Source organism: Bos grunniens, chromosome 20 (assembly GCF_055505025.1).
Source record: "Bos grunniens cultivar Pamir isolate PY7600 chromosome 20, Bosgru_T2T1.0, whole genome shotgun sequence".
Lineage (NCBI taxonomy): Eukaryota > Metazoa > Chordata > Mammalia > Artiodactyla > Bovidae > Bos > Bos grunniens.
The window spans coordinates 44,541,718-44,685,896 of record NC_141184.1 but is presented as its reverse complement, the minus strand read 5'-3'; positions in this window follow the sequence as shown (position 1 = coordinate 44,685,896).

Genomic DNA, 144,179 nt, shown 5'->3' with positions numbered 1-144,179 from the left:
CAGGAGATCCCTGGGTTGGGAAGATCCTCTGGAGGAGGAAATGGCAACCCATTCCAGTACTCTTGCCTGAAAAATCCCATGGACAGAGGAGCCTGGTGGGTTACAGTCCAAAGGGTTATAAAGAGTTGGACACAACTGAGCAACTGAGCACAGCGCCTAAGTGATATCATATGATATTTGTCTTTCTCTGCCTGACTCACTTAGCATGACAATCTATAGGTCCATCCGTCTTACTGCAAAAGGCATTATTTCATTCTTTTTAATGGTTGGGTAATATCCATTGTATATGTGTACTAAATCTTTATCCGTTCATCTGCTGATGGACATTTAGGTTGCTTCATGTGTTTTCTATTGTAAATAGTTACACTATGAACATTGGAGTGCATATATCTTTTCAAATTAGAGCTTTCATCTTTTCTGGATATATGCCCAGGAGTGGGATTGCTAGCTCATATGGTAACTATATTTTTAACTTTTTAAAGGAATCTTCATAGTGTTTTCCCTAGAGGCTGCACCAATTTACACTCCCACCAACAGTGTAGAATGGTTCTCTTTCCTCCACAACCTCTCCAACATTTATTACTTATAGACTTTTTGATGTGCAATGCCTTTTGGATAATGGCATAATATGCTTATTAAACAATATCTACCAAAACTGTAAATCTGTACATTGCTTGGTCTAGCAATTCTAATTCTTCAAAATTATTTTATAGACATATTTACTGCAGTATACAAAGAATTAACCTCATTAATTTATTGGCACTTAATTTATAATAAATAAATGAAGATACAGAAGTTCATCAATAGGAAATAGGTCAAATAAATATGTCTTTTCAATACTATGTAGCTTAAAAGTGATAAAAATGATATATATTGATAATAAATAATAATAATTGCTAACATTACTAACCACATATAATAGGTTAGAAATTTTTAAACTATCTTAGAATAATTATCTGGAGAAGGCAATGGCACCCCACTCCAATACTCTTGCCTGGAAAATCCCATGGACAGAGGAGCCTGGTAGGCTGCAGTCCATGGGGTCATGAAGAGTCGGACATGACTGAGCGGCTTCACTTTCACTTTTCACTTTCATGCACTGGAGAAGGAAATGGCAAGCACAATCCCAGGGGCGGGGGAGCCTGGTGGGCTGCCGTCTATGGGGTCGCACAGAGTCAGACACGACTGACGCGATTTAGCAGCAGCAGCAGAATAATTATCACAGTTGTATAAACTGAGACATAGTGAAGTAGAGGTAACTTACACAAAGTCACAAGGAGAACTTCAGTTTCAATTCAAGCTCTTAATCTGTACTAAACTAACCAAAAATGCTCAAGTTCTATAACATGGTGTATAGAGTTTGATTTATAAACATATATGTGCATATGTATATATTTATTTATACACATACACATAATAATAATACATACATACATATATTCATTTGTATACATTCATATGTATGTGTACATACATTCATAACATTTCAAATCCTGAAAGATGATACTGTGAAAGTGCTGCACTCAATACGCCAGCAAATTTGGAAAACTCAGCAGTGGTCACAGGACTAGAAAAAGGCAGTTTTCATTCCAGTCCCAAAGAAGGGCAATGCCAAAGAATGTTCAAACTACCACAAAATTGCACTCATCCCACACACTAGCAAAGTAATGCTCAAAATTCTCCAAGCTGGGCTTCGACAGTACATGAACCATGAACTTCCAGATGTTCAAGCTGGATTTGGAAAAGGCAGAAGAACCAGAGATCAAATTGCCAACATCCACTGGACCATCAAAAAAGCAAGAGAGTTCCAGAAAATATCTACTTTATTGACTACACCAAAGCCTTTGATGGTGTGGACCACAATAAACTGTGGAAAATTCTTAAAGAACTGGGAATACAAGACCACCTGACTGGCCTCCTGAGAAATCTGTACGCAGGTCAAGAAGCAACAGTTTATGGACTCTGTGGGAGAGGGAGAGGGTGGGAAGATTTGGGAGAATGGCATTGAAACATGTAAAATATCATGTATGAAATGAGATGCCAGTCCAGGTTTGATGCACGATACTGGATGCTTGGGGCTAGAGCACTGGGACGACCCAGAGGGATGGTATGGGGAGGGAGGAGGGAGGAGGGTTCAGGATGGGGAACACATGTATACCTGTGGCGGATTCATTTTGATATTTGGCAAAACTAATACAATTATGTAAAGTTTAAAAATAAAATAAAATTAAAAAAAAAAAAAACTGAACACGGAACAGACTGGTTCCAAATCAGGAAAGGAGTAAGTCAAGGCTGCTTATTTAACTTACATGCAGAGTACATTATGCAAAATGCCAGACTGGATGAAGTACAAGCTGGAATCAAGATTGCCAGGAGAAATATCAATAACCTCAGATATGCAGATGACACCACCCTTATGGCAGAAAGCGAAGAACTAAAGAGCCTCTTGATGAAAGTGAAAGAGGAGAGTGAAGAAGTTGACTTAAAAATCCTCAGGTTTCAGAAAACTTAAATCATGGCATCCAGTCCCATCACTTCATGGCAAGTAGATGGGAAAACAATGGAAACAGTGAGAGACTTTATTTTGGGGGGGTCGAAAATCACTGCAGATGGTGACTGCAGCCATGAAATTGAAAGCTCCTTGTTCCTTGGAAGAAAACTATGACCAACCTAGACAGCATATTAAAAAGCAGAGTCATTACTTTGCCAACAAAAGTCTGCCTAGTCATGGCTATGGTTTTTCCAGTAGTCATGTATGGACGTGAGAGTTGGACCATAAACAAAGCTGAGCACTAAAGAATTGATGCTTTTGAACTGTGGTATTGGAGAAGACTCTTGAGAGTCCCTTGGACGGCAAGGAGATACAACCAGTCCATCCTAAAGGAGATCAGTCCTGAATATTCATTGGAAGGACTGATGCTAAAGCTGAAACTCCAATACTTTGGCCACCTGATGCGAAGAACTGACTCATTTGAAGAGACCCTGAGCGGTAGCTAGCGGCGGAGGCCGGGCGGGAGGAGGAGGCAGGAGGGGAGAGAAAGAGGAGGTCGGCCGGCCGGTGCGCTCGGCTCGCCGCTCCTGGTCTCCCCACCGGCACTTTAAAAGAAAAAAAAAGAAAAGAAAAGAAAAGACCCTGATGCTAGGAAAGATCGAAGGCAGGAGGAGAAGGGGATGGCAGAGGATGAGATGGCTGGATGGCATCATTGGCTTGATGGACATGAGTTTGAGCAAGCTCCAGGAGTTGGTGATGGACAGGGAAGTCTGGTGTGCTGCAGTCCATGGGGTCACAAAGAGTCGGACATGACTGAGATACTGAACTGAACTGACATGCATTCATAAAATAGACACACACCAACACACACTGATATATATATATATATATATATATATAATCCTAATTTTGTTTAAAATACACAAGGCTATATATTTTTATATGTACAGAAAATCTTTTAAGGGGTAAACTGAATAGATACCATTTAATATTTTTCCCAGGAGAGTAGGGTTAGAACTTATACAATTCCCACTTTTTTTCTGCACCTTTGCCATTTCTTTATTAACTTGTACTACAACTGTGCATTGCTTTAATGTTTAAAAAATGCAAAGCTAGACAAAAAGCATATGAAGTTTTTATATCTAATCAAATTACATATCAAATGGAATTTGGAAAACCCTCAGAGGGAGTAACATTTTATTTTTCTTTTAAACAAATAAAATTTTTAGAAATTCTGTATCTTTGTAGGTAAGACAATCATGATGTGGTTTTTCTATTTTTGTTATCTTAGTGTTATGTATTGGCTGGCATTGCTGAAGTGCATTTGCAGTAGTCTGCATCAACTGTTAACTTGCTGGGATGAACTGTATGGACTGTCAGGGGATCATTATATACATGGGCAGGACCACACTACCTCAGTTGGCGCTAGAGGTAAAGAGCCTGCCTGCCAATGCAGGAGACATAGGAGACCCAGGTTCAATCCCTAGGTTTGGAAGATCCCCTTCAGGAGGGCATGGAAACCCACTTCAGTATTCTTGATTGGAGAAGCCCATGGACAGAGGAGCCTGGCGGGCTATGGTCCATAGGGTCTCAAAGAGTCGGACGTGACTGAAGTGACTTAGCACACAAATAGGATCACACTTCCTCATATCACAGCAACAGAAGGGAGTTTATTTTACCTTCCACCCCACTAAATTATTAGAGCTAATTTTGTAATTGATGAACAACACAAAGTTCAGATTATGTTTACTCAATTAGATTTTACCTACAAAACATACTATTGCAAAACAAATGAGATCGTGAAACTTAGAAAACAGTCACTGAGTTTTGATTTATAGTTTTTGGCTTTTTTTTCTTTATGAGCGTTTTAGACAAAAAAAAAAATACAAAAACCCTAATATTTGTTAAGTACGTTTTATCTATATTAAATAATTTGGTTTTTTGCAACAAACCTATATTGTAGAAATTATTCCCTATATATCCCCTAAATTAACACCTCATGGGAATGTTTAAAGATTGTATAAGTTGTAGTCTCCAAAGTTATAGTCTAGTCAGTTCAGTTCAGTTTGGTCACTCAGTCGTCTGACTCTTTGAGACCCCATGGACTGCAGCGTGCCAGGCCTCCCTGTCCGTTGCGAACTCCCAGAGTTGACTCAAACTCATGTCCATCAGTGATGCCAACCTATCATCTCATCCTCTGTCTTCCCCTTCTCCTCCTGCCTTCAATCTTTCCCAGCATCAGGGTCTTTTCAAATGAGTCAGCTCTTCGAATGAGGTGGCCAAAGTATTGGAGTTTCAGGTTCAGCATCAATCCTTCCAAAGAAATCCCAGGGCTGATCTCCTTCAGAATGGACTGGTTGGATCTCCTTGCAGTCCAAGGGACTCTCGGGAGTCTTCTCCAACGCCACAGTTCAAAAGCATCGATTCTTTGATTCTCAGGTTTCTTTATGGTCCAACTCTCACAACCATACATGACTACTGGAATAAACCTAGCTCTGACTAGACTAGTGAAAAGCTTTGACTTTTGACTAGTCTAATAAGAGATATTAATGGTGTTTAAGCAAAGATCTATTCAACTGCCCACTAAAACTTTATTATGTAGGCTTTCCTATTAACTTATTATTGTCTTTATTTTCATCTAATTCAGCGTAATTCATTTTATTTAAAATATGAGTTTGAGCTAAAAATTATACTAAGGCATTTATTCTTCATAAATTAATGAGCTAATTCATATAAAAGTTTCTAATTACTTGTATTCAAAGATCAAATCAACATTTCTGGATACTTTTTTTGAATAGCACGTTTTAGTTTCTAATTTTTAATATTGCCATTAAAATCAGCATTTCTCTTGTCATAATTTTCCATTAAAATTATATAAAACAAATATAAATGTTCAGCACAACTGGGTAATCTTATTTTTTTGCAGTTTTAAAATCTGAAATCCTCTACCCTGAGTAATATTTAGTTCTAATTTAAAATATGACTTTTAAAATGAAAATATATACATAGGCTTTTTTTTTTTTGCATTTTTAACTATAAACATAACATTCCCTTTTGGAAAAATTAAACCTATTTATAAGTGTTTTAGAGTATCATATCACTGTACAGTTTAAATTTGAGAGCCTGAAAATATTTTTTGTTAAGTTTACACTTTAAAGTATTTTTCTATTAAAAGTTATTTTTTAAACTGTATATTCAGTTTTAATATTTGAATAGATCATTTTAATTGATGAATCAATTAGTGTAATTTTTAAAGCATCTAATAAGTTAATCATTTTAATATTTTATTTTTAGATTAAAATATAAACAAATCCTGGGTAATGAGATTTTTATTTGATCAAATGTGCTACTTGGGTTCAGTGTAGCCTTTTAGTGTTAGTGACAACTATATCTGTTTGCACAAACAGCATCTCTGGGGAGTGAAGTTCTTTGTTCTGGTGGAGAGTAGCCCTGCTTACTGGCAAAGCCAGTACCTTCCTGCCCTATTATTGACCTCGACTTTGACCTGGCTAGACCACCCTCACAGGAATGGAGGGTAATAAAGTCCTCTGGCTGACTCAAGCCTGAGTTTAAGCTAAGCAGATATAATCAATCACCTAAAATTAACTGTTGTGGTTTTGTGATGTGGACATTTACTGGGGACAGAGCTGAGATCACCAAACACCATTCATTTAAGTTTTCAGGGCTGTCTCAGAGAAGGATCAAGGGTATTTTAACTAGTATTTCAGGAACTGTTTACCAGATTCAGAGTACAGAGATATGATCTTACAGGCAAAAAAAAGAAAAAAGGATGGACTTACTGACTTATAAACAAGGAGTTAAAAAGAGCTAAAATGCCTTCAGGAAATATTACTTTTCTTAATTTATCTCAAACTTTGATTGGGCTAAACTCATTAACAGCTCACATTTCTCTATTGATATGTCTTTGCTGGTCAAAATAGTTTGCTTCTTAAAATCAATTTTGGAATATTAGAAAAAGGATCGTACTGTGTTTAGATACTTTTCAGGATGTTATTCCAAAAGTCTTGCTTCTTCTCCCCCTACTCAGCTTTCCCAAAGTATTTTAGTGCTTCTAAAGATCAAGATTATCTTAACTGTTTGAAATGACCCTGTCTCCTAAATTCCAATTCCACTTTGACCTTTCCCCTTTTAACTTCACCCCCGGAATCCACACAATATTTAACAGAAAAAGGAAGAAGAAGAGGAAGAGCCTAACCAGGTAAAGCAGAGCTATGTGTAGCATTCTGATCTGTCCAGCAAGAAGCAGAGTTGTTTCTTGTACAGAGGTTTGGAACATCCTGTCAACTGGTTGTCACTGATAAATGTGTCTTCAGCCTTGGAGAATAAAAGTGAAATACCATTAGCCTATTTCTCTCTGACTGAAGTTCCACATGTTTCACTAGCAAATCATTTGGCTGGAGACCACGTGTTAATATATTTTAGTCTAATGTGTATACATCATTATTGGGACTGCATGTTCTTTCCCCTTGTCTAAACTAGATGGTAGGTCCTTAGAGATTGTGTCTTAGATGTTTTGTAGCACTTCCCACAAAACCTATTGTTAAACTGTGTACTGTGTAGTCATTGGGCTTCCCTGGTGGGTCAGATAGTAAAGAATCTGCCTGCAATGTAGGAGACCTGGGTTCGATCCCTGGATTGGGAAGATCCCCTGGAGCACAGCATGGCAACCCACTCCAGTGTTCTTGCCTGGAGATCCCCATGGACAGAAGAGCCTGACAGGCTACATTTGACATGTATGAATGAACTGATGAGATTTATTTATCTTGAACTATTACTCACAATAGTTTTATTCTTAAATAAAATCTCAGTTTTGGGGCTTCCCTGATTGCTCAGTGGTGAAAAATCTGCCTGTCAATGGCAGGGAACATGAGTTCAGTCTCTGGTACAGGAAGATACCAACAGGCACAGGAAAACTGAGCCCATGAGCCAAAACTACTGAGCCTACATGCCACAACTCTGAAGCCCTCATGCCTAGAGTCTGTACCCCACAACAAGAGAAGCCACTGCAATGAGAAGCCCATGCACTGCAGCTAGAGAAAGCCTGCACGCAGCAATAAAGACCCAGCACAGGCATAAATCAATCAATAAATTAAAAAAAAGAATCTGAGGTTTTACTTCCATGATTTGGAGGCACTTGAAAAGCTTCCTGGCATGGCACACTTTTAAATCAAATACTATACCATGATGAAGAGAGTAAATAATCTCTATGCTGATAATAGAAAATCATGATAAATTTCTGTAGAAAACACCCTTGAAAGTCCTGTTAAAAGATAATAAGAATCCTGACTCAGGAAAATCAGAAAATCAAACCAGTAATCGGCTCTTGGTTACAAGTTTATCAGAAGTTGTAAGAGAACCTTACCACATTGTTCCACAAAGAATGCATTGTTTCTCTGAGAGGGTGGAGGGCATGTCACTTCCCCAGCTTGATGGTCTGTATATAGAGCTTTCTTTAAGAGCCTGACTAAAATTTTCTCAGCCAACTGTTCATGGCATCTTTGAAGTAAATATAGTTATGAACAACCTCTCTAAAACCCTGAAACGTGCCTTTGCATGTCACTCGAAAGGACAACCGGGGTATGCCATCCTGTTATGCTCTCACTGGAGGTATAATCTCTTGCCTTAAGTAATCCTCACTCTCCTCATGAATAAATCCATTTCCAAACCCAATGTCCAGGGGGATTTAGATTGTAGGTGAATGAAAAAGAGAGAGAGAGGAAGAGTTTATTCCTCTACAGATTGCTAATTGGTTTGTACTTTCTAAGGTTGTTATAATTAAAATGAGAAGTTTATCAATTTAACTAGAGAAAAAAATTTCAAAGCATTTGATTTATACTTTATATTCATCAGTAAATCCACTTCATATGATATCTTTATCATGTATAGTATTTGTTTTTGTTGTTTAGTCACTAAGTCATGTCTGACTCTGAGGCTAACATTTAGCCTTGTCATTATTTATTTTTAAACAATATCTGAACTTTAGAATATATTTCATGACATAATTTTTTAAACTTTATTTATTTTAAGCTTTGCTGGTCTTCACTGTGGCATGCAGGCTTTCTCTACTTGCAGTGCAACGGCTTTTCGAGCACAGTCTCGAGAGGACACGGGCTCAGTAGTTGTGGCTCATAAACTCTCTAGCTGCACCTTGCAGGCTTAATTGCCCCTTGGCACATGGGAATCCATTCTTTGCATTGGAAAGTGAATTCTTAGCCACTAGACCACCAGGGAAGCCCCCCTCATGCTCTAATTTAATAAAATGGAAGAGCTGATTAAAATCAGAAGATTCTAATTAGTTTCCTGGTTTGGGACATGTCACAAAAAACTTTTGAGCATCATTAATTTCATTTTCAAAATATTTTAAGAGTAAAACCAACTAACACTGAGTCCTTTCAAAGATTCTCATTTCTAAAAGAAAAAAGAAAAATTCTCATTTTTATGGCCCAGATAAAAATCATCAAATAGGAGTATGGTGATAAAACCCAAAGTAGCCTTTAATAATTTTAATTCTGTTTCAGGCTGCTTTTTTATGCCCTAATGTTAATTTCTCATTGATTCATATGAATTAGACTGAAAAATCTGAAAAATATGTGATCCCCTCCTATAAATGCCAGCCTAGATGCTGCTGCTGCTGCTGCTGCTGCTAAGTCGCATTGGTCATGTTCAACTCTGTGCGACCCCATAGACAGCAGCCCACCAGGCTCCTCTGTCCCTGGGATTCTCCAGGCAAGAATACTTGAGTAGGTTGCCATTTGCTTCTCCTTGATAGTGATGAAATAAATACACCTACATATTAAATATGAAGATATTTTTTCTTTCACATAGTGTCTTTATTTAGAGCCCATTTTTTCTTATTTAGTCTTTTTCTCTTTAGTGTTTAAACAGTGTATGTTGCTTTCAAGAGGACATTCAGTTAAACCAGAGTCACTTCTGAGAAACAGCGTATAACATTTCCTTGACCTGTTTAACTGAAAATAAGGAGATCCGATCAGACCTGGTTGTTCTTTGGAAGGAATGATGCTAAAGCTGAAACTCCAGTACTTTGGCCACCTCATGCGAAGAGTTGACTCATTGGAAAAGACTCTGATGCTGGGAGGGATTGGGGGCAGCAGGAGAAGGGGACGACAGAGGATGAGATGGCTAGATGGCATCACTGACTCGATGGACGTGAGTCTGAGTGAACTCTGGAAGTTGGTGATGGACAGGGAGACCTGGCATGCTGCAATTCATGGGGTCGCAAAGAGTCAGACACGACTGAGCGACTGAACTGAACTGAACTGAACTGATACATATATATGTATATATATATGGAATGGAGTGTGCTAGCTCAGTTGTATCTGACTCTGCAGCCTTGTGGACTGTAGCCTGCCAGGCTCCTCTGTCCGTGGGATGTCCCAGGTAAGAATACTGGAGTGGATTGCCATGCCCTCCTCCAGAGGATCTTCCTGACCCAGGGATCAAACCCAGGTCTCTCACCTCTCTCCTGTATTGGCAGGCAGGTTTTTTACCATTAGTGCCACTTGGGAAGCCTATGCATATAAAGACTAATATTTAGACTACGTAAAGAACTCAAATTAAATGATAAAAAGACAGCTCAATAAAAATGAACCGAAGATTAGACCGCGTGTCCAAAAACTAAGGCCCACAGACCAAATATGGTGTGAAAACTGTTTTTGCATGACTCACAAACTAAGAATGTTTTTGAAATTTTGAAAAGATATTCAACATATTATATTTCAGATAGATGAAAAATTCAAACCACAGTGAGATAGTGGGCAACAACTAAATGACTAAAATTCAAACATTAAACAAGACTGCCAACACTAGTGGAACTGAACATCTTGTGCGCTGCTTGTGGTCATTTAAAATGGTACTTTGAAAAATACTTTTGTCAGTTTCTTATTATAAAATTTAAAAACTTAATGGTCCAGCAATTCACTTTTATTTGTTTACCAAAGAAATATAAAAACACGTCAAGAAAAAGATTTATACAGCAATATTTATGGTTATTGAAAGGAGACAAATTCTAAACACTATTTGATTTCACTTATACTAATTTCAAGAATAGGCAAACCTAACAACGGTGATAGAAACCATAACAGGGTGTGTGGAAGGGGCCCTAAAAGATTTCTGTGTCATGTGCATTTTTTACATATAGATTCAGGTGTTGATTATCCAAATGTGTTTACTAGTGAACGCCTGAATAGTATATTAAGATCTGTGCATTTTACTTTTTCAACTTTTACTTCATTAAAAAAAAAAGCTATTGGAATGAGATTATTGAAGTATATAGGAAAATCCAATATATCATAATGTATATGGCCGGATGATGACTTGACTTCAAGGCTAAATTAAGATATTTATTACATAGGTTTTTTAACAGGAAAGCAGCATGATTGGTTTTAGGAAGATGAGTTGAGCTGCAAGTGCTTAAAGGAAGAAGAAGATGTATCAGGGAGTGATGGAGAAGAGCAGAATGGCTGTACAATTCAAGGAATAGGTCTGTAGCACTTGGGATAAAGAATACAGATTGGCTCTTATCAGAATGAAATCTCTCGACAGGAAATACTAACATTTTACCCACAAATCAGGCAAATGATGAAAATATTGCCTTACTATTTGTTAAAAATTTCCTTGACATGTGTTAATCTAACCCGTAGGCTGTTAATCCTAAATTCAAATCTTGATATTTTATGGGTGGACAGACAAGTGTATGGATGGATGATTGAATGGATGAATTTATATAATCATTGCTTCTCTGGTTTATCAGTGCTTGCTGTACAAATTATTGATCCCTCTGAAACCCATTAGTCCTTTTAAAAAATATTTATATATTTATTTATTTATATATTTGGCTGTGTCAGATTTTATCTGTGACACTCAGGATCTTTTGTTGCAATGCCAGGGCTTCTCTCTAGATGTGGCACTCAGGCTCTCAAGTGTTGGCTGGCTCAGGAGTTGCTGCACTCAGACTTGGCTGTCCCAAGTCATGTGGTATCTTAGTTTCCAGACCAGGGATTGAACCCACATCCCCTGCATTGAAAGGTGAATTCTTAACCCCTAGACCACCAGGGAAGTCCCACATAATTCTTGATGTACCACTTTGCTAAAGATGGTGAAAAATTACCACTAAGTAATTCTGCAGAAAAAGAAAAAAAAAGTGCTGAATTTTGGGAAAATTCCACAATCTTATTCAGAAATAATTGTACTCTATCACCACCTTTGGATCAGAGATGAAACCTCTATCCTTTATAAGAATGCTTTTCAAATTACCAAAAAAAATTCATAAGTACCTTAAAGTGTCCTTAAATTAAAATTACTATATTGATCTAACTACCAAAATTATTATAAACTTTTAAATCTGCCACTTTCCTTAGTCTTTGTAAACTTGAAATTCCATTTAACCATCAAATAAATTTATTTTCATTGTTCATTATTTATTTCATTGTTGTGCTGCCTATTATGCCACAACTATGCACTATGATATTATACTTACAGAAGATGGACTTCTTATAGAGGTTTAAGATACACAACATAATATTTGCTTTAAAAAGCATGAAAAGCCAATTAGGTTTGTAACCTGTAAGTGCTTTGTCAAGTTTCAGAAGCACTGAAAGTGCTTTATGATTGATTAATAAAAGTAACTAGATTTAGTGTGTCCATTATTGGCTATCCAATAGCAGCAGGTAGGAACAAGGTGTAATTTGTACAGAAAACAGCTGAAAAGATTTTCCTTAACACTTTGGACACCCAGAAAAGTCACTTTCAGAGGTCCTGACTTGAGAGAGAAATTTTTTTGACTATTTTAAGTGTATGCATTTCAATGTGAGAATATATAAATGAGTAAATGCATAAATTATATTATCCGTTTTATTGCTTTTTACTATATTAATATAATTTTATTTATGCTTTCATAGAGCCAGACTCCTGCAGGATATTCTATAGTTGAGAGATCATTTCATACCACAGCTCCTTTACAGCATAACTTTTGTGTTGCGCTTAGTCATGTCTGACTCTCTGTGGCCCTAAAGGACTGTAGCTGGCCAAGCTCCTCTGTCTATGGAAATTTCCAGGCAAGTATACTAGAGCGACCTAGCAGAAGCAGAAGATATTAAGAAGAGGTGGCAAGAATACAGAGAAGAACTGTACAAAAAAGAACTTCACGACCAAGATAATCACGATGGTGTGATCACTCACCTAGAGCCAGACATCCTGGAATGTGAAGTCAAGTGGGCCTTAGAAAGCATCACTATGAATAAAGTTAGTGGAGGTGATGGAATTCCAGTGGAGCTATTTCAAATCCTGGAAGATGATGCTGTGAAAGTGCTGCACTCAATATGCCAGCAAATGTGGAAAACTCAGCAATGGCCACAGGACTGGAAAAGGTCAGTTTTCATTCCAATCCCAAAGAAAGGCAATGCCAAAGAATGCTCAAACTACCGCACAATTGCACTCATCTCACACGCTAGGAAAGTAATGCTCAAAATTCTCCAAGCCAGGCTTGAGTAATATGTGAACCGTGAACTTCTAGATGTTCAAGCTGGTTTTAGAAAAGGCAGAGAAACCAGAGATCAAATTACCAACATCCACTGGATCATCGAAAAAGCAAGAGAGAAAAAAAAAAAAAAAGAAAAAGCAAGAGAGTTCCAGAAAAACATCTATTTCTGCTTTATTGACTATGTCAAAGCCTTTGACTGTGTGGATCACAATAAACTGTGGAAAATTCTGAAAGAGATGCAAATACCAGACCACCTGACCCGCCTCTTGAGAAACCTATATGCAGGTCAGGAAGCAACAGTTAGAACTGGACATGGAACAACAGACTGGTTCCAAATAGGAAAAGGAGTACCTCAAGGCTGTATATTGTCACCCTGCTTATTTAACTTATATGCAGAGTACATCATGAGAAACGCTGGACTGGAAGAAACACAAGCTGGAATCAAGATTGCCGGGAGAAATATCAATCACCTCAGATATGCAGATGACATCACCCTTAGGGCAGAAAGTGAAGAGGAACTCAAAAGCCTCTTGATGAAAGTGAAAGAGGAGAGTGAAAAAGTTGGCTTAAAGCTCAACATTCAGAAAACGAAGATCATGGCATCCGGTCCCATCACTTTAAGGGAAATAAAAGGGGAAACAGTGGAAACAGTGTCAGACTTTATTTTTTTGGGCTCCAAAATCACTGCAGATAGTGATTACAGCCATGAAATTAAAAGACGCTTACTCCTTGGAAAGAAAGTTATGACCAACCTAAATAGCATATTAAAAAGTAGAGACATTACTTTACCAACAAAAGTCTGTCTAGTCAAGGCTATGCTTTTTCCAGTGGTCATGTATGGATGTGAGAGTTGGACTGTGAAGAAAGCTGAGTGCCAAAGAATTGATGCTTTTGAACTGTAGTGTTGGAGAAGACTCTTGAGAGTCCCTTGGACTACAAGGAGATCCAACCAGTCCATTCTAAAAGAGATCAGTCCTGGGTGTTCTTTGGAAGGACTGATGCTGAAGCTGAAACGCCAATACTTTGGCCACCTCATGCAAAGAATTCACTCATTGGAAAAACCCTGATTCTGGGAGGGGTTGGGGGCATGAGGAGAAGGGAACGACAGAGGAGGAGATGACTGGATGGCATCACCGACTCGGTGGACATGAGTTTGAGTGAACTTCAGGAGTTGGTGATGGACAGGGAGGCCTGGCATGGTGCAGTTGATGGGGTCACAAAGAGTCAGACATGACTGAGCGACTGAACTTAAGTGATACTAGAGCAGGTTGCCATTTCCTACCTCAGGGGATCTTCCTGACCCAGGGATTGACCCACATCTCTTGCGTCTCCTATGCTGGCAGGCAGATTCGTTACCTCTAGTGCCACCTAGGAAGCCCACAGCATATCTTAGGATATAGGTTTATTGGCTACGGAAAATTCTAAAGCAGGTGAACTCGTTTAGTACCAACCTCACTTTTCTTTTTTTTTTTTCCTTCTCTTAGGTACAATTGCCTTTGCCTCTGTGTAATTCATAGATATGTATTGAGTCTTTATGAAACATTCATATTTTGTAAACGTTTATCTCACCCTTCAAAATTTATGTCTCTTCTTCCCCATTCTTTTGGTGTTCTACTGTCTACTAGGTGAGATAGTAGTTCTTAAATTACCTAATAATATAAGCCAAAGATGATAGTGTACAATAGTGTTGCCATTGTTTCTAGCTCATGCATTTGTACTGTTGGCAACAGGAAACAATGCAGAATGTATCCCAAAGTTGAGAAATGACCCAGCTATTGAGTATAAGCAACGAGGCAACAACAAACACTGCAGTTGAAAATCAAAAGCCTAATGATAATGCTGACAAGAAAGGGAGAAAAATATGTTCTCATACTACAGATGGGCTGATTAAAATATTTCTTTCTAGCTGCTGCTGCTGCTGCTAAGTCGCTTCAGTCATGTCTGACTCTGTGCGACCCCATAGACGGCAGCCCAACAGGCTCCTCCATCCATGGGATTCTCCAGGCAAGAATACTGGAGTGGGGTGCCATTGCCTTCTCCGTCTTCTTTCTAGCAGATGGATTGATTAAAATATGCTCTCCTGTTCTAAAGAGATAAATTCACAAGCAACAATGTTTCCACTAGGTGGAAAGAAAGAAAATATTGAACTCAAATTGTTAGAAAAAGAACAAGTAAATTCTAAAGAAAATAGACACATCTAAAAAAAAAGTGGAGCCAGAAGATGAGGAGGAAGAAACCTAAATACTATACAAAACACATATTATAATGTAATATATTTTGTATGTATATGTACATATGATATATTGTATGTGTATGTATGTATATGCACACATATCTGCATGTTTTTGTGTCTCTATTTTAAAATCATAGGACAATAATAATGATTATACTAATAAATAGAATATGGACTTTTTAAAAAGTAATTTACTATGAGTCAGGAAATCCTAGATTTTCAAGGATGATTTGCTGCTGGGAAATATAATTAAATAATATTTGTATTATTTTTGGAACTTTTCTTTAAGCTTGACATTAAAAATTAAAAATGTGCAAAAAAAAAAAGAAAGAAAGAAACCACAGCAGAGACAAAAGAAAAAGTAAAAAAAATATATATATATAATAGGTAGGATCAATATACAAGAACAATTGATAATACAGTCAAATATCCTTAATTTTTTATGATAGAAAGTATAACTTATTTTTAACATTACATTTAATAGTAAACATCTAGTAAAATTTCGGAGAAGGCAATGGCACCCCACTCCAGTACTGTTGCCCAGAAAATCCCATGGATGGAGGAGCCTGGTGGACTGCAGTCCATGGGGTTGCTGGGAGTGGACATGACTGAGCGACTTCACTTTCACTTTCCACTTTCATGCATTGGAGAAGGAAATGGCAACCCACTCCAGTGTTCTTGCCTGGAGAATCCCAGGGATGGGGGAGCCTGGTGGGTTGTAGTCTCGGGTCACACAGAGTCGGACATGACTGAAGCAACTTAGTAGTAGTAGTAGTAGTAAAATTTTATTACTTGTGGCCCCTGGCTGAATGTTATGGCATCTGTGAACTGACTATTGACAAATAAAAGGAGAAAAAGGAATTCTTTTCCTTTACATACACTTCTTGTTACTTAGAAAATTGTCTTTTAAAAATAATCCATGTCACATTATACAAGTAAAGTATTACTGCTACCTTCCAAAGAAATATGAGATAACATAAAACTCCAAACCATATAGCAAATTGGTATTGCACAACCAGTGTACCTTGGCTTTGATATTTAAATACTTTCCTATTATAAGAATGAAAGAAAACATACCTTGTAATGATTATTGACATTGTGTATATCTTTATTAATAGAATGGGATAACTTAAGTTGGAAGATGTAAGAGAAAAAGATAAGGCTAAATTTGTCCATCCTTCACTTGCATTACTTAACATAGTGTATGAAGTCACTTCAGTCATATCTGACTCTTTGTGATACTATGGACTGTAGCCCACCAGGCTCCTCTGTTCATGGGCTTCTCCAGGCAAGAATAATGGAGTGGGTTGCCATGCCCTCCTCCAGGTGTCTCCTGCATTGGCAGGCGAGTACTTTACAACTAAACCTGAGGAAGCCTGGTGGCTCAGACGGTAAAGCGTCTGCCTATAATTCGGGAGACCTAGGTCCAATCCCTGGGTGGGGATGATCTCCTGGAGAAGGAAATGGCAACCCACTCTCCAGGCAAAAATACTGGAGTGAATTGCCATGCCCTCCTCCAGGTGTCTCCTGCACTGGCAGGAGTACTTTACCACTAAACCTAGAGGAAAGCAAATTTCCATTACTGCTTGTAAGACAAGTAAAAATTGGAAATCCGATAGAAAAATAAATTTAGCTCTATCCATGGGAAAATGTGGATTACTTTTATGGAAAAGAAGACTTTATTAATAAAGGCTGAATCAGGATTTATTCTATTAATCTCGTTCTGGAGTTTTGTGCAAGGTTATTTATTCACAAATTGAGTAAAAGAAGTAGCTTTGGACTGAAGAGTTATATCAGGTCCCCTTGAAATAATCTCTCTGGTTTGCTACTTAGAACAGAGTGAGTTCTATCATTTATCTCAGTATAGAACAGATAATTCAAAATGCAGGGGGTTAAAACCTCTGATATATAATCTCATGAATCTACCAGGACAACTAGGTGGTTCTGCTAAGACCCAGCTGGACTCACTGGCATCTCAACTGGTCTTTCTCATACTTCCAGTTGGCTGGCAGCTTAGCTAGGGCTTGGTCAGCCCTGAGGCAGTCTAAGATACCTGGGTCTGGCAGCAGTCCGGCTACTGTCTGGGGTGACCCAAGTAGCTGGACCATGGATCTCTCATTATCCAGCAAGCTAGTCAGAGCTTACTCACTTAGCAGCAGAGTTTGAAGAGCAAAAACAAAGGTCCCAATGGGTGAGTGCTTTTAAAATCTCTGTTTGCTTGAGTAATCCCCTTGGCCCAAACAAGTTTCATGGCTTATCTAGATTCAGAGGGTGAAAAGGTAGATTTTGTTTCTTTACGAGAGATGGGGAGAAATATAGATACTTTTACAATGGGTGACAATATCAAGACAATACCTCTGTCAAATGATGCCCTCTACTTCAGCATTTCTGGCATTCTTTGATATTTTGAAGTTTTATGGAGTCATTGATAGCAATTTCATTACTTATAGTAACTGCCATTTGCTAGTTTGTTCAGCTCTTCATTTTCTTTGGTTGTATATACACTTGCCAGGCTCCTCTATCCATGGAATTCTCCAGGCGGGAATACTGGAGTGGGTTGCCTTTTCCTTCCCCAGGGGATCTTCCCATAGCAGGGATCTAACCCACATCTCCTCCATTGGAGACAGATTCTTTACCATCTGAGCCACCAGGGAAGCCCATATACAAACGAGGTCAATCAAATTAAAAGTTCAATTCAGTATTATTTCATATTAGCATGTTATTTTCTTAACAAAAATAAGTCTGAAACTACTTTAAATTTGAAGCTTTTTTTTTTTTAGAACAAAGAAGTCATTCTTCAATAGGGAAGAATTTACTTAGGTTGGTTTATTTGGCAGATGTTTTTGACTATACAAGTAAGACCCATTTCAATCCCTTATACTTGACATTATAGACACCACTGATGCACTACAAGCTAGGTTGGCAAATCTTCTTTTCTTGAACTTTGAAAGCAGTGTACAGTATTGCTGACATAGTAAAGATGGAACAACAAAAGCATTATCAATTTAGTGGACAACAGAAATGTCACATAAGTAGAAACATCACAAAATTATTTTGAAGACTACATTTGCTCAAACAACCTTAAAACTGAACCTCGAATTTGAAGTCAATTTCCTATTACATGGCAGTGTGGTAGAACTTGCCAATGATTTTATCAGCCTGAGACAAAGAAGTAAACGTACAAATTTAACTCAGAGAAATGCACTGATGATTGACTTGTGATGGGAGAAAGTAGACATCCTTTATTCTGTGGGTTCTATATACCTTCCTTCTCAAAACTGTCCCATCCTTTGGTCTTCCTTCTCTATCACAGGGGTGAAGTGAAGTGAAGTCACTCAGTCGTGTCTGACTCTTTACGACCCGGTGGACGGTAGCCTACCAGGATCCTCAGTCCTTGGGATTTTCCAGGCAAGAATACTGGAGTGGGCTGCCATTTCTTTCTCCAATCACAGGGGTAGGGACTTCTACTCATGCTTGTCCTGGTAGTGTTTCTCTAGGACACGGTGATTAGTCCAGGGTGTTTTTATGGCCTGGGGATATAACAGGAGAAATTGAGAACTCAGAAGTCACAAAAGAGCTAGAGGGTAACCTTATTTAAATGCTAGATCCAGCTACACAAGTTCATCCCTTTAAACTTTTTAGTGGTGAGCTACAATTTTTTTTTTTTAATTTTAAGGTACATTGATTTGTATACAAAATAGCTTTGTACTAAAACCATTTTATTTTTGCATTAGAGTTATCAGCACTTATTGCCCTCTAATAACAAAAATCAAATAAAATGATTATTTTTTTATCAAAGAATTTTGAAAATTTTTGAATTTTAGTCATCAAAAATGTGTTTAACAACTCACCGTTATTTTTAGCAACATTAAAAAAATTAAGATAATAATTAAAAGGCCAAGCTATGAAACACAAGTGAAAATAGAAGTGAATATGTATCAAATACTTTTGGAAGATATAACATAGTCTGTTTAAAAGAATGGTGAACATATTTAGTAATGCAAAAATAAATACATCTATATGAATTAATCTGAACAAAAGGGAGATATATTCAACCAGTATTACAATATTGAATTAATAGCTAAATTATATAAATGATTAAATATATAATTTTTAAAGACCTTAAAATAATTCACTAAGAGCCTTAGATTAGTAAATGAATGACATACATTACACATGAAAAAATGTAACTAGCAAAAATGACCCCCGAAAAACATAAACTTCATTAGTAATTGAGGGAAGACAATAAAAGGAATCATGAGGTTTCAGCCACCCAATCAACATAAAAAGAAAAAGGGAGAATACCAGCTGTTACTTTCTTACATAGCCAATGACATTTTTAATATTTACAACATTTTGCAACATTTGACAATATGTTTCAAATACTAAAAATTTTATGTGCTTTATTTTTGTTATACCACCTCTGGGAATATAGTATGTGAATCTAATGTCAAATTAGGAAGAAGTACATTTAGAAAGTTGTTAACAAACATCTTTATAACACTAAAAAATGAAAAGCAATGTAAAAGTTCAAATGTGTAGGTCTGTTAAATTGTTATACATCCTCTAAATTTATAAGGGATACCTTATAAACTTTAAAAATGATGGTTTTGAAGAGCCTAATGCAATGAAAATTTTCTGGAATTTTCATTGGAAATGGAAAAGTGATATACAAATGATACATTGACTACATTTATAGCTCTGATATCAGTATAATTAAGCTCCTGTTAACATTCTTATTTAATAAGTAGCACCAAGGAATTCATCAGCTCTTTGAATATCCAGAATAATTTGAATCCAAGCCTTATACAGTATAAAAAGGGAGCTGAAATTGCATCAGATAACTTAATGAGGAAAAAATAGAGCATAAAAACTAGAAAAATACAGCGTAATATGCACGCTTTGGGGATGGAAAAATACTTGCCAAGCTTGAATGTGTTGAAACAAAGGCAAATATATTGTTCATTAAAAATAATAGATATTTAAACTCCTAATTATCAACTGAAAGCATGACTAAAATTAATAGCAAACATGACAATAGAAGACAAATTGGATAATACAATAAAATTTCTTGAGTACTAAAAATTGATAAGAAGACACCAAGATTCCAGCAAACACCAAAATAATTCACAAAATGAAATAAAAATAGTTAATGAACATATGAAATATATTAAGCTTGATAGTAAGGGGGAAAATCTTAAACTTAAAATGAAATACTTCCCTCTGTTTATCAAATCAGGAAAGATTTAACCAGTTAAATGTGCTACAGGGAAGGTAGAGTCAGATGAGCTCTCACAAAAGACTGAAAATTCTAACAATTGACATTACTTTTCTGAAAAGCAATTTGGCAAAATATAGAAAAACATTTATACTCTTCTGTCCAGTAACTTCATTTCTAAAAATCTAAAAAGTGAAAGTGAAAATGGCTCATTCTTGTATGACTCTTTGTGATTCCATGGACTGTATAGTCCATGGAATTCTCTAAGCCAGAAAACTGGAGTGGGTAGCTTTTCCCTTCTTCAGGGGATCTTCCCAACCCAAGGATTGAATCCAGGTCTCCTGCATTGCAGGCGTATTTTTTTTTACCAGCTGAGCCACAATGGAATCCCAAGAGTACTGGAGTGGGTAACCTATCCCTTCTCCAGGGGATCTTCCAACCCAGGAATCACCTGCATTGCAGGTGGGTTCTTTACCAACTGAGCTATCAGGAAAGCCCTCTGAAAATCTAAGCCAAGGTTAAAAACTTGGAGTGCTGTTAAAGATTCTGACACAACAATGCTTACTGTAGTAGCATTTAACATGAAAAATATGTGGTGGTCAACACATATTGTGAGTGAATGCTAATAGAAATTATTAATATAGTGTCCATATGATAGGACATTGGAAAGTCTTTAAAAACTTGTAAATTTTAAAAAAATAAACATTAAACCAGAAAAATAAGATAATTATTTAATATTCTTATCTGATAATTTAATTTTTAAAAATCTGTAGAAAATAACATTAAATGTTCAATATTTAAGCATTAAATGTCTAATGGTGATTTTCTCTGAATTTTGGTAAAAATTATTTCCTTTTCAGCAATTTTCCAGATATGCTATATCCATGCAAACAGTAACTGCTTTATGAGGGTGTATTTTTTTTTGCTTGTTAATATTGCATTAAAATTTTTTTAGTATGTTCATAGAGACGCGAGATGTTATTCAAATATGTTTTTGGTGCTATTATTATAGTCTATCATGTCTTCAAGCTACCACCATTTCTGCATTCCTGTTTTCTGAATTCTTAAATTTCAACTAAAAAAAAAGTGTACTTTATGACCAACCTAAACAGCATATTAAAGCAGAGTCATTACTTTATCAACAAAGGTCCGTCTCGTCAAGGCTATGGTTTTTCCAGTGGTCATGTATGGATGTTAGAACTGGACTATAAAGAAAGCTGAGTGCTGAAGAACTGATGCTTTTGAATTGTGGTGTTGGAGAAGACTCTTGAAAGTCCCTTGGACTGCAAGCAGATCCAACCAGTCCATCCTAAAGGAAATCAGTCCTGAATATTCATTGGAAGGACTGATGCTGAAGCTGAAACTCCAATACTTTGGCCACCTGATGTGAAGAACTGACTCATTGGAAAAGACCCTGATGCTGGGAAAGATTGAAGGCAGGAGGAAAAGGCGATGACAGGATGAGGTGGTTGGATGGCCTCACCGACTCAATGGACATGAGTTTGAATCAACTCTGGGAGTTGGTGATGGACAGGGAGGCCTAGCGTGCTGCAGTCCATGGGGTTGCGAAGAGTCGGACACGACTGAGCAACTGAACTGAACTGAACTGAGAGTGCAAATGACAATATTAGCTGAGCTTCAATTTTTTTTTTTTTTTTGTAGTTGGGCGGAAAATTCTTTTTTTTTAATTTTATTTAACTTTACAATATTGTATTGGTTTTGCCATATATCAAAATGAATCTGCCACAGGTATACATGTGTTCCCCATCCTGAACCCTCCTCCCTCCTCCCTCCCCATACCATCCCTCTGGGTCATCCCAGTGCACCAGCCCCAAGCATCCAGTATTGTGCATCAAACCTGGACTGGTGACTCATTTCATATATAATATATGTATTTCAATGCCATTCTCCCAAATCATCCCACCCTCTCCCTCTCCCACAGAGTCCAAAAGAATGAGCTATCTTGAGAAAGAAGAATGGAACTGGAGGAATCAACCTGCCTGACTTCAGGCTCTACTACAAAGCCACAGTCATCAAGACAGTATGGTACTGGCACAAAGACAGAAATATAGATCAATGGAACAAAATAGAAAGCCCAGAGATAAATCCACGCACATATGGACACCTTATCTTTGACAAAGGAGGCAAGAATATACAATGGATTAAAGACAATCTCTTTAACAAATGGTGCTGGGAAAACTGGTCAACCACTTGTAAAAGAATGAAACTAGAGCACTTTCTAACACCATACACAAAAATAAACTCAAAATGGATTAAAGATCTAAACGTAAGACCAGAAACTATACAACTCCTAGAGGAGAACATAGGCAAAACCCTCTCCGACATACATCACAGCAGGATCCTCTATGACCCACCTCCCAGAATATTGGAAATGAAAGCAAAAATAAACAAATGGGACTTAATTAAACTTAAAAGCTTCTGCAAAACAAAGGAAACTATAACCAAGGTGAAAAGATAGCCTTCAGAATGGGAGAAAATAATAGCAAATGAAGCAACTGACAAACAACTAATCTCAAAAATATACAAGCAACTCCTACAGCTCAATTCCAGAAAAATAAATGACCCAATCAAAAAATGGGCCAAAGAACTAAATAGACATTTCTCCAAAGAAGACATACAGATGAGCTTCAATTTTTGCATCATCTTCTTCCACTTTCGTGAAAAAAAAAAATCACTTGGAACAGCAGGAATACTGCCACAGGCGACAAGTGAAAATAGTCAAATCATATTATTGGCTTTTTATTCCATGAATATGGCTTTTAAAATCAAACATTACAAAGGCAACCCAATATAAGAAAGAAAGAAAGTGAAGTAGCTGAGCAGTGTCTGACTCTTTGCGACCCCATGGACTGTAGCCTACCAGGCTCCTCCATCCATGGGATTTTCCAGGTAAGAATACTGGAGTGGGTTGCCATTTCCTTCTCCATAAACTTCCTCTTTTTTTCTCTTGATACTATGCCAAAAGGAAAGAAACAAGGAGATTCAGACAGTGCTCAATCAGAATAAACAGTTTATTCAAAAAGGATGCTATGTTTTGCACCAAATATTACTGTCATTGCAGGTACCTGGGCAAGCAATATATTGATTGTAGATGGTAGAAAATACATTACATTGCTTCCAAATGGGTGGTAACCATGCTCTCTAGTAAAATAAATATCTGTGGCAAATGACACATACCTATTTAATGACACTTTGAGTTCATGTGAAGTTTGGCAGTGTAATAAAAGTCTTATCTCTTGCTTTCACTGTTATTGCACAGATTTAAACTGCTGTCTCAGAGGCAGTTTTACTATCTTTTTCAATCTAGCCCATAAAAGTGAGACTTGATTTGCTTAGCATGAGAACAGATCAATAAAAGCTCAGTTATACAGCAGATTAGATCACTAACTTGGAGATCAAAGATGTTAAATACAACTTGTATAGAAAAACTAGATCAAAAGTTGAGCTCAGACACACGGTACATATTTGCAGAACTCAAAATAGCTTTTCCACTATTCCAACAATTTACCTTAAGTCTTGTCACGGTCATTGTATGTTGAAGTAGCTTACACATGGCTGACAATATTTCAAATATACATAGTATATGCATATTTTAAAGTCCTTTTGTACTAATTTTTTCAATTCTTCCTCTAAAATAAATGCTGAAAGGTGTTCACCAAGGCACTAAGTTCATTTTAAAAACTATTTATTATTAATATTAAAATGTTAGGATAGATTTTTTTATACGGAAAACAAAATGCATTATTGAAATTCAGGTCATTACTTCTAATATTATCTTCAAATTTTTATTTTGTAGCAAGTCTATACAAAATTTTTGTTAAAATAAAGAAACATCTGTAATCCCAGTTGTAAATTTGTTGAATTGATCTATCAAATATTTGTACAATTGCTTAAATAATTTAAAAAATTGAGTACTGGCTCTCACCTTGCCCTTCTCTCTCTCCTGCTTTTGACTCCACTGAGAACATGTATAGGTTCAAGTGTGATATATTCCTTTATAGGCTTTTTATCACATATGGGGAAAAGAAATAAAATCACTAAAACAAGGCAAAATAATCACCACCACCACCACCACCACAACAAAGTCCTCCAGTTATAGCCTCCCTATGTGAAAGTGTAATGTTATTAGACATTTTCACTCTGGCATATTCATAGCCTTTTAGCTTAAACTCCATGATACAAGCTCATTCAAATGAACCCTTATAGTTTCGCTCATGGACCCCATTTCCCCACTCTGCTTTTACACTTTGAGCATTTCCTGATTCCATCTTTTCTTCAGCTTTGCAGCACAACTAGAATTCTGCAATTCATGGCAAAAGAGGCCTGATAGCCCCCGAAATGTCACTTGGTCTTAATTCATATGTTGTCAATTCTCCACTATCTTTTTAAACACCCATTTGGCATCTTGATATGCTGTTCTTTCCAGTGTTTCTCCTGAAGATATGTCCCCAGAATGCGACATTGAGGGTGGAGTACAAAGAAGCAAATAAGAAAACAAATATTACCCATAATCACGTATGCCCAAATTAAGTTCTTAACATAACATTGCATATCTTTTCATACTTTGTTTTTGTATATAATTTCTTCTTAAAAATCACAGTGCACATTTTTCTCATTTAAATAAATAGACAAGATATTTAATACATAATATATATTATGCATATATATGAAAGTTGTTTATAAATGTTAATAAACACACACAGGTATTTTAACATTGTCAAATGTATACTGTTCTTTTAAAAAATTGTCAATAAGGAAAATAACTCGTAAATTACTATGAATATTCACTACTCAAATGAAAGCCTTTTTGTTTTTCACAAAAACTTGCCAACAACCTATGTCCAAAAATATTTAAACCCTAATCATTCTAACCAATTTGTTATTACTAATAAAAAATAATTCTTTTAAACTATGAAAATTTTAATTACTGTAGTTTTAGAAAACAAATGTCAAAATTTAAGAAATAAATTAAAAAGTGAAATTTTAAGTTGTAATAGGCTACTCTATGCTATGAAATTAAAAGACGCTTGCTCCTTGGAAGAAATGCTATGACCAACCTAGATAGCATATTAAAAAGCAGTGACATTACTTTGCCAACAAAGGTCTGTCTAGTCAAAGCTATGGTTTTTCCCGTAGTCATGTATGGATGTTAAAGTTGGACCATAAAGAAAGCTGAGCACTGAAGAATTGATGCTTTTGAACTGTGGTGTTGGAGAAGACTCCTGAGAGTCCCTTGGACTGCAAGGAGATCCAACCAGTCTATCCTAAAGGAAATCAGTTCTGAATATTCATTGGAAGGACTGATGCTAAAACTTGAAACTCCAATTCTTTGGCCACCTGAGGCAAAGAACTGACTCATTTGAAAAGACCCTGATACTGGGAAAGATTGAAGGCCAGAGAAGGGGATGACAGAGGATGGGATGGTTGGTTGACATCACTGACTTGATGGGCATGAGTTTGAGCAAGCTCCAGGAGTTGGAGATGGACAGGGAAGCCTGGTTTGCTGCAGTCCATGGGGTCTCAAAGAGTTGGACACAACTGAGAGACTGAATTGAACTGAACTCTATGGTATATTTGTAGCACTTTAATTCTATATGGCCTTTGGAGGTTGGAAGCATATTGATAATATTCATCCAGTTGAGAACTTAACCAAACATCTGATACCAGTGTATTATGACTTAATTTTGTTCATTTTATGTATTAAGCTAATAATTGTTTATACTAGAATTAACTTAAAAAAATACCTTAAGTATTTTGATGTAAATTATGTAGGTGTTTTTATGTAAATCACATAGCCTGGTGCTATTGCTTTTGCACATAGATTTCATAAATCTGGGAGACTTCTTGAGAAAATAATCATACAGAAATGTGAAGAATTTATCATTGTGATAATTACTTTAAAAAATTCTAGGTTTTTGTTTAGTTCTCAAAGAAATTTGACTTTAAAATCACCATTGCTTATCCATTCATCTGCTGATGGACATCTAGGTTGCTTCCATGTCCTGGCTATTATAAACAGTGCTGCGATGAACATTGGGGTACACGTGTCTCTTTCAATTCTGGTTTCCTCGGTGTGTATGCCCAGCAGTAGGATTGCTGGGTTGTATGGCAGTTCTAGTTCCAGTTTTTTAAGGAATCTCCACACTGTTCTCCATAGTGGCTGTACTAGTTTGCATTCCCACCAACAGTGTAAGAGGGTTCCCTTTTCTCCAAACCCTCTCCAGCATTTATTATTTGTAAACTTTTGGATCGCAGCCATTCTGACTGGCGTGAAATGGTACCTCATTGTGGTTTTGATTTGCATTTCTCTGATAATGAGTGATGTTGAGCATCTTTTCATGTGTTTGTTAGCCATCTGTATGTCTTCTTTGGAGAAATGTCTATTTAGTTCTTTGGCCCATTTTTTGATTGGGTCATTTATTTTTCTGGAATTGAGCTGCAGAAGTTGCTTGTATATTTTTGAGATTAGTTGTTTGTCAGTTGCTTCATTTGCTATTATTTTCTCCCACTCTGAAGGCTGTCTTTTCACCTTGTTTATAGTTTCTTTTGTTGTGCAGAAGCTTTTAATTTTAATTAGATACCATTTGTTTATTTTTACTTTTATTTCCAATATTCTGGGAGGTGGGTCATAGAGGATCCTGCAGATGAATGGATAAGAAAACGGTGGTACATATACACAATGGAGTATTACTCAGCCGTTAAAAAGAATACATTTGAATCACTTCTAATGAGGTGGATGAAACTGGAGCCTATTATACAGAGTGAAGTAAGCCAGAAAGAAAAACACCAATACAGTATACTAACGCATATATATGGAATTTAGAAAGATGGTAACGACAACCCTGTATGAGAGACAGCAAAAGAGACACAGATGTATAGAACAGTCTTTTGGACTCTGTGGGAGAGGGAGGGGGGCGATGGTTTGGGAGAATGGCATTAAAACATGTATAATATCATATAAGAAATGAATCGCCAGTCCAGGTTCGATGCAGGATACAGGAAGCTTGGGGCTGGTGCACTGGGATGACCCAGAGGGATGGTATAGGGAGGGAGGTGGGAGAGGGGTTCAGGATGGGGAACACGTGTACACCCGTGGCGGATGCATGTTGATGTATGGCAAAACTGATACAGTATTGTAAAGTAAAAAAATAAAAATAAAAAAAAAAATTGCTGTTGCTGCTAAGTCGCTTCAGTCTTGTCCAACTCTGTGCAACCCCATAGACAGCAGCCCACCAGGCTCCCCCATCCCTGGGATTCTCCAGGCAAGAACACTGGAGTGGGTTACCATTTCCTTCTCCAATGCATGAAAATGAAAAGTGAAAGTGAAGTTGCTCAGTCGTGGCCGACTCTAGAAACCCCCATGGACTGCAGCCTACCAGGCTTCTCTGTCCATGGGATTTTCCAGGCAAGAGTACTGGAGTGGGGTGCCATTGCCTTCTCTGAAAATCATCATTAGATGATTTTAAATCTTTGTAATTTATATTTTGTGTTTCTAATATTTGCATTAAAATATGAGGTCCACTGAATATTCATTATTTCAATAAAATCAGCCTTCTAACTGAGGAGATATATCCCTCAGAAAAAGAAACACAATACTAGTGGGAAGAAGCATTCAAAATGAGTCTGTTTTTCTCTTATGTAAACCAAGTATTATTGGCTAATCCTGGAACAGATTCTGACAAATGGTGGTCATACCAAATTGTGGTTGTTTCACACATAACTTTCAAAGTAAATGTTACCACAAAGATGATATATGAAATGCTAAGAATTGTTAGTCATATTTTCATTATTTCTTTTAAATCTTAAACTCTTCTCCTAAGGCAAATACTGTTAAGGATATAATCAAAATCTCTTTCCTTTAACCGTATTTATAGTATTTTCCTTTTTTTCTATGACTATGACTTGGTGGCAATGTTGTCCATGAAATAGTCAGTTTGATAATATAATTAATATCTCTACTTGTATGCTTATTAATAATCCTGATTTTTATTATTTAATATTTTGAGGGAGATTTATAACTGAATGCCTAGATACATACATTGATTTTATGATGTAAAATTTTTACATTTTACTTTTATGATTTTATGATGTTTATAAGTTAGAGATGCTAGTCTTTTCTCTTTCACTAATGATTGACATGAACATGATGAATATATTTCCTGGCACAATCTATCTTTCTGGATCTAAAGGCATTTCAGAGGTAGTAGAGGGTGGTCACCTTGATGTGATTGCAGAAGGAAGACATTTTCACAGAAGGATTGATTGTGAAGAATAAAGTAGTCAGGAACAAATGCAATATGCAAAGATTGTGAAAGACTTTGTTTTATAAGAAAAATCAGAGTTGAATTCTGGTTTTGATGTTCTGCATCTTCTTTACTAACAGTGCGTGCCAAGTAGTTTTGAAAATTCTCCTCAGTGTGAAATTAGACTAAGAAAAATAAATGACACAAATTTATATTATATTAGAACTATTTCAGTATTTACTTTAAAAGGCAAGTGAAAGGTAAAGTAAATAAGCAGCTAAACTCATTCAGGAGGAAAGACATCTTTGCTTTAATTATCTGAATATTTCATTACCTAATAAGGATTTATATTTTCTTCCTCTTTTTTCTTAGTTTGGTGTAATTATAGTTACACATGGATTCTAGTTATTATGATATTCAAGAGTGTGAAATACAAGACTATATAAAATTTCTTCCTCTGGAAATTCCACATCTAACTCTGAAAGAAAACATTACTATGCTCTTCTCTCAAACAAATTAGGTAAGGATACTGTGCAATCTGAACTTGAAAGGCTCATTTACCATAATTAAATAAAATTTACTATTAACTTAAAATATTCATGACAACCCATGTTGCAAATATTGTCCATTCTCCATTATACCTCTATACCAATTTGAGATGAACATACTTTTGTTTTTGTGGATAGATAAGTGACATATAATCAAAATGGAAAATTAAGTAATTATATCCTGCATTTCTTTTAATGTTAGAGTGAATAGGAATAGCATCTCCAAGACAGGTCAAATGATGGCCAGAAAGAACAGTCTCTTTGTGTTTTGTTTTTCTACATCAACTAGCTATTTCACAACTATGATGAATCCAATTATTTCAATTTTGTCTTTGTTCAAATTGGTCAAATAAAGTATTCTACCATATTTTATTCCTATAGCTTTGACTGCCATGTGTAAATACAATGTTGAATCAAATTTTCTAGGTACAAATTTTCTGCTCCAATTTTAAAGGTATATCCATGTTTTGTAGGTGAATCCTAACACAAAGGGCATGAGCAAAATATCAAACTAATTAACATTTTATTAATTGTTCATAATTTTTATAAGAAGAGTCTTCCTTAATGAACATGTGATTTGTCTTAAATTATTACAAACTATTTCTGTAATTTAAAAACATCCAAAAAATAATAAAAAGCATTCACACATTAATCCACCATTTAGAATCAGCACTGACTTGTTCAGTCACAAAGTCGTGTCTGACTCTTTGCTACCCTATGAACAGCAGCATGTCAGGCTTCCTTGTCTTTTACCATCTCGTGGAGTTTACTCAAACTCACGTTCATTGAGTTGGTGATACCATCCAACTATCTCATCCTCTGCTGCCCGCTTCTTCTCCTGCCCTCAGTCTTTCCCAGAGTTAGCATCTTTTCCAGCGACTCAGCTCTTTGCATCAGGTGGCCAATATATTGGAGCTTCAGCTTCAACATCAGTCCTTCCTATGAACATTCATGTTCCTAGTCTCTGGTGGGCTGCCATCTACAGGGTCGCACGGAGTCAGACATGACTGAAGCGACTTAGCAGCAGCAGCATGATTATTTCCAGTTTTGACATTGTGTATGCTAGTACATTGGAACTCATTCCCATGTGTGTTTCATTCTTCAACCAGTCTTAAGTTTTTCATTTTAAAAATTATGAGGAATAAGAATCAGGAGCTTAAGTCTAGAGGTTAAGAGAAACATTAGGCAAAGCAAATATCCTTGGAACACTTAATGGAAGATGGAGGAAAGAAAGTCTGGGCTTTCAGTGTCTGTTTTAAGGTTCTCTGTAAGAAGGAAGGGAAGCACCAGTTGTATAAACAAAGGTAAACCCTGGGCTTGAGGGAATGGGGTTTAGTAATGGAAACCACCAACGACTGTGCCTGATTCTCTCACTCCATCTCAAACATTTAAGTCACTCTGCGTTCTGGGGCCCTAGTGGGAAATGGTAATCAAGATAAGCAGGTCGCAAGCAGGTGTCCAGAAATTAAAAAAAAAATTGTTTTTTAAAAAGCAGAAAAACGAGTGAATACTCCCCCTAGCAGTAGTAACAAAAACAAGGCAAACACATTCACAGGGTCTCTTTGGCTTGTGGAGAGGAAGAACCTGAAGAGAAAGGGAAGTAAAAACAGTCACGCACTGATTAGTCCTAAACTCAGTTTTGTAAATATGCTGGTGGCAATTAGTCCTAAACTCAGTTTTGTAAATATGCTGGTGGAATACTTAAAGTGTGATCTTCTTTTATTTTTCTAATGTAAAACTATGGCTTAAAAATGTTTTTTCCTATATTTTTTACAGCTCTGTTTTTTCTTACAATGTCTTAAGTTTTTAACCACAAACATTGTTTTCTTTACTAAGTTTCTCTGGGAAGTGGATGAAGGAAAGGAGAGGTGGCAGGTAGGTGAGTAGCAATAAAAACTATGTTTTACTGTAATCTAAACTTAAGTGTTCTTAGTTTTTTGAAGCTCTGAAGTGTTTATATACAAAATTATTGGGAAAAGAAAAGAAAAATACATAGAATTTCTATATTCTCCTTTATGTTAGCTCCTTAAACATGCAATTTTTACAGTAAATTTTAGACTGTATTTGTAATATAACTGACTTTAGCTTTTAGCATTAGCTCCATGTTACTGTCTGCAAATGTTTTTCAAGTGACAGCATACATTGGTTACACTGGTAATGTCTTTGTATTTCTATAGTCTGTGACATCTATTTTCATCTTTTGTTTTGTTTTGCTTTTTGCATTTCTGTATAGTTGCTTCCTTTAATCTTAGCTGTGGTTTTTTGACCATACTCACTTTTTATGGTCTGTTTATTACTGACTGAATCTTTGAAATCCTCTTGCTAGAATTTTGCTACTGTAAGCTAAATGCTACATTAAGTAACTTTCACAAACTTTAATAAAATTCTCACTTATAGCACAGTCAATGCAGATCACTAGGAGTGGGGGTGGGGGGGTTGGGTGGGAGGGAGTTCATTCTTTGCATTATACAGTTGGGCAGAAACAACTCTTTCCATGTGGTGCCTCTGTCATCTCTAAAAAATGTCATGGATATTCACTGAGCCTTGTGCTTCAGAACCTTAGATGAGGAGAGAGAATAAGAATCTTAATCATATAAACTGAAATGATACCCATCACTACCCAAATCCTGTTAACATGGAGTAGCCATTTGGATTCTCTTAAACTCCAGGGCAACTGAGAAATGTAGTCAGGTCACATACCCAGAGGAAAAGTAGATGCTGGTGAGCATTTCCATAATCTGCCAAAACTATAGTCCTGATCATTTCTTTTGTCTATTCAGTTCAGTTCAGTCGCTCAGTCGTGTCCAACTCTTTGCGACCCCATGAATCGCAGCACGTCAGGCCTCCCTGTCCAACACTAACTCCCAGAGTTTACTCACACTTACATCCATCGAGTCAGTGATGCCATTCAAGCCATCTCATCCTTTGTCCTCCCCTTCTGCTACTGCCCCCAATCCCTCCCAGCATCAGAGTCTTTTCCAATGAGTCAATTCTTAGCATGAGGTGGCCAAAGGACTGGAGTTTCAGCTTCAGCATCATTCCTTCCAAAGAAATCCCAGGGCTGATCTCCTTCAGAATGGACTGGTTGGATCTCCTTGCAGTCCAAGGGACTCTCAAGAGTCCTCTCCAACACCACACTTCAAAAGCATCAATTCTTCAGTGCTCAGCCTTCTTCACAGTCCAACTCTCACATCCATGCATGACCACTGGAAAAACCATAGCCTTGACTAGATGGACCTTTGTTGGTAAAGTAATGTTTCTGCTTTAGAATATGCTATCTAGTTTGGTCATAACTTTCCTTCCAAGGAGTAAGCATCTTTTAATTTCATGGCTGTAGTCACCATCAGCAATGATTTTGGAGCCCAGAAAAATAAAGTCTGACACTGTTTGCACTGTTTCCCCATCTATTTCCCATGAAGTGATGGGACCGGATGCCATGATCTTCGTTTTCTGAATGTTGAGCTTTAAGCCAACTTTTTCACTCTCCACTTTCACTTTCATCAAGAGGCTTTTGAATTCCTCTTCACTTTCTGCCATAAGGGTGGTGTCATCTGCATATCTGAGGTTATTGATAATTCTCCTGGCAATCTTGATTCCAGCTTGTGTTTCTTCCAGTCCAGCGTTTCTCATGATGTACTCTGCATATAGGTTAAATAAACAGGGTGACAATATACAGCCTTGACGTACTCCTTTTCCTATTTGGAACCAGTCTGTTGTTCCATTTCCAATTCTAACTGTTGCTTCCTGACCTGCATACAAATTTCTCAAGAGGCAGGTCAGGTGGTCTGGTATTCCCATCTCTTTCAGAATTGTCCACAGTTTATTGTGATCCACACAGTCAAAGGCTTTGGCATAGTTAATAAAGCAGAAATAGATGTTTTTCTGCAACTCTCTTGCTTTTTCCATGATCCAGCAGATGTTGGCAATTTGATCTCTGGTTCCTCTGCCTTTTCTAAAACCAGCTTAAACATCAGGAAGTTCACGGTTCACATATTGCTGAAGCCTGGCTTGGAGAATTTTGAGCATTACTTTACTAGCATGTGAGATGAGTGCAGTTGTGCGGTAGTTTGAGCATCCTTTGGCATTGCCTTTCTTTGGGATTGGAATGAAAACTGACCTTTTCCAATCCTGTGGCCACTGCTGAGTTTTCCAAATGTGCTGGCATATTGACTGCAGCACTTTCACATCATCATTTTTCAGAATTTGAAATAGCTCCACTGGAATTCCATCACCTCCACTAGCTTTGTTCATAGTGATGCTTTCTAAGGCCCAATTGACTTTTCATTCCAGAATGTCTGGCTTTAGGTGAGTGATCACACCATCGTGATTATCTGGGTCATGAAGATCTTTTTTGTACAGTTCTTCTGTGTATTCCTGCCATCTCTTCTTAATATCTTCTGCTTCTGTTAGGTCCATACCATTTCTGTCCTTTATCGCGACCATCTTTGCATGAAATGTTCCCTTGGTATCTCTAATTTTCTTGAAGAGATCTCTAGTCTTTCCCATTCTGTTGTTTTCCTCTATTTCTTTGCATTGATCGCTGAAGAAGGCTTTCGTATCTCTTCTTGCTATTCTTTGGAACTCTGCATTCAGATGCTTATATCTTTCCTTTTCTCCTTTGCTTTTTGCTTCTCTTCTTTCTCAGCTATTTGTAAGGCCTCCCCAGACAGCAATTTTGCTTTTTTGCATTTCTTTTCCATGGGGATGGTCTTGATCCCTGTCTCCTGTACAATGTCACGAATTTCTGTCCATAGTTCATCAAGCACTGTATCAGATCTAGGCCCTTAAATCTATTACTCACTTCCACTGTATAATCATTAGGGATTTGATTTAAGTCATACCTGAATGGTCTAGTGGTTTTCCCTACTTTCTTCAATTTCAGTCTGAATTTGGCAATAAGGAGTTCATGATCTGAGCCACAGTCAGCTCCTGGTCTTGTTTTTGTTGACTGTATAGAGCTTTTCCATCTTTGGCTGCAAAGAATATAATCAATCTGATTTTGGTGTTGACCATCTGGTGATGTCCATATGTAGAGTCTTCTCTTGTGTTGTTGGAAGTGGGTGTTTGCTATGACCAGTGCATTTTCTTGCAAAATTCTATTAGCCTTTGCCCTGCTTCATTCTGTATTCCAAGGCCAAATTTGCCTGTTACTCCAGGTGTTTCTTGACTTCCTACTTTTGCATTCCAGTCCCCTATAATGAAAAGGACATCTTTTTTGGGGTGTTAGTTCTAAAAGGTCTTGTAGGTCTTCATAGAACTGTTCAATTTCAGCTTCTTCAGCGTTACTGGTTGGGGCATAGACTTGGATTACTGTGATATTGAATGGTTTGCCTTGGAAACGAACAGAGATCATTCTGTCGTTTTTGAGTTTGCATCCAAGTACTGCATTTCGGACTCTTTTGTTGACCATGATGGCTACTCCATTTCTTCTGAGGGATTCCTGCCCACAGTAGTAGATATAATGGTCATCTGAGTTAAATTCACCCATTCCAGTCCATTTGAGTTCACTGATTCCTAGAATGTCGACATTCACTCTTGCCATCTCTCGTTTGACCACTTCCAATTTGCCTTGATTCATGGACCTGACATTCCAGGTTCCTATGCAATATTGCTCTTTACAGCATCGGACCTTGCTTCTATCACCAGTCACATCCACAGCTGGGTACTGTTTTTGCTTTGGATCCATCCCTTCTTTCTTTCTGGAGTTATTTCTCCACCAATCTCCAGTAGCATATTGGGTACCTACTGACCTGGGGAGTTCCTCTTTCAGTATCCTATCATTTTGCCTTTTTGTACTGTTCATGGGGTTCACAAGGCAAAAATACTGAAGTGGTTTGCCAATCCCTTGTCCAGTGGACCACATTCTGTCAGATCTCTCCACCATGAGAGATATACTCAACATATACTTCAGTATCATGAAGTTGCCCAACCTATGCATCTTTAGGAAGCTATAAATAAATAGAATTGTGCCAGTTTATTTAGATTTTAGTATTTTTATTCTATAGGGACCATTGTAACATTTTTTGGCAATTATAATTCTAATTAAGACTCTATCCCATTATAATATGTTCCACATTCTTTGCCACAAGTAATATTATCCAAGAACTTTCTCTTTCAGTAATAATTTAATTACTCAGATTTCAAATATGTATTACATGATTCTAATTCTTTTTTGAGAAGGAGGATGAATAATAGAATTATATTTGATTTTTGTTAAAGAGAATGCCTTTAGAACTTTCAATTATATCTTTAAAAAGTCAAGGTATTACCCTTAAGCTCTTATTTGTTTTTTCAAAAAGAACAAAATCACTTTAAAATTTGAAAAGTAATATTTTTATTCCCTATACTGACAATGAAAATCAAAAAGAAAAAAAAAAAAACAAAAACAGGAGATAATACTCTACATTTCTTAATATGGATTGCTTTTAACCTAATGTAGGTCTTCTACATTTTAGACCTAGAGTATAAGCTTATTGCCTCATTATACAGCAAAGCTAAACTGAACTAGAGAAAAGAATTGAGTTAGTGTAATAAAAGAGTCTATAGGCTTAGATTTTAATCTAGCTTATGAAAAAATGACAGAATGTGTGAGGTCATGTTGAATAGAAATCAGAGTAGGCAGACAGAAACTTGGGCTTAGCAAGAATGTTGTGAACATCTCAGACAGTTTCCAGAAAAAAACATAAGAGATATGTGTAAGATTTTGGACTGCAAGATAAAGATCAAAATAGCAAACTGAATAACAAACCAGTAACTTTATTTAGCTAAAAATTAAATATCGAAAGATCACTTTTGAATAAACTGTAAATTGACTGAAAAATGATAATGTGGTTGGTACATATGGAAGTTAAAATGTGGGTGAAATTAATATTTACAGAGCCAAGTTTTCATAAGTGAATTCACAATTAGCCATGAGATATTAAACTAGTGACTGTGTTAAATCATACCAAATGTGATATTTTATAAATGCAGGAAATTTAGTTATCAAATTAGGAGTGACAGATAGTGACTGAACTAATTAAGCAGGAACTCCATAAGCAATTTACCTCATTAAAGGTTTGCAGTTCTGTATCTGCCACAAAATTTATTCGGTACCTATTTTAAATAATAAAGGATAAAAATCAAGCTTAATTGGCATTTTAATAGAAAGCATATCAATTAAAGTTATCTATGAAAAAAGACTCCTCCTAAAACAATTATTGTTTGAAGTGTAGCAGATCTATTTGTTGTCAACTTAAAAGAGTAAAATGGAACTGAATTTGATAGCAACATGAGGTGTGGGAAATTCAGTAGAGGCCCTCAGTCTTCATCAGCTAATTATACAGAGCATTTGGATTCATTCACTAGTATTGTTATCAATGTTATGACTATTTTATTTCATTAATTTTATAAGCTAATGCTTTTGCCACGTACTGCTGTTATTCTCCAAACCTTTTCTATTGCCTTTTTCATGGAATGAGAGAATGCATTATATCTGTAATTAAATAGTCTAGTTCAAATCATGGTTCTGCTTCTAATTAGTTGTGTAACTCTGAGAAATTCTTATATAATCCTTAGTTATGCTCATACATAAAGTAAGATAATAACAAATTTAGGACAGTGAAAAGAGAGAATGCATTCAGAGGAGCTGGTGCAGCACTAGCCCCATAGTAAATTCTCTGTACAGTTAAGCTATTACTGTTTTCTGTTTTTATTGTTTTTGTGATTGCCACTATTATTATTCCTCCGGCCTCATATCCCACTGGATATCTGAAAGTATAAAATTAGTGTGAGAAATTGATATTCAATTTAGCATTCAACAAAACCAGATTGTGATTGCAAAATAAAGATAATGAAAATATTATATAATCGATATTGGTTGTAAGCTAGAGCTGAAACATTATTTCTGATTATTTCATAAGAGAACACCAAAACTCAGTTCCCACACAAGAACTATTACTTAGACATGTAGAAAAGATGTGTTGTGAAATCTTAACTGCCATCTTTGAGTAAAACATTTTTGCTACATCCAGTTTTTGTCTTACTTTCTTTGTTTTCTATTTCTATTTCCAAAATCTCTGAAAAGGTGAAAATTCACCCTTTTCTGATGAGTCTTATTGAATTTTAATCACATTCTTATTAAAATTCAGTAGTCAGATAGCATATTTGCATCTTTGCTTTACCACCTAAAAATAGAAATAAAGCCTACCTTACACAATAAGTCTAAATAAGATTATTAGTGATAATAGTTCAAAAAATAAGAAAGTGCTTCATGAATCTACAATGTATGAGCTGAGAGTTCAGGAAGTATTAGAAAGAATTGTGTTTAGCCTTAGATAGACACCAGTGGTAGAAAGTTCCACTCCAAGAATGACAGTTCATTCCCCTCCATCACCTCAACAGAGAGCAAAAGTTATTCTCATCTATATCTAGCACCCTTATAATCTGGAATTGGAGACCATATTAGTTTGGTAGGATTGACATAACAAATACCAGAGACTGGGTAGCTTAAACAGTAGAAATTAGTTGTCTCAAAATTCCCATAGCTAGAAATTTGAGGACAAGATGTTGGCAGAGTTGGTTTCTTCTGAGCTCACACCTTCCTTCTGCTGCTGCTGCTGCTAAGTTGCTTCAGTCGTGTCCAACTCTGTGCGACCCCATAGACAGCACCCCACCAGGCTCCACCATCCCTGGGATTCTCCAGGCAAGAACACTGGAGTGGGTTGCCATTTCCTTCTCCAATGCGTGAAAGTGAAAAGTGAAAGTGACACCAATACAGTATACTAACGCATATATATGAAATTTAGAAAGATGGTAACAATAACCCTGTATACGAGACAGCAAAAGAGACACTGAGGTATAGAACAGTCTTTTGGACTCTGTGGGAGAGAGAGAGGGTGGGATGATTTGGGAGAATGGCATTGAAACATGTATAATAGCATATATGAAATGAGTCGCCAGTCCAGGTTTGATGCACGATACTGGATGCTTGAGGCTGGTGCACCGGGATGACCCAGAGGGATGGTATGGGAAGGGAGGAGGGAGGAGGGTTCAGGATGGGGAACACGTGTATACCTGTGGTGGATTCATGTTGATATATGGCAAAACCAATACAATATTGTAAAGTTAAAAAAGAAAAAAAAGAAAAAAGAAAAAAAAAGTGAAAGTGAAGTCGCACAGTCGTGTCTGACTCTTAGCGACCCTATGGACTGCAGCCTACCAGGCTCCTCCATCCATGGGATTTTCCAGGCAAGAGTTCTGGAGTGGAGTGCCATTGCCTTCTCCACATCTTCCTTCTGCTGCTGCTGCTGCTAAGTCGCTTCAGTTGTGTCCGACTCTGTGCGACCCCATAGACGGCAGCCCACCAGGCTCCCCCATTCCTGGGTTTCTCCAGGCAAGAACGCTGGAGTGGGTTGCCATTTCCTTCTCCAATGCATGAAAGTGAAAAGTGAAAGTGAAGTCGCTCAGTCGTGTCCGACTCCTAGCGACCCCACGGACTGCAGCCTACCAGGCTCCTCCATCCATGGGATTTTCCAGGCAAGAGTATTGGAGTGGGGTGCCATTGCCTTCTCCACATCTTCCTTCTATGAAAGCCCTAATCTCTGCTTAGGAGAATACCAACCATTTTGGATTAGGGCCCACCCATTCGCTCTCACTTAATTTTAATTACCTCTTTAAAGGCTTTATCTCCAAATACAGTACATTCTAAAGTAGGGCAAAACCAATACAATATTGTAAAGTTATAAAATAAAATACAAAAAAAATAAAATAAAAAAATAAATAAAAAATAAATAAATAAAGTAGGGGTTAGAGCATCAACATATGTGTTTGGTGTGGTGAGGGGGAATACAGTTCAGCACATAACACAGAGAGAAACAGGGAAATCTTGAGATTCTTTTCTTATGTATTTTTCAGATGTCCTAAAGAAAAATTTCTCTTGCCACAAACCTCTCACCTTTGTCTGCAATATAAAATATAAAAGCACTAAATTTTTTTTTTTAATGTATATGTCACGCCCCTCTTCCGCAGACATTGGGGGTGACTATTAGATAATGTGGTAAGAGAAGTGACATATTACCCTACAGTTAGGAAAAGATTTACTCCTTTCTTCATCCAGAGCAACTTAATTCTGTCAACGAAGCCATACAGATTGGCAAAATATAAAAGTGCGCACCAATCAAATAAGAAAACCAATGCAGTTTTTTCTATCCTGAGTAAGGCTTCAACTATTAATGCTTCAGAAATATATTATATGCCTTTTCATCAATTCACACTTGTCTTTGTCCCTGCATAATTTATACATATAAAAGGATAAGAGTGTAGCTATTTTACTAAAGCTGTGTTGTCCAAGTGTGTACCACAGGTACAAAATGTTTCCTTTTTTCTTCTCCTGTTGTTTCAGCGCTACTTAATGACTAAAAACTGAATACCAAGGACAATCATGAGCACTTAAGGCCCAATTCATAAAAAAATGATGCAAGCCATTTATGCACAAATGTTACCACTTTCATATGGAAACAAGGTACATAAAGAATTCTCCTTTGTGATTCATAAACCCTCTTTAAGGTAATTTTGTTGCTCAGTTTTGTACCTCAGGAGACCAAAACTCTAAAAGGGAGAAGTAGGAAAGAAAAGAAAACCTACAGATATACTTATAGTCCTATTTGCATAAAAAGCCGCAGCAAGCCTTTTATGCAATATTAATTAAACATATATTAGACAGTGGTTTGCAGATTGTATAGTCATTACCCACTTTAGTCAAGAATATAAAATATCCTTGAATATAGCCAAGAATATAAAATAGAAAACATTTAAAAACACACACAGTGCTCACTCGCTCTCTTTCAGACAGACCCAGAATCTGTATCATTCTGAGTTGATTTGCCTACATATATTCCAAGAGAATAAAGCACTGGTATTAATACTCAGACTCCGTGTCCAGTCTTTATTGTCTAAAAGAGAAAGTTAGAGGCAGAAAAAATTTCCCTATAATTTGCTTAGAATATGTCTAAGTATAAAGGTTATTGAGTCTGATGTTTGTTTTCTATGAATGTTAGCACTTTAGATGCAGTTGAGATGATTAGAAACTGAAGTGGTATGACTTACAGAAAGAGTTTTCCATGTCAGACATGAATATATTATTATTGACCATGACTGGATTCAAAATTACTATTCGAGAGCCTAAAAAAAAAACAAGGTCAAAAAATTCCAGTCTCTTCATGTGAAATAAATGAGAACTTTGTATAAGTTCCACTCATTGTGGCCAGTGTCACCATTTACTCATATTTCAACTCAACAGTCTTCACAATTGCAGAATAACAAAATGCTAACCATTCCCTGTGGCAGTTATACAAATAAAAATTATGAGGAAAAATGAAAAACTATAGAGAAACAGTATTTACTAGGCATTGAGTGTCTGTTATGCTTTCTTCCACACTGTGTTAAAACCCCACACGTTCATACTCCCAAATCCATTCTTTGTTGCAGTCCTATTCTGTGCCCAGGGAGGCTAACCATGAAGGCTGACCTCCATTTAAGTTCAGCCAATGGGAAGTAAATAGATGGGAAAACAGTGGAAACAGTGTCAGACTTTATTTTTCTGGGCTCCAAAATCACTACAGATGGTGACTGCAGCCATGAAATTGAAAGACACTTACTCCTTGGAAGGAAAGTTATGACCAACCTGGATAGCATATTGAAAAGCAGAGACATTACTTTGCCAACAAAGGTTCGTCTAGTCAAGGTTATGGTTTTTCCTGTGGTCATGTATGGATGTGAGAGTTGGACTGTGAAGAAGGCTGAGCACCGAAGAATTGATGCTTTTGAAGTGTGGTGTTGGAGAAGACTCTTGAGAGTCTCTTGGACTGCAAGGAGATCCAACCAGTCCATTCTGAAGGAGATCAGCCCTGGGATTTCTTTGGAAGGAATGATGCTAAAGCTGAAACTCCAGTAGTTTGGCCACCTCATGCGAAGAGTTGACTCATTGGAAAAGACTCTGATGCTGGGAGGGATTGGGGGCAGGAGGAGGAGGGGACGACAGAGGATGAGATGGCTGGATGGCATCACTGACTCGATGGACATGAGTCTGAGTGAACTCCGGGAGTTGGGGATGGACAGGGAGGCCTGGCATGCTGCGATTCCTGGGGTCGCAAAGAGTCGGACACAACTGAGCGACTGATCTGATCTGAATGGGAAGTACTGGCAAATAATGGGGAGCTGGAGGAGAAAGGGGTTCGGGTCTTTCTTCCTCACCGCTTGCCTGTGCCAGTGCCGTGACTCTGCCTGTAGTCCATCAGTGAGCACATCTCCTGTTCGATGGTACTCCTCTAGGGCTCACCTTTCACTGGGCTCTGAGGTCACCATTTTCTGTCCTTGTTCCCTCAGTCCTGAGAGTGAGGGTGGCTTCTTTCCATTGCCAATCTGGCACTTCTTGACTCCCTAATTCTTTTCACATTCATAACTCATCCTTTCTTAAAGATTTCTGTGGAAGTAATTCTGGAAAATTTCTGTGTTTTGTGAGATATTTAACTGACAGATATCCAAGATGTTATGTTTCTAATTGATTTCTATTTTATATGACTAGAGTGTGGTTAATGTATAATTGTTCTATTGTTTTCATTTTGTATGGCTTACACTCAATTTCAGGTTGAACCCATCAGAGACTCTCATTCCACAGCACATTAGGTACAATTAAACAAAACTAGGTTAGAGTCCATCAATCTCTGAGTAAGCAATGAACAGAATTTGATAATGATAATGTTTAATATATGTACTTGATGACTGGATTGAATACCAACTTATTCAATTAGCAAAACCTTACTGGTTGACTACATTTGTAAAGCATTTTATAAGAACAGAAAATGAGTAGGATACATAGATATCTAATATCAATGCTACTATTAATAATAGCAACCACTATTGTAAGAACAATAACTAACGCTTAATCAATGCTTTCTTTGTGCCAAGCACTGTGCCTTTAGCTTATTTAAATTTAGCACTTGCAAATGAAGTAAGTAGTGTAGTATTATTTTTGTCTTTTTACAGTGAAGTAGTTGGAGCTTGAAAAGTGGAAGTGTTAGTTGCGCAGCCTTGTCCAACAGTTTGTGATCCTTTGGACTATAGCCTGCCAGGCTCTCTTTTCATGGAATTCTCCAGAATTCTTGAGTGGGGTAGCCATTCCCTTTTCTGAAAGTTAGAGCTTAAAGAAGTTATAAAAGTTGCCTGAGGTCACTCAGCAGATAAATGGCAGAATTGGAACTTGTTCCCACAACTGTTTTGATTCTAAAACCAAGCTCTTAACCACCATACCATCATGGTGCTACTTGTAAAACAAAACAGAAAACCAAACAAAACAGAAAGATACAGTCATCTTTGGAAAATTCTTTGAACTTTATGCATATAATTTTCCATTACAGCTTTTTTTCTGAATCATTTTAAAGAATCATATCCATTAAGGCTATTAAGCTATCGTTATATATATGTTAAATATTAGTCTCAGTTTTTTTAGGGAATTACACTATGAATCCTTTCTATTTGGTAATTTTCACTGCTTTGGTGCTAGAAAAAATCTTACTCATTTAAAAATGTCTTGAATATTAATCCAGATGTTGGATTTTTCAGCCAATGATTTTATTTTTGTGGAGTTGACTTACCTGTATGGTAAAAACAGATATTTAACCATTTTTTTAAACCATCAAAGTTTCCCAACTTTTAATTAAATAGCCACTCAGCCTCTTTTATAAAAGGCTTTTGACCATTTTTCTCTAAAAGCAATGTGTTAGCCACCTGGAGACACAGTTTCTTCTGAAACCTATCAAGTGGTAAATGTTTATTTCTCAAACATCTCAGGTAACATGGGCATTCTTGATCCTTAATGCTGTTTTCAAATCATTCTCTCCCTCCCTCCATAAAAACATCCAACCTGAATCTTATGCCATCAGTGTACTTCACCCAAAGCCCTCTGTTTTGCAAATCCCTACAGAATTCTGATCACATCCCTTTATCATCTGAAGATTTAACACTTGTTTCACTATCATTCTCTTCAATTCTACTTCTGTCTTAATTCTTGCTAATTCTACCACCCATACAGATGATTCTTCTAATTCTTCTACTAATACTTCTAATGGTCTTTGTTGTTGTGTCCAACTCTTTGCGACCCCATGGACTGCAGCATGCTAGGCTTCCCTGTTCTCCATCATCTCCCAGATGTTGCTCAAACTCACGTCCATTGAGTCGGTGATGCCATCCTACCATCTCATCCTCTGTCGTCCCCTTTTCCTCCTGCCTTCAATCTTTCCCAGCATCAGGGTCTTTTCCAATGAGTCAGCTCTTCACATCAGGTGGCCAAAGTATTGGAGTTTCAGCTTCAGTACTAGTCCGTCAAATGAATATTCAGGACCAATTTCCTTTAGGATGGACTGGTGAGATCTCCTTGCAATCCAAGGGAATCTCAAGAGTCTTCTCCAACACCACAGTTCAAAAGCAGCAATTCTTTGGTGCTCAGCCTTCTTTATGGTCCAACTCACATCCATACATGACTACTAGAAAAATGATAGCTTTGACTACATGGACCTTTGTCAGCAAAATAATGTCACTGCTTTTTAATATGTCATCTAGGTTGGTCATAGCTTTTCTTCCAAGGAGCAAGTGTCTATTAATATCATGGTTGTAGTCACCATCTGCAGTGATTTGGAGCCCACTAAAATAAAGTCTGTCACTGGTCCATAATTTTTGTTCTCAGTCCTACTTCACCCACTTATTCCCATAATACATTTCCAGAATTAATTGGCAGTAACTGTAAATCCCATATAATCTCAATTTTAAATCTTCTACCCTGCCATTATCAGCATCTACCTTTACATCTCCTATCTTCAATTTTTCTGCCTTCTTCTTTCTCATGCTCTTTCCTTGTTTCTCAATTCACTTGGGAAATTGAATCAATTAAGTTATTTTTCACATGCTTCTAGTATTATCTACCTACTCACTTGCTTTTATCTTCTTTTCTATTATCAAGGATGAATTATCCATGAGCCTAAGGAAAGTGAAACCTGCCATTAAATCTCATCTCTTCTTTCTTCTTAAGGACTTGCTCTAGAAATTGTCTCTCCTCTTTCTTGCATAATCCAGTTTTTTTTTCCTTTTTACGGAAAAAAATTCCTACAAACCCACAAAGTTGCTGTTATAGACCTTATTCTAAAAACAAACCCCAAAAGACACTGTCTTGTGACTTTCTCTAGTTACTGCTTATATTTGCCTTCTCTTTACAGAAAATCTTCTTTAAAAGCCTATATTCATTAGAGTATCTTCTGTTTCTCCACTCCTACTCTTCTTTAAGGCTACTCCAATCTTGTTTGGTCTCCACCATGATATTTTGGCAGCTTTCAACTAGAACATTAGTGATGAATGCATTGCTAAATCCAATGCATATAATTTTTTTGTCCTTGCTTTTCTTGATCATCAGGAGCATTTAATTCAGCTGATAACTCAGGGCACTCTACACTCCTGGATGTTCTTTTGTGCTTGATTGTGCCACTTTCCCATTTCTTTCTCATTTTCCACTCCTGTGAACATTAAGGTCTCTTGTCTGTTGATGCATTTTTTCCCTTCTCTAAATTGTGATTTAAATTCCATCTCTACACTGATGCCTCACAAATTAACTTTCTAGTTTGGATATTTCTTTTGTACTCCAAATCTGTATACTTACACATCTAACTGCCTTGACATCTCCATGTATATACCTAGTAATTCTAATGTAAAGAACCCAGAATTTACCTTCTAATCAACCGCCAAAATACTCCTTCCAGAGTCCTGCCTAAGTTGTTATTGTGGGTCAGACTCTGATGTAAGTATTTTGAAACTATGAATCAGCTTAAGCCTCATAACAATTCTTTGAGATAAGTATGGATATGCCCCAATTTCACATATGAAGTAATTGAGGGGGTAAGAGATAAATAACCTGTCCAAGGCCATAACAATGATTGAGCAAGAATTACAAATCCTGACAGTCTGCCTCCTGAGACTGTGAGCTTAACCACAGCCCCATGCCACCACTCATGCTTTCTGGCCTTGAAACTAGGAATCCTCTTTTACTCATCCTATCCCTTTAGGTGACGGTGAGGTGAGGTGTTAGTCACTCAATCGTGTCCGATTCTTTACGAGCCCATGGATTATAGCCCACCAGGCTCCTCTCTCCATGGAATTCTCCAGGCAAAAATACTGGAGTAGGTCCCGTTCCCTTCTCCAGGGTATCTTCCTGACACAGGGATTGAATCCAGGTCTCCTGCATTGCAGGCAGATTCTTTACCTTCTGAGTGACCAGGGAAGTCCCTAACCCTTTAGGTGAAATCACTCAGCAAATCCTGCTAGCTCCACTTTGAAATTTGTATGTTTACTCAGAATCTGATCACTTTCTCACACTTTCCCTGTTACTGGGGGCAAGTTGAGGTAATTACAATGGTCTAAGGTAGCCCTGCATAATCTCCATATACCTAACCCGCTTGCTCTGGCTTCCTCTGACCTCAACACCGACCTTCTCCCTTTGCTCATTCTATTGCAGATGTTGTTGTTGTTGTACTTGGTTGGTAAGTCATGTCCAACTCTCTGCGGCTCCTTGGACTGTAGCCCACCAGGCTCCTCTGCCCATGGAAATTTCAAGGCAAGAATATGGAGAAGGTTGCCATTTCCTACCCCAGGGGATCTTCCTGACCCAGGGATTGAGCCCGCGTCTTTTACATCTCCTGCACTGGCTGGTGGATCCTTTACTACTAGCACGACCTGGGAAGCCCCATTCCAGATACACTGGTCTTATTTTCTCTAAACACTCCAGACATGGTTATATATTAGGAAGTATGGCTTTTTGCTTTTGTTTTTTTGATCATTTTCAGATAAACTCATGGCTCATTTCTCGGAATACTTTTAGTTTTGTCTCAAATTTCACCTTCCTTTTAAAGGCTTTCTCTGGCCATTTTTCTTCAAAATCTGCCCTCCTCCAATTCTTATCTTTTTTTTTTCCCCTGCTTTATTTTTCTCCATATCATAACAAATGATATCCTTTACTTAGGAATCTTGTTTATAAAGCTGTCTCCCTGAACTAGAGTATAAGCTACACGAGCGCATTCCAAGGTTGGCTTACTACTATATTCTCAACTCTTATAAGGCTACCTAGCACACAGTAGGAGGTAAATCAATATTTCCTGAAAGTATAACACATGCACTTTTTCATTGGTATGTATTGTTTATTTTAGCATGTTTTAAATTATTTTATGTAGTAGGGTAATAGGATGTTTTTCAAGAAAAGATTTTTCAAGAAAATCTAACAGGAATCTTTGGTCTGTATCACACTGCTTTCATTATAATCTCATACTGTGTTTCAATATATTATAAATTCTTCTCATGATAGTCATCATAGCTAAGATTTTTTGGGGACTCCAGATGCTACTACTATTACAACCATAAACACACCTTAACATCTTCTTTTTTCAAAAATTTTGGCTCACCACATCTCTTAAATTCTGCTATGTAAAAATGATCCTTCTTTATTTCTCAAAAGTTGTCTATTAATTTTCTTACAACCTACTTCTATCACAAACCACTTAAATTTGTTTTTTATTCCTAGGATTCCACCAAAGCTTTCTTTTCAATAACTATATCAATGATTTCCAGGTGACCATATGAAATGTACTGTTTTATTTCATAATTTTATTGTACTTGATAATTCAGCAATATCCTTCCTAATCAATCCCTCTCTTCTTTCTGAAATATTTTCAACTCTTAGCTTCTGTGAGGCCAACAATGTGTTTTTGGTTTTCCTCCTTCTTTATTGGTTCTCCATTCTGGGACTCTCTTTCTGGCTTATTTTACTGTCTTTCAAATAGAGCAACTCAGGATTAGATAATTGGTATACTTTTCTTCATTATAAGTAAAATTCAAATTTGTCTGAAATTTTGTCTGTTGCTATCAATTCTGGAATCTATATTTCAGGTCGGATCACCAAAATAAATATATCTAATTTCTTACTCAATTCTTCCCCTAACCCTTCACAAATATTCCAAACACAGCGTATCTAAAATTGAATTGATTTTTTTTTTCTCCCTCAAATTTTCCATTTCAGTGTTTCTTGTTTCATCAGGGAGATATACTCCCAAATACTTAAGCCAGAATAATGGGAGGCATTCCCATCAATTCCCTATTTCTTACTAAGCAACCACCAATTTCTATATGTTCTACCATCTAAGTACTTTCTAAATACTTCCTTTTCTCATTTTTCATGGCTGATCTCTGGTCCAAATTCCTATCATTTTTCTCTTTAACAATTGAAGGAACATCCTAATTGATCACTCTGCCTCTCAATGAATTCTTTATGCAGCAGGCAGTGATCCTTTTAAAAATTAAAAATCTATCTATGTTGTTCCTACTTTAAATTCTCAATGAAATCCACTGCTCATGGAAAAACTACAAACTTTTCATTACAACCATTACCTGCTTCTCCACCATTATTTCAGATCATTTACCCCCTCAGAACTGAAGAGTAAGAAATTCTGTTCCTTTTTTCAGTTTTAGCTATTAAGTTGCTTCTGAATGTAGGAAATTTGTGTTTGCTTTCCATTTCCTCAAGAATCCTTGTACAACCACTGCAAGATGTCTCTTGATTTATAGATTTATAAATAACATTTTGATTCTGTATATTTTACATATGGGCTCCACATATTTCTTTTTAGAATTTTTTCTGGCATATTACGGAGAAGGCAATGGCACCCCACTCCAGTACTCTTGCCTGGAAAATCCCATGGACGGAGAAGCCTGGTAGGCTGCAGGCCATGGGGTCGCTAAGAGTCTTCATTTTCGACTGAGCGACTTCACTTTCACTTTTCACTTTCATGCATTGGAGAAGGAAATGGCAACCCACTCCAGTGTTCTTGCCTGGAGAATCCCAGGGTTGGCGGAGCCTGGTGGGCTGCCATCTATGGGGTTGCACAGAGTCGAACACGACTGAAGTGAATTAGCAGCAGCAGCTGGTATACTATTGTTCTGTTGCTTTCAAAGTATAGTTTTCTTTTTCTCATGATTTTAAAAACTGATTATTACTGGCACATAGAAAATCCTCTTAAACTTTATGCATCTAATATTCAACATTCTTGCAAATTTTAAGGCCTTACTGATTTTTAAAAATTTCATAGGATATAATATCATTCATGGCAAGCAGAAGTGGGAGAGTGGAAAGAGTGACGAAGTTTATTTTCTCAAACTCCAGAATCATTGCAGACAACAATTGCAGCCATGAAATGAAAAGACACTTGCTCCTTGGAAGGCTATGACATACCCAGACAGCACATTAAAAAGCAGAGATGACATTTTTCTGACAAAAGTCCTTCCACTCAAAGCTGTGATTTTTCCAGTAATCATGTACAGATGTGAGAGTTGGACCATAAAGGAGGCTGCACACTGAATAATTGATGGTTTTGAATTATGGTGCTGGGGAAAACTCTTGAGAATCCGTTGGACTGCAAGAAAATCAAACCAGTTAATACTAAAAGAAATCAATTCTGACTATTCATTAGAAGGACTGATGCTGAAGCTGAAGATGCAAAACGTTGGCCACCTGATATGCAGAGTCGACTCACTGGGAAAAACACTGATGCTGGAAAAGATTGATGGCAAAAGGAGAAGGGAGCAGCAGAGGATGAGATGGTTAGATAGCATTATGCATCCAATGAATATGAATTTGAGCTATCTAAGAAGAGGAGGCAAGAATACACAGGAGAACTGTACAGAAAAGATCTTCACAACCAAGATAATCACGATGGTGTGATCACTCACCTAGAGCCAGACATCCTGGGATGTGAAGTCAAGTGGGCCTTAGAAAGCATCAGTATGAACAAAGCTAGTGGAGGTGGTGGAATTCCAGTTGTGCTATTTCAAATCCTGAAAGATGATGCTGTGAAAGTGCTGCACTCAATATGCCAGCAAATGTGGAAAACTCAGCAGTGGCCACAGGACTGGAAAAGGTCAGTTTTCATTCCAATCCCAAAGAAAGACAATGTCAAAGAATGCTCAAACTACCACACAATTGCACTCATCTCACACGCTAGTAAAGTAATGCTCAAAATTCTCCAAGCCAGGCTTCAGCAATATATGAACCGTGAACTTCCAGATGTTCAAGCTGATTTTAAAAAAGGCAGAGGAACCAGAAATCAAATTGCCAACATCTGCTGGATCATGGAAAAAGGAAGAGAGTTCCAGAAAAACATCTACCTCTGCTTTATTGACTATGCCAAAGTCTTTGTCTATGTGGATCATAATAAACTGTGGAAAATTCTGAAAGAGATGGAAATACAAGACCACCTGACCTGCCTATTGAGAAACCTGTATGCAGGTCAGGAAGCAACAGTTAGAACTGGACATGGAACAACAGACTGGTTCCATATAGGAAAAGGAGTACGTCAAGGCTGTATTATATTGTCACCCTGTTTATTTAACTTCTATGCAGATTACATCATGAGAAATGCTGGGGTGGAAGAAGCACAAGCTGGAATCAAGATTTCTGGGAGAAATATCAATAACCCCAGATATGCAGATGACACCTCCCTTATGGCAGAAAGCGAAGAGGAACTAAAAAGCCTCTTGATGAAAGTGAAAGAGGAAAGTGAAAAAGTTGGCTTAAAGCTCAACATTCAGAAAATGAAGATCATGGCATCTGGTCCCATCACTTCATGGCAAATAGATGGGGAAACAGTGGAAACAGTGTCAGACTCTATTTTTTGGGGCTCCAAAACCACTGCAGATGGTGATTGCAGCCATGACATTAAAAGACACTTACTCTTTGGAAGGAAAGTTATGACCAACCTAGAGAGCATATTAAAAAGCAGAGACATTACTTTGCCAACAAAGGTCTGTCTAGTCAAGGCAATGGTTTTTCCAGTAGTCGTGTATGAATGTGAGAGTTGGACTGTGAAGAAAGCTGTGCCCCCAAGAATTGATGCTTTTGACCTGTGGCCTTGGAGAAGACTCTTGAGAATCCCTTGGACTGCAAGGAGATCCAACCAGTCCATCCTAAAGGACATCAGTCCTGGGTGTTATTGGAAAGACTGATGCTAAAGCTGAAACTCCAGTACTTTGGCCACCTCAGCTTTTCCATTGACTCACTGGAAAAGACTCTGATGCTGGGAGGGATGGGGGCAGGAGGAGAAGGGGACGACAGAGGATGAGATGGCTGACTCAATGGACGTGAGTCTGAGTGAACTCCGGGAGTCGGTGATGGATAGGGAGGCCTGGCGTGCTGCAATTCTTGGGGTTGCAAAAAGTTGGACATGACTAAGTGACTGAACTGCACTGAATCTGAGAGATACGGTTCATTGGGTTCTCAAGAGAAGAATACTGAAATTGTTTGCCATTGCCCTCTCTAGTGGACCACGTTTTGTCAGAACTTTCCATCATGACCCTTCCTTTTTGGGTGGCCCTACATGACATGAAAGATGAACTCCCCAGGTTGGTATGTGCTCAATATGTTACTGGAGAAGAGTGGAGAAATAACTCCAGAAAGAATGAAGAGATGGAGCCAAAGCAAAAACAACACCCAGTTGTGGATGTGACTGGTGTTGGAAGTAAGCCCGATGCTGCAAGAATAATATTGCATAGGAACCTGGAATGTTAGGTCCAAGAATCAAGGTAAATTGGAAGAGGTCTAACAGGAGATTGGGTTTTCCTAGTAGCTCAGATGGTAAAACATATGCCTGCAATGCAGGAGACCTGGGTTCAATCCCTGGGTCAGGAAGATCTCCTGGAGAAGGAAATGGCAACCCACTCCCATATCCTCGCCTGGAAAATCCCATGGACAGAGGAACCTGGTGGACTACAGTCACTGGGATCGCAAAGAGTTGAACATGACTGAGTGACTAACACACAAACAGGAGATGGCAAGAGAGAACGTTGACATTTTAAGAATCAGACTAGAATGGATGAATTTAACTCAGATGAACATTATAGACCATTATATGGTAGATGACCATTATATCTACTATTGAGGGCAAGAATCCCTTAGAAGAAATGGAATAGCCCTCATAGTCAACAAAAGAGTCCAAAATGCAGTATTTGGATGCAATCTGAAAAATGACAGAATGATCTCTGTTCGTTTCCAAGGCAAACCATTCAATATCACAGTAATACATGTCTATGCTCCAACCAGTAATGCTGAAGAAGCTGAAGTTGAATGGTTCTATGAAGACCTACAAGACCTTCTAGAATTAACACCATAAGAAAGATGTCTTTTTAATTATAGGGGACTGGAATGCAAAAGTACAAAATCAAGAGATACCTGGAGTAACAGGCAAATTTGGCCTTGGAGTACAAAATGAAGCAGGGCAAAGGCTAACAGTTTTGCCAAGAGAATGCACTGGTCATAGCAAACACCATCTTCCAGAAACACAGGAGAAGACTCTACACATGGACATCACCAGATTGTCAATACTAAAATCAGATTGAGTATATTTGCAGCCAAAGATGAAGAAGCTCTATACAGTCAGAAAAAATAAGACCAGAAGCTGACTGTAGCTCAGATCATGAACTCCTTATTGCCAAATTCAGACTTAAATTGAAGAAAGTAGGGTTAACCACTAGACCATTCAGGTATGACCTAAATCAAACCCCTTATGATTATACGGTAGAAGTGACAAATAGATTCAAGGGATTAGATCTGATAGACAGAGTGCCTGAAGAAGTATGGAAAGAGGTTCATGACATTGTACTGAAGGCAGTGACCAAGACCATCCCCAAGAAAAAGAAATGCGAAAAGGCAAAATGGTTGTCTGAAGAGGCCTTACAAATAGCTGAGAAAAGAAGAGAAGCAAAATACAAAGGAGAAAAGGAAAGGTCTACCCATTTGAATGCGGAGTTCCAAAGAATAGCAAGGAGAGATAAGAAAGCCTTCCTCAGTGATCAATGCAAAAAAATAGAGGAAAACAATCCCCGGGGGGATGGTATGGGGAGGTTGGGAGGGAGGAGGGTTCAGGATGGGGAGCATGTGATTTTTTTTTAAAAAATAGAAAAAAAAAAAAAAAAAACAATAGAATGGAGAAGACTAGAGATCTCTTCAAGAAAATTAGAGATACCAGGGGAACATTTCATGAAAAGATGGGCACAATAAAAGACAGAAATGGTTTGGACCTAACAGAAGCAGAAGATAGTAAGAAGAGGTGGGAAGATACAAAGAAGAACTATACAAAAAACATCTTCATGATCAAGATAACCATGATGGTGTGATCACTCACCTAGAGCCAAACATCCTGGAATGTGAAGTCAAGTGGGCCATAGGAAGCATCACTATGAACAAAGCTAGTAGAAGTGATGGAATTCCAGTTGAGCTATTTCAAATCCTAAAAGATGATGATATGAAATGCTGCACTCAATATTCCAGCAAATTGGAAAACTCAGCAGTGGCCACAGCACTGGAAAAGATCAGTTTTCATTCCAATCCCAAAGACAGTCAATGGCAAAGAATGTTCAACTACTGAAATTGCACTCATCCCACATGATCTCAAAGTAATGCTCAAAATTCTCCAAGCCAGGCCTCAACAGTACACAAACCATGAACTTCCAGAAGTTCAACCTGGATTTAGAAAAGACAAAGGAACCAGAGATGAAATTGCCAACATCCATTGGATCATTGAAAAAGTGAGAGAGCTCCAGAGAAACTTCTGCTTTATTGATTATGCCAAAGCCTCTGACTATGTGGATCACAATAAACTGTAAAATTCTTCAAGAGATGGAAACACCAGACCACCTGACCTGCCTCTTGAGAAATCTGCATGAAGGTCAACAAGTAACAGTTAGAACTGGATATGGAACAACAGCTTGGTTACAAATCAGGCAAGGAATACATCAAGGCTATATATTGTCATCCTGCTTATTTAACTTACATGCAGAGTACATCATGTAAAATGCCAAGCTGGATGAAGCACAAGCTGGATGAAGCACAAGCACAGGATTGCTAAGAGAAATATCAATAACCTCAGAAACACAGATGACACCACTCTTACGGCAGAAAGCAAAGAAGAACTAAAGAGCCTGTTCATGAAAGTGAAAGAGGAGAGTGAAAAAGTTGGCTTAAAACTCAACATTCAGAAAACAAAGATCACAGCATCCAGTCCCGTCACTTCATGGCAAATAGATTGGACAATGGACACAGTGAGAGACTATTTTCTTGGGCTCCAAAATCACTGCAGATGGTGAGTGCAGCCATGGAATTAAAAGTCTCTTGCTCCTTGGAAGAAAAGCTATGACCAACCTAGACAGAATATTAAAAAGCAGAGACATTACTTTGCTGACAAAGGTCTGTCTAGTCAAAGCTATGGTTTTTCCAGTAGTCATATATGGATGTGAGAACTGGACTATAAAGAAAGCTGATGGCCAAAGAATTGATGCTTTTGAACTGATGTGTTGGAGAAGACTCTTGAGAATCCCTTGGACTGCAAGGAGACCCAACCAGTCCATCCTAAAGGAAATCAGTCCTGAATATTCATTGGGATGACTGGTGCTGAAGCTGAAACTCTAATACTTTGTCCACCTGATGTGAAGAACAGACTCATTGGAAAAGACCCTGATGCTGGGAAAGACTGAAGGTAGGAGGAGAAGGGGACAACAGAGGATAAGATGGTTGGATGGCATCACTGACTTGATGGACATGAGTTTGAGCAAGCTCCAAGAGTTGGTGATGGACAGGGAACCCTGGCCTGCTGCAGTGCATGGGGTCTCAAAGTTCAGACATGACTGAATGACTCAACTGAACTGAACTGAACTGAGTCTGGGACATACTGGAGGACCTAGGAGGCTGGTGTGCTACAGTCCATGGGTTTGCTCAGAGTCATGTATTGCTTAAACAGCAACAAATCGTGTTATATTTGGGGGCTCAATTTTAGAAATTCATTTGTGAGACATTTTGAATGCTTTGGCCTTTGCTTGCCTTTCAGTGCAATATTCAGATCAAAATCACTTTTACAAAGTAAAATTACCAAAAGAGCATGCAAGCAATTAACATCAAATTAAAAAATTCTTAATCACAATTTAAAACATTAGAATGTAGAATAGGAGCATACACAGATCAAACAATTAAGTTTCAGTAATCTGAATTTTACAAGTAACATTATTATATTACTTTACATTTTATCCACTGTTATATACAGGTATACTCACAGACTCTAGAAATTTGAAAGAGGTAAATGGCCGGCTGAGTAAATCTCAATTTTCCCCGAATTCCTTTTTTTTCTAGTCTCCACTTTTTTTGTATCTTTTGTTTCAGATTCTAGTATTGACTTTACACTCAGAACAATATCAAGTAATAATAATGATAGATAGTATCATTGAATTGCTCTTTATTTTAATTTTACCAGCTAAAGTTAGTCACAATAAAAATAATCTTGACAGTTTAGAAAGAAACTTTTAACATGCATATGATATATAGGAATTTTCTTTTTTTTGTTTTGTTTTTATTTTTAAACTTTACAAAATTGTATTAGTTTTGCCAAATATCAAAATGAATCCGCCACAGGTATACATGTGTTCCCCATCCTGAACCCTCCTCCCTCCTCCCTCCCCATACCATCCCTCTGGGTCGTCCCAGTGCACTAGCCCCAAGCATCCAGTATCATGCATTGAACCTGGACTGGCACCTCGTTTCATACATGATATTTTACATGTTTCAATGCCATTCTCCCAAATCTTCCCACCCTCTCCCTCTCCCACAGAGTCCATAAGACTGTTCTATACATCACTGTCTTTTTTGCTGTCTCGTACACAGGGTTATTGTTACCATCTTTCTAAATTCCATATATATGCATTAGTATACTGTATTGGTGTTTTTCTTTCTGGCTTACTTCACTCTGTATAATAGGCTCCAGTTTCATCCACCTCATTAGAACTGCTTCAAATGTATTCTTTTTAATGGCTGAGTAATACTCCATTGTGTATATGTACCACAGCTTTCTTATCCATTCATCTGCTGATGGACATCTTTTATTTTGTGTTTTAGAATCAAAAAATGTAATAAATGTATCAAATGCTTTTCTAGCAGCTTGAAGTGATATAGCTTTTCTACACTTTAATTACTTGAAATACTATATGCTACTGACTTGTTTCTCAGTATCACACTAATTTTGAATTTCAGAGAGAATATTGCTTATCCTTGGTTTGTTGAGTACATGCTTTAGGTTTTGTGTCCCTTTTCACAAATGAAAAGGATCTTTAGATTTCCTTTTTGATATTTTTGCAGCTTCTGAAACATGGCTTTTAGTAACTTTATAACATGGATCATTATTTATTTCCATATTTATTTCTTTTTTGAGATATATAGCCATTTAGTGGAGAAGGCAATGGCAATCCACTCCAGTACTCTTGCCTGGAAAATCCCATGGATGGAGGAGCCTGGTAGGCTCCAGTCCATGGGGTTGCTAAGAGTCAGACATGACTGAGTGACTTCACTTTCACTTTTCCTTTCATGCATTGGAGAAGGAAATGGCAACCCACTCCAGTGTTCTTGCCTGGAGAATCCCAGGGACGGGGGAGCCTGGTGGGCTACCGTCTACAGGGTGGCACAGAGTCAGACACAACTGAAGCAACTTAGCAGCAGCAGCAGCAGCCATTTAGTAAATTAAGGCTGACAATTTATTGTGTTGTTGACATAGTCTAATATATAGGCACTGATGAATAGGTTGTGACTCAACAGAAATAAGTATTTCTTTGAAAATTTTTATGAATACTCATAAAAACATGTCTAGATGCAGAGACTGTTTAAAAGTTTAGCATATATTTTTTAATATCTCTCATAGTTTCAGAGACTACTTTATAAAGCTATCTACAATTATTAATTCAATTTTACAGATTTCAAGATTTTATAGATATTTTCATTTATTTTCCAGGTAATTAAAATTTGTTCTATTTAATATGTTTAATAAATTAAACACTTTCAAGTTTATTCTTATATTCTTTTCATGTTTCCTAATAATTTATTTCTTAAATTTTTATTGAAATATAGTTGATTTACAATGTTGTGTTAGTTCTAGCATAAAGGAAAATGATTCCGTTTTGTGTGTGTGTGTGTGTGCGCGCGCGTGTGTGTGTGTGTGTATGAGTAAGACATGGCAACTCACTCCAGTATTCTTGCCTGGGAAATCCCATGGAGAGAGTAACCTTGTGAGCTACAGTTCATGGGGTCGCTAAAGAGTCAAACAAGTCTTGGCAACTAAACAATATATATATATTTTCTTCCATTATAGGTTACTAAAGGCTGAGCACCGAAGAATTGATGGTTTTGAACTGTGGTGTTGGAGAAGACTCTTGAGAGTCCCTTGGACTGCAAGGAGATCCAACCAGTCCATTCTGAAGGAGGTCAGCCCTGGGATTTCTTTGGAAGGAATGATGCTGACGCTGAAACTCCAATACTTTGGCCACCTCATGCGAAGAGTTGACTCATTGGAAAAGACTCTGATGCTGGGAGGGATTGGGGGCAGGAGGAGAAGGGGACGACAGAGGATGAGATGGCTGGATGGCATCACTGACTCAATGGATGTGAGTCTGAGTGAACTCCGGGAGTTGGTGATGGACAGGGAGGCCTGGCGTGCTGCGATTCATGGGGTCTCAAAGAGTCGGACACGACTGAGCAACTGAACTGATCTGAACTGAACTGAAAAGATGTTGAGACTAGTTCCCTGTGCTATACAGTACCTCCTTGTTAATTATCTATTTTAGTATATAGTAGTGTGTATATTTTAATACCAAACTCCTATTTTATCCCAATCCTTCCCCTTTTGTAACTATAAGATTATTTTCTATATCTGAGTCTATATCTATTTTGTAAATAACTAATTTGTATCATTTTCTTAGATTAGGTATAAGCAATATCATATAGTATTTGCCTTTCTTTGAGTTACTTCACTTGTTATGATAATCCCTAGGTCCATCCATACTGCTGCAAATGGTGTTATTTCATTCTTTTTAATGGGAGAGTAATATTCCACTGTGTATATATATCACGTCTTTATCCAATCATCTATTAACAAACTCTTATTTGCTTCCATATCTTGGCTATTGTAAACAGTGCTGCTGTGAACATTGGGGTGCATTTATCTTTTCAAATTACATTTATCTCTGGATTTATGCCCAGGAGTAGCATTGCTGGATCAAATGCTAACTCTATTATTAGTTTTTTAAGGAGCCTCTATACTGTTTTCCTTGATTCTCCAGTGGTGCTAGTGGTAAAAAAAACCCACCTGCCATTGCAGGAGACACAGAGACACAGGTTCAATCCGTGGGTCAGGAAGATCCCCTGGAAGAGGGCATGATGACTCACTCCAGTATTCTTGCCTGGAGACTCCCATGAACAGAGGAGCCTGGTGGGCTACAGTCCATAGGGTCACAAAGAGTCAAACACAACTGAAGTGACTTAGCACACACACAAACTGTTCTTCACAGTAGCTGCATCTATGTAGATTCTCCCCAACAGTACAGAAGGATTCCCTTCTCTCCACACCCTCTCCAGCATTTATAATTTGTAGACTTCTAATATTCTAAATACATATATTCTTTATAAATTAATTGATCTAATTAACTCAAAATTCTATATAATTTTAAATTTGCTGAAGTTTACTGTATTTAACCTTTAAAGCAATTTTCAAGCAAGCTCTTGGAAAGCACATATCATGTCCATTGCTTTCAGCCTTGTAATCACTATTTAGTTTTCATCTTTACAAAATTTTTTATTTTATTTAACTTTGATTTGTTATTAGAGAGAGGCAGACAGACAGAGACTATAATGAAGATACGAAGATTGATTGATTCTCTGAGTCATTTTTACAAGATTGACATCTGATAACTAAAACATGACTAAATCAAATAATTATTTTAAAAGTATTAATAGAAACATTTATAAGATTTAAACTCATTCTATTAACCACATCATAATATGGCTATATTGTTATTTTGCCACTAAGCAAAGATTAACAAAAGTCCTATGGACATAATATAGAACATTCTGGTTAGAAAGATACAAATTTCTCAATATATAAGTTTCAAGTAAGCCTAATTATATTGTAAGTCTAATTAATATACTGTGTTTGCATACTAAATTGCTTAAGTTGTGTCCGACTCTGTGACCCCATGGGTTGTGGCCCACCAGTCTCCTCTGTCTGTGGGATTCTCCAGGCAAGAATACTATAGTGAGTTGCATTTCCTCCTCCAATTAATATACTATCTAATATAATTTCCAGGTCTGAAATTTTCTACCTACACATTAAAAACTATGAAAAATTAAATATCATTTACTTAACTTTGTGGTACTAGGCATATCTGTATTTTCTACAACTGTTACTGAAGACTTGAAAGTTGGGTTTGGTATCAATCACCAATGTTGTGATGGATATCCTGCATATTAGTTTTCCTAATTATGAGGACTGTGACACTGGAAGATGGTAATGAATACAGCAAGCATCTAATTGCTTCTCCACCAACTGCAGGAATGTTTTATTTAAAGCAATTAAGAAATTGTGCTTTGACAGGTTTCAAATTTCATCCATCTGGTTACATATGATTTTCTGGGTGGATATATGAATATTAATAGCAACTCTATAAACAGGTGCTACAATTCTTCCCTTTGTGAAACAATTTTGTCACATGTGCATAGCCCTGGTCAGTAATGACCTAATTTTGTCGCTGTTTACTACCTTAGTAACTCAAATGGCAATGACATCATTTATCCTATGGGTGGCATCTGCTCCCCATGTCATTGATATGCACAATGATGTGTATGTATGTGTCAATATAAGAATATATATATATATATACATTCTTAGCTACCATTTTTGTAACAAACAGCAACTGGAGTTCAGGGTGGGGAAATCAGAATCTGAGAAATGGTAATTATCTTTCTATTTGTGACACAGATATAAAAACACATTCATTTCTATAATCAAGTTACACATTGGCTTAATTATCTTTGTTTAATAAATTATTGTAAACAATCTTAGTGAAATATTGAATGCACTTCTTTACAGATGAGATTTCAGAAATTTCTCCTATTATTCAAATATATAAATTTGACATTCCTGATCCACATTCTTTTTTCCTATTTTTATGTTTCAGTTCAGCACAAAATATATTTAAATATTCATCTCAACCTTAATATCATTGTGAACTTGGTCTACTTTACTAAATATATCGCTCGGAACTGTGTTCTAATTATTTGCATGTGGTTTCCTAGATCACTAGGTATTATTTTGATGGGCATAAGAGAACATCTAAGAAAATAATTTTATAACCATACTATAATACATGGACAAAATTGTTCAACTATAAATGATACAGGACAGTTAATTAGATGGGGCTGAAATGTGAATAAAAGTCATACTTCATTCACACTGCCAAAAGACTAGAGAAGTATTTGAAAGATTCTATTACCATATTAGGACTTGATATTTTCAATGTTTAATCTATTAATTTTCTACAAGCAGTGCCCTGACATCATTTGATTTTAAGGAACTGACAGACACCACTAAACTGTGAGAAGGTAAATGTAAACATAATGAATAATAAACTCAGGCGTCTTCAGAAGGAAGTGTCTTTAAAGGAGATGTTTACTTAACACAGATGTCTTATTCTTCCATTATGTAGTATGATGCCAAGATATTGGGAATATTTAGGATTATGATTGCAAAGTTCATAAAATTCATGTCCCTGCCTTTAAGAAGCTTTCAGTCTACTCATTTGAAAACCCTAATGAGTTTATAGTAGGAAAACATAAATCTCTAGTGAGTAATTTCTTACAAAAATTATAGACATAATAGGTTTTAGTTTTGTAGCATATATATAGACAAATACAATAGAAAAAATTGAATGTCAAGATATCTTTATAACTCATAAGACTTTATGATGTAGCATAGGCTTCAGTACTTTAAAAAGAAATAAATAAAATACATCAGATGAAGGTAAAATCAGTTTTCAATGGAAAGTGAATGACACTTTTCCAAGTATTAAATGCCAAGTCGAAAAAATAAATATTTGAAACATTTTTTAAATTACATATACCAATAATTTGAAAAACCTACGATTTCCACTATTGGTTTCTAAAAATTGGAATAAGCATGACAATATCCATTGGAATCTATATATTCTGAGGGACGAGAAAGGAGGAAGTACAGATGTAGGATGATTGACAACTTTGGATCAATGTGATGATTGTATCAATTTCAGATTCTCTGCTAACAATAGGTGTCTGATTGGACACCACTGACTTTATTGGGAAGTGGATGGAGTATAATATACCTTGCAGTGCATTAGTTGTTTGCGTTGATTGGATGAAAGACAAATTTCACATGGAACAGAGTCTGAATCCCATCACTGTGGCAATTACATTGAACACTAGCGGAAAAATGCCCTGTTGCTTCTGCCGTCTGCTGTAAATTAGCAGAAATTTTTCAAGTCATTGGCTTCCAGAATTCCACGTGATTTCTTTTCAATAAAGTGAAACATGTTTAGATATGTATACTTATTAGTAAGTTAAGTAAATGACTCTATAAAGCACTGGCTCTTAATAGACCTCTCCACCTTTCTTTCCCACTGTAAGTATTCAACAGTGTTTATCAGCTGATGGGCCCACTGGCACTGGAACAGATGTAATTGCAATAAAATTCATTTTATAAATATTTTTCTCTTAAGTAATGACATAAATTAAAAATATATCAGTAAAAACAGTAGTATTTCTATATGGGAATAAAATGAAAAATTTCAAGTCCTGTAGTGTCACAGCCCATATCTTCTTCATGACCAATTTATAACATCTTTGCTCTAGTGTTCCAAGTAAGTTCTCTTTATAAGAGTAAATAAGTAAACCATTTATTAGATTAATTTACCATAGCATGCAGACCTTGTAAACAAAGCAAGGCATGAATTTTTAAAGTTTTTATTTTATGTTTTGTCCCATCAATGTTTACTTCCTAGATGCCTGAGGACTATTGGGATTCTGAAAAAAAAAACAAAAACCAGAAAACAAATCTGATTGAAGCAGCTTTCAAAGCAACTTTTTTTTTTTTTTTAACCATTTATCAAACCTCTTTGCTCTGTTAGGCTTCACAAAATGACAAGGCTATTTTAGAGCCATAAACCTCAATGCCCTGTGCAGTTATGGCATGCAACCAAAGACGACCGGAGAGAAAATGAAGCCGTAATTGACTACAGCTGCTCAAGCCTAACATTTCCCAACAGCATCCCAAGATTCTTAGATTGGTTTTTCTTTCTTCCTACCAAACAGACCAATGGGAGCCTCTAATGATTTACCTAATGGGTAAACTGAGGGACCATAAGGTGGTCCATGTGGGGGGTCTCTATGTGGCCCAAGGCATGAGTGGTCCTATCCAAGAAAGCCAATGACTGGTATGTGTTTGACTGCTATTTCACTTGTTACATTCAGTGTTCAGGATGAAAATAAAATGATAGCAATTTTCTATGTTCAAGGATCATTTTTAGCTGGGTACAGGGCTTTGCCTTCAAATCTAAGGGAAGTGTTCTGTTTTTTGGAAGTTACTATTAAAATATAGACTGGAACCATTACATTTTATTGGCTTAGCCTTTCCCTGCACTGCCTATAAAAACAGACAGTGCTTTAAAACTTCTCACTAATGTCCACTTTCTTGAGGGTGGAGCTGACCTCGAGCAGTTTACTACTTGTCTGTTAGTTAAGGCTAATTAACTTTGACTTTGTTGTTAGGGCACCCTAATCTGGGGTTTCATCTTAAATAAATTGAAGAAATACTGGGTTCAACCCAACACCAGACAGTGACTTGTCTTGGACTTTATGTACTGAGACTTCTTTACTTCATAGATTTTAATTACAAGGACATTTGGTAAATGTGCAATCAGTTCATTCTTTGATATTTAAATGCACCTTACTACCAAACATTTTTTATAAAGAGACTATGATTGTGTAATTTCTTTTAAAACAAGAAATGTGTTCCAATTGAAGCCATCATGAAACATAGGAAATAACATTGCATTGTTTTATAAATAAATTACTAGCATTGTCCTAGGCATAATAATTTGTTCACATTGATTTTAAATTGTAACATTAATAGCTCATTTCATTTTTCAACTATATAAAGGGAATCTGAGTTTCATCTTATTTTTGCTTAACATAATAATTAATATAAATATGTAGAAAGTATCCTGGTATAGCTTTGTTAAAATAACTTCCATGAATTTATATTAGCAATTTTTTAAATTTATTTTTTATTGAAGGATAATTGCTTTACAATATAGTAGCTAATTGTTATAGAGAAATCATTTGCATTTCAGATAAACAATTCAGAGATTATATAACTCTGACATACAAAATCTTCAGAGCTTCAGAGTAAAACACTGTAGTATAAATCCAGCCTTCTTTAAATCTGAATAGTGGCAATGAAAGTGGTATTTATGTAATGTGTTACTTTAACATATCAAGTAGGTCAAATAACTCACTAATACTTAAACTTAAGTAATGGTCAAGTTAATCTTTAACAGTAAAATTTGATACAAAGCCATGATTTTTTAAATCTTTATTTTTCATTATTTTTATTTAGATCCATTTGTATGAAAATATTTACCATAAGAAAAAATTATTTATAATCTCCCTTAGTATCACTGAAAAATAAAAGCATTCCAGAAATAGATCTTTCATAAAAGAAACGGTTTCTTCAAACACAATACATAAACACATCATGATACTTGAACCCTATTGACCCATGGCCAAATCAAAGTGTGCTTTTGTCAAAATGAGGTCAGTGTTCTGAAAATAAAATAAGTTACATTTTTGAACAGAATATTTTGAATCCAAGCAACACAGATGATGGCAGATGTTGTGAGACAGAATTATCTGCATTTGGCTGTATCCTCTGAAGGGTCTATTATTGCTGGTAATTAATGCCGTTACTGTTTAGAATGATTGAAATAAGCACTTGTAACAGTCAGGGTTCTCCAGAGAAACAGAAACAATAAAAAATATATACACATCATTTAACAATATATATTATATATATATATGTGATTTAGTTTATAAACATATATTTTGTATGATTTATTTTAAGGAGTTAGCTTACACAACTGTGGGTGTTGGCAAGTTCAAAATATGGAGTTGAGGCTGCAGTCCTAAGACTAATTTCTTCTTATCCAGAGAGCCTCAATTTTTCCTCCTAAAGCCCTCAATTGATTGACTAAGGTGCACTAACTTTATAGAAGGTAATCTCCTTTACTTAAAGTCAACTCTAAGTATGAGCCGATGGCACATTTCGAAAGTGTCCATATATTCAGGGCCTCCCAGGGGGCTCAGTGGTCAAGAATTCACTTGACAATGCAGGAGAGTCAGATTCTATCCCTGGTTCAGGAAGATCCCCTGGAGAAGGAAATGGCAACCCATTCCAGTGTTTTTGCCTGGGAAATTCCATAGGATTTCCCGTAGGATTATAATCCCATAGGATTAGACAGAGGGGCCTAATGGGGTACCGTCTACGGGGTCTCAAAAAAAGTCGGACGTAATTTAGCGATTAAGCAACAACCTTTTAATTAAGATCTAGGATTGTAGAAGTTGACCTCATTTACAAAATACCTTCACAGCAACACGTTGAGTAGTGTTTGTTTAATAAATGGATACTATGGCCTAGTCAAGTTTATTATTATTTTTTTTTTTTAGAGAATACTTTATTAGTTTCTGTAATCAAACCCATGTAGATAAGACCTTACATATTTAATACAGTGTGTTACCCCTGTACAAATGGAAAAAATTATGTTTAACGTTTCTAGACCAATATGGCTGTTAATTTCTGTACAATGCCAACCCGACACGGTACAACTGGGATACTTTTTCCAAAGTTGACAGCACAGCTAAAGTTTCCAAAAATTCAAATTATATATATATATGTATATATATATAGATTTATTTATTTATATAAAAAGACCAATAGCGGTATGTTATGCATCAGTAGCAGCAACAGCTTTTCCAAGTTCTGCAGTCATCTGAACAAAATTATAGAGACATCCAGCACACTCCATTAAAAAAAAAAAAGTAAAAAAACAAAACCTCAGAAAACAGCTAAGTTCTGTTACTGTTGTGGTACCTGGCACCATTTTTTAATTACATTTCTCAATCATCATCTGGAAAGAAAACATTCTAGAATAACGTCATTAAAAACAGATCTGATAAAGCACGGTCACTACTACATATCATAAAGCAGGTACAAGATATTTTACATTCACAGAGGTATGATACAGTACTGTCCTACATCTATAATACTAGAGGATATAATTAAAAAGGCATTATTTGAGACTTGATTCTACTTTCCAGCAGAGGGCCCAAAGGATGGTTATACAAGTTTATACTTGTTTATACATATACAAGTTTATACATAAAATTAGCCATAAAAACACTTTTTGCTTTGCTAAGTCACCTGCTGTAGAGCTTCTAAGTGCATGTACTTCTTTTCACTTATTTTTCTTCTTCACTTCCCTTTACATCTAAGAATTAGCACACTAAAGTATACGTGTTAAGAATCTTTGCAAAATTTCTCCTCCCCTACTCTTTTTTGTTCTTTGAGTGCAGGTATATCTTAAAATAAAACTTTTACAGTAGCACTTAAACAAAAACAGAACATCAGCATGCAGACCAAAAGATTGCTTTCAACTTGAGTTCCACATAATTCTATTGATCATAAAGGAACAACAAGGTCTCAGTTGATATTACACCCACATGCTTTAATTACTATCTGAACAGGAAAAGTGTAGTAGAATGTTGAGACCACTTCCTAGATAATTGGTACACTCATGGGTATAAGAGCAAAGAATATTTACTAAACAATTGCTCAGACCTATTTTCTTGTGTCTTCAGACCCAGAATCTTAACTTAACTTATAGTCTGTGGGCTCTAGACTCTGTGTGCCTTGACTCTAATCACAGATCTACCGCATTCTAGCCAAGTGAGATTAGGGCAAGGGTCTTCACCTCTCTGTGCCTTGGGTTCTTAAAAAATTTATTTTAAAATGTTAGGAATAATATTGGAGTATCAGGAGGATTAAATAAGACATTAGAAAATTATTTTTGCTGTCTCTGGCACATATACTTACACAATAAGTGCCAACTTATTGATTTATTTACAGTGAAAATAATTCCTTCCTATTATCACTGCAGGTTTACCTTGACATTGGATTAATTTCAGTGTGACACAGTGGAATGAATACAGATTTGTAAACCAAACATCTTTACTCTCAGTACTGACTTTGCCATTTACTAGCCATCTGGTCTTGGACAGTTTACTTAACCTGTCTGGGCTTCAGGTTCACCTTGTGTAAATTGACAAAAATAAATCATTTAATGTGGTTGGAGGATTAAATAAAATAATGTAAACCCGCCAGTGTTTGCTGACACACAGTTGCTGTGTAAAAACAGGGCATATGATCATCATTATTTCTGTTAAGAATTAAATGACTGAATACACAAAAAAGACAATTTGAATCTCCTGTTATATGTGTATTATATTTGCATTTATTACATTTACGTATGTTCACATTGTATGTATATTACATTAAGAATGGTAGCTTACTTGAATCTTTGTCCCAGTATTCAAATGTAACTCAACTGTCTTGGAAAAGATTCCGTCACTTGTTCTTAAACAGTTGAGGCACTTGTAGTAAGTTCACTCAGCTTCTAAGACGGATGGATAAGGAATGTTGTAGGTAGAGATATGAAAGCCCTTGGCACATCATTTTGCTCCTACTATAAATGCCTTACCTGTTCATGATTTGCAGGAATGCTTGCAGGAAAACGTCTTCCTGAAACATGAGCTTTTACAACCAGGTGATTATTTTTAGACAAATTCCTGGAAGTTGGAAGACTTATTCCTGAAGCCCAATTTTTTTTTTTTCTCATTTCATTGGAGAGTATGGAACATAACTGCTAAAGAAAACATTTTTTGGAAAAAATGATCAAGTATTCTGTGCATTATTTAAAGCTGTTTGGTGGTAGTTTTCTGCAAGAAATATTTTATAAAAATGATGGAAGAATCCTATTTGAGTTTCTTTCTCTTTCTCTCTTCTCTTTTCCTCTTTCTATTTCACTCTCTTTATAGGAATAGGAGTTTAGACTCTTTATCAGCTTGGATGAAGGCATAAAATTATAACCAGGAGGTTATATTGTCATCGATTAAAAGTTAAAACCCAAATAGCTTTTCTTCACTGAGTTTATGTGTCTTCCAGAATTAGGCAGTGCTCTTCAACAAAGAACTTGATTAACTTTTTAAAATACCTGACAAGTTTCTATTCTTATTGTACATTGTTCCCTGAGAATTTAAAATATTGTGCTGGAGTGCAGGGTCATACTCTCACAAAACCATTTTTTGTCCTATAAATGACTTTTTAAATGATTGAAATATAAGAAAATAAAAGCCTTTAATATTTGAGTTATATGTTTCTGTTTTTCATGGATAAGAAACATATAGTACAGGCATCTCTTGAAGATTATTGTGGGTTCCATTCCAGACCACAGCAGTAAAGTGAAATATCAAAATAAAGTGAATCATAGTAATTTTTGAGCCCCAATACATATAAAATATATGTTTGCATGATACTGTGATCACATGTTACTCTTCCTTTCACTTGAATATGTAGAGACCATTGTAAGTATATTGACTGGCCTACTTTCAACACTGTCATTTCTTAGGGAATAGGGAGGTCTGAGCAGAAAGAGAGAGAGATGGGGGATCAGTCAGTGGAGCAGTCAGAAAACACACAACATCCATTAAGTTTTCTGCTTCACAAGGGTGTGATTTATCGCACTCCGAAACGATTACAATAGTAACATCAAAATCATTAATCACCAATCACCAAAACAAATACAGTAACCATAGAAAACTTTGAAATGCTGGAAGAATTACTAAAATTTGACACAGACACAAAGTGAGAAAATGCTATTCGTAAAATAGCACTGACAGACTTGATAGATGTCATTCAGTTCAGTTCAGTCACTCATTCGTGTCCAACTCTTTGCAACCCCATGGACTGCAGCATACCAGGCTTCCCTGTCCATCACCAACTCCTGCAGTTTGCTCAAACTCATGTACATCGAGTCAGTGATGTTATCCAATCATCTCATCCTCTGGCATCCCCTTCTCCTCCTGCCTTCAATCTTTCCCAGCATCAGGGTCTTTTCCAGTGAGTCAGTTCTTCACATCAGGTGGTCAAAGTGTTGGAGCTTCTGCTTCAGCATCTGTCATTCCAATGAATATTCAGGACTGATTTCCTTTATGATTGACTGGTTGGATCTCCTTGCAGTCCAAGGGACTCTCAAGAGTTTTCTCCAACACCACAGTTCAAAAGCATCAATTCTTTTGTGCTCAGCTTTCTTTATGGTCCAACTCTCACAACCATACATGACTACTGGAAAAACCATAGCTTAGACTAGATGGGCATTTGTTGGCAAAGTAATGTCTCTGCTTTTTAATATGCTGTCTAGGTTGGTCATAACTTTTCTTCCAGGGAGCAAGTGTCTTTTGATTTCATGGCTGCAGTTACCATCTACAGTGACTTTTGAGTCCAAGAAAATAAATTCTGTCACTATTTCCATTGCTTCCCCATCTATTTCCCATGAAGTGATGGGACCAGATGCCATGATCTTCGTTTTCTGAATGTTGAGTTTTAAGCCAACTTTTTCACTCTCCTCTTTCACTTTCATCAAGAGGCTTTTTAGTTTTTCTTTGCTTTCTACATAAGGATTTGTCATCTGCATATCTAAGGTTATTGATATTTCTCCCAGCAATCTTGATTCCAGCTGTGCTTCATCCAGCCCAGCATTTCACACGATGTACTCCGCATATAAGTTAAAGAGCAGGGTGACAATATACAGCCTTGATGTACTCCTTTCCCAATTTGAAACCAGTCTGTTGTTCCATGTCCGGTTCTGACAGTTGCTTCTTGACCTGCATACAAATTTCTCAGGAGGCAGGTAAGGTGGTCTGGTATTCCCATCTCTTGAAGAATTTTCCAGTTTGTTGTGATCCACACAGTCAAAGGCTTTGGCATAGACAATAAAGCAGAAGTAAATATTTTTCTGAGATCTTTGCTTTTCTATGATCCAGTGGATTTTGGCAATTTGATCTCTGGTTCCTCTGCCTTTTCTAAATCCAGCTTGTACATCTGGAAGTTTTCAGTTCATGTACTGTTGAAGTCTAAATGTAGAATTTTTTTTAAATTTTATTTTATTTTTAAACTTTACATAATTGTATTAGTTTTGCCAAATATCAAAATGAATCCACCACAGGTATACATGTGTTCCCCATCAGTGTTATTTTGCTAGCATGTGGGATGAGTGCAATTGTTTGGTAGTTTGAACATTCTTTTGCATTACCTTTCTTTGAGATTGGAATGAAAACTGACCTTTTCCAGTCCTGTGGCCACTGCTGAGTTTTCCAAATTTTCTGGCATATTGAGCACAGCACTTTAATAGCATCACCTTTTAGGATTTGAAATAGCTCAGCTGGAATTCCATCACTGCAAATCTTCAAATTATAAAAACAGCAATATCTGTAAAGTGCAATAAGGCAGTAAAATGAGATATGTCTGTGTCATACATTAAGCAGCCAAAAATATCCTAGCAATTGAGTTTGCATGTCTGTTTGAATAATATAAAGATATAATAAATTATGTTTATAAATGTACCTCAAAATTAGTTAGCACTCTACTAATGATGAACGGTGAGTGAAATGATACACTTTGTATAATTTTAATTATTTCTATAAATGATAAAAAATGACAAACTTGCAATTTAAAATGCTCAGTTATGTTTGGGTCACCTAAGCCACAAAGGAACAATGATTAATAAAGACTGATTTTACTATGCAGTTATATATTAATGATATATACCAAGATACTGCATATATAATGGAACATTTTTATAAGCAAATTCTCAGGAAATCAGCCTTCTAGAAAGTTGTTTTTTTCACATAAAAGCTGCATCATCTTTGCATTTTCTTCTTGGAAGATGGAGTTTTGTCTAAAAAGCCAAAAACCTTTATTTTATAATTGTAAGTAATAATGATTATGCAGAGTACATTATGAGAAATACTGGGCCGGAAGAAGTACAAGCTGGAATCAAGATTGCCAGGAGAAATATCAATAACCTCAGATATGCAGATGACACCACCATTATGACAGAAAGTGAAGAGGAACTAAAAAGCCTCTTGATGAAAGTGAAAGAGGAGAGTGAAAAGTTGGCTTAAAGCTCAACATTCAGAAAACGAAGATCATGGCATCTGGTCCCATCACTTCATGGGAAATAGATAGGGAAAGAGTGGAAACAGTGTCAGACTTTATTTTTCTGGGGGCTCCAAAATCGCTGAAGATGGTGATTGCAGCCATGAAATTAAAAGACGCTTACTCCTTGGAAGAAAAGTTATGACCAACCTAGATAGCATATTGAAAAGCAGAGATATTACTTTGCCAATGAAGGTCCGTCTAGTCAAGACTTAGTTTTTCCAGTGGTCATGTATGGATGTGAGGGTTGACTGTGAAGAAAGCTGAGCACTGAAGAATTGATGCTTTTGAACTGTGGTGTTGGAGAAGACTCTTGAGAGTCCCTTGGACTGCAAGGAGATCCAACCAATCCATTCTGAAGGAGATCAGCCCTGGGATCTCTTTGGAAGGAATAATGCTAAAGCTGAAACTGTAGTACTTTGGCCACCTCATGAGAAGAGTTGACTCATTGGAAAAGACCCTGATGCTGGGAGGGATTGGGGGCAGGAGGAGAAGGGGACGACAGAGGATGAGATGGCTGGATGGCATCACCGACTTGATGGACATGAGTCTGGGTGAACTCCAGGAGTTGGTGATGGACAGGGAGGCCTGGCGTGCTGCGATTCATGGGGTCTCAAAGAGTCAGACACGACTGAGCAACTGAACTGAACTAAACTGAACTGAAGTAATAATGATTAGTCCTTAATTATATATTCTCCTGTTCTTAAGTTATTTTTAATACAGGTCTTGTCTTGAAATTGTTTTATATTTATTAGGAACAGAGACTTTTCAAGTCACCACATAATACTCATTTCCCACAACTAAAACAAAGTTTGCTTGGTCTTACCATAATTTGACAATATTTTACGTGAGAGTTTTAATTATACTTGTGAAAAGAGAAGCAAATATTTATAAGATAATCTAGCATTTGCATGAAACTTGAGTAGATTAAAATGGTACAATTATATCCTCAGAATATGAAAAGTTAGCCAATGTTTTGTTGTAAACACTTTTGTTTACTGGATGCATTTTAAAAACTTGTATAAAAATTTTATTGATAATTACATTTCCTTATTTATATTTTTCATATATTTCAAAGTGCAACAAATCCAAATTAGACTTTTGTTTATTTGTTAATAACAATTAACATTGTTGTTGTTGCTTAGTCGTTCAGTCATATCTGATTCTTCTGCAACCTGCATTAGATTTTTCTGGATTAGATTACCAGAGTGAGTTGCCATTTACTCCTCCAGGGGATCTTCCTGATCTAGGGATAGAACCTGTGTTTCTGCTTTTCCTGCACTAACAGGTGGATTATTTATTGCTGAGCCACTGGGGAAGCCCAGAATAGAACATAATGGAGTAAAAAGAATGCTGTATAACTTAACCTTAATTGTAAATAGAATTATCTTCCTAAATTGAGAACAATTTTTTTAAAAGATAGAAATTTATCTGAAATTTTTCTTCTGCATAAGAAAAATTATATAATTATAACTAATAATAATAATATATAATTATTGTTATAATTAAGAACTTATAATTCTTAATTATAAAATTAGCATTTCTCAAAACTATTAAATATAGAAGTACATTAATTGTTTATGTAAAATCTTTTATGCAGAACAGAATATAATGCATACAATGTAATTCTATTTTTGTAAAAATCTACACATCAGTGGGAACAACATAATCCTTTTTTGATTGCAAAAATGCCCCATGTTTTTGTATATATGTTTCCTTTTGTTTTTTTCATGTCTGTGAAGCAAAATGTTGAAAGAAACATACAAAAGTAATTATATGAGGCCTGAAAGTGGTGGGAAAGTTATGCATGAAGTAGGCTAAAGTATTCTAGGGTTACAAATAGTCTCCAAATCTCAGGGTTTTAAAACAATGAAGGCTTATTATTCACTCCTATTATTCTCCCATTCAAATTTGAACTCCCAGGAGAATTCTGCTCATCACCCCAAGCTGGATGCTGGAGCTGCCACCATCTCAGATGCTACCAGTAGCTGAGCCAGAGGGAAAGAGAAATTATACTCTTACCAATGAGTAAGTGCTCTGGCCAGGAAGTACACCTTCCCTCTCAACTGGCAGACCAGATCTCTCATCATTCTCAACCATAAAATAGCTAACAAATGTGATTCCACTACATTCCTGGAAGGCACAGAGCCAGAAATAATGGCGACTAAGTCCGTCTAGTCAAGGCTGTGGTTTTTCCAGTGGTCATGTATGGATGTGAGAGTTGGACTATAAAGAAAGCTGAGTGCTAAAGAATTGATGCTTTTGAACTGTGGTTTTGGAGAAGACTCTTGAGAGTCCCTTGGACTGCAAGGAGATCCAACCAGTCCATCCTAAAGGAGATCAGTCCTGGGTGTTCATTGATAGGACTGATGTTGAAGCTGAAACTCCAGTACTTTGGTCACCTGATACAAAGAGTTGATTCATTCGAAAAGACCTTGACGCTGGGAAAGATTGAAGTCAGGAGGAGAAGGAGACGACAGAGGATGAGATAGTTGGATGGCATCACCAACTCAATGGACATGGGTTTGGGTGGACTCTGAGTGTTGATGATGGACAGGGAGGCCTGGCATGCTGTGGTTCATGGGGTCACAAAGAGTTGGACACGACTGAGTGACTGAAATGAACTGAACTGAAGGCTGTAACCACCAGAAAGTGTTAAAGTGTTAGTTACTCAGTCATATCTGACTCTTTGCGACTCCATAGACTTTAGCCCACCAGCTCCTCTGTCCGTGGGATTCTCCAGGCAAGAATACTGGAGTGAGTTGCCATTCCCTTCTCCAGGGGATCTTTCAGACCCAGGGATTGAACTCTAGTCTCCCACATTGCATGCAGATTCTTTACCATCTGAGCCACCAGATGAGGGGAACAATTGCTAATGTGTTCTTTATTCTTAATATTGCTTTTATTTTTCATTAAAATATAGAAGCCTCTCTGAAACAATTTATAAACCAGAGGCAATTCTACAATCATGATTCCTTCTTTGTTACTGTTGCTTTAATTATAAAGAGAGGTAGACATGTATAAGAAAGCCAAGCTTCATTAAGCACCTTCTCTAGTTACAGGCTTTGTTAGGAAGATGCTATGATGCAAAATATATGCCACAGATCCCCTCCTCATGTGGCTTTGATTTCAACAGGGAAACCAAGTGATGTAAGAACATAACATTATAAACGCCACGAACATAAAGCAGACTGGAGAGGGATATTGAAGAAAGTGTCAGTTTTCATTAACACCTCAGATCTTGGTCCTTTTTTGTCCAAAGATTATTTTCAGCAAAAACTAGAAGTGATGTGCCTTTTTCTGACAGAAAGAGATGGTGTAAGTATTCAGTGCAAATGAATCAGAGTACTCAGAAAATCTGTTAAGGACAATAAATTTAGAAAGATTGGAGGCAGCCAAAGTTTCAAAATTAAGCTTAAGAATGTGGTCTTCATAGGGGTAGTGATTATAAAGGAAAGAAAATAATAGGCAAATGGAAAGAAAACTAAGATATATTGTTGATACAAGACTACATTTTCTAAATATGAAATGCGTAATAAGAACAGAGCACTGCATCAATGGCTCTCCCTAAATTACAATTCCAGGCACTGCATTCATAGTCTCAATGATTCAGCATTGATTCAGCAATGATTCAGCAGGCCAAGATATCACAGGAGGAAAATGTACCTTCTGCTTACATTTCAAGTCAACACAGTGCTTTGTATTGAAGTGAGTGGAATTCAATTCATGCTAGAGAGGTTACATTTCCATATCACTACTCATTTTCTGCCATGATTTACAAATTCACTGTCCTCTCATTATTGCAGAATGAAATAGTGAGTTTTTAATCTATTGAAGCATAAGTTAGGGAAACTTATGTCCTCTGCATTCTTTATTGGATCTTTAAAAGAGGCTTTTAAAAGATTACAGTTATGAAGAATATACTTGAAATGCTATTTGAAATATCATAAGACTATTTTGAGGAACGTAAATAGTGATTAATTTCCCTCATATAAGATAAATTTTTGTCAGAGCTTGTTTGTTTTGTAAACAATTAACTGACAAAAAAACTCAAGCTGTAAATAATAAGACTATTATATTCAAATTAATAGCCAATGATTTGCATTTTTTTGTTTTATCAGGAAGTTTGAAAAATATCTTTAAAACCGGTTTATATGTGTTCTTGACTCTTTTGGAATCCTCATATTCAAACAAAACTTTTCATTCCCATTTTATAAAGGTTTTGGTTTATTTGTTTATGTGTGTTTACCAGATTTTGAAGGAATTATTTAACATGAAAAGAGCTTGTCTAGTTTATAAATCCTTTTTGATTGTCATTGATGCAGAAGATGTAATTTAAATTAAGACACTTTCAATATTTTAGTCCCACACTATGAAGGATTTGCATATACTCCAGTTTCTACCATAAATAAATGTTATCAAATATATTTTATAAAATATATGCTCCTCCAAATTCACTTGATTTACAGTATATAAATATAACTTGAAATAGATACTTCTATTTGGTTAGTTTAAACTTTCTTCAGCTGCAAAATGTCATGATGGCAAGTATTATCATTAAAGGCAAGAACCTAGAATTCTTTGAAACCAGTAAGTTAGTCACACTGGAATCCCTGAGTTAAGACCCCCTTTATATAGCTCTGGACTCTCCCTAATAAATCTGATCATGTAAAAAGCTTCTTGGGTGTACTTCTAATTTGAAACATTTAGGAAAGAAGAAATTCTTTATGGTGTGACTGTGGGAGAGTTTGGATTTTTACTTCATGTCTGATATTTGAAGAAGTTAGTGAAAAGTTAAGACACTACAAATTAAAACAATACAGTAAAGTATTAAACTGTTGTCTCCTTTTATGAAATTAACTCTCAACTATTACCAACTTTTGTGCTTAGAATCTCACTCTAACTTTGTTCTGATTTGATTTTTTTTATAACATGTTAAAATCACATTGTAAGACATTCATTGGCCTTTAGCCAAAAATAATAAAATTCTGACCTGACCTGCCTCTCTTTTGAAAAGTAGAAAAGATCCCAAGAGATTGCAATTTTAGATCTCACACATAATTTCCCATTCCTCTCCTATAAATCAGGCTTCTGTAAAATAGTGAGTTATACCATTCACATTTCTACAGATACTAAAATTCCCCATTCATTTTCCAGCTTGCATTTTTCAAGAAAAGGGATGTTAGCAGAGATTGTTAAGAGTTGTGGTAGTCGGAAAGAACTGGCAGCATTCCAACTTAGAACTTGTTGACATTCTGCCAATTCCTTTATTAATGCATGTTGCTAAGCAGAGCTGATATTCAGCCAGTACATTCTATCATAACCATACAGATGGTTAAGATTTTGAACTATTTCAATTCCAGTGGTTAAATAGCCATGACTTCATGCCTCCTAGTATCTCCTTCCCCACCCATTTACCAATTGGTTTCCTCCCCAGTTCCCCTCAAGTCCAACTTACTACTCCGTGTCTACAAAACAGTGTTTAACAGGGTAAGAAGCTTTAAGACCTTGATCTTGCTAGCGTATGGATGGATAGCCCCTAGTTTGATTGGTCAGTGCTCACTTACTAGCAGTTGTTGAATACTTTGAACATAACTCTTATTCCTAAGCCTAAGTATGCTTCTAGGCATGTGTAACAGAAATAGAAATGGGGGAAAGATGGCCATAATGATTCAATGCTGAAGCAGCTGAGATGTCTCACAATCAGAGTTGAAATACTGCCTGGAGCCTGTTTGTTAGCGTTAACTATTCTCCTTACAATTACCAAGTTCCCAGCTCTGTTACTCAGAGAACACTTCTTGACGGCTACTGTTTCTCAGATGCTATGGGTATAAGAGTTATATGAATCATTTGTTCAAAGAGCTGAGTCAAGAAAAATAAAACTGACATTAAAATCCTGTGGTGGTATATTAAATGCCCAGAAGGGTGGGATGAAGGCAAGAGTGGGAATCAGTTGGGAAAAAAATCACAGGTGACCTGATTAATTTATTTTATTTATTCATTCAACATATAATCATGGAACATGTGGTTATATAGGACTGGATATCTAGAAGTAAAAAGAGAGAGATTTCCCTCCCCTCATATTACTTACAATCCAGCAAGAAGTATTCTAAAGTCAACCATGTAATTATTAATATGCAATGTATAATAATGCTTTGAGAATTCACTTAAATTTTTAATGTTGTTGTTTAGTCATTAAATCATGTCTGACTTTTTGTGACTCCAGGCTCCCCTGTTCTTCACTGTCTCCTGGAGTTTACTTAAATTCTTGTCCACTGAGTTGGTGATGCTATCTAACTAGCTCATCTGCCACCCCCTTCTCCTTTTGCCTTCAATCTTTCCCAGCTTTAGGGTCTTTTCCAATGAGTTGGCTCTTTGCATCAGGTGGCCAAAGTATGCGTGCTTCAGCTTCAGCATCAGTCGTTCCAATGAATATTCAGGACTGATTTCCTTTAGGATGGACTGATTTGACCTCCTTGCAGTCCAAGGGACTCTCAAGAGTCTTTCCATATGCTTGCTTGTTTTCTCTATAAAAACAAGGACCTGATCACTATAATTCAGTATTACTTGGAAGAAGTTTTTTATAGACAATTATTTCCTATTTTATTGTTTTTCTAATTCCATACAAATAATACACTTGGCTATTTTTTTAATCAAAAAATTTTTGGCCATACCTCGAGGTATGTGGGATCTTAGTTCCCCGACCAGGGATCAAACCCTCTCTTGCACTGGAAGTATGGAGAGCCTCTGGACAGCCAGAGAAGTTCTTACTTGATCATTTTGAAATGAAATGTAAAATTTACCAAGCACAGGCAATAGTGAATTATGCCATTCCTCTTTATCTTGTGGTTTTCTTACTGTTTCCTTAAGAGCATCTTCATCATTTGCTGTATATGGAGAGGTAAGAGTTGACTGATTTTCTCAAGGAGGCAGAAATTCTTATTACCTGGTTCTTTGGCCCATCATTTTTTTAAAAATGTATTTATTTTTTAATTGAAGGACAATTGCTTTACAGAATTTTGTTGTTTTCTGTCAAACCTCATCATGAATTATTTTTGTAGCCCACTTATATATCAATCACTCTTAATTTCAAACAACTATGGGTATATTCTCAAATCTCATCTTGCTATAATAGCACTATTACATTGTGGTCTCCATTTTTTAAAAGAGAAGGAAAAAGTAATGATATTTGTTGGTTTTCTGGGGAGCAGCAAGGGAGATGTAATTTTTTACTGAATTATTGCAATGTGCTAGATTATGTACCAAGTGCAGGAAAGTCCTTCTTAAAGACTTTGTAAGATAATATAACCCTTATTTTTTTCTATTTATTGAGGTTAAGAGAGACTAAGAATTTTCCTAAGAGTTCAAGTCTGCTAAGTGACACAGCTGGGGTTCAAAACATGTCCTGTCTATCTCTCAAGACCTTTCTACCATTTTTGATGACACACTGATATATGAAATTTGATATTTTCTATATTCAATAATATTTGTAGGTGCAATAATAGTATTTATCTGAAAACGTTCTTTGTTTTTATTGGGTTTGTTTTGTATTATATTTCCCTAAAATAGCCTCCATTGCAGTGATAGAGAATACAGTCAATATTGAAATCGTAGAGTTGAAAGAACCTTACAAAATTGATGATGGGTGGCAGAGTAGTCATTGAAGTTTATCCAGTGATAATGAACTGAGGAGGGAGTCAATTCCATGTTTGAATAACATCTTTGTTTTGAGTTTTTCTGTAACTCTTTTAATACTACTTCCTTCATTGGGAATAGTTATCACTTACAAAAAATCTTGTATATGGCTTATAGCAAGTGGTATTTTTAATCATCATAACAATCATACAATGTAAGCGTAACTATTTTTATGTTTGATATTGGGAAACTGAGGGTCCAGAGACCCACATGACAGAGGGAATCTGTATCTGTGCTAGAACTGAAGTCGGGTCTGTCTGACTAGAATCCTATGTTCTCTCCATTATGCCATACTAGTACTTCATAATCAGAACAAATACAGATTCTTAAGTAAAGTAGTCCTTCTAATATTTGAAAGCAGCAATCCTACTTTCCCTTAATCTTTTCGTTTTCATGCCAGTACACTTAGTTTGCCCAATACTTATAGACCTGGTCTCCAGATGATTCAAGCTACTGCGAATGTTGATACCAAAACTCAGTACAGTCCTCACTGTTGTCTTGCTAATACATACTAGAGAGATGTTGCATCTTAGTTCTTGACTGAGCAGACTAAAAACACACTTTTGTCTTAGCTAATTTTGGAAGCCCCTTGGCTCATTATATCTTCGTGATAAACTAAATGTCCTACCTCTTGTTTTCCATTAATTGCTTTTAAGCAAAGTCTCCCTAGTGTTCTCCCTAGGAGAAAAGGGTGTCAGAGGATGAGACGGCTGAATAGCATCACTGATGCAATGGACATAAATTTGGGTAAACTTCAGGAGTTGGTGATGGACAGGGAGGCCTGGTATGCTGCAGTGCATGAGGTCACAAAGAGTTGGACATGCCTGGGTGACTGAACAACAAAGTCTCTCTAGTCCTATATTTTTTTAGTTTGACAGTGAATGTAAGAATTTAAACTTAATTAACTTCCTTTAAATTCCATCCTAATAAGCCTAGCTCATGGTTTCTTATTCCATGATTGAGCTATTTCTCAGATTTATGACATCTGAAAAACCAATAGAAATGTACTATTTTTCTTCATCTGTATCTCAGAACAAGATTTTAAATTTGAGAGGTTATATGTTAAATCCTATCCTCTAGGGCAATAGAAGAGCCTGAGGAGAAAAAAAAATATCCTTGGCCATTTGATGAGAATGGTGTAAAATTGGGGAGATTGTGCATCATTCTCTTAACAAAGATTTATTGAGAACTTACTATGTACCAAGCAGTGTTTTAAGCAATGATGTGGCAGCAGTAAACTAAACGACAGAAATCACTCTCCTCCATGAGCTTATATTCTATGGGAATATACAGACAATATACAAACTCGAGAGGAAAATATATGACATGATAATAATAATATTATGAAAAGAGTTGAGTGGGGAAGATGGAGAGGAAGTGTCACGTGTGTATGCAGAGGGAGGGTGGAGAGTTTGTTCGCTAAGTTCTTTGCACAAATCTCTATCAAAGAGATCATGCTGCACTGCAATTAAATGTCCTTTGTCTGACTCTTCCTTCAGACAAATCACTTTCCAAGGAAATGTTCTATGTCTTTTCATCTAGATGTTTCCAACATCAAGCACAATGCCTAACATGAGGGAAGTTTCACTAGAAGATTAATTGGTAAAAATGCCTTAAAAATCTGAATGATATCAAAAATAATAGCAAACTATTGAGTGTTTACTATGTGTTATGCATTGTGCTATTGTCTCATTTGTTTCACATGCCTCTACGAAAACGTTTTTAATTTTCTAAAGTGATTATTATCGTTCCCATCTTACCAATGATAAAACTGAGCTACAGAGATGCTAAATAATTTGAATAAAATGATATAGCCAACAATCAATGAAAAAGATTTCAAACTGAGGCTATCTCCAAACTCCATGACTTTCAAGTTTCTTCATCGGGCAGAAGTAGATACGTTGTCAACCTCCATAGCACTAGAATTTTTATAAGGTGCTATCAGAAATTATGATTTCTATATTTTTAAAAAGGAATTTAAGTAGAAGCTGAAACAAGGCAAGTCAAAGTCTATCAAGCCGACAAATTCAATTCATTCACTCAAAATAGCATATTCCAAATAATTGTTTCTAAATGCTAGTTTCAATTATAGGATTTGAGAACAAAGAAAGAGAAACAGGAGGGAAAGAATGACAGAGCATTTCCATTTCATACTTGGACTTGAAGTACCTGCTTTTCCTTTTCTAAGGAGTTTAATGGTGAGGGATGAGGAACATCAGGCAGAGGCCACATTAACAATTGATAAAATGTATAAATCCAAACAGGGATCAAGGAATCATCAGGGTCTTATTCATTGGTCAAGCGGCAATGGGGCTGATTTTAGTGATAATTCTACTACCCTAACCAAGATGCATGCACATTCCTAAGGGAAATAAAATGAAACGAGGGCAGTAATAAGCAAAAGCAGCAGGGGACAGATTACACTATAGAAATGAAGCGTGCCTTGTCCCATGGTTATCTTTGCTCACAGCTCAATTCTTTTGCCCTTGAATGAAGCAAAATGGTGGATTATGAGGACCAGATCACAACTATGACACTGAGAAAATGGTTGAATGGTTATCTCTCTCTTTTAGATTTAAAGCTGGAAACTTTGGGAAGTCAATTTGAGGATGTGGATGGTTGTAAAAATATTCCATAATTACATACACTTTGTATACAGTTTGCTTTTAAGATTAATATTGCTTTTCATGAAGGACATTTAAACTCTTTTATAGCAGCATTCTCAACCTGTCCCCTATGTTTCAAATTAAATGCTTAGTGAGTCTAAAATAAAGACATTCAAAATTGTGATGGAAACATCACAATTTATGTGACTGATAAAACTACAAATCAGAATTTCCATATAAATATTATAATTATCTGAACACTAAAAAAAAGCATCAGAATGCTAAAAATATGTAAACATTTCCTCCTTTTAGGGGAAAAATGTAAAATCTATGAACCTTTAAGAATCATCTTTAGTTACATCTTATATATTCTTCTCCAGGAGAATAGAATGTGATTCAAAACAGGCCTGTAATCAAATTTGGGGTTATTTTGCATATTTACAATAACACTGATATTGTTTAAAACATGGAGAAAAGTCATTTGGAGAATATTAGATGAAGATTCACTGCAATTATGTATTGTATTAGTTTGCCTGGGCTACTATAACAATACCACAGATTTGGTGACATAAACACAGAAATTTATTTTTTCACATTTCTTCAGGCTAGAAATAGGAAAGCAAGGTATCTTCCAAGGTTTCTCTCCTTGGCTTGTGGATGACAATTTCCCCACTGGTCTTTACACAGTCTTACCTCTGTGTGTGTCAGTGTCCTAATCTCCTCTTTTTATAAGGATGCCATATTGGATTAGGACCTACCTTAATGACCTCATTTAACCTTGACTACCCCTTTAAAGGCCTGATCTCTAAATGTAATCACTTCTGTGGTACTGAGAGTAGGACCTCACCATACGAATTTGAGGGGACACAATTAAGCCCATTATATTTACTAGTAAAGTGCTCCTAAAAAACACTTGTAAGGGATTGGGGGGGAAAGACAGAAAGGGGGAATGCAACATATCCCCCTGCCGTGTGTATCAGGCAAAGTCTCAGCCCCAGTCCAGTTGTACTCTGGAGTATCATTTGCACCTCTGTGTTTGTCCTGCCTCAAGAGAGGGAGCTATGTTTTTGTACCCTGCACCACTGGCCATAGAAGAAGCGGTGGTAGATAGCTCTCATATTCTTCTGACTCTGTGTGTGCAGTCAAAACATATCTAAGAACCCCATGCAGAGACCTTCAGGTATAAGCTCATAGAAGTAAACACACATGGAATTGATAAATAGGACCCTGGGGACTCTGGGCAGGGCACCAACTTTGTCTACTTTAACAGATCATGTATAAGGAAAGATGATTTACTCACAAATATGTTTCAGCATTTATATATTCAACCTAAGATCAATTTAAAATGCATATATCAAGAACATATTAATGTTTTTTCTACTTTTTAGAAAGATGACTTTTTTTTCAATGTTACATACCATACAATATAGAATCATAATACAAATTTAAAAATAAAAATGTACCTAATATCCCACCACTGAAAATACAACCATTAAAATTTTTTTATATAAATACATGGAGTGATGCATATGAATATGTAAAATTGAGATCATAATACATGCTCTAGAAAGATGTCCATTATCCTCAAAGTAATCTATAAATTTAGGATAATTTCAATCAAAAATCCCTATTAGTTTATTCCTTCAGTTCAGTTCAGTCACTCAGTCATGTCTTACTCTTTGTGACTCCATGGACTGCAGAACAAGAGGCTTCCCTGTCCATTAACAACTCCAGGAGCTTGCTCAAATTCATATCTATCAAGTTGATGATGCCATCCAACCATCTCATCCTCTGTCATGTCCTTTTCCTTTAGCTTTCAATCTTTCCCAGCATCAGGATCTTTTCCAGTGAATCAGTTCTTAGCATCATGTGGCCCAAGTATTGGAGCTTCAACGTCAGCATCATTCCTTCCAATGAATATTCAGGACTGATTTTCTTTAGGATTGACTGGTTTGATCTTGCAGTCCAAGGGACTTCCAAGAGTCTTCTCCAACACCACAGTTCAAAAGCATCAATTCTTTAGCACTTAGCTTTCTTTATGGTCCAACTTTCACATCCATACATGACTACTGGAAAAACCATAGCTTTGACTAGACGGACCGTTGTTAGCAAAGTAATGTCTCTGCTTTTTAAGATGCTGTCTAGGTTGGTCATAGCTTTTCTTCCAAGGAGCAAGCATCTTTTAATTTCATGGCTGAAGTCACCATCTGCAGTGATTTTGGAGCCCAAAAAAGTAAAGTCTATCACTGTTACCATTGTTTCCCCATCCAGTTTATTCCTGGAACTAGCCAAATATATTCTAAAAGTTTATGGAAGAATATATGCATGACAATAACTCAGATAATCTGGAATAAATGAGTAAAGAAATATACTTGTCATATTACAAACTGAAGTATTTTACAAAGTTATAATATTTAACACAGTGTTGTGTTTACAAATAAATTAAAACATAGCCTAGTGGAGTAGAATAAAGAACCAATATTCAAGAACACAGAAGTTCAGTATATAAGGATGAAAGGATTTAAAAAAATCAGTGTAGAAAGTGGATTATTTAATCTAAGATGAATTAAAAAATCTATACATGATGAATAAAATTTTATGGTTATCAGAATAAACACACGTTTGCAAGGAGCTTCTTAACCAAATATTAAATTTATATCGCAAGGATTAACAAACACATCTATATCAAAATTTTAAGCTTTTGGGGAAAAAAGATGCTTAAACACAGGAAAATATATATATAAATGTAACAGGTAAAGGGTTAGCATCCAGTGGAAAATAATAACAGGAAAATTAAAACAACAAACATAAACAAAAGATATAGCTTTACCACCATCAGATTGGTTAAAAAAACACATAAAAACATGTTCATCAATGTCAAGTGTTGGTGAAGATGTGGTGATAGGAAAATTCTCATAAGCTATGGAGAGTGACTGGGTGGTAACTTGCATTTACTCACACCCTTCAAATTAACAATTTTATTTAAAGATGAATTTACTAAAAAATTCTCAAAACTGTTTTGAATGCAGAGTCATGCTCAAATAGATTCATTGCAGCCTTATTTGCAGTGACAAAATTTTGGCGTAACTCAATTGCTCGTGGTAAGGGATATGAATTATTTCACTTACCAAACAATTTTTCATTAAATTAAATAGTAGTATTTGCCAAAGTCTGTTATAGGCATTTATATATAATTAAACAGGACAAAAAAATGTATGACCTTGGCAAGTAAACTATGGTACATTCATATAGTATTATAGTATTATTATACATAAAGTAGGGCTTCCCTTGTAGCTCAGCTGGTAAGAATCCACCTGCAGTGCTGGAGACCCTGGTTCAATTCCTGGGTCAGGAAGATCCTTGGGAGAAGGGATAGGCTACCCACTTCAGTATTCTTGGGCTTCCCTGGTGGCTCAGACAGTAAAGAATCCACCTGCAATGCAGGAGACCTGGATTGGATCCCTGGGTTGGGTAGATCCCCTGGAGGAGGGCATGGCAACCCACTATAATATTTTTGCCTGGAGAATCCCCATGGACAGAGGAGCCTGGTGGGCTACCATCCATGTGGTTGCTAAGAGTTGGACATGACTGAGCAACTAAGCACAGTAAAGCACATGCATAAAATAGATTAATACATAACAGGGTTAGAACTTTGAAAATATTGCATGAAAAAGAAAGTTGCAGAATGTTATATATTTTATGAAACATTAAAGGAACATTTAAAAAATGTAACTTGACATTTATATAGATTATGTATTTATTAATATTTAATAAAGATATAAATTATGTTCTTGCAAGAGACACGTTTTATAATAATGATAACTGCCTGAGAGAAGGAAAGGAATGAGATTGATGAGAAGTACATGGGGCAAATCAATTTTACCTTTAAGACAAATAAAAACAATATGTTGAAGCAGTTACAAAATAAGATAACATCTGCATAATATATTTGTTGATGTATTAGTATATTATATACATCTATCAGTTATCACAGGTGAAATGACAGTCATATCAAATTGGCAGAGTCTTAACATCTGAACTAATGGAGTAACTTTATTCTACAAAGAGTTCGTAGGTCCAAGATCTTTCTATATGATTTCTCTGCCATTCTTGGCTTGCATCTTGTGCCAAGATAAGTGCTTCAGCTTCTGCCATTAAATTGGGTTTCCAACCAGCAGAAAGAAGATAGGAATAAAGAGGATATGCTTCTTCTCATTAAGACCACAACCCAGAAACTGCACATACTACTTATCTTTCACATCTTGTTTGCTAGAACATAGCCACATGACCACTCACTGTAAATGTCATCTTTACTTGGATTATGTGTCCAAGCTAATAATTTTATTATAACCTAAGAGGTGGAGAACAGTTACTGGAGACAACTCTCAATTTCTACCGGAAGTGTTTATGTGAGTAACTGCTTTTTTTTTTCCCAATAATCCATGTGATTTCTCTACATATAAAATTACATTACCTGGAAATAAGTACAGGTGGCATCTTCCCTTCCAGTCTTTATACATATGTTTCTAGTTTTATTGCATGGGTGATGACTCAAGTGTACTGTTGAATAGGAGCATTTGTGGTGGACAATTTTGTCAATTCTCTTTCATGGGAACACATAAAATTTTACTATTGTTTTTAGTGTTGTTTTTAAAGATAGCTCTGGCTCTGTGGAGAAAAGATCTCAGAAAGATCGGGTAGGATTATAAGCAGGAGATCAGTAAAGAAGTTATTGAAGAGCTCCAAGCAAGTAGAGAGTGGTTTTCAGTGAGAATGAAGAGAATTGCTTGTATTCTAAATAGATTTTGACTAGAGTGAAGAGAAGTGCTTGGTGAAGATAAATTTTAAAGATAGAACCAACAGTATTTGCTGATAGGTTACACTAGAATATACATGTGGAAAGTATGAGAAGAAAATAAAAATAAAGAATGTTTGCTGGTTGTGGCTTGAACAATTGAGTAAATTGTGATAGTATTATTTGAGATGGGAAGCACATGACAAGAATCAAAAGGTAGGGAGGGAGGCATGAATTAAGAATTATGTTTTGGTCTAGTTAGGTTTGAGATGACTATTAGAAATGAAAATAGAGAAGTCAAATCAGCATTTGGAAATTGGAGGCTGGAATTTAGGGTAAGGTCTTGGTTATATACGTACATTTTGAGTTTTCAGTGTATCAGTTCAGTTCAGTCGCTCCGTCGTGTCCGACTCTTTGCAACCCCATGAATCGCAGCACTTCGGGCCTCCCTGTCCATCACCAACTCCCAGAGTTCACTCAAACTCACGTCCATCGAGTTGGTGATGCCATCCAGCCATCTCATCCTCTGTCGTCCCCTTTTCCTCCTGCCCCCAATCCCTCCCAGCATCAGAGTCTTTTCCAATGAGTCAACTCTTCGCATGAAGTGGCTAAAGTACTGGAGTTTCAGCTTTAGCATCATTCCCTTCAAAGAACACTCAGGACTGATCTCCTTCAGAATGGACTGGTTGGATCTCCTCACAGTCCAAGGGACTCTCAAAAGTCTTCTCCAACACCACAGTTCAAAAGCATCAATTCTTCGGTGCTCAGCTCTTTTCACAGTCCAACTCTCGCATCCACAAATGACCACTGGAAAAACCATAGCCTTGACTAAATGGATCATTGTTGGCAAAGTAACGTCTCTACTTTGGAATATGCTATCTAGGTTGGTCATAACTTTTCTTCCAAGGAGTAAACGTCTTTTAATTTCATGGCCATTGACAGTATTTATATTTACAAACTTGGATATCAGAGTTATTTCAGTGAGTCCTATGGAGAAAGCAAGAGTCAGAGGATTGAAACACCAAGGAACCCAGAATACAAAGATCCAGATGAAAGAGAAAAATCCAGTGTGTTGAAACATAGGGCTCCAAGGAGGAGAGTAAAAACCAGGAGAGGAGGGGTTCTGAAAACTTGATCAACCAAGGCCAATGTTGCTTACAGGTAAAATAAAATAAAAATGGAGAGTAGAACTTTGGGTTTGGCTGAATGGGGATTATTCACTTGTTTAGAAACTGTATCTTTTTAATAAAATAAAGGAAGTGGTAGCTTGATTAGATTCAAGAGAAGAGAAAATAGAAGGAAGTTGGGAAGTGGAGACAGAATAAGGTACCTCTTCCAATAATAACTGTAACAGAGGGAAACAGAATCAAAAGTTATAGGATAAAGACAGATATTGGACCAAGGGAATTTTCTTCCTTCTGTATAATAGATGGAAAACTCACAATATGTTTCTATAATGAGAGTGAGACACCGCAGAAAATTTATAGATTAGGAGAGGTAACAGAGAAGAATCAAAGCATTGATCTTAAGAGATAAGAAGGACTGGAATTGGATACTTAGGGAAAGGTTGGATTTATAGAGAAACAGTACATTTCTTTTTCTTACAGAAAGGAAGACAGAATATATGGGCGTCAATATGGAACACTGGATTCAGAGGTCAGAAAATGAGAACATTCTCTTCTGCTTACCTTGGTTTTCTCAGGGAAATGAGAGCTAACAGTAAAGGAAGGAGAGAATGTAGAGGTGGAAGGAGAAAGGTGAAGGTATGAAATACTCATCTAAAAAGGAGAGGTAGGGTGGATTGAAAATGGAAATATGGAAGGACTACTGGGCAGCTCTGAGAGATCACTTAGATTCGTGATTATACATATAAAAGGAGACAATGCATGACAAGTGTTTTTCATCAGGTAGTTTCTGCTAGTGTCAATAGGTACAGAGCAAACTGAGAAAGTAACAATGGGCAATGAATTTTTCTGACAATCAGAGGTGGAGAGGGTTTCAGGAGTAGAGGAAATATGCAGGAAAGTGATTCGTGTGAGAGCATTCTGTGTGCTTCTTGATCACAGCTCTCTCTTACCTCTTTGAAGGTGATCACTATCCTTTCATTTATATCAGTTGCTTGCTTTTAAAAATTAGTTTTATCACCTGCCTATAGTATAATTTAGTCTTTCTTGCTTTTGAAATTTTATAAATAAATATACATTATACCATTTTACATTGTTGCCTTAACCTAACATTGTTTTTCTCTTGTAAGTATTATTCACATTTTGTATAGCTGTAGTTCATTCATCACAGTTGCTATACATATTCCATTAAATGAAAATACCACAATTTGTTCTTACACTGATGGCTATTTCAAAAAATATTTTAGTCTGAAAGAAGTTTACTGAAAACAATCAGTTCATTTTCAACAATAATAAAACCAAGTCTACCTACAAAATTGCAAGCCTTCCAATAAAAGCAAAAAGAATATTACTAACCCCATAAAAGTGTAAATACAAGTAAGATGTATATCAAAGTGTAGAATGAATATTTATGTATGCATTATTCTTTCTTTCTCACTTATAGTAAGAAAAGTATCTTTTCCAATATATTTTGAAATATCTTGGAAAGAATTTCTGAGTACAGTAACAGTACAGCTGTTAAGTCTCACATCAAAGACCTCTTATTATAAGAAATTAGATTAATATTTTCAATAATGTATGATTGGAAACAAATGACCAAAAGTACCAGCTTGTGTAATGAGATTGTGATGAAGGTAACTGAAGGCAGAACAACCCTCTGCATGACCCATGGCACTTTGTTTGATATTCAAATAAAGGATCGATTCTATTTCTTCCCCAAATAACTGCATTTAGCTATTATGTGACAGTAAAACTGATGCAACATGCTCATTGCTGGGAATCACTTGCCTGCTCAGATATAACCTTTCTTCCTAAAGCTTCTTTGAGTGAAGAGAGATAATTTGCAAGTGAAAGACATGTTAGAAACCTGGAAAGCAAAATAGCATTCACTTTCAAGGAAATAAAGCATCCCTTTACCAAAACCCTTTTTCTTCTCTAAATCCTAGAAAAAAATACATCTGATGATAGTAGCTGTTCTAAAAATTCGGTATTATTTTTAGGTTGCTGTTTTTATTAGCTTATTTCCTATTAGTATAGTGGCTAAATTTTGAAGGGAGGAAGAGAAGCAAAAGTCAAATATATCAAGTTCATGGGGAATTAGAAGAACCTTAATGCCTGAAATTCAGTCTGTCTATTTAAGCCTGTATAAAAACCATTTTTGGCTCTCATACAATTAAAAAAGAAAACAGGCAACAGGGCCAGATTTGGCTAACGAGCTATATAATTTGCCAGTCCTTGACATAAGCTCCTTAAATATATTGACAGTTGATCATAGACATCCTTTTTATAATGAAATTTAGAGGTATTCCATTAATTATTTCATTAATTCAGAAATAATTCATAATTATTTCATTAATTCAGTTGCTCAACCATGTCCAACTCTACCCAACCCCATGGACTATAGCTTGACAGGCTTCTCTGTCTATGGAATTATCCAGGCAAGAATACTGGAGTGGGTTGCCATTTACTCCTCCAGGGGATCTTCTCAACTCAGGGACTGAACCTAGGTCTTCTGCATCTCCTACAGTGGCAGGTGGATTCTTTACCACCTGCCTATATATTCTACTCACCAATAGAATAACTATAATGTCCGTAAGAATAATTATATAGCATATAGTGAGATGCTAAGTACCTTAATAAATGTTTCATGTGCTTTATAAAATTGAAGCTTCAAAGTTGGTAATTTGCTTTCTCCTTCCATTAACATAGCTATGGAAATAAAAATTTATTTAATATAGCAAGAACCCAGTAACATTTCAGAACAGGCAAAAGGAACTCCATGCTGGTGACTTTGGCCTCATTTTATACTACTGCTCTGTACTCCCAGATCTAGTCAGTTTAAACTATTCCTTGCCTCTGGGACACCTCAGGTCTCCTCACTCTGTCTAGACATACATCTAATTCTGGAGCCACTTCTTTGCACATTCTCCAGACAGACTTCTTCTTGCCTATCCTTCAATATTCATTATGTCTCACTTCTTCCATCTTCTCCCTTACTAACCTAGCAAATATTGGTCTCTTTCTCTCTTTACCTCTTCAACAATTAACCAGTAGCTTACGACACAGTTTAGCTCTTCAATTGTTTTATGTGTGCTAATTCTTTTCTACCAACTGGATAAAAATTCACTTGATAAGGATAGTCTTTATTGCTCGTCATCCTTTACAGTCCTAAAAATAGCACTGGCTATTTCAAACATATTCATCAAACATTCACTATGTTACAATTTCCAGGCCCCACCTTTCCCTCTATGAACTTCTAAAATATAATATTTAATAAAACATGATTTCCATTCACAGTAGTTGAGAACCTACTGTAAGAGACTTACATAAAAATAAGTGCCAAGTAGGACATGATGTTAGGCTTCCCAGGTGACTCAGTGGTAAAGAATCTGCCTGCCAAGAAGGAGACACAAGTTCAGTCCCTGGGTTGGGAAGATCCCCTGGAGAAATAAATGGAAACCCAATATTCTTGCCTAGGAAACCTCATGGACAGAGGAGCCTGGTGGGTTACAGCCCATGGTGTTTCAAAGAGTCAGACACAACATAGCAAATCAACAACAACAGGACACTGTATTACAGAGTCCCTTCAGATGTGTGCATCATGGCATTTGGTCTCCTGGTAACCCTGTAAGGAAGGTCTTTTTCAAAGGAGCAAGTTAAAGTCCAGAGCCCACACAAGCAGTAAATGGTACTGGGAGAGCTAAAGTCTAAGTCCTTAGTCTCCAGGTCACAGACATTCAACTAAAGTTATTCTGACTTATTCATGATTCAACCTGAACTCTATGCTGATCAGAACAGCCTGTTTTGTGGCCTATGAAATAGGCACTGTATATCTGCTTTGGCCATTGGAGAAAGGAATGCATTTGAAAGTCAAAATGGAGTGGCTATATTCAGACACCCAAGGGAAACTGGGTGGCCATGGTGGACATGATTTTAGACACATTCTTCTCTTGCTGAGAACTTGAATTTTCTCAAATATGTCAGACTCAGGGATATCACTAACCATTCTCAAAACAGTGCCCATTGGCAGCTGCAACCTTATGATCTCAAGGTCTCCTCTTATAACTATTAAATATTTTCTTGCTTTGGGGACAATAACAGATAAGACAGCTCAAGTCATAGCATCTCAATAGAGGGTGCTAGATTCTTTAACTAGAAAACTATTGGATAATAAGATTGCTTTAGATCAGACTTTAGCAGAAAAAGGAGTCATATGTGCAGTGGCTTGTAGCTCCTATTATGTATATGTTAATAGTACATTAGAAGTTAAAAACCTACTTAAATAAAATTAGATAACTGACTACCTGGCTACAAGCCTCTCAGTAGTGCCAGATTTGAGCTGTATTCAGGCTTATTCTCCTGAATTCCTCAAGAAATAGGATATATTTTCCAAGGTTTATTAAAGTTTAGGTTGTCACTATTCCCCCACTTCTAAATGGGTCTGTTGGACAAAAAATGGTGGATCAATGGACTAGGATCTTAGTCATGCAAGACTCATACAAGACTCAGATCCAAGACTTGGAACTCAGAAATATTTCCAACTTGGTGTCTATTCCCCAAATTGAGGCAGGCCTACACTCTCTTTCAGGAGAAAGTAGCCACAGTAGACATCACCTCAAAGATTCAGGGAAGGTTAAAACAGGAGTGGAGATTGAAACTGAGTCCCCCTAAAACCAAGTTCCATGCCAAGCTTATTACTAGCCTGTTTATCCAAAACTATTCTGTTGTTGTTTTTTTTTTTTCCTTCTCCAGTGGATCTTCCTGACCCAGGGATCGAACCCAGGTCTCCTGCATTGCAGGCAGACCCTTTACCGTCTGAGCCACCCTTTCCTCCCCCTAAAACCAAGTTCCCATGCCAAGTTTATTACTAGCCTGTTTATCCAAAACTGTTCTGTTTTTTTTTTTTTTTTGGTCCCACCCTTGTTCCCTTCAGGATTGAGAAACGTCAAAGGAAAGGGGGGATTGAAACCCAGCAGGACCCTACAAGGCCGTCCTGGGCACAAAAATTCCTCCATGTCCCCCATTACTTGTTTGTGGGAAAGATTTGCATTTACTAAATCTCTGAGTTTGAAGGAGCAGTCACAATCAGTTACTAATTAGGGAAGTGTGGGAATGTAGAAACAAAGGAAACATGGTTAAGCAAGAAAATAATAAAAATTGTTTAGCAATAAAACAGAGCCCTGCTGCTGCTGAGTCACTTCAGTCATGTCCGACTCTGTGCGACCCCATAGACAGTAGCCCACCAGGCTCCCCAGTCCCTGGGATTCTCCAGGCAAGAACATTGGAGTGGGTTGCCATTTCCTTTTCCAGTGCATTAAAGTGAAAAGTGAAAGTGAAGTCTCTCAGTCGTGTCCGACCCTCAGCGACCCCATGGACTGCAGCCTACGAGGCTCCTCCGTCCATGGGATTTTCCAGGCAAGGGTACTGGAGTGGGGTGCCATTGCCTTCTCCAAAGGGATATACAGAGCAATCTGAAACATATCTTTGAACTTTTCTGTAGGAACTAAGAACCCCCATCCAGGTGGAGAATGGTGACTTCACCTTGACCCAGAATGTTTGGTACCAGAAGCTTGATGATTAGGATTCCTGAAACATGACCCCGTTACCTCACCACCAACCAATCAGAAGGAAGTCAGGAATCCTGCAACTCTCACCATAAATGTTGCCTTTAAAAACCCTTCTCTAATGCAAATCAAAACCACTATGAGGTACCATTTCACACCAGTCAGAATGGCTGCGATCCAAAAGTCTACAAATAATAAATGCTGGAGAGGGTGTGGAGAAAAGGGAACCCTCTTACACTGTTGGTGGGAATGCAAATTAGTACAGCCACTATGGAGAACAGTGTGGAGATTCCTTAAAAAACTGGAAATAGAACTGCCTTATGATCCAGCAATCCCACTGCTGGGCATACACACTGAGGAAACCAGAAGGGAAAGAGACACGTGTACCCCAATGTTCATCGCAGCACTGTTTATAATAGCCAGGACACGGAAGCAACCTAGATGTCCATCAGCAGATGAATGGATAAGAAAGCTGTGGTACATATACACAATGGAGTATTACTCAGCCATTAAAAAGAATATATTTGAATCAGTTCTAATGAGGTGGATGAAACTGGAGACTATTATACAGAGTGAAGTAAGCCAGAAGGAAAAACATAAATACAGTATACTAACGCATGTATATGGAATTTAGAAAGATGGTAACGATAACCCTGTGTACGAGACAGCAAAAGAGACACTGATGTATAGAACAGTCTTATGGACTCTGTGGGAGAGGGTGGGAAGATTTGGGAGAATGTCATTGAAACATGTGAAATGTCATGTATGAAACGAGATGCCAGTCCAGGTTCAGTGCACGATGCTGGATGCTTGGGGCTGGTGCGCTGGGAAGGCCCAGGGGGATGGTATGGGGAGGTTGGGAGGGAGGAGGGTTCAGGATGGGGAGCATGTGATTTTTTTTTTAAATAAAATTTTTGGAGAAAAAAAAAAAAAAAAAGACAACTTCAACCATTATATTGTTTAAAATCTTCTTTCCCCAGGCTGTCTCAGTAAATTCTGTTTTGTTTAGTGCTTGAAATAAGTCTTTCTGATATGCTTTGTTGAATAACAGAAACTCCATAATCCACAATTTTTCAATATTTACCTAGGCTTCTGTAAGGGCTTCCCTGGTAGCTCAGTAGTGAAGAATCCACCTGCAATGCAGGAGACACAGGTTCGATCCCTGGGTCCAGAAGATCCCCTGGAGAAGAAAATGGCAATCCACTCCCATATTCTTGCCTAGAAAATCCCATGAACTCCCAGAGGAGCCTGGCAGGCTACAGTCCATGGGGTCCCAAAAGAGTCAGGCACGACTTCACAACTGAACAACAACAGTAATAAGGCTTCTGTAAAACTCAGATTTAAAACCTGTATGTAATTAAAAGCTTTCCTTCATTTAAAAAAAAAAATAAAAAAATAAAAAAAAATAAAAACCCTTCTCTGAAAGTCACTGGTGAGTTTGGGTCCTTTGACACAAGCTACCCATTCTCCTTGCTGGACTTTGCAATAAAAGCTATACTTTTCTATACCACAAACTGGTGTCAATAAATTGGCTTTGCTATACTGTGAGCAAGTGGTCAGAAGTTGGGTTCAGTATCAAGAGTTGTAGCAGTTTATTCAACTTATCTCTTTCTTTGTGCTTTAGTACATGGTGACTTGACTCCCAACTGTCATTGACTAGTGGATGTGGGGTATAGGTCCAGTTATAAAGTTGAATAATTTTGAGACATACTTTCTACTTGGCTTTCAGACTTTCTCCAGCTGATCGAGATAGCAGCTGACTTGATAACCCAACCTATATTGTCTGCTTTTCTTTCTCAATTCCACAATTCTTTAACACTCAGATAAACCACTTTCAGGATCTCTCTTAAAATATCTAAGAATCTTTTTTCCATTGTTTGGATGTAGCACCATTTATTAGCTATTTCTCAATACAACTCCCTCTCTGTAAAATCTTTTTTTTTTAATTTAAATTTATTTATTTTAATTGGAGGCTAATTACTTTACAATATTGTATTGGTTTTGCCATACATCAACATGAATCTGCCACGGGCGTACACGTGCTCCCTGTCCTGAACCCGCCTCCCACCTCCCTCCCCATACCATCCCTCTGGGTCATCCCAGTGCACTAGCCCCAAGCATCCTGTATCCTGCATAGAACCTGGACTGGCAATTCATTTCTTATATGATATTATACATGTTTCAATGCCATTCTCCCAAATCATCCCACCCTCTCCCTCTCCCACAGAGTCCAAAAGACTGTTCTATACATCTGTAAAAGGAAGTTATTTTCAATACTTATATGAAAAGAGTCTATAAACAAGACCAGCATTTAATTTGATTTGGAAAAAATAATTCCTATATTTGACATACATGGTGTCATATTTTCTATACATCTCTTTTTAACTTGTTATCTGGATATATATAATAAATAATAAGTATTTTTCTCTCTGAAAGCTTATCTATTTACTATCTTACCATAGTAAAAATTTTGACCAAATTTCCATCTCTATATTGAACAATTCTTGTTTATTACACATATATATATATGTATGTATATACATATGGAAGTGGGAGTGTTAGTCACCAGGCTCTTCTGCCCATGGGGTTTTCCAGACAAGAATACTGGAGTGGGTTGCCATCCCCTTCTCCAGGGGATTTTATGTGTGTATATATATATATATATATATGTATATGTATATATCAAACTCTTTTTTATGATTCTTTCATGAGATGTCAGGTCATGGATGTCTGAGCTTCTGGTCCACTTTGAAATCTTGAAAGAAATTCAGTCTATTTAACTTTATAGATCTGCCAAAACAAAACATAGATGTGAATGTTTGGAATTTTTAATCACTTTAACCAGTTGAATTGATGCTAATATACTTGAATTCTTGGAAAGATTTCACAATATATTAATGACTATATAAGATTTATCACGCATTTCCAAAAATGTTCCTTTACAAATCAGAAATACGAACATATTAAATAGACTCTCACATACACACAAAGACAGACACACAGAGTGACAAAGGGCCATATAATCCTGGAAATACAAATAACACATGATCACTGATTAAGTCTAATTTTAGGTGTTTTGTCTGATCTTTGAATTCGAACTGCAGTACAACAATGTAGCCTCTAATATATTTAGGATTCAATTTTGTAATTCCTTGTCTTGATAATTAGCAGTAAGATTTTGAATTCCTATTTAAAAATCAGGCTTTGTAAATGCCTAAGCCTCAATTGTATATGCAAATTCCACACATTTTCATACTGTGTGGAATAACTGCATATGCAAACAGGTAATTTGACAGTTAATGATTCATTTGCACGTGCAAACCCTCAATTTTAACATACAGATGCCAATTGGTACATGTAAATAATATTCCATGTGGACCCTATTTGCCCAGTCTTTTTTCTCTTTGTAAAGAAACTAATGCTTTAAATATTTTTTTTCCATTATGGACAATCTGCTCATATTCTAGGAATATTATCTTCAAGAAAACAAAACTATATATCTTCAAGAAAACAAAATTGGGGTATTTTAGTCCCAAACTTATAAGATATGATATATATATATATTCATGTGATGGCTGTGTATGTTCGATTAAAAATCTAAAACCATGACACAGCTGATTCTGTATTTATCATTTTAACACTTTTCAACCTGATATAACATAAAAGCTTTTTTCTTCAAAAGACCCATATTTAAAGGGTGTTGATTTATGTAAATCAATAATTTATCAACTTGCTGTCGTTCCTTGCTGCCAGCCAGATGCTTCTCGCTTTGCTCGGCCAGACAATGTCAGCTGCAACACATAATGGCCTCTGCTTTATGTAGAAATAAGAGCATAAATATTTTAAAAATCCTGCTACAGGAAGTAAGGCGGCTTGGGGTGGGGGGGCAGTGAGAGATTTTACTGGTTTATTGTGAGAGTAGAACAAGTCTACATATTTTATGGGTTGGTTTTATCAGAAGTGGAGGCAGGGACGTCTCTTAGCCTGATTTTTATCTCCTAACAAGGCTGACAGACCAAAGTCTTTTCATAGCAATTTGTTGAAGACATCTGGTGAAGCTTTCTAGGGGATGAACACACTGCAGAGTGTTCCTCTGGTATCAGTTGGCATGGCAACCAGTAAAAGACTATTCAACATCAGTAGGTTTCAAAAAGGTTGAGGCCTAGTTGAAAATCCATTTGGGCTCCTACCTGCAAAATTCTTTTGAAAATGCACTAAATCTTTTCTCAGGGCTCTAGAGACTGAACCAATATGTACAACTGTGGCACCTTCAATCTTAAATAATTTTCAAAACATGGGATTAATGATTCCAGTCACCAAAGGTATTACAGAAGATCTGGAATTACTGGCACTGTGCTGGAGAGGATATTAGTAGGAATATGATGTTGTTTCCCTTTGTGTTTTATGCAGGAAACAGAAATATTATTTTCATATTTCCATAAAATCTAAGTTAATAGGGCCAAATAAATGAAAGAAAACCTTACAGGTTATTTTTTAAATTAATATGTTTATCCCAAAGAATTAAATATGATATTTTAATGCTGAAACTAAATCATCTATTTTTAAATGTGCCCTCAGGACATATTTTAATATAGAGATTTTTTTTTCCCAAAAAAAGTTACTATGTTATCTGGGAAAATCCTAGTTCAAGAGATATTTTTTATAACATTATTATAAACCAGTTTAAGCAATTTGATTTACTGTCAATTAAGTGATAACTGTTTGAAAATAAAATAAATACTAACTTAACAAGTTTTTTATTAGTACACATGATTTTTATAAACTTTAAGCTAAAATAAAATTAGCTAAAAAAAAAGTTTGTGTGTTCTTTTATCCAAAACACTTATCTTGCACTGTATATTTATAGCCAGGATTCTAAAATGAAATGAAAAAAATAATACAAATTTCTGAAAACATGACCTAAATATGTATCAGTGAAAAAAATAAATCTTAATGTACTGCATCATTGCCCACAACAAGAGTTAGAATTCAAGTATTTCATTTAATTATCCATTCAGCAGAGGTTAGTCACCAAACTTAATTTTCAAATAAAAGGATGTTAATTAAAATTTAATTAATAATGTTGCTTTTGAATGATTGGATCTCCAATGGCCCATAAACCTTGTGCACTGGAGCCCAATAATAACTACCTCAAACACTGCCAGTTATTTAGAACAGATCTATATCAACACCATAGAGTATGAGTGGTGTTCTCCACCCCATTCTACCCCCAGAGACAGTGTGAGAATTAACAAGACAAGCTAGGAAGTTCTATAAGTTGTTTGATATCATGCCATGAGGAATATTCAAAGAGGAATTTATTTGCATAATATGCAAATAATTGTGGTTACACTTCATTACATTTTAACTTCAGTAGCAGACTTAAATTGAAGAAAGTAGGGAAAACCACTAGGCCATTCAGGTATGACTTAAATCAAATCCCTTATGATTATACAGTGGAAGTGAGAAATAGATTTAAGGGACTAGATCTGATAGATAGAGTGCCCGATGAACTATGGAATGAGGTTTGTGACATTGTACAGGAGACAGGGATCAAGAACATCCCCATGGAAAAGAAATGCAAAAAAGCAAAATGGCTGTCTGGGGAGGCCTTACAAATAGCTGTGAAAAGAAGAGAAGCAAAAAGCAAAGGAGAAAAGGAAAGATATAAACATCTGAATGCAGAGTTCCAAAGAATAGCAAGAAGAGATAAGAAAGCCTTCTTCAGTGATCAATGCAAAGAAATAGAGGAAAACAACAGAATGGGAAAGACTAGGGATCTCTTCAAGAAAATCAGAGATACCAAAGGAATATTTCATGCAAAGATGGGTTCGATAAAGGACAGAAATGATATGGACCTAACAGAAGCAGAAGATATTAAGAAGAGATGGCAAGAATACACAGAAGAACTATACAAAAAAGATCTTTACAACCCAGATAATCACGATGGTGTGATCACTGACCTAGAGCCAGACATCCTGGAATGTGAAGTCAAGTGGGCCTTAGAAAGCATCACTACGAACAAAGCTAGTGGAGGTGATGGAATTCCAGTTGAGCTCTTCCAAATCCTGAAAGATGATGCTGTGAAAGTGCTGCACTCAATATGCCAGCAAATTTGGAAAACTCAGCAGTGGCCACAGGACTGGAAAAGGTCAGTTTTCATTCCAATCCCAAAGAAAGGCAATGCCAAAGAATGCTCAAACTACCGCACAATTGCACTCATCTCACACACTAGTAAAGTAATGCTCAAAATTCTCCAAGCCAGGCTTCAGCAATACGTGAACCGTGAACTTCCTGATATTCAAGCTGGTTTTAGAAAAGGCAGAGGAACCAGAGATCAAATTGCCAACATCCGCTGGATCATGGAAAAAGCAAAAGAGTTCCAGAAAGGCATCTATTTCTGCTTTATTGACTATGCCAAAGCCTTTGACTGTGTGGATGACAATAAACTGTGGAAAATTCTGAAAGAGATGGGAATACCAGACCACCTGATCTGCCTCTTGAGAAATTTGTATGCAAGTCAGGAAGCAGCAGTTAGAACTGGACATGGAACAACAGACTGGTTCCAAATAGGAAAAGGAGTTCATCAAGGCTGTATATTGTCCCCTGTTTATTTAACTTACATGCAGAGTAATCATGAGAAACGCTGGACTGGAAGAAACACAAGCTGGAATCAAGATTGCTGGGAGAAATATCAATAACCTCAGACAAGCAGATGACACCACCCTTATGGCAGAAAGTGAAGAGGAACTCAAAAGCCTCTTGATGAAAGTGAAAGTGGAGAGTGAAAAAGTTGGCTTAAAGCTCAACATTCAGAAAACAAAGATCATGGCATCCGGTCCCATCACTTCATGGGAAATAGATGGGGAAACAGTGAAAACAGTGTCAGACTTTATTTTTCTGGGCTCCAAAATCACTGCAGATGGTGACTGCAGCCATGAAATTAAAAGACGCTTACTCTTTGGAAGGAAAGTTATGACCAACCTAGATAGCATATTAAAAAGCAGAGACATTACTTTGCCAACAAAGTTTCGTCTAGTCAAGGCTATGGTTTGTCCTTTGGTCATGTATGGATGTGAGAGTTGGACTGTGAAGAAGGCTGAGCATCGAAGAATTGATGCTTTTGAACTATGGTGTTGGAGAAGACTCTTGAGAGTCCCTTTGACTGCAAGGAGATCCAACCAGTCCATTCTGAAGGAGATCAGCCCTGGGATTTCTTTGGAAGGAATGATGCTAAAGCTGAAACTCCAGTACTTTGGCCACCTCATGCGAAGAGTTGACTCATTGGAAAAGACTCTGATGCTGGGAGGGATTGGGGGCAAGAGGAGAAGGGGAAGACAGAGATGAGATGGCTGGATGGCATCACTGACTCGATGGACGTGAGTCTGAGTGAACTCCGGGAGTTGGTGATGGACAGGGAGGCCTGGCGTGCTGCGATTCATGGGGTCACAAAGAGTCGGACATGACTGAGTGACTGATCTGATCTGATCTGATGTGAGCAGAGGAAAGCAGTAATTCCATCTGCTACAGGGAACAGAAAACCAAAAGTTCTAACCCTGATCTTCTGAATGACAGGGAACTCCTTTACTTTTCCATTGTCTTAAATGCCCTCTCAGGAGAATGGGAAATAGTAGGCCACCCTTGTTTCTTTCACCAAATTGTGATAAAGAAGGTAATTTTGTATGAGAAGATTTTGAAAGTTATAAAGTTCCAAAGTAAAAATTGTCACTGTCACTAACAAAGTCAGACATGTATAAAATTGAAATATTTGGATTAAAATATTTAACATAATCAAATAATACCATTAGACTTCTAAGGCATTTACAAATTCAATACTTTCACATCTTCAGCAGTGAGCATTGAACACTTTTTCTCCAGGGTCCAAAAACAAAAGGTGTTTCTTCAGCTTTCTCTCTTTTCCCCTCCTTTCTCTCTCTCTCTCATCTCTTACTCCTTGCCCAGGTAACTGCAAAGAGCTTTGTCATGACTACAAGACAGCTAGAAGCTAGAAACTTTTTGTTTACTCTCCGAAATCCATTTATATGACACTCCTTCCCTTAAAGTTGGCTGGTATACACTGTTAAAACACTGTTAAATACAAGTGAGGCAATGAGGCTGAAAGAGGTTAAGTAACCCAAAACTGTAACAATCATGAAGGGATTTATGCTTGCTTCCATCCGTCTCCAGTTGTATACATAAGGGCAAACCAGAAGCGCCAGAAAAGAGGCTTTTTCCTTCATATATATATTCAAATAAGCAATGAATATTATCTATGGATCAATGAATAATTTATGAGTAAAAGTCCAAGGAAAAATCTGTTCTGACTTTTGGCTCTTAGACCCCTAAATTGACAATACAAAGCAAGTCTTAACAACTCCCAGAATTCTAGACCACTCTTCAGGCATTTAAGAGATAATAGCTCATTACTGTTAGAAAGGCTACAAGTTCAATTTAATCTTATATGCCTGTGTGGAGGTTGATCTGAGCCTATACCTTCTGCTATGAATACTTAAATCAACAAAAACTGGCAATAAATGGCACACAGAGCCCCAGTTCTTCTGCTCAGCCCCCCTTATCATTTGCAATCCCTTGATAAATGTGCTCCCCCTTCCCTTCAGCAGATGCATTCTACTCCAACCCTGTGACATAGGACCTTCAGATCCATAGAATGAGGGACAAAAGATAGGAAGAAACAGACAATCAGTATGACACATGATCTTAATTTAAATGGACTAAAATAAAATTTTAATTAGAACATATGTTGACTACATGGCCCCAGGAAACTGACAGTTGTGCTTCATGTCTTGCTAAACTCATTTCTGATATGACTGTAAAAAATGAGTTTATCCCCAAGGTGGAACAGTTTCAAAAGCCAAAGGGCTTCAATTAAACTTCCTTTGACTCATTTTTCAAGATGCCAGGAATGTCTTTTTGCAAACCACAGTGAAGCTCAACAGTGAAAATTTAGGTGAAAGAAAAATTGATAACCCATCCTGGTATCTATTCTGTTACATGTTAAGCTTTCAGATGTGTTGTTTCATCATAGCTTCAACCACCATATGCACAGAACTACCTAAGTGTTCTAAACCTGGAACTTAAGGTTTATCCAACACCCAAATCTATCCACTCTTCTCCTCATGATTTTTAGTCTAGACAATAGCAACATGACATATGTAGTTTTTAGCAACCTACAACCATAAAATACATATAACCATTTAGCTAAAAAATGGAAGGAGGACAGAAGTCAGTATATATTGAAAGCATAACTTTTATATTACTATATTGTAAAAAGAAAGGATATTATAAAAATCTTAGAGTGAATCAGGTCCCAGTACATAGAAAACTCAATGATAAGGGTCATATAAGAATGCAGTGATTATTGGAGTTCCCTGGTGGCCTACTGGGCTTCCCTGATCGTTCAATTGGTAAAGAATCCACCTGCAATGCAAGAGACCCTGGTTTGATTCCTAGATTGGGAAGATCCACTAGGGAAGGGATAGGCTACCCACTCCAGTGTTCTTGGGTTTCCTTTGTGGCTCAGCTGGTAAAGAATCTGCCTGCAATGTGGGAGATCTGGGTTTGATCCCTTGGTTGGTGGCCTAATGGTTAGGATTCCAGGTTTTCACTTCCATGGTCCAGGTTCAATCCCGGGTCAGGGAAGCTGTGTTGTGTGGCCAAAAACCAAAAAAGTAGGGAAAAAGGAGAATATGGTGGTTTCCTAAGTAGCCATATCAATAGGAATTCAGCATCCAGTTTAAGAGAAGATTGGGGGAACCTGAGGCTAGACACATAAGCACAGGGGTGCCTGCAAGACATGGAAATTTGGAGAAAGCACATGTGATGCCTGTGATGGGCATGATGAGGAAATCACATATCCAAGTTTTCAGAGGTCTTGGACATCTTCCTGGAGAAGCTTTCATTGGACACAAATTTTCAAGAACGGGCAAGCTTTACCTAAGAAATAGGAAGGGCAATCCAAGGAGAGGGGCCAGTGTTTCACAAACACAAAAGATGGCATGATGATAAGACCATTCTTGCTGGAGAAAAATTACTATACTATGAATTAGATGAGATTTTACTATCACTCCTGAGATGTGCAAAGGCATGCACTATAGTACATATTTAATTAATATTTTGTGGTAATTTTTCATATTTCACTTAAAACGTGCCCCCCTGCACTGCCCCCCACCAACCACCACCACCAGTGGAACAAAAACAATGATCTCAAATGGTTGCAGGACAGAAGCAAAAGAGGAGAAACAGTGTGGGATGGTGGAGAGAGAAACCACTCCCATTAACCTATAACCTTACTCTGCTGAGAACTTGCTGAGGGCCTGGGAAAGTCAAGTCATGATCCTAAGGCTTACTTTCACTGTTTATAAAAGCAGCTTAAAGTTTCTGTCCATCTCTCAGAATTTCTATACCATTATGGTTTGGGGTGTGGGATTAAGTTCTTTTGGAGCCATATCTATATTTCTCTTCAATTAATGATATATCAACTAAATAGTTAACCATCAGTTCAACTAAGATTCACCTATTCTCCAACTTCAGAATAACTTATTCTAATGAAGTCCTTAGCTTTAACTCATGTTGATCTTTGCTTTACAGTTGCACTTTTCTCTAAATGTTCAAGAGACCCCGAGCACCATAAAATAAACTTTTTCCTACCTGTTGTTTTTTAGATAAAAATTTTTGCTTATTTGATTTATTTGTTCTGACATACACATGGATTAATTTACCCAGCCAATCAAATCACACACACACTCCAAATAAATTAGAAGCTTGAGTATTCTTACCACAAAAGTGAGGGAAGATCAGAGTGGCCAGATTTGAAGTTAAATCCTGAGTGGACCATAGAATCTAACAAAGAAGAATGTGTCGCTTTTCAGTTCAGTTCAGTTCAGTCGCTCAGTCTTGTCCGACTCTTTGCGACCCCATGAATTGCAGCACGCCAGGCCTCCCTGTCCATCACCAACTCCCGAAGTTCACTCAGACTCACGTCCATCGAGTCAGTGATGCCATCCAGCCATCTCATCCTCTGTCGTCCCCTTCTCCTCCTGCCCCCAATCCTTCCCAGCATCAGAGTCTTTTCCAATGAGTCAACTCTTCGCATGAGGTGGCCAAAGTACTGGAGTTTCAGCTTTAGCATCATTCTTCCAAAGGAAGGGCTGATCATTTTTACACTTCTATAAACTATAAACCACTGTTATTCAGCTTAGAGATTCATTAGAACTGGACACTCAGAATTTACCACTATGCTGAATGCCTTAAACTCCAATGAACAATACCAAAGTTGGTTTTCAAAGTATAGTTCTCTCATCTTACTTGTTGATAATTTTAGAATTTGAGTTAGATTCTTCATACAGCCATACTCTTTAAACACAGAGACCACATTTAAAAACATACATATATAGTAGATTTTTACCTGACTTTGACCAACAGATATTTATTAGGTGCAGGGTACATTACTATGGAATCAAGTGCTAGGAATATAGCAAAAAATAAAACCATGAAGCTTTTCTTCTTGGAGGCATTACAGGGCTGTGTGGAGGAGGGGCACCCACTGACTGCAGAGCAATGTCCCCAGTGCTAAGGGAGCATGAAATAGGAAGTGATCTGTTCTGTCTGAGAGGTCACAGAAAGGTTACCCAGAGGAAGTGATACTTGAGCTGCAATTTAAAGGATGGATGGGCCGTGGTTGGACAGAAAGGGGGCAGGGGAAAGGGTGTTCCAGGGAGAGAGAGAGGCAACTGACCAAGGAGCTGAAGCTTTGTGGGGAAGGAACATGAAGTAATCTGAAGATGTATTCTATTAATAGAATGCAAATTTAAAAAGATCATCTGTGACCTTATTGTTCAGGACATTGGATGTCACACGTAGACTCTGAGATTTGTTTCCTTAGAAAATGAAGAGATTAGGTGAGAATAGCCAGTCAACAATTCCCCTAGTGCCTTAAAGAAGAGAAGAATTAAGGGTTTCTCACTGCCCTGCAAATTTGAAATCTCCATGTGGAGGATAGGGACATTGGAGAAAGCAGTGCCATGGCACTGAAATAGAGCTCCAAGGAAGGGACTGGCTTGCATTCATGTAGTGAATGAACCCTAAGAGATAAATCTGAAATGATGAATGAGAATTAGCCACTTAAAATCTATGTGGCCCTGAAGTACATTTAGTTTCTCTGGGTCTCAATATTTTCTTCTATAAAAGGAGGGTATATGACTATATCAATGGTTCTCAACCTCAGCTGCCTATTAGAATCAGCTGGATAAATTTTTTAAATATGCATGACTGGGACCCTGGTAAACCAATATTAAGTTAATGTTTTTTGGTGGTTGGAGGTGGGTGCAGGATAGGGGAGTTGACTGAATTGATAGTTGTTTAATGCTCCCCAGGTGATTTTAACTTGCAGCCAGGATTGAACGTTACAGAATAAGATGGCCTCTGAGGTCACTTTCATTTGTATAGTATATATCCAAGACTAGCTCAGGTAGAAATTGCAAAAAGCAGATAACCTGCTCATGGATGTCTTCCACACTGTAACTCCCATTCCTGCACTTCAAACCCAGGGTCTTCATGCTACCCAGAAGTCCCACTAACATGCTGACTCATATCTTGGAAGTGTCTAATACTGAAATTTTTCTCCATTTGAAAAAATATATATATGCCTGGCTGACATGTAACTATATCAGAGATTGATCTCTTCTGAGAAGCTATCTTTTTTATTAGCTTTTAACAAAGGTCTTTCTCAGTATAATCCCCTTCACCCTTCTGAATTTCAAGTAAACAACTCTCTTAACTGACCCCTGATTGTGCTTTCCTATCTTTGAGCTTTTCTGTATGTAAAATTTTGCATGCCCTCCATCTCCTTCCTATGTGCTACCTCCTATTCCAATTGCATTCAATTTTTCAAATCCAGTTCATCTAGCACTATTATGAAATCTGCCCAGACTTTGCTTTCCTGAGTTCGTGTGACTATTCTCAAGTAATATTTGCATATCTCATCTATTTTATAATCTATTTTATACTTAATTACTCCCTTCTCTGTAAGATCTTTCAGTCTTGTCTAAACTATTATTCAAATACTTATTAGTGTTTACATTCTTTGGGTAGAACTAAATAGAAAAAAATTAATAAATTAAATGGAAAATTATATAGAAAATTAAATTTAATTAAATAAATTGATGTAGAGAATGAAAGATTTTTATCTGCCAACAGTTACAGAAATGCAATTTACTATCATTCATTTATTTATGTGATATGTATTTTTCAAGGACCTACCATTTGCTGGTCTTATTTCAGGTGCTAGAGATCCTGAAAAAGAATTCCAGTAGACGTGGATGTGTACCATATGGTAATAAACTCAATGAAAATCAATAAAGCTTGGTAAGTCCATAGATAAGAATGGATGGATCAGTGGATGGGTAGAGGGCCTCTTGGCTGTGTGGATATCCTGGATGATTTATGTTAGGTCTTTACATAAGCTTAGACTATGTAAAAAAATGTGAGCCCATTTTCCTATTCTTGGAAGTAGTAAGAATATATATTCTTTTTCAGAGAAAAAATGAAATTGACTTATGATTATAGTAGAGTACCAAAAAGCATGGTAACTCTATTATACTGGCTTTCAAATAGGTTATTCCTGCTCCTTATCCTATCTGTAACCTTCCTCAATTTGTGTCTAGGAGTTCTTTCACATTTGATTAATTTTTTGTTATATGCATTAGATTTATTTTTGTAAAATAAGTAGCTTTAATGGCTTAAAATTATATATATATATATACACACACACATATATTTTACTTGACTTTACTATGATTTTAAAATTTCCCTTGATGTCAATCTCCCAGAATATTTCACATGAAACATTCAATTGGCTAAACATCAATTTGAATAAAACATCAAAGAAATAAATTGAAAACATCTCTTTGCAGGTATAATATGATGAAAAGTCAAAAGAGGATAATTAAATTATTTGTTCTCCTATTTTGATAACCTCCAAGGGAAATGGCAGGCAATATAATGGCCAAGTTGAAAATGTATGCTAAAAAGTCCTGTCAAGCTCCTTCCACATACATGAGCATAGTAAGGTTTAAATTTGATGGAAAGCCACAGGCCAGTTCTCATAAAATCAAACCCAGTTCGCTATTTCTGCTGCTGACAGGAAATGTCATTGCTAGGAAATAAGGCAGCAAGCTGCCGTCTCCAAAGCATCAGCACCTCAGAGACAGATGAGGAGAAGGGGCCCATATGTAAACAGAAATGACCTGTGCCCCAGAAGAATATGTGTGATTTCCTAGAGCCTGTTTGTGTCTCTTTTGGTTGGAAGGGCCTTAGGAGAAAGTATTCTGCTCTTTAAGGCAAGGTGGCTTACTACCCGTAAGGGAATAATAATAAAGGGAAGAAAAAGAATGATGATTTTTCAAACTGAGGAACAGGTCACAAGTATCCATGGGACATTTTTGTACAGTGTGTGATATTGAAACTCACTTTAAAAAGTGTGTATGTGTGTATGATTTGCACACAAATATTCCTGTAGTATTTATAAAGCACCATGAGTTTTCTAGCCACTAACAATTGGGTGTATATTGAGAAGAAATATTGTAATTTCCTGTCTGAGAGTGTGTGTTTGTGTGTGTGTGTGTATATACAGGGTAAATATATATACTATGTGAGTTGACATAATTTACAGTTTGTGTAAACAGCTAGAAATTCAATAAAATATTAAAATATGCAGGCTGGAAATTTATAAGTGTCTGTACAAATTCAATCTATATGAGAGCACATATCTGTGATCAATTTGTATTTCATATGTCTTACCTAGGGATTTGTACTTGGGCAAAAGGGTTACAGAGTCCATTAGCTGATCTGAATTTATGGCACTAAATCTCTTGACGTTCAGCAATGACAGGAATTACTCTCCTCTAATGAGTAATAAATGTGGGTAAGTCATATGTCCCATTGGATTACTTGGCTAAAATCACATTTAAAAGATGGCTAATTGTCTAAAATTTATCCAAATCCAATACAAATTTTATTGCCACTAATTGCCTTTGCAATTTTTGGAGCATTAAGCATATTTAAATGTATTTGTCATAGCACTCCTGTGCACATGTAATGCATGAATAGAATAGCTATGACTATCTAATTTAAGCTTTTCAGCTATTTTGGTAATTTAACATTAAATCATTATGATTTGAAATATAACTTTCTGTTTTTAGAGCTGTGAAAATTGTATTTTTAAATTAAATGTTTTTATCATGGGTAGTCTATTCTTATTGTTTTGCAGTTTTGACATGACTTAATTGTAGTATCAGTGTTACCAACAATTGTGTAAGAACATATTGTAGCACCTGTTAGTCCCACTGCAGATTTATTTGCATTGCCATTCTAAATCAGCTGAACTATTTTATCCAGTGCCAGCACACTAACTAAATAGCTATTTGCAAAACTTTTACATTAATCTCTTATTTGAAATTGCATATATAAAATTGGTGTTTGATGTTCAGTAAACAAATTTTGAAATCATAGAAAAATACATGAGAAATAACATAGCTAAATATGTAAGAAATACACATTTAGAAGACTTTTACAGGAATTTTACCCACCTCCCAGAATACTGGAAATAAAAGCAAAAATAAACTTTTTTTATTTTAAAGTTTTTCCTTTATCAACCAAATTCATAAATTAATAAAATAACAACTATTCAAAGGATTTTGGATGAGGTGTTTTTATATTGAAATATCTTTCCTTACGAAAATGACCAAGGTAAAAAAAGATTAGACTGAGAGATGACATAAAAAAAGAGATTAAAATATGTAAGATAAATATATATTTTATCAACTAAAAGTTCTGTGAGATAGCAATTTGAGGTCAAAGGGCAGTTTGATCATATCAGATCAGATCAGATCAGTCGCTCAGTCCTGTCCGACTCTTTGCGACCCCAGGAATCACAGCACGCCAGGCCTCCCTGTCCATCACCAACTCCCGGAGTTCACTCAGACTCACGTCCATAGAGTCAGTGATGCCATCCAGCCATCTCATCCTCTGTCGTCCCCTTCTCCTCCTGCCCCCAATCCCTCCCAGCATCAGACTCTTTTCCAATGAGTCAACTCTTCGCATGAGGTGGCCAAAGTACTGGAGTTTCAGCTTTAGCATCATTCCTTCCAAAGAAATCCCAGGGCTGATCTCCTTCAGAATGGACTGGTTGGATCTCCTTGCAGTCCAAGGGACTCTCAAGAGTCTTCTCCAACACCACAGTTCAAAAGCATCAATTCTTCAACGCTCAGCCTTCTTCACAGTCCAACTCTCACATCCATACATGACCACAGGAAAAACCATAACCTTGACTAGACGGACCTTTGTTGGCAAAGTAATATCTCTGCTTTTGAATATGCTATCTAGGTTGGTCATAACTTTCCTTCCAAGGAGGAAGCATCTTTTAATTTCATGGCTGCAGTCACCATCTGCAGTGATTTTGGAGCCCAAAAAAATAAAGTCTGACACTGTTTCCACTGTTTCCCCATCTATTTCCCATGAAGTGATGGGACCAGATGCCATGATCTTCGTTTTCTGAATGTTGAGCTTTAAGCCAACTTTTTCACTCTCCACTTTCACTTTCATCAAGAGGCTTTTGAGTTCCTCTTCACTTTCTGCCATCAGGGTGGTGTCATCTGCATATCTGAGATTATTGATATTTCTCCTGGCAATCTTGATTCCAGCTTGTGTTTCTTCCAGTCCAGCGTTTCTCATGATGTACTCTGCATAGAAGTTAAATAAACAGGGTGACAATATACAGCCTTGACGAACTCCTTTTCCTATTTGGAACCAGTCTGTTGTTCCATGTCCAGTTCTAACTGTTGCTTCCTGACCTGCATACAAATTTCTCAAGAGGCAGGTCAGGTGGTCTGGTATTCCCATCTCTTTCAGAATTTTCCACAGTTTATTGTGACCCACACATATATGTTCCTATTACAAGCATATATAAATAATTGATAGATTACAAAAATATGTAAATACACAATGGAGTTTTGAAAAGAGACATCTCTGTGGATCAGAAACAGAGAAAGAACCCATGGTAAAAAGACAACTTATTGGAAGTCAAACCTTGAAACCAGTCATTTCAGTATGGTTCCAAATTCCAGATGAATATGGAGGGGACAGGATGATCAAAAATGTAGATGCCCATATGAAGCCTTAGTCTGTTTGTTCATGAATAGGACCTAGAATGCCACCAACCAGGCTAAGGAAGAGACAGAATCACCCAGTGAGAATAAAAATCTATGCCAGGCTGTTCCCATATTCTCAGATTGACAGCGTGATCTGCTACATGTTAAACCTGGGCTCTAAATAACTTAAACTTCATACAGAGAGGAACACACTAGAGAAAAACCCCTGGGAAGATGACAAGAGTAAAATGAATTAAAGCCATGTGAGGAAATCAGTAACAGGAAAGAGAGAAGACGGACTCAACCATCTTGACAGATTTCTATCTAAGGAAACAATTTGGAAAAGACTTGAACACAGACACTTTAAAATTTCTATAGCTGTAATAGAGGGAATAGTTCTCCGTGAAATAAGAGAAACACAATCCATCTAAAAGTAAGAAATTATTTTAAGGGTATGTTTCTGTGAAAAATAATTTATTAGAAGTCTTAGTAATGAAACATATAGTCAAAATATGTTTTTAAAGACTAGATGAGCTTTAAAGTCACCCAGAAGCAACTAAAGAAACAGTAAATTAGAAAATAGAACCTGGATACCTAGGATACCTGCAATACTAGGATACCTGCAATAATGTACTATAAATAGAGAATCTGAAAGAAAAATTCATATACTAACATTAATTAAGAAGTTACACTTCTAGTTTATCATTTTAGAAAAAAGAATAGAAATAAATTTAAATAGAAAATATTTGAAAGATTTATAGTTAAGAATTATCCATACTGAAATGCCATTCACACTGAAACAGTCCAGAAATAGGGTAAATATGTTCAATTAAGATCTGAACTCATGATAACAAAATTGTAGGACATCAAAGATTAAAGAAAGTCTAAAAGTCACAAGAAAGAAAAATTGAGTTGCTTAAAATGAGTGTCAACAAAACCGACAGCAGATTTCTCATCAGGAACTAGAATATTTGAATATAGTAGAACGATAACTTTAAAACCATTATAGAGAACTAAAACACATAAACTTAAGATTTTTACCCAGCTAAATAATGATTTCAGAAGGATGGACATTAGTTATATTTTCTGACTTCCTCAGTTTTAAGAAGAAGCAAGAAGAAAAATGAAAATAGGACAAATATGAAGCAACAGGCAATGATGAGAAAAAATTAGTAGAGTTTGATAGTAAATCAAAATGAAGGGAGACCAAAATAAATTAAGAAAATAAAATATACAAATTTGGATATATTTGAAACTTTATTATGTTTTAGAGTTTTCTACTCCTTTTGAAAATTCTCAAAACATCTATAATTGGATTTTAAATAATACTAGAAGCAAAGGCAATGGCAACCCATTCCAGCATTCTTGCCTGGAAAATCCAGTGGATGGAGGAGCCTGGTAGGCTGCAGTCCATGGGGTAGCTAAGAGTCAGGCACAACAGAGCGACTTCACTTTCACTTTTCACTTTCATGCATTGGAGAAGGAAATGGCAACCCACTCCAGTGTTCTTGCCTGGAGAATCCCAGGAATGAGGGAGCCTGGTGGGCTGCCGTCTATGGGGTCACACAGAGTCGGACACGACTGAAGTGACTTAGCAGCAGCAGCAGCAGAACCATTAATTACAGAAATAAAACTAAAGAAAATAAAATCAAGCAATAATATCAGAAAAAGTACAGAAAATTAAAAACTGAAGTAAAAAAGTAGAAATTATAAATAATAAGAAAAAACTTGATGATAAATAATGACAACTATAAAAGAAAGATAGGAGATAGTCTAAACATTTATAAATTGATGTTGCTAAACAAAAGACCAGAAAAAAATAAAGTAGAAGTCATGAGAAAAGAATTTACTACCCAAGTCTTCAATTTATGCAAAGAGAATTAAAATACATGGATATCAGTTACATTTTTGAAATTCAAGAATAAAGAAGTAAAAAGTTGTTCTTAAAAAAAAAAAACATGAAGCTTGCTTGAGACTTATCTTTCATAACATTAACTGCCAGAAGACAATGGATTAAATAAAGGAGAAAATTTTATGACTCTAATTTCAATATTCTGTGAAGTTGTCAATTGAATAATGTAATCAAAAGATACTTTGATTTATATAAAGATTCAGAAGTTACTGCACCTAAATAGTTTTTCTGAATAAAGTCTCAAAGATTAAGTGTAACCAATTGAGAAAGAAATGAAAATAAGTTGAAAATGGGAAAGTTGTCTTAGAAAAGAACTGGTAAAAATCACTGAAAGCAACCATATAAAACTGAACTTTCTATATATAACTTCAGAACAAATTTAGGTCCTAAAATAGAAAAAGATAAATAATATACAAATTTTAAAAATAACATATTCCTCTGGGTCTGGAATTGCTGAGTAAAATAAACAATACAAGGAAATGGGTGAGGAGAAAAGAGAACTCACATAAACAGAATCCAAAACTTCATACTTCATTCAACACCTAATAATTAGAACGTGGTCTAGTAGTTAGGATTCAGTGCTCTCAAGACTGCAGTCCCGGGTTCCTTACCAGATCAGGGAAGCCTTTCTTGGACTTCCCTGGTGGCTCAGACAAGAAAGAATCTGCCTGTAATGTAGGAGTCCTGGGTTCAATCCCTGGGTTGGAAAGATCCCCTGGAGAAGGGAATAGCTACCTACTCTAGTATTCTGGCCTGTAGCAGTCCATGGACTATATAGTCCATGGGGTCACAAAGAGTCAGACACAACTGAGTGATTTTCATAGTAAAATTCTGATGAAAAGGTAATTGTGAAAAGAATGATAATCAGGAACTATTTTAACCAAATCAATATAAAGCATACTGAAATAAATATTTGATCCAAATTTATGATTTCTGAAAAAAATAGAAATTATGCAAAATAAAAGTATAAGTATGTGGCATGCATATGTGACATACTAGTGGTGAAGAAAAACATTAAAGGGTTAACACTTCTATTAGACGTTCCAAATTTAGACCTCATTTAAAACCCAGCTTTCCAAGTGGCCCTAGTTGTAAAGAATCTGCTTGCCAATGATCTGTGGGTCAGGAAGATGCCCTGGAGGAGGGCATGGAAACCCATTCCAGTATTCTTGCCTGGAAAAATCCACGGACAGAGAAGCCTTGCAGGCTACAGTCCACAGGGTCAGAAAGAGTTGGACATTACTGAAGCAAATAAGCATGCATACACAAAACCCAGAAATCCATCTGTAAGCTCTGTAAGAGGTAAATCTAAAACAAAATGTCCAAAGGTTAAAAGAAAGAGAATAGCAATGACATATCATAAATGCTATAAACATGCCAGAGTTATTGGGGTCCTATTTTCATATACCCAAATCTCATTTTGCCTCTGCTATTTCTGGTGGGCTGGCAAAGCCAGGGGTGGGGGATGAACTGCTATGAAGAATAATATAAACATCCAAAGGTAAAAATAGGCAATATGGGCAGATTGCCTATCCAGAAACCCCAAATATTAGTTACAAAAAAGGAAAAAGAGGAGTGAGTTTAGTACACTGGGACTGGCCAGATGGCAAAGACAGTAAAGAAACTGCCTGCAATGTAGAAGACTAGGGTTCGATCCCTGGGTGGGGAAGATCCCCTGGTGAAAGAAATGGCAACCCCCTCCAGTATTCTTGCCTGGGAAATCCCATGGATGGAGGAACCTGGCGGACTACAGTCCATGGGGTGGCAAAAAGTCGTACACCATTGATAGACGAAGAGTTTCACTTTTTTTAAAGTAAACTAGATCCCTGATGCTGGGAAAGATTGAGGGCAGGAGGAGAAGGGGACGACAGAGGATGAGATGGTTGGATGGCATCACAGACTCAATGAACACGAGTTTGGGTAAACTCTGGGAGTTGGTGATGGACAGGGAGGCCTGGCGAGCTGCAGTCATTTCATGGGTCGCCAAGAGTCAGACACGACTGAGTGACTGAACTGGACTGAACTGAACTGAACTGAGATCTTTCAGAAATCAAGGAAAGTTCTTAAATACTGGTAATAATACAATGCAACGAGAAAAATAATAGCGTTGGAGAAGGAAATGGCAACCCACTCCAGTGTTCTTGCCTGGAGAATCCCAGGGACGGGGGAGCCTTGTGGGCTGCCGTCTATGGGGTTGCACTGAGTCGGACACGACTGAAGCGACTTAGCAGCAGCAGCAGCAGCATCACAGGTCATCCTTCAATTTTCAAGTATAGGTAGAGATGCCCCAAGTTTGTTTGGGAATTGTTGACAGTGGTACTCACAGGGCTAATATGTCTAGAAAAATTGAATAGGAATATGCTGTTACCTGACCTGGCTGCTGCCACTGATGACTAGGTATTTGTATGACCCAGCACAGCCAATATGGACAAAGTTGCATGGACCTATAGAAAAATTTTCCTAGGTTTCTTGTCTACATTACAGCTTTCAAATTATAATTTTCATATATTTTGGTAACTAGGAATTTTAATTTGTATATCCTAAAACTTTGACATATGTAAGGAAATTAAGATTATACAATGAGGTAACAGAGTTTGAAGGCCAGCTAAAGTTGATCAATTTAAAAACGCCTATTAAATTCATATGCATACACTAATGGTGACAGTAGGTGAAACCTAAAGAAGGAAAGAAATCTAAAGAGTCTAAAAAGAATCAATGAAAAACTTTAGTCAGTAATTCAAGATACTGTATTTTCTGTTAATTTAAAATTTCTAGTATTATTATTTTGCTTTTCTAGTATTTCTTATTTTTTATTACTTATTAGTAGAATGGCAATTTACATACTATATGTGAATTGTTTTTTATTTTCTTTCCTTTTCAAATAATATATGACATTAGAACATAACATATTAAAAGGATCATTGGTGTTTCTAGTCTTCGGAGTCAGTTTTCTAGAGTCTTCAGCAAAAGGTTAAAAAAGAAAGAAGACAACAAACATAGAGAATTCTAAATCTGGGGACAACTCACTGTAGTTTAACACATGATTTGGCATGACAATAAGTAACTGGGAATATCAAGGTTAGGGGAATAAATGGAGGAAAGCAGTAGCTTAAAAAAGGAAGCTTTTTTTTGGCAATCAATTGAAACAGGTTGAGTCACTTAAAGGACTTGTGAGTGGTTATTGTAGAAGTGAAAGGTCAGGTACAATGTGATAAAAGCTTTTTGAAATACACACATGAATTCCCATATTGCAAACAAAAATGCCATGTATTGACCAACATAAATAATGTGAGTAGCTTAAAGAAATTTCAGTCAACAACCTGGTTATCAATTCCAAATGCTGGTCAAACTTGAAAAGCATGTGTTTGAAGTATAAAATGAAGAAAAGGACTAATCAGAAGATGGAAAATGTGGAAGGTGGGCTTTTTTGAAAAGGGAGAAATAGAACTTAGATATATATAAAAGGTGATACAATGTTGAGTGAGTAACACGAATACAAAGGAAAAATTTTCTTCTTTGGAGAAATGGAGAAATTCATTCATCCAGTTAGTAAAACTGACTTACACAATTCAAAACAGAAGTAGGTTCAAGAAGTTAAATCTAAAAAAAATAAAAACATAAATATTTTAAAAGTATATAGACCTATTATATTTTCTAAGAGAATGAAAGATATTTTATCTTTATACTGTAAAGTATATAAGAAAACTATGAAAAAAGTAATCAATTAAAAAGAAAATATATTAAACACTAAAAGACATAAAACACAACGGAAAAATAATTTTCATTGTACATATGAAAATTACCTTTCCTACATACAAAGCAGATACAATCACTAAACACACAGATACATTGACATACAAGTGCAAGCACACACGTAGAAAAATTATTTATTTTCCAAAGAATATATTCAGAGACAATAAACATGGAAACTATAGTTACCATTACTTGAAAGTAAAGAAATAAAAAGCAAAAATCAATCAAATGAGATATTATCTTTAGTGTATCAATATTGCAATTTAAAATAATCAGCTTTTAATGTTTATCAAAACATAAGGCAAAAAACATTATTCATACTTGTAGGGTTGCTTCTATTGAAGCAGTTTCCTGGAAGAAAATTTTGAAAATCTACATAAAATATAATTTTTAATAGGACTGTATCATAAGAAAATCATTAGACCCATAAAAAATATAATCTGCAATATTATTTGCAACAATCATACAAAAACAGAGATAATATAAATACTATCAGCTAAGAATTGATTGATTTAACTATAATTTATAACTAAATGGAGTATTCTATATCCATAAAAATCATATTTGGAAAAAATATTTACATGAATGAATGTTTATGATATAGCCTCTGGTTTAAAATAAATTATACTAAAATATTTTGTAGAGTAAATTCTTTAACTATATTGAGTACATATATTATATATTACAGAGTAAATATATTAAATGTATTTTATGTGTGTGTTTATAAAAAAATATTAGCATGTCAGTAATAGTAATTGCTGGGTGGTAAATTTCAAGAATTTGCTAAAGTTTGTAAAATAAATAAGCAATTACCAAGAATCCAATATGTTATATTGTTTTTTAAAAGTTAAAATAGCTTTGAAATGCATCCAAATAAAATAGGGAGACAGAGAGACAGACGGATGACCATGTATATGACATAGGAATTACAGTGAGATGCTAGTGGTAGAATCTAAGTGAATAGTCATACAGACCATCGTTACAAGTCTTTCGACTTGGTGGTGTGTTCAAAAATCTTCATAATAAAATCTCACAAAAATTTAAATTAAAAGATATAGAAATTAACTGTGATATGACCAAACAATGTATTAAAATATATTTGTTTTTATTGCATTTATTGAAATATTGATCTATTTAACCTACCCAAATGACATCACCCATTCAATGGACATGAGCTTGGACAAACTCCGGGAGATGGTGAGGGACTGGGAGGCCTAGCATGCTGCAGTCCATGGAGTCTCAAAGATTCGGACACAACTTAGAGACTAAACAGCAACAACAAAGTATTGTTATTTTATTAGTTGTAATACTCTGCTGGGACTCCCCTGGTGGTCCAGTGGTTAACAATGCACCTTCCCATGCAGGAGGTGAGGATTCCACCCCTGGTCAGGGAACTGGGATTTGGCAACTAAACCCACACTCTGGAGCCTGAGCACCACAACAGAAGATCCCATATGCTACAACTAAGACACAAGGCAGCCAAATAAATTATAATAATAATACTCTGTTGGTTGGGAATCAGAGAGGAAACAAAGAGATTTTCACAGCAGCAAATTCAGAGAGATTATATAACTATGATGTTAAACAGCTAATAGTTAAACTGTAAGTTCACTTCCCTTTTGAACAACTGAAACTATATTACAAATATTATTATATATTATAAAATTATATTTTACTAAGCACAGTTCTTTATAGAACACTAGGCATACTTTTTGCTTCATTTTCCTAGTTTTTCAAATCTGTTAATGCATATATGATCATTAATAGCTCTAAACTTTTACCCACTCAGACAAGCAGGAGAGTCCCCTGCAATGATATTTTCCTCCCTGATTATGTGGAGCAGTCCTTAACATGGGACCATTAGTTAATCTGGGTTATTGCATGGTACTAAAGCTAACCACACCAGGACTCAGGCCCTGCACCTGGGAACATCAAAGTGCACTGAGGCTCGGTTGCCACCACTGTCTCTTATGGTGCCACTGAGATGGTACTTCACTCTTCATGTGTATGTCACTCTTGCCAATAAGGCTATTGTAAAGTGAAAACAAAACTTCCCTTTGTTGTATTAAATTCAGCTGGCATGCTCAATAAAGATGCCTGTTTCCAACTTAATTTCAGGAGAATGCTACCTCCACTGAATTGTTGGCATCATTCCTTATGTAGCTTCTCTTGTTCAGGTTGGAAGTCTATTCCCCTTTATACTGGGCACTGGTGTGGCAGGAACTTCACCAACTTCACAATCCGGGAGCCCAGAGAGCTGGACTATGTTGCCACTGTCCCTGTCTTGACTTTAGCCTCAGTTTAGCTGTAAATATTGATACATAACTACTGCAGTGCACATTTCTGCCAACTCACCCTCACCAGCCTTGAATTTGCATAGACAATGCTCCTTCCATTTAATATTATTTTTTAATTTATTTATTTTAATTGGAAGCTAATTACCTTACAATATTGTAGTGGGTTTTGCCATACATTGACATGCATCAGACATGGGTGTACATGTCTTCCCCGTCCTGAACCCCCCTCCCTCCTACCTCCCCATCCCATCCCTCAGGGTCATTCGAGTGCACCAGCCCTGAGCACCCTGTCTCATGTATCAAACCTGGACTGGCGATCTGTTCCACATATGATAATATCCCACACACACCTTCCACAGAGTCCAAAAGTCTGTTTTTACATCTGTGTCTCTTTTGCCGTCTCACATCATTACCATCTTTCTAAATTCCATATATATGTGTTAACGTACTGTACTGGTGTTTTTCTTACTGACTTACTTCACTCTGTATAATAGGCTCCGGTTTCATCCACTTCATTAGAACTGATTCAAATGCATCTTTTTAATAGCTGAGTAATATTCCATTGTGTATATGTACCACTGCTTTCTTATCCATTCATCTGCCAATGGATTTCTAGGTTGCTTCCACATCCTGGCTATTGTACTGTGATGAACATTGGGGTACATGTGTCTATTTCAATTCTGGTTTCCTCAGTGTATATGCCCATCAGTGGGACTGCTGGGTCATATGGCAGTTCTATTTCCAGTTTTTTAAGGAATCTCCACACTGTTCTCCATAGTGGCTGTACTAGTTTGCATTCCCACCAACAGTGTAAGAGGGTTCTCTTTTCTCCACACCCTCACCAGCATTTATTGTTCGCAGACATTTTGATAGCAGCCATTCTGACTGGCATGAGATGGTACCTCACTGTGGTTTTGACTTGCATTTCTCTGATAATGAGTGATGTTGAGCGTCTTTTCATGTGTTTGTTAGCCATCTGTATGTCTTCTTTGGAGAAATGTCTATTTAGTTCTTTGGCCCATTTTTTGATTGGGTCATTTATTTTTTTGGAATGAGCTACAGGGGCTGCTTATATATTTTTGAGATTAATTCTTTGTCAGTTGCTTTGTTTGTTATTATTTTCTCCCATTCTGAAGGCTGTCTTTTCACCTTGCTTATAGTTTCCTTTGTTGTGCAGAAGCTTTTAAGTTTAATTAGGTCCCATTTGTTTATTTTTGCTTTTATTTCCATTACTCTGGGAGGTGAATCATAGAGGATCCTATTGTGATTTATGTCAGAGAGTATTTTGCCTATGTTTTCCTCTAGGAGTTTTGTATTTTCTGGTCTTAAATTTAGATCTTTAATCCATTTTGAGTTTATTTTTGTGTATGGTGTTAGGAAGTACACTAGTTTCATTCTTTTACAAGTGGTTGATCAGTTTTCCCAGTACCACTTGCTAAAGAGATTGTCTTTTCTCCATTGTATATTCTTGCCTCTTTTGTCAAAGATAAGGTGTCCATAGGTGTGTGGATTTATCTCTGGGCTTTCTATTTTGTTCCATTGATCTATATTTCTGTCTTTGTGCCAGTACCATACTGTCTCGATGACTGTAGCTTTGTAGTTTAGCCTAAAGTCAGGCAGGTTGATTCCTCCAGTTCCATTCTTCTTTCTCAAAATTTCTTTGGCTATTCGAGGTTTTCTGTATTTCCATACAAATTGTGAAATTATTTGTTCTAGTTCTCTGAAAAATACCATTTGTAGCTTGATAGGGATTGCATTGAATCTATAGATTGCTTTGGGTAGTACATCCATTTTCACTATATTGATTCTTCTGATCCATGAACATGGTATATTTCTCCATCTATTTATGTCATCTTTGATTTCTTTCATCAGTGTTTTATAGTTTTCTGTATATAGGTCTTTTGTTTCTTTAGGTAGATTTATTCCTAAGTATTTTATTCTTTTCATTGCAACGGTGAATGGAATTGTTTCCTTAATTTCACTTTCTGTTCTCTCATTGTTAGTGTATAGGAATGCAAGGGATTTCTGTGTGTTAATTTTAGATCCTGCAACTTTACAATATTCATTGATGAGCTCTAGTAATTTTCTGGTGGAGTCTTTAGGGTTTTCTATGTAGAGGATCCTGTCACCTGCAAACAGTGAGAGTTTTACTTCTTCTTTTCCAATCTGGATTTCTTTTATTTATTTTTCTTCTCTGATTGCTGTGGCTAAAACTTCCAAAACTATGTTGAATAGTAGTGGTGAGAGTGGGCATCCTTGTCTTGTTCCTGACTTTAGGGGAAATGCTTTCAATTTTTCACCACTGAAGACAATGTTTGATGTGGGTTTATCATATATGGCTTTTACTATGTTGAGGTATGTTCCTTCTATGCCTGCCTTCTGGTGGGTTTTTATCATAAATGGATATTGAATTTTGTCAAAGGCTTTCTCTGCATCTATTGAGATGATCATATGGTTTTTATCTTTTAGTTTGTTAATGTGATGTATCACATTGATTGATTTGCAAATATTGAATAATCCTTGCATCCTTGGGATAAAGCCCACTTGGTCATGATGCATGATCTTTTTAATAGGTTGTTGGATTTTGTTTGCTAGAATTTTGTTAAGGATTTTTGCATCTATGTTCATCAGTGATATTGGCCTGTAGTTTTCTTTTTTTGTGGCATCTTTGTCTGGTTTTGGTGTTAGCGTTTTGGTGGCCTCATAGAATGAGTTTTCCATTTCATATTTAAACAGAAACATTTTACAGTCTTTAGGGAGAAAGTCCCTCTGTTTCATATTTACACAGTTCTTTTCCTCACTAGCAAATTCCCACACTTGCTGAATCCCAAACCACCAGCCTCTTGTTGGCCCTTCCATATCTGATGATTGTCCGTACTTGAATCTGCTGAAACTCTTGAGAATGGATGGGGTTGGGTATCCATACGAAGGGCATGTGCTAAGTGCTAAGTTGCTTCAGTCATGTATGACTTTGCAACCCTGTGGACTGTAGTACACCAGGCTCCTCTGTCCATGAGATTCTCTAAGCAAGAATGATGGAGTGGGTTGCCCTTTCCTACTCCAGGGGAACTTCCCAACTCTGGAATCGAACCCACATCACTTATGTCCCCTCCATTGGCAGGTGGTTTCTTTACCACTAGTGCCACCTAGGAAGTCCATAGGAAGGGCATGCAAGAGCAAAAACACCTAAGTCATCCACTCCGAAAGACAAAAATATAAGGGTGCTCTGTGTACATGTACCCTGTTGGGTTGAGTATATTATTGACAGATATGTTCTGTTAAATTGGAAAGACATACTCCCTGTGGGTTATAAACTAAGGAAGGGAATAAAAGGCAACTAAGGAACAGGTGGGCAGCCTCTCACATTAACAGAATCTGCATATTTGATAAGATTCACCTCAGGAAAGCCCCTGGAAAGTGATACCTTGTGAAATCTAGATTGCAAGTTGGTCAGCTGAACATCCTTTATGAGCTATCTTGATCTTTTCAATATGTCTGGAGTAATTTTTGAATCATTTTACATGTGACAGTTTTCTCCCTGGAATGTAGATTGATAGGAAATCTTTTATATGTTTGTTGCATGAGCTGAAGAGCTGAAGCCCCCCCACAGACACTGCTGGCATCTCAGTCCCCAGTAAATGGGATAATCCAGCTTCCCACACTAGATTTATTCAAGTGCCAATTCTAGTCTAGATGAGACTCCTCTCCTGGTCAGGTAACTCATGTGTCAACAGATATAAACCAGAGCTAAGAATTTTGTGCAAAGACCTCTCTGCTATCTTCATCTTATTGTATTAAGCCCATATACCAATTAAGCATTTAGGAAATTTGATATTGATGACCCAAATTTAGGTGATTTATGTATTAATGACTTACAAATTTAGAAATCCATTTTTCTCCTCCTCTGGTAACCAACACTTCTCTCCTTAATACAGCTACTACAACTGTTATCTCTTTCTTCCACTTTACCTTATATAGGCTCTGCTTTTTTTTTTTTTTTTTTTTTTTGACTAGTAGGGCAGCTATCTGGAAGATTAGCTCTTCAAATATTACTTCCCACTGTCTTCAGTTCAGTCAGTTCAGTTGCTCAGTCATGTCCAACTCTTTGCAACCCCATGGACTGCAGCACACCAGGCTTCCCTGTCCATCATAACTCCTGGTGCTTGCTCAAACTCATGTCCATTGAGCCGGTGATGCCATCTAACCATCTCATCCTCTGTCATCCCCTTCTCCTCCTGCCTTCAATCTTTCCCAGCATCAGGGTCTTTTCTAATGAGTCAGTTCTTCGCATCAGGTGGCCAAAGTATTGGAGCTTCAGCTTCAGCATCAGTCCTTCCAATGAATAATCAGGACTGATTTCCTTTAGGATTGACTGGTTGGATATCCTTGCAGTCCAACGGACTCTCAAGAGTCTTCAACACCACAGTTCAAAAGCATCAGTTCTTCGGCACTCAGCTTTCTTTGTAGTCCAACTCTCACATCCATACGCGACTACTGGAAAAACCATAGCTTTGACTAGATGGGCCTTTGTAGGTAAAGTAATGTCTCTGCTTTTAAATATGCTATCCAGGTTGGTCATAGCTTTTCTTCCAAGGAGTAAGTGTCTTTTAATTTCATGGTTATAGTCACCATCTGCAGTGATTTTGGAGTCCTCCAAAATAAAGTCTTTCACTGTTTCCATTGTTTCCCCATCTATTTGCCATGATGTGATGGATCTGGATGCCATGATCTTGGTTTTCTGAATGTTGAGTTTTAAGCCAATCTTTGGTTCCCACCGTCTTGGAGTACACTAACTTGAACCTCTCTTCTGGCAAATAGAATAACTTCACCTCAAAGGTCCTAAAAGTAGAAACAATAGGGTTTACTGCCCTGTTGAAGTCTAGATGTGTTTCCCTGATGTAAGGTAGGTAAATAACATAGGTCAGAGAACTTCTATTTCCAATCTGTTATAATGAAAAAGAGCAGGACCCTATGGTCCTTGCCCCCCTACCATTTCCTCTGCCTGCCTTTTGTGTGGTGGAAAACTTTAGTCAAAGAGTACGTTTAATCAGAGAAATGAGAAATGCAGAAACAAAGGAAAAGAGTCAAAGGAGACCAACTAATAATTATGTAGTCATTCAGGATAGTCAAAGACTAGTTCTTTCTCAAGGGCCATAGATAATATTCTGAGCCATATCCTATGAGCTGTCTTATAGATACTAAAACTCCAGGGTGAATAAGTTAACTACATGATGACCAGACTGTACCCATGTCATGTGCTGCCAAAATTCCAAGAACTGGCTTTAAAGAAATGGAAACAAATTGATCCCAGAACTGAAGATTAACTGTACCTAAAACAATTAAGATGATGCTGGTCAGACCACCCACGACCAATCTGAAGATGACTATCAAAGCTGACTGTGCTGTTTCTTCATGTAACTCCCTTCTTCTGTCTATAAAAGCTCTTACCTCACTGGTTGCCAGTGAGGGGAGAGTCAGCCTTTGGCCAGACATCTGCCCTCCTCCTCTCCCCACATACTGGCATCTGAAATAAAGCAAACTTTCCTTTCCACCAACCTCAACTGTTTATTGACTTTTGAATGACAAGCAGCCAGGTACCATACTCTTTCAGTAACAAAAAGAGTTTAGAGGACCAGGCCCGCTTCATTTTTGGACCCAACACAATGCTGTTGGTATGTTCCTGAAATATAGCCCCAAGTTGGGTGTAGGCCCCAAAGACTTAAGGGTTTGCTTTCTACCACACCTGAGAGAAGAAGATCTCTAATTAACCTGGTAGGAACAACCAGGAGGCTCAGTATCTGATACTTTTGAATTATTTGCATTTTATACTAAGCATTTTTATATTTTAACATTGTTGTTCCCATAATCCAAAAGTTTTACTAAAATCATTAACATTTTTGGTAAATGAAAATATCATTTTCAGTTGATTTTAAGCTGTTAAATTATATTTTTAAATGGTAGTTTAATCAAAATTTAACTTATACTTAAAATAAGTTGAAATTACTGAGTTAATTTGTCTGTTCATTATTTTTAATATAGCTAGAGGACATTATACCAAAACAAGTTTTCTCAATCAGATAAATATTTCCATAAACACTGAAACACAGTTTTAAAGTTTATAGCCAAATGCACTTAGCCATGCTACTGTGTAATTTATGACATTTGTGAAACTACAAAGTAACACATTTTTTTACTCTTTCCATTAAGAGAAGTCCTATCTGATACTGAAAATATTGACTTAAATGTTGTTTACCAATCATGCACTATGACTTAACAAAAAAAAAAAAAATCAAATAAAATCTGAATTTGAAAATGGATTAAACACATCAGAGTGAAAAACATTTCCAACCACAAAGAAATAACCAATTTTGATGATTTTCACTATTCTCAATCAAATTGATACTCCACTGTCTGATTTTGCTTCACGTTAAAAGCCCATTTGACTCAATTTAACTTTTCCTTGCCCATGTGACATGTCTTCTAATTTGTTCAACGGCTCTTGCTAATTCACAGTGACAGTTTTGAATGACGCCATCACTTTTTTATTATTTCTGAGTTCATTGCATTACTGTTGAAAAATTTGATGAAACTATCATTATAAGAATAATAATCCCAGGAAAGACATTAACAAATATCACTTTTAAGTTTTTTCTACTGAACAACTGTAAGAATGTTCCTCTATTATCTCTATATACTTATAGTGCAATCAAAGTCAAATAGTGCTGCCAGACCAGGGCCACAGTTCATTATATGTCTTCTGTTTACTAACAATTTGCTTCTCATTATACCCATTGTCAAGGAAGAAGGAAAGATGGAAAGAAGACAGAGAAGGAGGGAAGAAAGGAGGTAGGGAGGAAAATAAGAAAAATAAAACATCTTTATTTTGAATTTAAATTTGTATATAATATGACCCTGTGAGTGAAAGTCGCTCAGTCATGTCCGACTCTTTGTGACCCCATGGACTGTAGCCTGTCAGGCTCCTCCGTCCATGGAATTCTCCAGACCAGAATACTGGAGTGGGTAGCCGTTCCCTTCTCCAGAGGATCTTCCCAACCCAGGAATTGAACCCAGGTTTCTCATATTGAAGGCAGATTCTTTACTGTCTGAGCCACCAGGGGAGCCCAAGAATACTGGAGCAGGTAGCCTATTCCTTCTCCAGGGGATTTTCCCAATGCAGGATTCAAACAAGGGTCTCCTGTATTGCAGCCAGATTCTTTACCATCTGAGCCAATATTCCTGTACAAATTCCTTGAGATTGGATTAGTATATACAGGTAATTTTCTGATTATATTTTTTAAAATATTGTTCCCAGATTCATGTACACATTTGGGTAACGTAACTGCCCATATTTATTATGTTTATTTTAAACAGGAGGAATACCATTAAGGTTCATGGTGTAAATATACAGTCATTTTGTAAACTATTTATCTGGAAACCTCAAGAGTATTTTGCTGTTGTTTCATCTGTCAGTTAAATTTGTTTTAGTGGTGTAATTGTTATGTGATATTAATTTATAAAGTAGCCATAAAAATATGTGTAATTTACTTCTAAGAATGATCAAGTAAATAAAAGCATAAAGGTGTATCCTATGTTGACCAGTGCACGTAATTCTGCAAGTGCTCATCAGTTTTTTTGCTCATTCTTCTAAGTGAAAATGTACACTTTAATTTAACATATGCTGTTTTATTCATTTTTAAAAATGAATCATATTTAGCATTTTTAAAGTTTGTAGACAAATATGATCACACATATTTTTTTTTAATTTTTTATTTCTTTGCCTGCACTGGGTCTTAGTTGCTGCAGGCAGGCTTTCTCTTGCACTTCTACCATTAGTAGTACAGGGGCTACTCCCGAGTTGCGGTGCACGGGCCTCTCATAACAGTGGCCCCTCTTGTTGCAGAGTACCTGGGCTTCACGGCACATGGGCTCATTAGTTGTGGTTTCCAGGCTCTAGAGCACAGGCTCAGTAGTTGTGGCACATGGGCCCAGTTACCCCGAGGCATGTGGGATCTTCCCTGACCAAGGACTGAACCCCTGTCCTTTGCATTGCAAAGCAGATTCTTAACCACTATTAAAGAAAGTCTCGAGGGGAGGAGCTAAGATGGCGGAGGAGTAGGACGGGGAGAACACTTTCTCCCCTACAAATTCATGAAAAGAACGTTTAAACGCCGAGTAAATTCCACAAAACAACTTCTGAATGCCGGCAGAGGACATCAGGCACCCAGAAAAGCAACCCAAGTCTTCGAAAGGAGAGAGAAGAAATACAGCTCCACCCACCAGAACACTGACACAAGCTTCCCTAACCAAGAAACCTTGACAAGCCACCTGTACAAACCCACACAGAGCAAGGAAACGCCACAATAAAGAGAACTCCACAAACTGCCAGAATACAGAAAGGACACCCCAAACCCAGCAATTTAAACAAGAAGAAGAGACAGAGGAATACCCAGCAGATAAAGGAACAGGATAAATGCCCACCAAACCAAACAAAAGAGGAAGAGATAGGGAATCTACCTGATAAAGAATTCTGAATAATGACAGTGAAATTGATCCAAAACCTTGAAATCAAAATGGAATCACAGATAAATAGCTTGGAGACAAAGATTGAGAAGATGCAAGAAATGTTTAACAAAGACCTAGAAGAAATAAAAGAGAGTCAATATAAAATGAATAATGGAATAAATGAAATTAAAAACACTCTGGAGGCAACAAATAGTAGAATAACAGAGGCAGAAGATAGGATTAGTGAATTAGAAGATAGAATGGTAGAAATAAATGAATCAGAGAGGATAAAAGAAAAACGAATTAAAAGAAATGAGGACAATCTCAAGAGACCTCCAGGACAATATTAAACGCTACAACATTCGAATCATAGGGGTCCCAGAAGAAGACAAAAAGAAAGACCATGAGAAAATACTTGAAGAGATAATAGTTGAAAACTTCCCTAAAATGGGGAAGGAAATAATCACCCAAGTCCAAGAAACCCAGAGAGTCCCAAACAGGATAAATCCAAGGCGAAACACCCCAAGACACATATTAATCAAATTAACAAAGATCAAACACAAAGAACAAATATGAAAAGCAGCAAGGGAAAAACAACAAATAACACACAAGGGAATTCCCATAAGGATAACAGCTGATCTTTCAATAGAAACTCTTCAAGCCAGGAGGGAATGGCAAGACATACTTAAAGTGATGAAAGAAAATAACCTACAGCCCAGATTATTGTACCCAGCAAGGATCTCATTCAAATATGAAGGAGAAATCGAAAGCTTCTCAGGCAAGCAAAAGCTGAGAGAATTCAGCACCACCAAACCAGCTCTCCAACAAATACTAAAGGATATTCTCTAGACAGGAAACACAAAAACAGTGTATAAATTTGAGCCCAAAACAATAAAGTAAATGGCAACGGGATCATACTTATCAGTAATTACCCTAAACGTAAATGGGTTGAATGCCCCAACCAAAAGACAAAGACTGGCTGAATGGATACAAAAACAAGACCCCTACATATGTTGTCTACAGGAGACCCACCTCAAAACAGGGGACACATACAGACTGAAAGTGAAGGGCTGGAAAAAGATTTTCCATGCAAATAGGGACCAAATGAAAGCAGGAGTAGCAATACTTATATCAGATAAAATAGACTTTAAAACAAAGGCTGTGAAAAGAGACAAAGACAGTCACTACATAATGATCAAAGGATCAATCCAAGAAGAAGATATAACAATTATAAATATATATGCACCCAACATGGGAGTGCTGCAATATGTAAGACAAATGCTAACAAGTATGAAAGGAGAAATTAACAATAACACAATAATAGTGGGAGACTTTAATACCCCACTCACACCTATGGATAGATCAACTAAACAGAAAATTAACAAGGAAACACAAACGTTAAACGATACAATAGACCAGTTAGACCTAATTGATATCTATAGGACATTTCATCCCAAAACAATGAATTTCACCTTTTTCTCAAGCGCACATGGAACCTTCTCCAGGATAGATCACATCCTGGGCCATAAATCTAGCCTTGGTAAATTCAAAAAAATAGAAATCATTCCAAGCATCTCTTCTGACCACAATGCAGTAAGATTAGATCTCAATTACAGGAGAAAAATTATTAAAAATTCCAACATATGGAGGATGAACAACACGCTGCTGAATAACCAACAAATCACAGAAGAAATTAAAAAAGAAATCAAAATTTGCATAGAAATGAGTGAAAATGAGAACACAACAACCCAAAACCTGTGGGACACCTTAAAAGCAGTCCTAAGGGGAAAGTTCATAGCAATACAGGCATACCTCAAGAAACAAGAAAAAAGTCAAGTACATAACCTAACCCTACACCTAAAGCAACTAGAAAAGGAAGAAATGAAGAACCCTAGGGTTAGTAGAAGGAAAGAAATCTTAAAAATTAGGGCAGAAATAAATGCAAAAGAAACAAAAGAGACCATAGCAAAAATCAACAAAGCCAAAAGCTGGTTCTTTGAAAGGATAAATAAAATTGACAAACCATTAGCCAGACTCATCAAGAAACAAAGGGAGAAAAATCAAATCAATAAAATTAGAAATGAAAATGGAGAGATCACAGCAGACAACACAGAAATACAAAGGATCATAAGAGACTACTATCAACAATTATATGCCAATAAAATGGACAACGTGGAAGAAATGGACAAATTCTTAGAAAAGTACAACTTTCCAAAACTGGACCAGGAAGAAATAGAAAATCTTAACAGACCCATTACAAGCACGGAAATTGAAACTGTAATCAAGAATCTTCCAGCAAACAACAGCCCAGGTCCAGACGGCTTCACAGCTGAATTCTGCCAAAAATTTAGAGAAGAGCTAACACCTATCCTGCTCAAACTCTTCCAGAAAATTGCAGAGGAAGGTAAACTTCCAAACTCATTCTATGAGGCCACCATCACCCTAATACCAACACCTGACAAAGATGCCACAAAAAAAGAAAACTGCAGGCCAATATCACTGATGAACATAGATGCAAAAATCCTTAACAAAATTCTAGCAATCAGAATCCAACAACACATTAAAAAGATCATACACCATGACCAAGTGGGCTTTATCCCAGGGATGCAAGGATTCTTCAATATCCGCAAATCAATCAATGTTATACACCACATTAAAAAATTGAAAAATAAAAACCATATGATTATCTCAATAGATGCAGAGAAAGCCTTTGACAAAATTCAACATCCATTTATGATAAGAACTCTCCAGAAAGCAGGAATAGAAGGAACATACCTCAACATAATAAAAGCTATATATGACAAACCCACAGCAAACATTATCCTCAATGGTGAAAAATTGAAAGCATTTCCTCTAAAGTCAGGAACAAGACAAGGGTGCCCACTTTCACCATTACTATTCAACATAGTTTTGGAAGTTTTGGCCACAGCAATCAGAGCAGAAAAAGAAATAAAAGGAATCCAAATTGGAAAAGAAGAAGTAAAACTCTCACTGTTTGCAGAAGACATGATTCTCTACATAGAAAACCCTAAAGACTCCACCAGAAAATTATTAGACCTAATCAATGATTATAGTAAAGTTGCAGGATATAAAATCAACACAGAAATCCCTTGCATTCCTATACACTAATAATGAGAAAACTGAAAGAGAAATTAAGGAAACAATTCCATTCACCATTGCAACGGAAAGAATAAAATACTTAGGAATATATCTACCTAAAGAAACTAAAGACCTATATATAGAAAACTATAAAACACTGGTGAAAGAAATCAAAGAGGACACTAATGGAAAAATATACCATGTTCATGGATTGGAAGAATCAATATAGTGAAAATGAGTATACTACCCAAAGCAATTTATAGATTCAATACAATCCCTATCAAGCTACCAACGGTATTCTTCACAGAGCTAGAACAAATAATTTCACAATTTGTATGGAAATACAAAAAACCTCGAATAGGCAAAGCTATCTTGAGACAGAAGAATGGAACTGGAGGAATCAACCTGCCTGACTTCAGGCTCTACTACAAAGCCACAGTCATCAAGACAGTATGGTACTGGCACAAAGACAGAAATATTGATCAATGGAACAAAATAGAAAGCCCAGAGATAAATCCATGCACATATGGACACCTTATCTTTGACAAAGGAGGCAAGAATATACAATGGATTAAAGACAATCTCTTTAACAAGTGGTGCTGAGGAAACTGGTCAACCACTTGTAAAAGAATGAAACTAGAACACTTTCTAACACCATACACAAAAATAAACTCAAAATGGATTAAAGATCTCAACGTAAGACCAGAAACTATAAAACTCCTACAGGAGAACATAGGCAAAACACTCCCCGACATACATCACAGAAGGATCCTCTATGACCCACCTCCCAGAATACTGGAAATAAAAGCAAAAATAAACAAATGGGACCTAATTAAACTTAAAAGCTTCTGCACAACAAAGGAAACTATTAGCAAGGTGAAAAGACAGCCTTCAGAATGGGAGAAAATAATAGCAAATGAAGCAACGGACAAACAACTAATCTCAAAAATATACAAGCAACTCCTACAGCTCAACTCCAGAAAAATAAATGACCCAATCAAAAAATAGGCCAAAGAACCAAATAGACATTTCTCCAAAGAAGACATACAGATGGCTAACAAACACATGAAAAGATGCTCAACATCACTCATTATCAGAGAAATGCAAATCAAAACCACTATGAGATACCATTTCACGCCAGTCAGAATGGCTGCGATCCATAAGTCTACAAACAATAAATGCTGGAGAGGGTTTGGAGAAAAGGGAACCCTCTTACACTGTTGGTGGGAATGCAAACTAGTACAGCCACTATGGAGAACAGTGTGGAGATTCCTTAGAAAACTGGAAATAGAACTGCCTTATGATCCAGCAATCCCACTGCTGGGCATACACACTGAGGAAACCAGAAGGGAAAGAGACACGTGTACCCCAATGTTCATCGCAGCACTGTGTATAATAGCCAGGACATGGAAGCAACCTAGATGTCCATCAGCAGATGAATGGATAAGAAAGCAGTGGTACATATACACAATGGAGTATTAGTCAGCCATTAAAAAGAATACATTTGAATCAGTTCTAATGAGATGGGTGAAACTGGAACCTATTATACAGAGTGAAGTAAGCCAGAAAGAAAAACACCAATACAGTATACTAATGCATATATATGGAATTTAGAAAGATGGTAACAATAACCCTGTGTACGAGACAGCAAAAGAGACACTGATGTATAGATCAGTCTTATGGACTCTGTGGGAGAGGGAGAGAGTGGGGAGATTTGGGAGAATAGCAGTGAAACATGTATATCATGTATGAAACGAGTTGCCAGTCCAGGTTCAATGCACGATACTGGATGCTTGGGGCTGGTGCACTGGGACGACCCAGAGGGATGGTATGGGGAGGGAGGAGGGAGGACGGTCAGAATGGGGAACACAGGTATACCTGTGGTGGATTCATTTAGATATTTTGCAAAACTAATACAATATTGTAAAGTTTAAAAATAAAATAAAATTTAAAAAATAAATTTATATTAAAAAAAAATAATGCTATAGGCAAAAAAAAAAAGAAAGTCTCGATCTCATACATTTTAACCAAGTTGGGTTTAAAGAATTTTGTAGATTCCTAAAACAGCTTATGACCAACCTAGATAGCATATTCAAAAGCAGAGACATTACTTTGCCAACAAAGGTCCGTCTAATCAAGGCTATGGTTTGTCCTGTGGTCATGTATGGATGTGAAGGTTGGAATGTGAAGAAGGCTGGGCGCTGAAGAATTGATGCTTTTGAACTGTGGTGTTGGAGAAGACTCTTGAGATCCCTTGGACTGCAAGGAGATCCAACCAGTCCATTCTGAAGGAGATCAGCCCTGGGATTTCTTTGGAAGGAATGATGCTAAAGCTGAAACTCCAGTACTTTGGCCACCTCATGAGAAGAGTTGACTCACTGGAAAAGATTCTGATGCTGGGAGGGATTGGGGGCAGGAGGAGAAGGGGACGACAGAGGATGAGATGGCTGGATGGCATCATCGACTTGATGGATGTGAATCTGAGTGAACTCCTGAAGTTGGTGATGGACAGGGAGGCCTGGCGTGCTGAGATTCCTGGGGTTGCAAAGAGTCGGACACGACTGAGCGACTGATCTGATCTGATCTGAAAACAACTTATTGTTTATTTTTATTGTTAAATTAATTTTTATTGGAGTATAGTGGCTCTACAATGTTGCGTTAGTTTCCTCTAAACAGCAAATTGAATCAGCCATTCATATACATATAATATCCTCACTTTTGGACTTTCTTCTATTATTGAAACATCATGACAAATAGTGAGGCAACCTAAAAACCATCATCTTTTTAAATGCACCAACCAACCAATGCTCAGAGATAATGCATTTATAGTAACATGAATACATTTAAGACATAGGTACCCTCTTTACTAACACAACCTAAAATTTGCAATTTTATATTCAATTTTTTTCCTAAAAGATATAAAATTAAACAAAGTTAGGTAAAAATTCAAGGCTTAAAGCTTGTATAAGACAATTTAAGTGTATAACCTAGGACCTGAAAAAGCCTATAGAAAATTTGCCTTGGAGTCTCAATTCTTATAGTTGTCCTCTTCTTACCAAATCATGTGATTTTCAGGTTAGGAAGACAGAATAAGCATATCCAGAAACATCCAAACATACAGAAATAATAAAATAGGTTTAAGAATAAACTCCAAGCATAGCCTGGAGAATCCTGGAGACAGGGGAGCGTGGCGGGCTGCCATCTATCGGGTCACACAGAGTCGGACACGACTGAAGCGACTTAGTAGCAGCAGCCAAACATATTATACAATAATGATACCAGTTAAGCAGTTTGCTATATGAATCTATGGTTCAGAGGAAGAAATGAGAGCTAGAGATATAAATTTGAATATAAATATAAATAAATCAACAAATAAATGCTACTTTATCTATGGAACAAGATTAGGTTTACAGAGAAAATAAAAATAGAGAGGATAACAGGAACGAAAATGGAGGCCTCAATCAAGCTCATGTCTTGAATATTTAATGCTTGACAGAGGAAGAGGAGGAGGAGGTAACAACAACAAAAACTAAAAAGGAATAACCCCTGGAATTGGAGAAAAGAAAAAAGAATGAGGCATCAAAAAACAAACATGGAAAGTGTTTCAGCAAAGAAGGTGCTTTGCTATGTCAGGCATTCCTAAGCGTCTGGGGAAGATTATAGGGACAGAGAGCTGACCATTGGGTATATCAAGAAGGAAGTCATTGGTGAAACTGACAAGATCAGTTTCAACTGGAGCAAAGCATGCAGAAAAGCAGCATAACTACTTGGCCAATGGTGAATACACAGAAGACATGCATAATCAGGAATTCAAATGAGACCAGTTGACATAAGTATGTAATATTTTTTATATATGAATATATAATTAATTTCCTATACAGATTTTACCTGCTTGAGTGAAATTTCATGCAACACTTTGCTGGGACTGCCATAAAACAAAATACCACAGAGCAGGTGATGAAACAACAGGAATTTATTTCTCATGATTCTGAAGGAAGAAAAGTTTAAGATCAGGCTGTCCACAGGTTTGCTTTCTCCTGAGGCCTCTCTCCTTGGCTTGCAGAGATATGCCTTCTTACTGTGTCCTCGCATGACCTTTTCTCTATGCATGAATGTTTCTGGTGCCTTTATTCTGATATTGGTATTACTGGAATACAACCCCACTTTTATGACCTTGTTTAACTTTAATTGCCTCCTTAAAGGCCCAATCTCCAAATACAGTCACATTGGTATGGCTTCAACATATGACTGTTAAAGGGGCACAATTTTAGTCCATAACAGCACATAATTGTTTAACTTGGTTGGTGTTGGATATACCCTAGTAGTAGAGAAAAGAAAATAGATGAAAAGTAAAACTTTTAATGATACTGACTACAAAATCTAAGTTTAGGCATAGGCAAGAAAAGTTTTGGGGAGCATAAAAGAAGTAAGTTTGATGGATTGAAATTCGTAATGAAAATGAATTGTTATAAAGGTAGCATTGTTATGATAATAATAGGTAACATTTACTGAAAACTTTCCTGTGTGTTAAGTGGGTGGCAATAATTTATCAGGAAGAGTTATTATTCCCATTTGCAGATGAGGACACTGAGGTACAATGTGATTGACTAACTTGCAAGGGCCACATATTTAGAAAGTGATGAGTCAGAATTTGAAGAATGTCGGTCTGCTTCCAGAGGCTACTCTCTCCACCACGGTGCTCTAACTGAAGTGAAGGATGAGAAGGAAGTGATATCCACAGAGAAAAATGCCAAGCTTTGAGCATGGCAAACCCTGGGGCTGATCGTAAAAATTATAGGCTGAATTTGGAATGTAAAAGAAGTGCTCACTTTGACAGCACATATACTAAAATTGGAATGAGAAAAAACAAAATTGAGGAGAACAAGTTGCTGAAGGGCTAGGGTAATGGATTGGGATGGATCATGTACATGAATAAGCAACCCGCAAAATGATGATAGAATGTTAGTGCTGTAAGTCATAAGCAAGACCATTCAGAAAAAGTGTGTGGTGGACATGGCAGATAATTTACCAAGAAGTTCATGGGACCATTAAACTAGAAAATGTCCTATCTCCATAGTCATCAACAGGTCCTGATTAAAAACTGTATTTTAAAGTTGATGATTTTTGTAACTCATAAGAAAGACTTTCCTAAACATTGCTTGTAGGAGGATGGTTTGGAATGCATACCTATTAACCCAGTGATTCCACTTCTAGGAACCCATCCTGAATAAAACATCAGTGATTTAGAAAGAGACTTATGTATATGGATAATCACAACAATGTCATTTATAATATAAAAAAATTCTGAAAATAACCTAAACATCCCCAAACAGAAGAATGATTAAATAGAATACTACCTCATTTCAAAATCATAATTTTCATATCACTGAAAAAGACACTTTAAAGAGTAGTGTCAAATTATATATATATGTATATATACATGTATACTTTTAGTACTGAATTTTAAAGGAAAATGAAATATGCCAAAATGATTATTAAGTCAGAGATGGTAACTGATTTTCTTATATTTTTTATACTTCTCTGTGTTTTCAGAATTTTGTACAATGAGCATACATTACTGAACTAGTTAGAATATTTGTATGTTTTTAAATAATATTTAAAAATATTTATTATAATACTAAAAGCATCATGAAAAACCACCAATTGATTTATTAACCCCTATTAAACCAAATGTGAGAATAATTAGACTTTAAGTCATAGAGATGAGGAGTAGGAGTAGAAAAAAGATTGGTAGAAGAGAAAGCATAAAAAATGATAAATGCATAAGCAAGTATCTAATAGAGGCAACACCCTCTTAATCACAGCACATTTTTAAAGAGTATGTTTGTAGACAGCAGAAATTATAAACGACATCACATTTAGGTCTGTGGGATATAAAAGATCAAACAAACCATTCAGAAGTCCCAATCGAGTAGTTCTATGTGTTGTCTGACAAATTGTGGTGTGTGCAGAGCTTTTACATCAATTATTCCAGAGATGACTAAGCCTTGTTACATTTTTCCCAGACTTTTTTTTTGCCTAAGAAAAATGTGTGTGTGTGTGTGAACCAATCTTTCCAGCTCCTCTGGTCTTCCCAACTTCATAGACCTGCATAAGGAGGAAATTGACTGTGATTCACCTTCTAGCATCCAGAATCAACAACACACCTTTCCCTTTTCTTTCCCATCTATTTTGTGTGTGGTGGTCTTGGAAGAGAGAGAAAACCTAGTTCTTCTGGTGTGCATATTCTTCTCAATCATCTTTTTTTTTTCATCCTCACAACAACAGAGATGTTATGTGAACTTTGAGTAGATGTTTTTGTCCCTTGGGGTTGGAGGGCTGAGGTAAAGAAAAGTGGATGGGAAAAATGCATGAAAATTGTATGAAATCCCCTCTCACAATGAGGCAGAACCTCAATAAAATTGTATAAATAATAATTGTTAGAGAAGAATAAACACATGTAATTGGTTTCTTTTGTAAAGTCTTATTAAACGGAAGACAACTTTTATTTATACACTAAACAGATTATCCACAGGAGATCTGGCTTTAATATTTGACAGTTTTTTTTGAAACTTTCCTTTTCTTTTTATTCTAGCTCACCTATATAAGGACTCAAGGTAGTGTAAAGACTCTAGATAAAAAAATATCTATATCACAAGGCTATTCCTGTCTGACCTGGCAGGCTGAGATTCTCACTGAAACCCAGACATAAACTGACTCCTTTGCCATCCCTATTGAAACTGTCCATGTTCTATCACAGAGAATGATCTATTTCCAGCTCAAATTTAAGTCTTATTCATCATGACAGGCAACAGTCATGTTTGACATTTTACTTATTCTCTCACCACCAAAAAACCAGGAGATACATAATGTATACTCAATAAATGTTTCTTGAGATCATTTGCATAGTATTCCATTGAATTGAGTTGACACTTCATGGTTGGTCTTTTTTGAGTCTATGTTATTTTGCTGGAAGTGAATTGTCTCTTCATCAGGTATAATTGTCATAATATTAAAAAATCTACTAGATAAAATGCCCCCCAAATGTATACATATTTGTATTATCCATGTCACTACTCCCATCCTTTAATATATAATCAAATTTATCTTTAATTTTTTTCAGGGATAGAGGAATTTCTATGAACTTAATTTTTAAAGGGAAATGAAAATGTACTTTCAAAAACTTTCATGTGTTAACACATACTAATTACTCTCTCTCTTTGAAGACTACATAAATAAGATTCCCCAGTAATAATTATATAGACTTCCTCTATTGGCCTCGTACAAACAAATAGGACAACAAGCAGTTTTTTAAATGAACAGGAAGTTTCTTGATAAAAGACTGATTTGGAATGTTCAAATGAGAAGTTTTCATTGGGTTCACATCTTGTCTGGAATGACAGAGCTCCATGAAGGGCTCTAGTAAGCTAAGACCTACTATGAAGAGGTCATCTTGCCCCTATTCTACAGGGCACAATTAACCTCAAACCAAAGCAGGCAGGTCCCCGACTTTGCTCTTCCTGTGCCTGAAAGAGAAATGTGTTTCAAGGTTGAGCCAGCATGGTTTCCCATTCATTTTATCTCAGGAAACATGTCAAAATTTCAGTGCAAAACACAGCTTAGTATTAGTACCAATTAAAATTGGAGATATAATTTCCTATCAAAATGGCATGCTAGAGGAGAGGACATAAGATGGCAGAGGAGTAGGACAGGGAGAACACTTTCTCCCCCACAAATTCATCAAAAGAACATTTAAACACCGAGTAAATTCCATAAAACAACTCCTGAAAGCTGGCAGAGGACATCAGGCACCCAGAAAAGCAACCCATGTCTTCGAAAGGAGGTAGGAAAAAATATATAAGACAAAAAAAGAGACAAAAGAGGGAGGGACGGAGCTCCGACCTGGGAAGGGAGTCTTAAAAAGAGAGAAGTTTCCAAACACCAGGAAACCTCCTCACTGCCAAATCTGTGCCGAGCCTTGGAAGGCACAGAGGGCAACATAACAGGGAGGAAAAATAAACAATTCAAACCCGCAGATTACGAGCCCTACGGTAGGTCCCTCAGTGGAGAAGCAGCGCAGACGCCTGCACACGCCACTAGCAAGCGGGGGCTGGGCAGGGAGGTGCAGCGCCTGCTGCATCGCTTAGAGTAAGGATCTGGCCTGAATACCCCGAGAGCTATCTGAGTGAAATAATTTGGGCTAGCAAACCAGACTGTGGGATATCTACCACGCAAAAAGCCAGCCCTAACCTAAGACACCGCCAGGCCCGCTCTCGGAACAAAGGACTGAACAGAGATAGCCAGCTGCAGACCGTCCCCCTCTGGTGACAGGCAGCCAGAGCCGGAAGGGGGCAATCGCAGCCCCAGAGAGACATTATCTACAAAACTGTAAGCAGGCTTCTTTGCCAACTAAAACTTTTTGGGGGTCTGGACGGTCAACATCTGCCTGAGAAGGTGCACCGGTTGTACACCCAGATAACCAAGCGGCGGGGAGGTGATAAGTTGCAGCAATCGTGCTCGCCAAACACCTCATCACCTGAGCTGCTCAGACCTAGGAAGGGCACAAAATGCAGGCCCAACCGAGTCTGCGCCTCTGAGGACTACCCGAGTGCCTGAACCTGAGCGGCTTAACCTGGGAGGTGCAAGTAGCCCAGGGCCGGCCACGGATGGTTCCTGGCGGAGCAACCTAGAGCCTGAGCAGTGTGGGCAGGGAGGCTACACGAGCTGTGAGCGAGGGCAGGCCCAGTGTGGTTGAGGCACTGAGAGCACATGCCAGTGTTATTTGTTTGCAGGGTCCCTCCTTCCCCACAGCATGACTGAACAAGTGACCCTAAAAAAAAAAAAGTGTCCACCATCGTCCCCTTTGTGTCAGGGCAGAAACCAGACAGGGAAGAGACCAGCAAACAGAAGAAGCTGTAACAGAGAGAACTGCCTTGAAAGCTACAGGCAATAGATTAAAACCCTGTGGTTAGAACTGAATACATAGGAAGGGGCCTATAGATCTTGAGAAATATCAGTCGGACCAAGGAACTAGCCGAAAATGAACTGACCCCACAATACCCACAATAAAACCAAAGAAAGTCCTAGATATACTTTTACTATTTTTACAATAATTCTTTCTTTTTTTTTAATTTTTAAAAAAAATTAAGTCCTCTAAATTTAGTCCTCTAAATAAGTCTAAAATTATTCCTTTAATTTTCACTTTTATAACCTACTATTACTTTGCAAAAAAAAAAACCCTATTTTTTTTTAAAAAGCAAACTTCATATATATATTTTTTATAACTTTTGTGACCTTTTTTTTTTAACATTGTATTTTTGAAATTCCAGACTCTATTCTAGATTTTTAACTTTTGCTTTTTGGTATTTGTTACCAATTTTGTACCTATATTTTCTTTATAATTTTTGTGACTGTGTTTTTGTCTTTTTTTTTTTTTCTCTCTTTCTTTTTCTTCTTCTTCTTTTTAACAGTGTATTTTTGAAATTCCAGACTCTACTCTAGATTTTTAATTTTTGCTTTTATGTATTTGTTACCAATTTTGTACCTTTAAGAACCCAAACTTCAGTACCCAGTTTTCACTAGGGAGCAAGAATACTCGCTTGACTGCTCTCTCTCCCTTTGGACTCTCCTTTTTCTCCACCAGGTCACCTGTGTCTCCTCCCTAACCCCTCTCTACTCTACCCAACTCTGTGAATTTCTGTGTGTTCCAGACGGTGGAGAACACTTAGGGAACTGATTACTGGCTGGATCTGTCTCCCTCCTTTTCATTCCCCCGTTTATCCTCCTGGCCACCTCTGTCTCCTTCCTCCTTCTTCTCTTCTCTGCATAACTCCGTGAACATCTCTGACCAGTTCAATTGTGGAGTGCACATAAGGAAGTGATTACTGGCTAGCCTGCTCTCTCCTCTATTGATTCCACCTCATCTCATTTGGGTCACCTCTAACTCCCTCCACCCTCTTCTCTTCTCCATGTAATGCTGTGAACCTCTCTGGGTGACCCTCACGGTGGAGAAACTTTTCATCTTTAACGTAGATGTTTTATCAATGGTGCTGTATAGAAGGAGAAGTTTTGAAACTACTGTAAAAATAAGACCTATAACTGGAAACAGGAGGCTTAAGTCCAAACCCTAACTCCAGGGAACTCCTGACTTCAGGGAACATTAATTGACAGGAGCTGATCAAATGCCTCCATACCTACACTGAAACCAAGCATCACCCAAGGGCCAACAAGTTCCAGGGCAAGACATATCAAGCAAATTCTCCAGCAACACAGGAACACAGACCTGAGCTCCAAGATACAGGCTGCCCAAAGTCACCCCAAAACCATAGACATCTCATAACTCATTATTGGACACTTGATTGCACTCCAGAGAGAAGAAATACAGCTCCACCCACCAGAACACCAACACAAGCTTCCTTAACCAAGAAACCTTGACAAGCCACCTATACAAACCCACACACAGCGAGGAAACACCACAATAAGGAGAACTCCACAAACTGCCAGAATACAGAAAGGACACCCCAAACTCAGCAATTTAAACAAGAAGAAGAGACAGAGGAATACCCAGCAGGTAAAGAAACAGGATAAATGCCTACCAAACCAAACAAAAGAGGAAGAGATAGGGAATCTACCTGATAAAGAATTCCAAATAATGATAGTGAAATTGATCCAAAATCTTGAAATCAAAATGGAATCACAGATTAATAGCCTGGAGACAAGGATTGAGAAGATGCAAGAAAGGTTTAACAAGGACCTAGAAGAAATAGAAAAGAGTCAATATATAATGAATAATGCAATAAATGAAATCAAAAACACTCTGGAGGCAACAAATAGAATAACAGAGGCAGAAGATAGGATTAGTGAATTAGAAGATAGAATGGTAGAAATAAATGAATAAGAGAGGAAAAAAGAAAAACGAATTAAAAGAAATGAGGACAATCTCAGAGACCTCCAGGACAATATTAAATGCTACAACATTCAAATCATAGGGGTCCCAGAAGAAGACAAAAAGAAAGACCATGAGAAAATACTTGAGGAGATAATAGTTGAAAACTTCCCTAAAATGGGGAAGGAAATAATCACCCAAGTCCAAGAAACCCAGAGAGTCCCAAACAGGATAAATCCAAGGCGAAACACCCCAAGACACATATTAATCAAATTAACAAAGATCAAACACAAAGAACAAATATGAAAAGCAGCAAGGGAAAAACAACAAATAACACACAAGGGGATTCCCATAAGGATAACAGCTGGTCTTTCAATAGAAACTCTTCAAGCCAGGAGGGAATGGCAAGACATACTTAAAGTGATGAAAGAAAATAACCTACAGCCCAGATTATTGTACCCAGCAAGGATCTCATTCAAATATGAAGGAGAAATCGAAAGCTTCTCAGGCAAGCAAAAGCTGAGAGAATTCAGCACCACCAAACCAGCTCTCCAACAAATACTAAAGGATATTCTCTAGACAGGAAACACAAAAATGGTGTATAAATTTGAACCCAAAACAATAAAGTAAATGGCAACGGGATCATACTTATCAATATTAACCTTAAACGTAAATGGGTTGAACGCCCCAACCAAAAGACAAAGACTGGCTGAATGGATACAAAAACAAGACCCCTACATATGCTGTCTACAAGAGACCCACCTCAAAACAGGGGACACACACAGACTGAAAGTGAAGGGCTGGAAAAAGATTTTCCATGCAAATAGGGACCAAAAGAAAGCAGGAGTAGCAATACTCATATCAGAAAAAATAGACTTTAAAACAAAGGCTGTGAAAAGAGACAAAGACAGTCACTACATAATGATCAAAGGATCAATCCAAGAAGAAGATATAACAATTATAAATATATATGCACCCAACATGGGAGCACTGCAATATGTAAGGCAAATGCTAACAAGTATGAAAGAAGAAATTAACAATAACACAATAATAGTGGGAGACTTTAATACCCCACTCACACCTATGGATAGATCAACTAAACAGAAAATTAACAAGGAAACACAAACGTTAAACGATACAATAGACCAGTTAGACCTAATTGATATCTATAGGACATTTCATCCCAAAACAATGAATTTCACCTTTTTCTCAAGCGCACATGGAACCTTCTCCAGGATAGATCACATCCTGGGCCATAAATCTAGCCTTGGTAAATTCAAAAAAATAGAAATCATTCCAAGCATCTCTTCTGACCACAATGCAGTAAGATTAGATCTCAATTACAGGAGAAAAACTATTAAAAATTCCAACATACAGAGGATGAACAACACGCTGCTGAATAACCAACAAATCACAGAAGAAATCAAAAAAGAAATCAAAATTTGCATAGAAACGAATGAAAATGAGAACACAACAACCCAAAACCTGTGGGACACTGTAAAAGCAGTCCTCAGGGGAAAGTTCATAGCAATACAGGCATACCTCAAGAAACAAGAAAAAAGTCAAGTAAATAACCTAACCCTACACCTAAAGCAACTAGAAAAGGAAGAAATTAAGAACCCCAGGGTTAGTAGAAGGAAAGAAATCTTAAATTAGGGCAGAAATAAATGCAAAGGAAACAAAAGAGACCATAGCAAAAATCAACAAAGCCAAAAGCTGGTTCTTTGAAAGGATAAATAAAATTGATAAACCATTAGCCAGACTCATTAAGAAACAAAGGGAGAAAAATCAAATCAATAAAATTAGAAATGAAAATGGAGAGATCACAACAGACAACACAGAAATACAAAGGATCATAAGAGACTACTATCAACAATTATATGCCAATAAAATGGACAACGTGGAAGAAATGGACAAATTCTTAGAAAAGTACAACTTTCCAAAACTGGACCAGGAAGAAATAGAAAATCTTAACAGACCCATCACAAGCACGGAAATTGAAACTGTAATCAAAAATCTTCCAGCAAACAAAAGCCCAGGTCCAGACGGCTTCACAGTTGAATTCTACCAAAAATTTAGAGAAGAGCTAACACCTATCCTACTCAAACTCTTCCAGAAAATTGCAGAGGAAGGTAAACTTCCAAACTCATTCTATGAGGCCACCATCACCCTTGTACCAAAACCTGACAAAGATGCCACAAAAAAAGAAAACTGCAGGCCAATATCACTGATGAACATAGATGCAAAAATCCTTAACAAAATTCTAGCAATCAGAATCCAACAACACATTAAAAAGATCATACACCATGACCAAGTGGGCTTTATCCCAGGGATGCAAGGATTCTTCAATATCCACAAATCAATCAATGTAATACACCACATTAACAAATTGAAAAATAAAAACCATATGATTATCTCAATAGATGCAGAGAAAGCCTTTGACAAAATTCAACATCCATTTATGATAAAAACTCTCCAGAAAGCAGGAATAGAAGGAACATACCTCAACATAATAAAGCTATATATGACAAACCTACAGCAAACATTATCCTCAATGGTGAAAAATTGAAAGCATTTCCTCTAAAGTCAGGAACAAGACAAGGGTGCCCACTTTCACCATTACTATTCAACATAGTTTTGGAAGTTTTGGCCACAGCAATCAGAGCAGAAAAAGAAATAAAAGGAATCCAAATTGGAAAAGAAGAAGTAAAACTCTCACTGTTTGCAGAAGACATGATCCTCTACATAGAAAACCCTAAAGACTCCACCAGAAAATTATTAGACCTAATCAATGATTATAGTAAAGTTGCAGGATATAAAATCAACACACAGAAATCCCTTGCATTCCCATACACTAATAATGAGAAAACAGAAAGATAAATTAAGGAAACAATTCCATTCACCATTGCAACGAAAAGAATAAAATACTTAGGAATATATCTACCTAAAGAAACTAAAGACCTATATATGGAAAACTATAAAACACTGGTGAAAGAAATCAAAGAGGACACTAATAGATGGAAAAATATACCATGTTCATGGATTGGAAGAATCAATATAGTGAAAATGAGTATACTACCCAAAGCAATTTATAGACTCAATGCAATCCCTATCAAGCTACCAACGGTATTCTTCACAGAGCTAGAACAAATAATTTCACAATTTGTATGGAAATGCAAAAAACCTCGAATAGCCAAAGCTATCTTGAGACAGAAGAATGGAACTGGAGGAATCAACCTGCCTGACTTCAAGCTCTACTACAAAGCCACAGTTATCAAGACAGTATGGTACTGGCACAAAGACAGAAATATAGATCAATGGAACAAAATAGAAAGCCTGGAGATTAATCCACGCACATATTGACAACTTATCTTTGACAAAGGAGGCAAGAATATACAATGGATTAAAAACAATCTCTTTAACAAGTGGTGTTGGGAAAACTGGTCAACCACTTGTAAAAGAATGAAACTAGAACATTTTCTAACACCATACACAAAAATAAACTCAAAATGGATTAAAGATCTCAACGTAAGACCAGAAACTATAAAACTCCTAGAGGAGAACATAGGCAAAACACTCTCCGACATACATCACAGCAGGATCCTCTATGACCCACCTCCCAGAATACTGGAAATAAAAGCAAAAATAAACAAATGAGACCTAATTAAACTTAAAAGCTTCTGCACAACAAAGGAAACTATTAGCAAGGTGAAAAGACAGCCTTCAGAATGGGAGAAAATAATAGCAAATGAAGCAACTGACAAACAACTAATCTCAAAAATATACAAGCAACTCCTACAGCTCAATTCCAGAAAAATAAATGACCCAATCAAAAAATGGGCCAAAGAATTAAATAGACATTTTTCCAAAGAAGACATACAGATGGCTAACAAACACATGAAAAGATGCTCAACATCACTCATTATCAGAGACATGCAAATCAAAACCACTATGAGGTACCATTTCACGCCAGTCAGAATGGCTGCAATCCAAAAGTCTACAAGTAATAAATGCTGGAGAGGATGTGGAGAAAAGGGAACCCTCTTACACTGTCGGTGGGAATGCAAACTAGTACAGCCACTTTGGAGAACAGTGTGGAGATTCCTTAGAAAACTGGAAATAGAACTGCCTTATGACCCAGCAATCCCACTGCTGGGCATACACACTGAGGAAACCAGAAGGGAAAGAGACACGTGTACCCCAATGTTCATCGCAGCACTGTGTATAATAGCCAGGACATGGAAGCAACCTAGATGTCCATCAGCAGATGAATGGATAAGAAAGCAGTGGTACATATACACAATGGAGTATTACTCAGCCATTAAAAAGAATACATTTGAATCAGTTCTAATGAGGTGGATGAAACTGGAGCCTATTATACAGAGTGAAGTAAGCCAGAAAGAAAAACACCAATACGGTATACTAACGCATATATATGGAATTTAGAAAGATGGTAACAATAACCCTGTATACGAGATAGCAAAAGAGACACTGATGTATAGAACAGTCTTTTGGACTCTGTGGGAGAGGGAGAGGGTGGGATGACTTGGGAGAATGTCTTTGAAATATGTATAATATCATACATGAAACGAGTCACCAGTCCAGATTTGATGCATGATACTGGATGCTTGGGGCTGGTGCACTGGGACGACCCAGAAGGATGGTATGGGGAGGGAGGAGGGAGGAGGGTTCAGGATGGGGAACACATGTATGCCTGTGGCGGATTCATTTCGATATATGGCAGAACCAATACAACATTGTAAAGTTTAAAAATTAAAAAAAAAAATGGCATGCTAAAGGAAAACTTTGCTAAGTAATTAATAAATTATATTTATTTTATACCAACTTCTTTTTCTCCTTGTAGTAGTTGCATGTTATGTACAAACAGATATGTGTTAATGTAAAAAAATTTTAAACAATAAATATCATACAATTTAAGTAACTGCTATCACTTTTGTCAACATTTAAACTATCATTATAACTATTATGGTAAGTGAATAATGTTATCAAAACAATGTGCTGCATCTCTGCCTATGTACCCATTTTGTTTCTGATTTTCGGCCACCTGGGACTCTCCTAGGTAAACAGGGCAGCTCTTAGACCTTACATGCCACAGCCTTCTGAGCTTTGGTCCCTGTTGAGGGCCTCACTGGAACAAAATGTAAGGTTTCCTTACATGGGGCTCACTGACCTTTGCTCCGTTGTTTTTTGTTTTTTTTTGTCCCCATT